This window comes from Pan troglodytes, chromosome 18 (assembly GCF_028858775.2).
Source record: "Pan troglodytes isolate AG18354 chromosome 18, NHGRI_mPanTro3-v2.0_pri, whole genome shotgun sequence".
NCBI lineage: Eukaryota > Metazoa > Chordata > Mammalia > Primates > Hominidae > Pan > Pan troglodytes.
In genome coordinates this window covers 35,261,812-35,381,427 of record NC_072416.2, presented here as the reverse complement: position 1 = coordinate 35,381,427, position 119,616 = coordinate 35,261,812, and the positions used below count along the sequence as shown (strand labels likewise).

General features: G+C 44.8%; 1 protein-coding gene across 5 annotated transcripts; it reads right to left on the bottom strand.

Annotated features, from left to right (window-relative positions):
* Nucleotides 1–20,675: 20,675 nt before the first annotated feature.
* Nucleotides 20,676–93,180, bottom strand: ITGAM (integrin subunit alpha M). Of its 5 annotated transcripts, none has more exons than XM_016928461.4 (30): nucleotides 93,027–93,180; nucleotides 91,321–91,426; nucleotides 87,602–87,705; nucleotides 87,219–87,289; nucleotides 86,953–87,070; nucleotides 82,109–82,239; nucleotides 81,201–81,346; nucleotides 79,653–79,806; nucleotides 77,478–77,628; nucleotides 76,430–76,503; nucleotides 76,125–76,254; nucleotides 75,065–75,207; nucleotides 55,489–55,629; nucleotides 55,189–55,398; nucleotides 32,133–32,263; nucleotides 31,877–32,040; nucleotides 29,009–29,163; nucleotides 28,780–28,911; nucleotides 28,531–28,604; nucleotides 28,161–28,302; nucleotides 27,943–28,065; nucleotides 26,633–26,712; nucleotides 25,421–25,504; nucleotides 24,348–24,423; nucleotides 23,750–23,857; nucleotides 23,491–23,574; nucleotides 23,234–23,347; nucleotides 23,052–23,153; nucleotides 22,279–22,389; nucleotides 20,676–21,915 (listed from the first exon to the last, which is right to left on the bottom strand). In XM_016928461.4, the coding sequence occupies exons 1-30, from the start codon at nucleotides 93,052–93,054 to the stop codon at nucleotides 21,844–21,846; spliced, it is 3,459 nt and encodes a 1,152-aa protein (XP_016783950.1). In that variant the 5' UTR covers nucleotides 93,055–93,180; the 3' UTR covers nucleotides 20,676–21,843. The 5 variants fall into 5 exon arrangements, with proteins under 5 accessions (XP_016783950.1, XP_016783951.1, XP_016783952.1 ...); XM_054667981.2 differs by having other exon boundaries at nucleotides 21,730–21,915; nucleotides 28,161–28,221; nucleotides 55,189–55,401; nucleotides 93,027–93,126; NM_001194934.1 differs by having other exon boundaries at nucleotides 21,782–21,915; nucleotides 55,189–55,401; nucleotides 93,027–93,054.
* Nucleotides 93,181–119,616: the final 26,436 nt, after the last annotated feature.

Below are 119,616 nucleotides of genomic sequence, written 5' to 3'. Positions count from 1 at the left end.
CACAGGTGTGAGCCACCACACCTGGTGAAGACACATTGATTTTGTCCTGAGAGTGGAGGACAGCATTGAAGGGAATTCATGGGGACTGAGATCTTCACATTTGCATTTTAGAAAGTGGGTTATATGGGGCATGGTTTCTTTGGGAAGCAGCTGGAGACTGATTTGTCAGGAGAGAGATGTTGGGGGTCTTTGGGGTGGGCTGGTGGCTGTGGGGATGGGCTGGAGGCTGATCGGTCACTGCAGGGAGGATGAAGGTGATGGAGGAGGAAGGATAGGGGTTAGGCCAACCTCAGTTTTGAGGAAACCAGAGTGCAGTGTTTAAGAGCTTGGACTATTTCAACCTCTTTGTGCCTCAGTTTCCTCATCTGCAAAATGGGAGTGATCATGAAAGTCCACACCCCCTGTTGTTGCTGGGAGAGTTGAGTAGTGTGGAGGGCTCGGGAGAGTGGGTAGAAACCTGGGCTGGCAGCTGTGATCATTGCTGTGCTGTGACGGCTGTCCTGGTGGGAAGAGGGCATCTGTGGAGCCTCCGAGAGAGAGGTCGGAGGTAGTTGGGTGTGTGGGTCTGGACCTCAGGAACAGCCTGGATTCTGGGCCCATCAGCAGAAGTGCTGGGCAAGGTCCTGGTGAGAGTGTGATGAGGGAGGAGCATGCAGGCCATGGAAACAGCAGCGGTGGCCGCAGAGCAGGAGATGCTGAAGACTGAGGAGGCCCCACAGAGAGGCAGGAGGATGCTGGGAGAGAGACGGGCAGGCCGGACAGGGGACATGAACCATGGCACAGCCTGCCAGACATCCAGTGAGGCAGGAGATGAGGAGGTCCCCGGCTCTGGTCACAGAGGCCATCAGAGACCCCGGAGTGGGCCATGCTGGGGCGGCAGGAAGGCCAGGCTGGCATGGGCAGAGGAGGGGCCGGTGTGAGGAAGGCGGCAGTGCTGTCACCTGGAGTGACAGCCTCAGACACACTTCCAAGCCGCATGGGCAGGAGAGGGCCCTGGAGAAAGGGGGAGACAAAGAAAACTACAGAGAGAGAAGATGGAGGGTTGAACGCCAAGAAGGAAACAGCAACAGAAAATCCCCCCAAAAGAGGAAGTAGTGCAGGGTCTGGAGAGGATAGAAGAGGAACTGGCAATTGGGGATGCAGGGCTGGGCTTGTGGGCAGGGTGAGGGCCAGAGAGCCCTCGCCTTCGAGGAGGCCACAATCCCAGCCTTCTCGACACCCCCTTTCCGCGGGTTGAGGTCCACCTCTGGCGGAGGAGGCAGGAGAGGAGGACCCTGGACATATGAAAGACCCCGTCTCCTCTCAAGCTGCCCACCGACTTCCACGGTGCCCCGGGCTCAGCCAAGGTGAACTCGAATTGGAAGAAAGCCATGGTGAGACCACTCGCTTTTAGAACAGACAACTCAGGCTCAGCAAAGAGGAAGACAGGACGTGTCCTCAACTCAACCCACCCCTTTTACAAATGAGAGCCGTGTGACTGCAGGCTGGAACTCAGGGTGTCTAAAACTCATAGCCCCACTTCAGTGAATCATGACTATGATGTTTCCAGAGAAAGGATGGCAGCTGGGGAAATGATGAAAGTGAGGAAGGAGGGGGCTGCCCGTCACCCATCTCCTCAGCCCCGTGGGACCCTGAGTCAGCAGAGCCCAGCTCCCCATCTAGCCTCCTGGGGTGCTCAGAGCCCAGGCTGAGCCCATGGCAAGAGGTCAAGGGCAGAGGGAGGGTCTGGGGGAGCCTGGAGAGCAGCTAGCCTGTCTTGGGCTGATCCTCACCATCCCTGCTCCATCCCTGAACCCAGGAGCGCTGGTTGAAAAAGGTTCCAGCAGGGCAGCAGGTCAGGGGGGTGTGGTTCTGGCACAAACAGGGGAGGAGGTGGATATGGAGAAACCAGATCAGACGCTGCTGCCTTAATTCGGATCTGATTTGCCTAAGTGAAACTGAAAAATTTGGGGTCTGTCTCCTGTGTCCTTTGTTTTCTGTGGAAAGAAGAGAACAGAAACCTGGTGGGCAGAAACCCTCGGATTTCTGGGTCCGTTTCCGCCCCATCTTCACCCACGGGGCCCGAGTGGAGTTACCCTAAAGTTTCTGCCCTTCCTCTCCCTGCCTGCAGTCGCTCTCACTTCTCTCTTTGAAGGACAATCCCTGTTGTACCCCCACATTTTCTTAAAATACAATTTATTTTCATTCTAAAGTGTAAAAATACACAAATACAGAGGTACTCGGGAAGACGCTCTGCTCCAAAAACCCACCCTGAAGGCGTGGCGTTCCGGTGTGGTGACAGTTTGGGAGCACTGTCTGGGAAGCTCAGGAGGTGGAAAGAAGAAGCAGGCATGGGATAGTGATATCGGGCGGCCGACACAGGAGCTGCCATGATGACATTTATAGCACCATGCACTTTATTTATTTTCTTAGTAAAAACAATTTTTTTCTTCTCTCTTTTTTATTTTTATTTATTTATTTTTTTAGTAGAGATGGGGTTTCTCAGGCTGGTCTTGAACTCCTGGCCTCAGGCGATCCACCTGCCTTGGCCTCCCAAAGTTATGGGATTACAGGCATGAGCCATCTCACTCAGCTTCTTTTTTAAAATTTTAGATTCAGCAGGCACATGTGCAGGTCTATTACACAGGTATATTGCGGGGTGCTGAGGTTTGCACTTCTGTTGATCCTGTCACCCAAATAGTGAGCAGAGTACCTGTTAGGTGGTTTTGCAACCCTTGCTCCCTTCCTTCCCTCTCCCCTTCTGGAGACCCCAGTGTCTGTTGTTCCCATCTTTATGTACATGTGTACCCAATGTTCAGCTCCCACTTATAAATGAGAATGTGCAGTATTTAGTTTTCTGTTCCTGCATTAATTCACTTAGGACTATGACCTCCAGCTGCATCCATGTTGCAGCAAAGGACGTGATTTCATTCTTTTTCATGGCTGCATAGTATTCCGTGGTGTGTGTAGCACGTTTTCTTTAACCAATCCACCATGGATGGGCACCCAGGTTGATTCTACGTCTTTGCTATTGCACTTTATTTATACTAGCTAATTGAACCCTCATAGCAGCCCTGTGACGGGGACTGCTGTCACCCCTGTTTTACAGATGCAAAACTGAGGCCCTGAGAAGTTGGGTCGTCCTCCTCAGGTCACCCAGCTAGTGTGGGCTGAGGACAGGACTCAAGGTGCTGGAGTCTTGACTATTTTGCTAATGACTTTACTTCCTCCTCTCTGCCCTAAACGCTGCCTGTGTCATATTTGTTCCCTCAACCACTCATCCCACATGCATGGGCTGCCCACATGACATAGGCTCTGGGCTGGCCACTGTGAGAAGCAAGACAAACAGGAAAGGGTCTCAGCCCTCAAGGAGTCACACCCCAGAAGGAGATTACACCCCAGAAGTTTTACTAGACAGCAGAGTGACCCAAGGAAGGAAGTGATTAGCTCTGCTTGATGAATCGCAGAGGGAGAGGCTTGAGATGAATTAGGCAGTGCCTGGTGCTCCAGGGGCTGGGCAGGGACTGCTGGCTTCCACACACTGGGGCCGTGTCCTTCTAACATTTCTTTTATTGTTTTGTTTTTCAGAAACAAAGTCTTACTCTGTCACCCAGGCTGGAGTGCAGTGGTGTGATCAGAGTTCACTGCAGCCTCAACCTCCAGGGCTCAAGTGATCCTCCCAATTCAGCCTCTTAAGTAGCTGGGACTACAGGTATGCACCATCATGCCTAGCTAATTTTTAAATGTTTTGTGAAGTTGGGGGCCTTGCTATGTTGCCCAGGCTGGTCATGAACTCCTGGCCTTAGGCAATCACCCCCCCCCACCTCAGCCTCCCAAAGTGTTGAGATTACAGGTGTGAGCCACCACACCCAGCAGTTTTAACCCTTTTATCCCCAGTTCTTCACACAATGCCTGATACATGGGAGGCACACAGTCCATACTTGGTGCATGAATGAAGTGAAAGAATGGCAGAATGTTATCCAGGCAACACAAGGATCTGATAGTTCCAGTCCCAGTCACGATTGCAGCTCAGTTATGTGCCTGGGAAAGAGCATTTGCTGCAATGGTTCTAAGCTGAGGGTCGGGGAGGGGAAGTTAATAATCAGTCTTTCTCAGTGAAGGATAAAAGATGACACTCTCTAGATGAGAGTTCATTGAAGGGAGATACTGCATCTCACTTCTCCTTGTCTCTCCAACAATGGGCATTGGACACCGAGCAGATACAACCAGGGGTCAGTTCCTGTCTGTGGGTGTAGGATGGATGGGTGACAGGAGGGTGGATAGGTTTGTGTGTGGACAGGTGGATGGATGAAAAGATGGGGTGGAGGGTGGATGGGCAAATGGGTGGGTGGGTGGGTGGGTGAACAGGTGGATGGGTGGAAGGATGGGGTGGTGGGTGGATGGGTAGATGGGTGGGTGAACAAGTGGATGGGTGGAAGGGTAGATGGGTGGGTGGGTGGGTGAACAGGTGGATAGGTGGAAGGATGCAGTGGTGCGTGGATGGGTAAATGGGTAGATGGGTGGGTGAACAGGTGAATGGATGGAATGATGGGGTGGTAAGTGGATGGGTAGATGGGTGGGTGAAGAAGAGACTGCACAGGTTTGAAGCAAATGGACCAAATGCTCAGCCCCCTCACCCGCAGACCTGCTCAATAATTGCATGAATCAGAAGCCGCCTGGAGCAAAGCAAGAGTCGCCTAAGAGGTAAACTAACTTGAATTGGTGTAAATTTAGAATAAAACAAGGATTTAACTTGAGTAACAGGCAACAGGAAACAAGTCAAGCAGAGGAAATCAATGAGAAGTTGGGGAATGTGGGCAACGCATCCCTGGCAGACAGGGAAATGCTGGGTCACGAGCAAAGGGAAGAGGGAGGAAGGAGCTCCTGCTGGCAAAGCCCCGGGAGAAATGAGGGCTGTCCCTGCTCAGACTCCCACACTGGCAAGCGATTTCACCAGAATGAGAAGAATATGGACTTAATTTGTATTTAAATTCAGTGAAATAGACACACAGGAGAAAAGGGGAAGTGAAGACAAGTCACTGAGAAACTGGGGAAGAAGGGAGAGAAGAGGAAAGATTATAGAAAAGAGGTGGTCACAGAAGGGGGCTTGGGTTTGCAGTGTTGGTGACAACACTCACACCTTCCATTTGAAGGCTTCCATTTGAAGGTGGAGGCTTCCCTCCACCCACCCATCCACCTGTTCACCCATCCACCCACCCATCTGCCCATCCACCCACCACCCCATCCTTCCATCCATCCACTTGTCCACACACAAACCCATCCACCCTCCCATCACCCATCCGTCCTACACCCACAGACAGGAACTGACCCCTGGTTGTATCTGCTCAGTGTCCAATGCCCATCGTTGGAAAGACAAGGAGAAGAAAGCAGGATAGAGTGGGGAAAGAGGCTAAGTGACAAGGAGCTCTCCCCTGACCCTGACTCCAGCCTGGTCCCCGGAAGCTGTGAGCATGAATGGGTCCTTCCTTGAGGCTGAAGTGTGGCCCTTGGTTCTCCCCGGGTGGGTCAGTCATTGACCACCAGCCATTCTTCCCCACTTCCTCTAGCTTATCCCACTGCCACACAGAAGAAGGGGCTACTCCCCTGCAGGCAAGACCATTCCCCAGAGATTGGGGGCACTTGTGAGCCTTGAGCGTCAACACAGCAACTGAGAAATTGGTGTTAACCTAATGTTAACCCTCCAAGCAAGAGTTTTTAAGGGCGAGGTACATTTCAGGAAAGCAGAAGTTATAGGCAAAATCATAAGCCAATACCTGGAGGTTATACATTAGTTTGGCCTAAAAAGCCAGGATATCTTGAAGCAAGGCTTACAAGTCATACATGGGTTCAAAGATTCTTTGATTTGCAATTGGTTAAGGAAGGAAAGCTTCATCTAAAAACTTGGGGTCAGCAGGAAGGAATATTAAGGTCTGGCCTATGGGAGTGACTGTCTCTCCAGGGCCCTCAGGAAGAAATTTAGAGCAAAGAATAGTGATCAGAGTTCAGTCTTCACTTCCTCCTTATCAGTGGCCTACATACCAGCAGATGGCATTTTCCATCTGGGGGTGATATGGTTTGGATTTGTGTCCCCACTCAAATCTCATGTTGGATTATAATCTGCAGTGTTGGAGGAGGGGCCTGGTGGGAGGTGATTGGACCATGGGTGCGGATTTCTCCCTTGCTGTTCTCGTGATAGTGAGTGAGTCATCACAAGATCTGGTTGTTTAAAAGTGTGTAGCACCTCGCCCTGGTCTGTCTTCTTTCCTTCTCCAGCGGTGTAAGACATGACTCCTTCCTCTTTGCCTTCCACCATGACTGTAAGTTTCCTGAGGCTTCCCCATCCATGCTTCTTATAATGCCTGAGGAACCATTAGCCAATTAAATCTCCTTTCTTTATAAATTACCCGGTCTCAGGAAGTTCTTTGTAACAATGCAAGAATGGACTAATACAGTGGGGGTCCAGGTTTCTGAAAAACAACTCAGGGATGTATGTTAAAACCCTTGGTTTTCTGGGGTTTTACCATCTTGTGGCTCTCACTTCCATCTTGTGGCTCTCACTTCCTTGGCTATTGTTTGAAGTGACTGTTATCTTCTTGCTTACCGGGCTGCTCATATACTTCTCCAGATTAGCAAGGTGCCTGGAATTCTCCTTGAAGAAACTCAAGATTTTTCTTTATTTCCATGTGTAGGGGAACCCAGCAGGCCTCTGAGACGGATCCACGCTCAGTCTCAGGCACAGACAACATCTAGTGACCACAGAATGATTTCATCTTAATCCCTTTTTAGGGTAAAAGGAGGGAGTGAGAGAATCCCTAGGAAGGTGGGGTGAGAGAACAGAACAGGGCAGAAATCCAGGGTCTCTGTGAGAACTTGAGCCAGTGGGGCCGTGCCTGGGAGGGGCTGGGCTGGAGATGCCTGTGTGAATTAAGAGAGGGAGAATTCCAAAGAGGAGGAGTAAGGCAGGGTCATCCCACTCAGCTTCTCTCTCCTGGCCCTGGCATGGTAGCAGGATTGGTCTCAACAGGCAAATGCGTATATGGCAGAACTTGGCAACCAATGCATTCCGTTCACATTCACTCAGCCCAGCCTGCAGAGGGATCTTATCCTTTAATGGCAGTGGGGCATAGGGGGCAGATAAGGGGAAGGATTTTAGCAATTGTTCAAGTCTGCGCCAAGATGGGAATGCCCACAGAGGAAGCAGAAAGGAAATTGCTCTATTGATCTATTTATCACAGTAGCTGGACCAGAGGATTGCAGAAAGACACAAAGACCAACCAAATGAGAACAGGCAAAGTCTATTTATTCAAAGCTGGCTCTAGCAAGGGAGTCAGTGGCCATCACTGGTGTTTTGGCAGAGACTCAAAAATGGGCAGTACAGTAGGAAAGCTTTGTAGTGGAAACTGGGAAGTCTTCAGGGATGCCCCAAGTAGAAGCTGCTGGCCTGGGAGGCTGTATGTGGCTCACTGGAAGCGGGCATCCTGTGCAATTGACTAGGGGACATATTTGGCTTTGTCTGGTTGGTCCTAAGTTGGAAGTAGGGACAAAAATTAGGGAAGCCATCAGTTATTGATTAAGTCCTGGACATGGGGCTGATTGTTAGTTATTGATAGGCTTCCTGGGCTGGTTGCTGCAGGCTGGGGGGCAGATGTCTATTTTTATGTCTAGTCTGACCACTATCCCTTTGTATATTCAGTCTCTTGGACTCTAGAAAATGTGAAGTATGCCAGGCGCGGTGGCTCATGCCTGTAATCCCAGCACTTTGGGAGGCAGAAGCAGGAGGATCACTTGAGCTCAGGAGCTCAAGACCAGCCTGGGCAACACAGCAAGACCCTGACTTTACAAAAATTTAAAAATTAGGCTAGTACTGGCTGGGCACGGTGGCTCACACCTGCAATCCCAGCACTTTGGGAGGCTGAGGTGGGCAAATCACAAGGTCAGGAGTTCAAGACCAGCCTGACCAACATGGTGAAACCCCATCTCTACTAAAAATACAAAAATTAGCCAGGCGTGGTAGCGGGTGCCTATAATCCCAGCTACTCAGGAAGCTGAGGAAGGAGAATTGCTTGAACCCAGGAGGCGGAGGTTGCAGTGAGCTGAGATCGTGCCATTGCACTCCAGCCTGGATGACAGAGCAAGACTCCGTCTCAAAAAAATAAATAAATAATTAGGCTAGCACAGTAATGTGGGCCTGTAGTCCCAACCACTCAAGAGGCTGAGGCAGGAGGATCCCTTGAGCCTGGGAGATCAAGTGTGCAGTGAGCTATGATCGCACCACTGCACTCAGCCTGGATGAAAGAGAGAGACCCTGTCTCAAAAAAAAAAAAAAAGAAAGAAAGAAAAATGTGAAGTGGCCCAGTTGGATACTATATGGTCCTAAAGATGTGTTAGGATGAAGGGAAAGGGATGTCTGAGAGCTGTCTCTCCTTCAAGAGTGCGCAGAGAATAGGAAGCTGGGGAAACCCAAGCCTGTTCATTCATTCATTCCCTCTCTCAGCAATTGTTTGTTACATGTTCTGGGTATTGTCCTAGGGTCTAGGGGTGTGATGGGGCTTCCTGTCCCCTGGGAATGTACAGTCTCCAGGAAAAGAAATGCAGGTTGCCATGGCAGCAAGTGAGAGACAGAACTTCTCCCAGCTGGGGGATCAAGAGGATCTGGAGGAAGATCACTTCAGCTGAGGCAGGGGTCAGGTGAACAAGAAAAGGAAGTGAGTTCTGGGCAGAGGATACAGCATAGGCAAAGGTTGAGAGGTGAAAGGGAGTTAGGGGAACGCGGACAGGTCCCGACCTTCCCAGATAGGCCATGTTGAAGCCGGGCTTCTCCGGTAATTACTAATCACAATGCCTTTCACTTTCAGAAGCCTGTTGGTCACCCAAAGTGTGGCTCACCTCGGAAATGTGAGGTTCAAGAGGGAGGGGTGGGCCAGAGCAGAAGCTGAGCTACAGAGGAAGCCAGGGTCTCAAAGGTCACCTCAAAAACAACTGCCCAGGCTCAGAGGCCAGAGTGCTATGTGGAGTCAGGGGACCAGAGTGATTGGAGAGCCGTGTCCTGCCTAATAGGGCAGTTCTGTTGCAGCCTCATATTGCCAAACGTTTCAGTTTTTCTTTTTCTTTCTTTTTTTTCTTTTTCCTTTGAGGCAGGGTATTGTTATGTTGTCCAAGCTGGAGTGCAGTGGTGCCATCATAGCTCACTGCAGCACTGACCTCCTGGGCTCAAGCAATCCTCCCAACCTCAGCCTCCTGAGTAGCTGAGACCGCAGGTGTGCACCAGCACACCTGGCTAATTATTATTATTTTTTTTTTGAGATGGAGTTTCACTCTTGTTGCCCAAGCTAGAGTACAATGGTGTGATCTTGGCTTACTACAGCCCCCGCCTCCTGGGTTCAAGCGGTTCTTCTGCTTCAGTCTCCTGAGTAGCTGGGATTACAGACACCCGCCACCACTCCCAGCTAATTTTTTGTACTTTTAGTAGAGACGAGGTTTTGACATGTTGACCAGGCTGGTCTCGAACTCCTGACCTCAGGCGATCCACCAGCCTCAGCCTCCCAAAGTGCTGGGATTACAGGTGTGAGCCACTGAACCTGGCCCTTTTTTTTTTTTTTTTTAAGAGACAGGTCTTGCTATGTTGCTCAGGCTGGTCTTGAGCTCCTGGGATCAAGCAATCTGCCCCCTTTGGCCTCCCAAATGCTGGGATTACAGAACTGCACCACCATGACTGGCCTCCAATTTTTCTTTTTTTTATTATTATTATTATACTTTAAGTTTTAGGGTACATATGCACAACGTGCAGGTTTGTTACGTATGTATACATGTGCCATGTTGGTGTGCTGCACCCATTAACTCGTCATTTAGCATTAGGTATATCTCCTAATGCTATCCCTCCCCCCTCCCCCCACCCCACAACAGGCCCCGGTGTGTGATGTTCCCCTTCCTGTGTCCATGTGTTCTCATTGTTCAATTCCCACCTATGAGTGAGAACATGCAGTATTTGGTTTTTTGTCCTTGCGATAGTTGGCTGAGAATGATGGTTTCCAGCTTCATCCATGTCCCTACAAAGGACATGAACTCATCATTTTTTATGGCTGCATAGTATTCCGTGGTGTATATGTGCCACATTTTCTTAATCCAGTCTATCATTGTTGGACATTTGGGTTGGTTCCTAGTCTTTGCTATTGTGAATAGTGCCACAATAAACATACGTGTGCATGGGTCTTTATAGCAGCATGATTTATAATCCTTTGGATATATACCCAGTAATGGCATGGCTGGGTCAAACGGTATTTCTAGTTCTAGATCCCTGAGGAATCACCATACCGACTTCCACAATGGTTGAACTAGTTTACAGTCCCACCAACAATGTAAAAGTGTTCCTATTTCTCCACATCCTCTCCAGCACCTGTTGTTTCCTGACTTTTTAAGGATCGCCATTCTAACTCGTGTGAGATGGTATCTCATTGTGGTTTTGATTTGCATTTGTCTGATGGCCAGTGATGATGAGCATTTTTTCGTGTGTCTTTTGGCTGCATAAATGTCTTCTTTTGAGAAGTGTCTGTTCATATCCTTCGCCCACTTTTTGATGGGGTTGTTTGTTTTTTTCTTGTAAATTTGTTTGAGTTCATTGTAGATTCTGGATATTAGCCCTTTGTCAGATGAGTAGGTTGCAAAAATTTTCTCCCATTCAGTAGGTTGCCTGTTCACTCTGATGGTGGGTTCTTTTGCTATGCAGAATCTCCTTAGTTTAATTAGATCCCATTTGTCAATTTTGGCTTTTGTTGCCATTGCTTTTGGTGTTTTAGACTTGAAGTCCTTGCCCATGCCTGTGTCCTGAATGGTATTGCCTAGGTTTTCTTCTAGGGTTTTTATGGTTTTAGGACTAACATGTAAGTCTTTAAACTATCTTGAATTAATTTTTGTATAAGGTGTAAGGAAGGGATCCAGTTTCAGCTTTCTACATGTGGCTAGCCAGTTTTCCCAGCACCATTTATTAAATAGGGAATCCTTTCCCCATTGCTTCTTTTTGTCAGGTTTGTCAAAGATCAGATAGTTGTAGATATGCGGCATTACTTCTGAGGGCTCTGTTCTGTTCCATTGGTCTATATTTCTGTTTTGGTACCAGTACCATGCTGTTTTGGTTACTGTAGCCTGGTGGTATAGTTTGAAGTCAGGTAGCGTGATGCCTCTAGCTTTGTTCTTTTGGCTTAGGATTGACTTGGCAATGTGGGCTCTTTTTTGGTTCCATATGAACTTTAAAGTAGTTTTTTCCAATTCTGTGAAGAAAGTCATTGGTAGCTTGATGGGGATGGCATTGAATCTATAAATTACCTTGGGCAGTATGGCCATTTTCATGATATTGATTCTTCCTACCCATGAGCATGGAATGTTCTTCCATTTGTTTGTATCCTCTTTTATTTCATTGAGCAGTGGTTTGTAGTTCTCCTTCAAGAGGTCCTTCACATCCTTTGTAAGTTGGATTCCTAGGTATTTTATTCTCTTTGAAGCAATTGTGAATGGGAGTGCACTCATGATTTGGCTCTCTGTTTGTCTGTTATTGGTGTATAAGAATGCTTGTGATTTTTGCACATTGATTTTGTATGCTGAGACTTTGCTGAAGTTGCTTATCAGCTTAAGGAGATTTGGGGCTGAGACGATGGGGTTTTCTAGATATACAATCATGTCATCTGCAAACAGGGACAGTTTGACTTCCTCTTTTCCTAATCGAATGCCCTTTATTCCCTTCTGCTGCCTGATTGCCCTGGCCAGAACTTCCAACACTATGTTGAATAGGAGTGGTGAGAGAGGGCATCCCTGTCTTGTGCCAGTTTTCAAAGGGAATGCTTCCAGTTTTTGTCCATTCAGTATGATATTGGTTGTGGGTTTGTCATAGATAGCTCTTATTATTTTGAGATAATTAGGTCCTATCAGTACCTAATTTATTGAGAGTTTTTAGCATGAAGGGTTGTTAAATTTTGTCAAAGGCCTTTTCTGCATCTATTGAGATAATCATGTGGTTTTTGTCTTTGGTTCTGTTTATATGCTGGATTATGTTTATTGATTTTCGTATGTTGAACCAGCCTTGCATCCCAGGGATGAAGCCCACTTGATCATGGTGGATAAGCTTTTTGATGTGTTGCTGGATTCAGTTTGCCAGTATTTTATTGAGGATTTTTGCATCAATGTTCATCAAGGATATTGGTCTAAAATTCTCTTTTTTTGTTGTGTGTCTGCCAGGCTTTGGTCTCAGGATGATGCTGGCCTGATAAAATGAGTTAGGGAGGGATTCCCTCTTTTTCTATTGATTGGAATACTTTCAGAAGGAATGGTACCATCTCCTCCTTGTACCTCTGGTAGAATTCGGCTGTGAATCCATCTGGTCCTGGACTTTTTTTGGTTGGTAAGCTATTAATTATCGCCTCAATTTCAGAGCCTGTTATTGGTCTATTCAGAGATTCAACTTCTTCCTGGTTTAGTCTTGGGAGAGTGTATGTGTCGAGGAATTTATCCACTTCTTCTAGATTTTCTAGTTTATTTGCTTAGAGGTGTTTATAGTATTCTCTGATGGTAGTTTGTATTTCTGTGAGATCAGTGGTGATATCCCCTTTGTCATTTTTGTATTGCATCTATTTGATTCTTCTCTCTTTTCTTCTTTATTAGTCTTGCTAGGGGTCTATCAATTTTGTTGATCTTTTCAAAAAACCAGCTCCCGGATTCATTAATTTTTTGAAGGGTTTTTTGTGTCTCTATTTCCTTCAGTTCTGCTCTGATCTTAGTTATTTCTTGCCTTCTGCTAGCTTTTGAATGTGTTTGCTCTTGCTTCTCTAGTTATTTTAATTGTGATGTTAGGGTGTCAATTTGAGATCTTTCCTGCTTTCTCTTGTGGGCATTTAGTGCTATAAATTTCCCTCTACACACTGCTTTGAAATGTGTCCCAGAGCTTCTGGTACGTTGTGTCTTTGTCCTCATTGGTTTCAAAGAACATCTTTATTTCTGCCTTCATTTTGTTATGTATCCAGTAGTCCTTCTGGAGCAGGTTGTTCAGTTTCCATGTAGTTGAGCGGTTTTGAGTGAGTTTCTTAATCCTGAGTTCTAGTTTGATTGCACTGTGGTCTGAGAGACAGTTTGTTATAATTTCTGTTCTTTTACATTTGCTGAGGAGTGCTTTACTTCCAACTATGTGGTCAGTTTTGGAATAGGTGTGGTGTGGTGTTGAAAAGAATGTATATACTGTTGATTTGGGGTGGAGAGTTTTGTAGCTGTCTATTAGGTCCGCTTGGTGCAGAGCTGAGTTCAATTCCTGGATATCCTTGTTAACTTTCTGTCTCGTTGATCTATCTAATGTTGACAGTGGGGTGTTAAAGTCTCCCATTATTATTGTGTGGGAGTCTAAGTCTCTTTGTAGGTCACTAAGGACTTGCTTTATGAATCTGGGTGCTCCTGTATTGGGTGCATATATATTTAGGATAGTTAGTTCTTCTTGTTGAATTGATCCCTTTACCATTATGTAATGGCCTTCTTTGTCTCTTTTGATCTTTTTTGGTTTAAAGACTGTTTTATCAGAGACTAGGATTGCAACCCCTGCCTTTTTTTGTTTTCCATTTGCTTGGTAGATCTTCCTCCATCCCTTTATTTTGAGCCTATGTGTGTCTCTGCACGTGAGATGGGTTTCCTGAATACAGCACACTGATGGGTCTTGACTCTTTATCCAATTTGCCAGTCTGTGCCTTTTAATTGGAGCATTGAGCCCATCTACATTTAAGGTTAGTATTGTTATGTGTGAATTAGATCCTGTCATTATGATGTTAGCTGGTTATTTTGCTCGTTAGTTGATGCAGTTTCTTCCTAGCATCGGTGGTCTTTACAATTTGGTATGTTTTTGCAGTGGCTGGCACCGGCTGTTCCTTTCCATGTTTAGGGCTTCCTTCAGGAGCTCTTTTAGGGCAGGCCTGGTGGTGACAAAATCTCTCAGCATTTGTTTGTCTGTAAAGTATTTTATTTCTCCTTCACTTATGAAGCTTAGTTTGGCTGGATATGAAATTCTGGGTTGAAAATTCTTTCCTTTAAGAATGTTGAATATTGGCCCCCACTCTCTTCTGGCTTGTAGAGTTTCTGCCGAGAGATCCGCTGTTAGTCTGATGGGTTTCCCCTTGTGGGTAACCCGACCTTTCTCTCTGGCTGCCCTTAACATATTTTCCTTCATTTCAACTTTGGTGAACCTGACAATTATGTGTCTTGGAGTTGCTCTTCTTGAGGAGTATCTTTGTGGCGTTCTCTGTATTTCCTGAATTTGAATGTTGGCCTGCCTTGCTAGATTGGGGAAGTTCTCCTGGATAATATCCTGCAGAGTGTTTTCCAACTTGGTTCCATTCTCCCTGTCACTTTCAGGTACACCAATGAGATGTAGATTTGGTCTTTTCACATAGTCCCATATTTCTTGGAGGCTTTGTTCATTTCTTTTTATTCTTTTTTCTCTAAACTTCTCTTCACGCTTCATTTCATTCATTTCATCTTCCATCGCTGATACCCTTTCTTCCAGTTGATCGAATCGGTTACTGAGGCTTGTGCATTCGTCACGTAGTTCTCGTGCTGTGGTTTTCAGCTCCATCAGGTCCTTTAAGGACTTCTCCGCATTGATTACTCTAGTTATCCATTTGTCTAATTTTTTTTCAAAGTTTTTAACTTCTTTGCCATTGGCTCAAACTTCCTGCTTTAGCTCGGAGTAGTTTGATCTTCTGAAGCCTACCTCTCTCAACTCATCAAAGTGATTTGCCATCCAGCTTTGTTCCGTTGCTGGTGAGGAGCTGTGTTCCTTTGTAGGAGGAGAGGCGCTCTGATTTTTAGAGTTTCTGGCTTTTCTGCTCTGTTTTTTCCCCATCTTTGTGGTTTTATCTACCTTTGGTCTTTGATGATGGTGACGTACAGATGGGTTTTTGGTGTGGATGTCCTTTCTGTTTGTTAGTTTTCCTTCTAACAGTCAGGACCTTCAGCTGCAGGTCTGTTGGAGTTTACTGGAGGTAAACTGCTGATACCCTGTTTGCCTGGGTATCAGCAGCGGTGGCTGCAGAACAGCAGATATTGGTGAACCGCAAATGCTGCTGCCTGATCGTTCCTCTGGAAGTTTTATCTCAGAGGAGTACCTGGCTGTGTGAGGTGTCAGTCCACCCCTACTGGGGGATGCCTCCCATTTAGGCTACTCGGGGGTCAGGGACCCACTTGAGGAGGCAGTCTGCCTATTCTCAGATCTCAAGCTGCATGCTGGGAGAACCACTACTCTCTTCAAAGCTGTCAGACAGGGACATTTAAGTCTGCAGAGGTTATTGCTGTCTTTTTTTTGTCTGTGCCCTGCCCCCAGAGGTGGAGCCTACAGAGGCAGGCAGGCATCCTTGAGCTGTGGTGGGCTCCACCCAGTTTGAGCTTCCCAGCCACTTTGTTTACCTACTCAAGCCTAAGCAATGGCGGGCGCCCCTCCCCCAGCCTCACTGGCACCTTGCAGTTTGATCTCAGACTACTGTGCTAGCAATGAGTGAGGCTCCGTGGGTGTAGGACCCTCCGAGCCAGGTGCAGGATATAATCTCCTGGTGTGCCATTTGATAAGTCCATTGGAAAAGCGCAGTATTAGGGTGGGAGTGACCTGATTTTCCAGGTGCCGTATGTCACCCCTTTCTTTGACTAGGAAAGGGAATTCCCTGACCCCTTGCACTTCCCGGATGAGGCAATGCCTCACCCTGCTTCGGCTCATGCACAGTGCGCTGCACCCACTGTCTTGCACCCACTGTCCTGCACCCACTGTCCGGTACTCCCCAGTGAGATGAACCCGGTACCTCAGTTGGAAATGCAGAAATCACCCATCTTCTGCATCACTCACGCTGGGAGCTGTATACTGGAGCTGTTCCTATTTGGCCATCTTGGCTCCACCCCCCACTGGCCTCCAATTTTTCAAGAAAATCTATAAATACAGATTCCTCTCAGAAATCTTTCAATTTTAAAATGTCAGCAACTAATCAAAAACAAACAAACAAGACCATGTGGGTCAAATAAGACCTGACAGCTGGATTTGGTCCAAAGGTTGCGAGTTTGGAATCTCTTTTCTGAATTGGAAGTGATTATGAGCTAAGAATCTCCAAAAACAAAGCCTGTGTGTTTTCCCTGGGAAAGGGAAATCCACACCATCTGGGCACATATCTCTCGAGAATCACTCCAGAAAGGGAGGGAAGCACCTTTCTAGCAGCTTTCTCATGCATCTGCAGGGGGGACAGGTCACGGCCTATTTCTCTATCAGGTCATCCTGCCACCAGGTGGGAAGGAATGAAGGGAGAGGACCCACCCCACAGTGCTCTCAGAGGTGGAGGGTAAATCCCTAGAGACCAAGCCACATGGGCTCATCACGGAAGGTCCTACACATGGAGAAAACATAACTGCACCTATGACCATCTTGGGGACCCTCTATTTTGAGTGCTGGCCTTATCATGAGTAGTGATAAGAGGAAAGGGATTAAAATGCTAGAAGCTGGGGTAGCTGCACCAAGAGGCCTTCAGAGGCCGGGAGTGGCAGCTCACACCTGTCATCCCAGTGCTTTGAGAGGCCAAGAAGGAAGGATCACCTGAGGCCAGGAATTCAAGACCAGCTTGGGCAACATAGCAAGACCCTGTCTCTACAAAAAAAAAGCATAAAACAATCAGCCAGGCATGGTGGCACATGCCTGTATTTCCACCTACTCGGGAGGCTGATGTGGGAGATCACTTGAGCCCAGGAGCTCAAGGTTGCAGTGAGCTGTGATCACGCCACTGCACTCCAGCTTTGGCAGCAGAGCGAGACACTGTCTGAAAAAAGAAAAAGAAGAACAAGAAGAAGACGACTTCAGCCTTTACCACAAGTGGGAGAACAGAATCTTTGGGAAGGTGGTGATATCAGTTAACAAAACAGATAAACTGCTGTATCGGAGGCTCTGAGTGATAGTGTTTTCAACAAGACCAGTGTTCTCATCTCTCTCCTGTAATGGCATGAGAATATGGAGTCCAGGGCTGACATGGTGCCTCCACAGAGGCGGGACCCAGCCTCCTCTGTTCCACTCTTGCATTCTTCGATGTCAAACTCATCTTCAGGGTCCAAAATTGTGCACCGTGATGCTGACACTCCAGCCAGCGGGAAGGTGGTGAAAAGAAACGATACTTCTTCCCTCAAAGGACCTGGCTCCGAAGTTGCTCACTTCACTGCTGCTCACATCCCATCAGCCAGAACCTCGCCAGGCAGCCACGCCAGCTGCACAAGGGGTGGGGAGACGAACCCTATAACTAAGGGGCTATACGCAATATCCATTGCAGCGTAACAAACCACCACGCAGGACTGAGACATCAGTAATTGATTATTTCTCACAGTTGCATGAGGTGACAATCCAGGCAGTTCTGTGGGACTCTCCAGTGGCTGCAGGTGTTGGACAGCTGGATGGAAGGATCACAGTGGCCTCATGCATGCACAGTGGCAGTGGCCTCCGCTGTCTCCTCCATGAGGCCACTCATTCTCCAGTGGGCCATATGGATCACGGCGTGGTGGCCTCAGTGTTCCGAGGGGTGCAGGGCAGGATCTGCTGTGCTCCTAAAGGTCTAGGCTCCAGAACTCACACGACCACACTCCTACTGTATTCTATTAATCAAAGCAAACCACAGGACCAGCCCAGATTCAAAGAGGTAGACAGGCCGCACCATGTGATGTCAGAGACAGCAATGTCACACTGCAAGGGTGTAGGGCCGGGAAGCACCATTCACTGGGAGTCAGAACTGTAACCATCTCCCATGGTGGCCCAAATTAAGATTCTACTCTAAGTAGGAAAAGGAGAGTGGATACTGAAGGGATTCATTTATTCTGAAGTGAGAAATCCCCAAAAATAAAAGCAAGCAGACGTTCCTGGACTTGGCCACTTATCACCAGATTTATGGTCCTGTTTATTAGTCACTTTGTGGTCATGCTAGGGAAATCTGTCGCTTGAAATGGTTGACTTTTCTAACCCATCATAAAGCTCCTATCTGGCTGAATTCAACACATGCTTCTCATTTGAAGACGCGGAGGTGAACTCTGAGTTCACAGGACTTTAACTGCCCTGCAAAGACTGGCGGCTACAGGCACGGAGGCTGCAAGGACAGGCAACTACGGGTATGGAGGCTGCCAGGACAAGCAACTAGGTACGAAGGCTACAAGGACCAGCATGGAGGCTGCAAGGACAGGCGACTACAGACATGGAGGGTGAAAGGACAGGCGACTAAAGGTACAGAACTCTCTCTGTTCCCGGAGCAATTCAGGACTTCTGCAGATATTGAGGACTTTTATCTTTCAACATAAGGAAACACAGAAATTCTTAACAGACTTTATTTAAGTCAGGAGAGGAAATAGCAAAGAACCGTCTAAAGGTGACCGTGTTTTGTGCCACCCCCACAGATACAAAGGGCCATTGTCTCATTAGCCACCTTTTGAGGGCATCTCACTTCACTTTGAGTGAAATTGGAACTACTCACTCTGGCTTACAAAGCACTCATGCCCAAGCCCTGCCCACTCTCCCAGCCTCCCCTGCCCTCCCTTCTGCCTGGAGGTCTTCTGGCCCTGCTTCAGTCAGGTGTCACCTCCCTTGGGGACCCTTCCTTCACCTCCCTAAGGAGTAAGCCCTCTCTCCTCCTGCCACATGTGAAACAAGTGTCCCTCTAAGCCATGATTTTCTTGTATTTCAATGAAGATCATGAAATTACCATTTTTTGGCTGGGCACAGTGACTCACGCCTGTAATCCCAGCATTTCGGGAGGCCAAGGCAGATGGATCACCTGAGGTCAGGAGTTCAAGACCAGCCTGGCCAACATGGTGGAACCCCATCTCTACCAAAAATACAAAAAAAAAAATTAGCCAGACATTGTGGTGCACACCTGTAATCCCAGCTACTCAGGAGGCTGAGGCAAGATAATCACTTGAACCCGGGAGGGAGAGGTTGTAGTGAGCTGAGATCACACTACTGTACTCCAGTCTGGGTGACAGAACAAGACTCCATGAAAAAAAAGAAAGAAAAAGAAAGAAAGGAAGGAAGGAAGGAAGGAAGGGAAAGAAAGAAGGAGAAAGAAAGAAAGAGAGAGAGAAAGAAGAGAGAAAGAGAAAGAGAGAAAGAAAGAAAAGAAACATTTTTGTCCAAAAACATGTCATCAATTTCATATGCTTTAACCCAATATCATAACAGTTAAATAACAGCCACCCTCTCCCCACACTCCCTCATGCCTGTTCTGGGGCCATTCCTCTGAGGCTGTCAGGACAGTAAAAGAGAAAAGCTTTAGAGCTAGGCAGAGCTGGGATTAACTCCTAGCTCCATTCCTTCCCAGCTGTATGACCTCAGGCAACTGGTATGATCTATCTAAGCCTCGGTTTCCTCATAAGTGAAATTCATGTAAATACCAAGGACTGGTGTGAGGATTAGAGAGGATGTATGTTCAGGCCAGGCTAGTGTTTACTGTGTTTGCAAAGTATGAGGGACAGGCACTGAGCATCCTCCCTCTGAGGAAGCAGCCACCAAAATGTCACCTGCACACACCTTGGCAGCAAGTGCTCCTGGTGCCCTGACCTGAACCAAAGGCACCGTGTCAGGGGCTGTGTTCACCTGTCAAACATCCAGCCAGCAGCACTGGTATCACTTTCTCTGGCCACTAGAGCCCGCTCTCCTCACACTCAGGGCAGGCCAGAAGTGGTAGGAAATTAACACTCTCCCCACCAAGAGCAGCCCTCATCCAATAGCTAAGTGGAATCGGTGTCTATGCGCTCCAGCCTTCTCCCCTGGGTGGGGTGATACTGAGGTGCGTGTTCTGCACTGCCTCCGAGAACTGCCCAGTGGGATGAAGCTCCAGGAACTCACAGCAGCTTCTCTGTGGATGATACACCTGTTATTGGCAGCCTTCCCTTCCTCGGTATTTCCTGGAGCCATCTCTTTATTTTATTATTTTATTTTATTTTATTTTATTTTTATTTTTATTTTTTTTAAGATGGAGTCCTGCTCTGTCGCCCAGGCTGGAGTGCAGTGATGCAATCATATCTCACTGCAACCTCTACCTCCCGGGTTAAAGCAATTCTCCTTCCTCAGCCTCCCAAGTAGCTGAGATTACAGTTGCCTGCCACCATGCATGGCTAATTTTTTTGTATTTTTAGTAGAGACGGGGTTTCACCAAGTTCGACAGGCTGGTCTCAAACTCCTGACATCAGGTGATCCACCAGCCTCGGCCTCCCAAAGTTCTGGGATTACAGAGGCGTGAGCCACTGTGCCCGACCTTTATTTTATTATTTTGTTTATTTTTGAGACAGGATCTCACTCTGTCACCCAGGCTGGAGTGCAGTGGTGCGATCATGGCTCACTGCAGTCTAGACCTCCTGGGCTCAAGTAATCCTCCTGCATCAGCCTCCGGAGTAGCTGTGACTACAGGCACGTAACACCAGGCCTGGCTAAATTTTTTTAATTTTTCGTGGACACAGGTTCTCAATATGTTGTCCAGGCTAGTCTCGAACTCCTGAGCTCAAGCAATCTTCACACCTTCACCTCCCAAAATGCTGGGATTTCAGGTGTGAGCCACCGTGCCTGGCCTGCCACCTCTTAAATACGCTTGTTTCACCCAAATTCTTGGGTTTGCTTCTGGGAGAACCCAAACTTCCAGGAACATATCCTATAAATTATCCTTACATATATGCAAAAATGACATATATTTGATTTATTAACTCAGCATTGATGCAATAACAAGAGATTGAAAATAGTATATCAAAAGAAGACTGGTTAAATACATTATGGTACACTCACACAATGGAATACTATGCAGCGGTATAAAAGAATGAAAAAGTAATTTATGTCTTAATATGAACCGATGTCTGAGAAATATTGGTGAAAAAAAGCAAGATACAGACCAATATAAAGTATGCTACCATTTGTGTAAAAAAGCTTGTGTGTGTGTGTGTATGTGTGGTGTGTGTGCACACGTGCATACACTTGCACATCGCCTGGAATCTGTCTGAAGGAAACCTCAAAACACAATCTTGACTACCTTTAAGGAGGTGACTTGAATATCTGGAAAGGGAGACTTTTCACTGTACACTTGAATGCCTTGTGATTTTTGTACCGTAGACAGGCTTATCCATCCAAAAAATTAAAGTCACATTGAAATAATAAATGAATCCAGAAAGGAAGCTTCATCATTCCTCAGTGGGCATCTTTATTGGGCATCAGCGCTGGTGTGGAGGAGGCTCCTGGTTCCACCCACGGCTTCTCATGGAGTCTCCATCCAAGCTGCGCAGGCTCCAGCAGGCCGCAGGCTCACAGGCGACGGGAAGTCCCACTTCTTTCAGTGGAGAGAAGCTGCTGTGTTTCCCTCTGTCTTCACCCACAGGATTGACCGTCCCCTCTCCCGGGGGAAAACCCAGCAGCGGCTTCACCCACGCACAAGGGAGCCCAGGCAGTTCCCTTCTGCCGGAGAGGCTGCGCTGCCGTCACCTACCCACACGCCAGAGACATCTGAGTCACACACGTGAGCCACACGCCCCTGAGCACACACATGCACACACTCGCACACATGCACACACATGGACACACGCACACACACACTTGGACACACTCACATACTTGCACACACTCACACATGGACGTGCGAGTGCACATGCACGCACACGCACACATGTGCACACACTTGCACACAGACACTTGCACACACTCACACACATGCACATACACACTTGCACACACACAAATGGAAGCCCAAGCGCGTCCTGTCGGGGAGACTTCGCTGTCCGACGTGTCCAGCAGCCTGGGGGCTACGTGTGGTCTGGGCAGAGTCCTGCTGGCCACCGAGAGGCAGCTCTGTCGGGAAGGAGCCGCTACTGGGGTTCGGCCCCCGGGGGACCCCCTTCACTCATCATGTCCTTGTATTGCCGCTTGAAGAAGCCGAGCTGCGGGGCAGAGGAGGGCAGTGAGAGCGACAGCAGCCAGGGAGCGTGCGGCTCCGCAGACCAGGGGGAGGGGGCGGGAGGGCCGGCAGAGACAGAAGGGACCCAGGAGGGCGGGGCGGGAGGGGAGTAACATCCGCGTCGGGGCCTGGAGAAAAACAGAAACTACAACAAGGAGGGCGACTCGTTCTCAGCGCGCCCCGCGCATGAACCCGGCCACCCTCCCTAAGAGACTGAGGCGCAGAGAGGCTCCCGGACTCGCCCCAGTCACACAGCTGGCAGCCCCGCCGGGGAAACCGAGGCACGGAGCTGCAGCGCGAGGCCCGAGAGGATGAAGGGAGGGGGTGGGGGAGCGGCGGGGAGCACCTTGTACAGCGCGGCGGTGATGAGGGCCAGGAGCAGCAGTCCCCCGACAGAGCTGCCCACGATGAGCGGCAGGGGGTTGGGGACCTCGAACGGCTCCACTTTGGTCTCCGTCTGGGGGAGGAAGGAGGGGCGTCAGGGGAGACGACTCCGGATTTCTGGGGGTTCCCCATTCACACCGTGTGCACCCCTGAATCAAGTGGGGAACCCCTCCTCATGTCCCCCAGAACCCCAGCCCTCAGTCCTCCTCCCCCACCTCTTCTCCCTCCTCTCCCTCCTCCGTTTCTCTGTCCTCTATCTATCTCTATCGCTTTCTGCCTCTCTCTGTCTCTCTATCTCCATGGCTCACTGTCTCTGTCTCTGTCGCGCTCTGTATCTCTCTCTTTATCTCTATCTCTCTGTCTCTCTATCTCCATCTCTCACTGTCTCTGTCTCTATCTCTATCTCTCTGACTCTCTCTCTCTCTCCTTTGTATCTGTCTCTGTGTCTGTTTCTCCCTCTGCCTCTGTCTCTGTCTCTCTCCTTACGTCTCTGTATCTCTCTGTCTCTCTGTCGCTCTGTCTCTCTCTCTCTCTCCTTTGTGTCTGTCTCTGTGTCTGTTTCTCCCTCTGCCTCTGTCTCTGTCTGTCTCTCTCCTTACGTCTCTGTATCTCTCTGTCTCTCTGTCGCTCTGTCTCTCTCTCCCTCTCTCTTTGTGTCTCTCTCTCCTCCCCCAGAAATCTCCACAAGCCCAGCCCCTCTCCCTCCAATGGTTCCTCAGCGACCAAGACAGGTACCTGGGACCTCACAAACGCCCCCTGTCCCGGCAGCAGGGTGAACACGGAATCGTTAAACAAGATCTCAGCTGTGCTCACGATCAGGAGGTGGTTATGCGAGGTCTGTGGAAGAGAGCGTGGGCACTGCACCTGGGCCCTGAGCACCACGCCTGTGCCCGGCGAAGCCTCAGGACCCCACACACCTTGATGTACCAGTCAAACGAGAGGTTGCCTTTGAGGGTAGCATTGACTTCTTCCTGGATGCCAAAGAACGGGATGTCACACTGGATTCTCTGGCAGACAGCGATGGAGCAGTTCTGGGGAACGCAGGAGGGGAGGGGACAGGTAAGGAAGCCGAAGGCAGAGAACACCCCTCCCCGTTTGCTCAGAGACCATACAGGTTCCAGCAGGGAAGCGCTCTGGGTCTCTGTGTGGCCCTGGGGCTGACTTAGCTTCTCACCACCACGGGGGCCTTCCGAAGCTCAGCCAGAAAGTCGGAGTGAGAGGGCAAGCGCTCCTTGGTGTGGCACGTACTCGAGAGGTTCTGAGGAAAGAGACGCACTGAGAAGGGGCAGAGATGAAGGCGCCAGGGCCTCATCTCGGGAGGTGAGATGGCCTGGGTCCAGGAGAGGGGCGGAGCGGCTCTAAAACCCAATAGCATTAACAGAGGTGAGAGGAAGGCGCAGGGCCGTGCAGGAGTCAGGCTGAGCTCCGCTCACCTCGGAGAAGGTGACCTGGGGGCGGTCCCATATGACAGTCTGGTTCAGCCGGACGGGCACCAAGAACACCAGGCTGATGGGGAGGCTCCTCTGCCCCAGGTTGCTGACCTGCACCAGGGAGGGCGGGGTCAGGGCTCTGGCCTTCCTCCCCCACCAGCCTGGAGAATCAGCCTCTCCTCCCCACGGGGCAGGCCATAGGCCCGGGCGTCCTGCCCCTTCCTGTTTGAGAGAGTAGAGTGTACACCTAATACGCATTCCAGTGCCACACGGCCTGGTCTCCAGTCCTAGCTCTCCCACTTACTCGGTGGGAGACCTCGGGCTTGTTCTGTAAACCTCTCTGAGCCTCAGTTTCTTCATCTGTAAACTGGGGATCATGACAGTGCCCCACAGAGTCGTTACGAAGGTAACACAAGATAACTACGTGCGTGCATGTCACATACGTGCGTGTATGTGTGCATACTGAGTGATAGCAGCGTGGAACCAAGCCTGGCACACCACAGGTGCCTTGCGCATATTTCCCATCCCTGTTTCTGCATTTTCTACCATCGATTTTCCTCCCCAGCCTCCTTCTCAGGACCCAGACGTCCCAGCTGCCCACCTGATATTGATGCTGCATGACCCGACTGGTATTCTCTGAGGCCGTGAAGTTGAGATATTTAGTGGAGACCCCATGGCTGAAGGGAGAAAAAAGGGACAGGAGGTGACAAAACATGAGGGGTGCCCTGGGAGGGTGTCTCAGGCTAAGTGTGTAAGGAGCGAACAGGCACATGGGTAATGGGTATGAAGTCCTGGGGGGTGGAGATGGGGTGGGGTGCAGGGGGATGGGGGAACCAATGTGTGCTGGACACAGTGCGTGCCCATTTGGGCCACTCACACACACGTGCACAAATGCACACCCATGAGCACATATACACATGCACACAGACCCTCAGACACACACACGCGCAAATACACACCCATGCACACATACATGCACATAGATCCTCAGACACACATGCACAAATACACACTCATGCACACATACATGCACATAGACCCTCACACACACATGCACAAATACACACCCATGTGCACACATATGCACACAGACCTTCACACACACATGCACACACACCCATGCACACACGCATGCACATAGACCTTCAGACATATGCACAAATACACACCCAGGCACACATACATGCACATAGATCCTCATACACACACATGCACAAATACACACCCATGCACACAATGTACATATATCCTCAGACACACACATATGCACGCACACCCATGCCCAGACACACATGCACATAGATCCTCACACACACATGCACAAATACACACCCATGCACAAGGATCCTCACACACACACACAAATACACACCCATGCACGCACACACATAGATCACACTCACATCCACAAATACACGCCCATGCACACATACACACATGCAGATACATCCTCAGACACACACATGCACAAATACACGTCCATGCACACAAACATGCACATAGATCATCACACTCACACACCCATGCCCAAATACATACCCATGCACACATACATGCACAGAGATCCTCAGACTCTCACACACACACACATGCACAGACTCATGCACACAGATGCACAATCAGCCATGTCCAGCCCAGAAGTGGAGGCTCAGCTAAAGTCCTGGAAGCCAGCACCTGGTGACCACCATGTAGACAGCATATTTCACCGGCAGCTCCAGTTGGAATTCGGTTTTGTTGGTTCTGGGCATGTTGTTCTCACTGGAGGGAAAGAAAGAGCTCCAGCCGGCTCTTGAGAACTGACAGTTAGTCTTTGCTCCTCCCTCTCCCTCACTCCCTGCCTCCAATCAGCCACCAAGTTCTGTTATCTCTGCATCTGAAACCCCCCTGTTCTCCAACCCCTGCCCCCGCCTAGCCCAGGCCCATCCCTCTCCAGCTGGATGTCTGCAACCACCTTCTTCTAACTGGTCCCCTGAATTCACACCTGCTCCCACCCCAATCGCCAGCCGTCCTGAAGAGTGATCGTTCTAACATGCAAATATGATTATGTCACTCCCAGAGGCGAAACTGCAAATCCCAAACAACACCCGTCAGTCATTTTGGGACATGGCCTGTATCTAACCACCACCAACTCCTTCAGCCCTGCATTTCATGCTGAGGCCACTCTTAAACACACCCTGATCTTCCCGTCCCTGGTATCTGCTTCCTGCCTTCTGTCTTCATGCCCGCCCTCAGTTCGTGCCTTTGCTTTGTCTAAATATATTTTCTTTTTTTCCTTTTATTTTTTTATCATTATTATTATTATTATTATTATTATTTTGACACTGGGTCTCACTCTGTTGCCCAGGCTGGAGTGCAGTGGCACCATCTCAGCTCACTGCAGCCTCAATCTTCCAGGCTCAAGCAATTCTTGTGCCTCAGCCTCCTGAGTAGCTGGGATTACAGGCATGCACCACCATGCCTGGCTAATTTTTGTTAGCTCCCAAAGTGCTGGGATTACAGGCTTGAGCCAGCACGCCCAGCTCCTAAATATATTTTCTTTAGGAATCTTCTCTGAACACCAAACTCCCAAGAACACTGGCCGTCCCCCATCTAATCTTGCATCTCATACTGGATTTGAGATGCAAGATTAATGGCTAGATTTCTTGTCTGTCTTTGCCACTAAATTATCATCTCCGAGAGGGCAGGAACCACTATCGTCTGATCCACCACCATCCCACCAGCACTCAGCACAAGGCCCAGCACGTGGTGGGTGGTCAGTGAGTGTTTGCTGAGTGAACAAATGAGTTGAAGGGAGAAGCAGTGGGCAAAGGGCAAAGGCCCACCATGGGCCAGGGGCTGGGGCCTCAGACGGGCAACTGCCTGCAGAAGCCTGGTAGCAGAGAGCACCTGGTCACATTGGCCTTGAGGAGCAGTTTGTTTCCAAGGGAAGCCTTAGAGTCTACATCAAACGTGATATTAAAGGTGACCTGGAGTGAGAGAAAGGAGGGACAATGACAGAAATATGAGAGAAAAAATAACCCAAATGCCCGTCATCTGATTAATGGAGACATGAAATATGGCCCATCCATGCAACAGGATATTGTTCACCAAATAAAAAGCAATGAAGGCCAGGTGCGGTGGCTCACACCTGTAATCCCAGCACTTTGGGAGGCTGAGGCAGGTGGATCACCTGAGGTCAGGAGTTCGAGACCAGCCTGGCCAACATGGCAAAACCCTGTATCTAATAAAAATACAAAAATTAGCTGGGTGTGGTGGCGGGCGCATGTAACCCCAGCTACTTGGGAGAGTAAGGCACAAGAATTGCTTAAACCTGGGAGGCAGAGGTTGCAGTGAGCCAAGATTGCACCACTGCACTCCAGCCTGGGCGACGAAGTGAAACTCCATCTCAAAAATATATATAAAAAATTTAAAAACAATTTTTTTAAAGCAATGAGGTACTGACATATACTATGACATGAATGATCCTTGCTAAGTCCTTGCTTAATATTATGCTAGGGAAAGGATCACATACGGGATTATTTCATTTATATGAAATGTCCAGAATAGGCAAATCTATAGACACAAAGTAGATTAGTGGTTGCATAGGGCTGGGGGATATGGGAGGACTGGGGCTGAGGGCCAACGGGAACAGAAGCTCTTTGTGAGGTAATGAAGATGTTCCAAAATGGATCATGATGACGGATGCAAGACCCTATGAATTCACTCAAAGCCACTGAACTGTATATTTTATTTTATTTCATTTTATTTATTTTCAAGACAGGGTCTCACTCTGTCACCTAGGCTAGAGTGCAGTGGTGTGATCATAGCTCACTGCAGCCTCAACCTCCCAGGCCCAGACGATCCTCCCACCCTAGCCTCCCGAGTAGCTGGGACTACAGGTGTGCACCACCACGCCCAGCTAATTTTTACATTTTTTGTAGAGACAGGGTCTCGCCATGTCACCCAGGCTGGTTTCAAACTCTCGGGCTCAAGCGATCTTCCTGCCTCGACCTCCTAAAGTGCTATGATTACAAGCATGAGCCACTGTGCCGGGCTTGAAATGTATGCTTTAAATAGGTGAATTGGATGGTATGTGAATTATATCTCAATAAAGCTGTTTTGTACAAAAAGGAACCACTACTAAAGAAGAGAAGAAGAAGAAAAGAATCCCCAAAGAAATCAAAGAGAAAAGGAGGGGAGGAGCCAGGAGTTCTGACCTCTGAGTTTTCCGGGAAGATGGGGTGGTTTATGCTGCAGCTGGTGCTCTTCAAGGCCCCAGACACTTCGGTGGAAGAGACAGACTCACAGGCCAGACGCCAGGATCGCTGTGAGCGCTGGTTCTGGAAGGCAGGGGAGGCAAAGGCGGTGATATCCACCTCCGGCCGTGAGGATGGGGAAGCAAAGGTCAGATAGAGCCTGAGAAGGATGTGGCTACCTGGAGCGTGGACACCTTCCGGTAGGACAGGCCAAGCGGGAAGAAGAAGGTGACCTGTGTCCTGTAGGAGTCCTCACCATCATTTCTCACAGTCATTGTCACGTTGAACTCCCGGGGCCCACCCACCACGAGGCAGTCCAGGCTGTGGGAAGAAGACAGGCCGGGGGATGGGGCGCTGGGCTTCCCTGTGGCAAGCCTGCTCCGGCAGAACAGAGACGCAGGCACTTGATGAAGAGACAACAGTGGAGGGGCAGTCACACCGGACCTTATAGCCCAGGAACACCCGGCTCCCTTGGGGGCCAGGAGGAGAAAAGAGCGGGTCATGGTACGGGTCCTTCTCTGGAGGAAGTGAGGAGGAAAGGAAACTCACCTCATGAAACTGAAGGTGATGCTGAGGTCATCCTGGCAGATGTTGTCATTGCCACAATTCTTCTCAAAGGGAAACTTTTAAAAAATAAATATGATCAAATGAAAGGAAAGAAAATAACCAAGTATTGTGAAATTAAACAATAAAATCAAATGTTGAAGTAAAATTAGATGCAATCAAATAAAATGAGTTTCAACCACCTTGGTCTCTGGTCTCTTCCACACCCCTGCAGGACCCCAACTCTGGACTCACCAAGGCTGTGAAGAGTCTCTGAGCATCCTCCGCCAGCACTGGCCGGAGGTTCCCGAAAGCAGACAATGGCGTTCCCACCAGAGAGAAGTTCAGGCGCAGCACAATGGGGCTCACTGGGTCCTCGATGCAATTCTAAGAGATAGCCGGGATTTGGGGATCTGCCCTCCTCAGCTCCCCAAGCCCACTCCATGCTTGGAGGACCCAGGGGTCTGGCCACTAGCCTGCTCACCGGCAACTGTAGTTTCAGGGTCTCACAAGTCTGGGTCAGCCCCAAGACCTGTGTCTGTCTGCGTGTGCTGTTCTTTGTCTCATTGAAGACGGCGCGGGAACGTGGGCGGCCGGAGTCCAGAGCCAGGTCATAAGTCACAACACTCTGGATCTGTCCTGAAGGGACAGGGTGGCACAGCAGTGAGGGGCCTGAGCCTCGGAACACGGCAGATGGGAGTTCGAGGCCCAGCTCCTCTGCTTCTCAGCTGTGCGACTTAGGGTATGTTATCTGACTTCTCTGAGTCTTCTTTCCTTCCTTCCTTCCTTTTTCTTTCTTTCTTTCTTTCCTTGCTCTCTTCCTCCCTTTCCTTCCTTCCTTCCTTTTTTCCTTTCCTTTCCTTCCTTCCTTTTCTTCCTTTCCTTCCTTTCCTACTTTCCTTCCTTTCCTTCCTTCCCTTCTTCCTTCCTTCCTTTCTTTTTATTTTTTATTTTCTTTTTTGAGACAGAATCTCACTCTCTTGCCCAGGCTGGAGTGCAGTGGTGCCATCTCAGCTCACTGCAACCTCTGCCTCCCAGGTTCAAGCGTTTCTCCTGCCTCAGCCTCCCAAGTAGCTGGGATTATAGGCACATGCCACCACGCCGTGCTGATTTTTGTATTTTTAGTAGAGATGGGGTTTCACCATGTTAGCCAGGCTGGTCTCAAAGTAATCCACCTGCCTCAGCCTCCCAAAGCGCTGGGATAAAAGGCATGAGCCACTGCGCCTGGCCTCCATTCTTTATTTTTAAAGTGAGGATAATAATGATACCCTCCCAATGGTAAAAAGGAAATGAAATAGTGCTTATCAAGTATTTAGCACAGTGTCTTTTATACAATAAGTGCTCAATAAATGGTAGCTATTCTGTCACTCGCTAAAAAATTTATTGTATTTTTCTGACTACTTTAAATTTTTTTCTCTTTGTCTTTGGTCTTCAGCAGTTTGATTATAACGTACAATGATATAATGTCCTTCATATTTATCCTGCTTTGATTTTGTAAAGAATCTTGATGTCTTTCATCAGTTTGGGGAATTTTTTTTTTTTTTTTTTGAAATGGAGTTTTGCTCTTGTCACCCAGACTGGAGTGCAATGGGGCGATCTCAGCTCACTGCAACCTCCGCCTCCCAGGTTCAAGCAATTCTCCTGCTTCAGCCTCCTGAGTAGCTGGGATTACAGACGCACACCACCACACCTGCTAATTTTGTATTTTTAGTAGAGATGGGGTTTCACCATGTTGGCCAGGCTGGTCTCAAACTCCTGACCTCAGGTGATCCACCTGCCTCGGCCTCCCAAAGTGCTGGGATTACAGGCGTGAGCCACCGTGACTGGCCAGTTTGGGGAAATTCTTTAACTACTGCATCTTTCCTATTCCATCCTATTCCATCTTTCCTATTCTGTCTTTCCTATTCCATCTTTCCTATTTTCTTTCTCTCTCTGTCTCTCTCCTCCCCCACCACCACTTTCTGTAATTCCAATTACATGTTTGTTAGATCTTTCACCATATCCCACACATCTCTTATGGTGTTTTTCTGTATTTTTCTTTCTTTTTATCGCATATTTATCCAGATACTTTCAAATGACTTGTCTTCTTGTTCACTAATTCTCTGTTCTGCTTCTAATCTGCTATAAATCTATTTACTGAATTCTTCATTTCAGTCAGTGCGATTTTTGGTTCTAGAGTTTCCATTTGACTCTATTTTATGAATTCCAGGTTTTTGCTGAAGTTCTCATCCTTTCCCTTTTTTCTTGAAGATATTAATTATAGTTACCTTTTAAAAATTCCTATCCAATCACTCTAATTTCTGAATCACCTGTGGGTCTATTTCTATTGTATATTGTTTCTCTTGGTTGCTAGTCAGTTGTCTCAATGGAAAGACCAAGGTATTTACCAAGGCCTCTCAAATCTCTGTCTCCCCAGCACTGAGGAGCTGCTGAATTCTCTGATCAGCTCTTTGGCTTTTCAGTTGCTGTTTTCTACTGGGTGTCTTGGAGTACTGACCTAGGCATTCGTGTCTTAAGAGTCAGCCAAAGAGTAGAGGGGGACTTCTATGTAGGTTTAAGGGTACCTCTTCTTCAATTCCCTACTCTCTAACATTTTGCTCTTAATTTCTAGCCATGCTGGCTGCTCTCATATCTGGAATGCTATCTCCTCAGCACAGGAAAACTGTTCCTAGAAAGGTAATCATTTTTTAGGGATGGGTCTTGCTATGTTGCCCAGGCTGGCCTCAACCTCCTGGGCTCAAGTGATCCTCCCCTCCCACCTCAGCCTCTCAAGTAGCTGAGACTACAAGAACATGCCATCATGCCTAGCTAATAATTTTACTTTTAAAGAGGGTACAATTCTTTCTAGTACTGTCATTACTAGAGACAGTTATTCCTAGTGCTGTCACTACTAGAGACAGTTATTCTTAGTACTGTCATTACTATTCTCCCACCCCAAACACAGTTCTACTCTTTGAGAATAGGAACAAGGGAAGAAGTCACTGGTGATAAAATGCATATGTGAGTGCTTTGTAAATCTCTGTTTAGCTTCATCAATTCAATCTCCCCAAATAGGTTTTCTCTCCATTTATTAAAAAACAAAAACATAGTTTGTTCACAGGCATGGGGCCTTCAGTTCTCTGGAGAACTGAGTGAGTAAGGAAGTGCCACATGCTCACCTCTTTAGGGAGGTCCACTGGACTTCCCTACCCAGCAGGACAATAGCCTGCTCACTCAGGTAAGGCTTGGAGAAGGTTGTCAGAGCCTATGAGAACTCAGTTCAGGACAGCCAGAAGGCTGGGCAGAGTGGATTGCAGCACCCATTCATGTCCTCGGTCGTTTAACCTCTTGAGACTCATCCACCAAGACTCACCTTCTCTTAGCCGATCCCGTGTGCTCTTCTGGACATGGAGGCAGACTCTGACCTCTCCGGCTTCCTTGCCTTTCACCACCTGATCATTACACTCAAATACATTCCTTGCCACTTCCCTGGGATTGAACTCCATGATTGCCTTGACTCTCAGTACTGGCTGGGACCTAAAGGGACACCAGAAAACCATCAGGGACCTTCAAACAGGAAACATTCCTTCAAGGGAGAATGTCTGGTTGACTCCAAAAGGCATTCTCACCTGAGCAGCAGCACGTGCCCCTGGGCTCCTACAGTCAGGTCTACCAGTCCATCCATTGTGAGGTCCTGGCCCCCACTCAGTGACTGACCAAAATACTGGAGCCTGGGAGAGAGCTTGGAGCCTGCTATCCGCTGAGGGTAAAAAAGAGGTGTGGAGAGAGAAGGGGGTAGGAAAGACAGGAGATGTATAACTCAGTCATCCAGCATGGCCCAGACAGAGGTTCTCTAAGCTCTACTCAAGTCTCATCTCTTGCAACTAACCAAGGAACTAGGACAGCTTAGAACTTATCAAGGAATTATTCACCTTTAGACCACAACCTCAAGAGGATACCTACAATTTCTCTTTTAAAAAAACTTTTAAAATAAAAACGGGGTCTCACTTTGTGGCCCAGGCTGGTCTTGAACTCCTGGGCTCAAGCGATTCTGCCCTATCAGCCTCTCAAGTGCTAGGATTATAGGTGTGAGCCGCCACGCCCAACCCCAATTTCTATTAATTACCTGCATTTCCCTGCATACAGGGAAAAGTAAAAGTATATTATTTGGCTCAGCTGAATTTCATTTACATAGTCAGAATAATGCAAACACTGAATGTTGATCTAACCAAAATGATCACATAAACATGAGGCGTGAATGGGGGGTAAAAGAGTGCTACTATGTGGCAAAAGGAAAACTGAAAAAGAGATCAATCTCCACCTTCCATGGTGGGAAGTCAGTGGTAAAACAAAAATCAAAAAGTAGCAAAATTATTATTATGTAATTGGAACAAATAGAGAATTGAAAGAGCTGAAAGTGGTTCCCTCAAGAGCAAGGGAAATGAAGCCAAAACCATCGTGTATGTGGAAATTGTTGTTTTTTAATAGTGAGCTTTTTGGAACTATTTTGACTCTTTAAAGTATGTGCAAGAGTAATATTGAAAAAAATGACAGCCAAATAATAAATTTTAAAGAAATTTTAAAAGTGATTTTGTCATGTCCTTAATGCAAGTGAATTGGACACTTTTAATTATGGTATAAAAGTTATAAGACAAAGATATTAAAAATAACTATAGCTAAAATTATGTTACTGGATACACAATATAAATAACTGTAAATTGTGAATCAATAACATAAAACGTATAGTGGGGAATAAAAGTATAGAGTGCATGTGATTTAAGTTCAGTTGTTATCAGCTTAAAATAGACCATGATAATTATGAGATGTTTTGTGGAAACCACAAAGAAAATACCTTTAGAAGTTATATACACAAAAAAAGGGTCAGACGTGGTGGCTCACATGGCTTACACCTGTAATCCCAGCACTTTGGGAGGCTGAGGTGGGCGGATCATGAGGTCAGGAGATCAAGACCATCCTGGCTAACGTGGTGAAACCCCATCTCTATTAAAAATACAAAAAATTAGCCAGGAGAGGTGGTGGGCACCTGTAGTCCCAGCTACTCGGGAGGCTGAGGCAGGAGAATGGCCTGAACCCGGGAGGCGGAGCTTGCAGTGAGCCGAGATCGCACCACTGCACTCCAGCCTGGGTGACAGAATGAGACTCCGTCTCAAAAAAAAAAAGTACAAAAAGAGAACAGAATGAAAGCATATTAATACAAAAATTAACAACAATAAAACACAAAGGAAGACAGCAAGAGAAGAAAAGAGGGACAAAAGACCTACATGACTAACAGAAAACAATTAACAAAATGGCAGTAGTAAATCCTTCTCTATCGATAATTACTTTAAATGTAAACAGAAGCAAACTCTCAAAACAGAGTGGCAGAATTAATAAAAATACAAAATCCAATTATATGCTATCTACAAGATACCCACTTTGTATTTACTGACACATAGGCTAAAAGTAAAGGAGTAGAAAATGCTATTCCATGAAAATGGTAACCAAAAGAGAGCAGGATGACATGCTAATATCAGACAAAATAGACTTTAAGTCAAAAAACAAATAATGATATTATATAATGATGAAATGGCCATTTCACCAGGAGTTACAACAATTAATTATATACACACCCATCAGACATCTGAATATATAAAGCTAATAATGACAGAACTGAAGGGAGAAATAGACAGCAATTCAATAGTAAGAAACTTCAAAATCCTACTTTCAATAGCAAATAGAACAACTAGACAAAAAAAAACCCAAGGGAAAATGGACCAAATGGACTTAACAGACATATACAAAATACACAAGCCAACTACCGCAGAATATACATTCTTCTCAAGTGCACATGGACCATTCCCCAGGACAGACCACATGTTAGGTCACAAAACAAGTCTTAACAAATTTGAAATGATTTAAATTATATCAAGAATCTTTTCCAACCACAATGGAATGAAACTAAAAACAATACCAGAAGAAAAACTGGAAAAAAACATACATATGTAAAAATTAAACAATACACCATTGAACAACTAATGGATAAAAAAAGAAATTAGAAAATAACATGAGATAAATGAAAACAAAAACACAATATACCAAACTTAATGGGAGGCAGCAAAAGCAGTACTAAAGGAAAGTTCGGGATAAACACCTAATTTTAAAACAAAAAGACAAATTTCAATTACAAAACCTAACTTTACACCTCAAGAAATGAGAAATAAAAGAACAAACTAAACCTAAAGTTAGTAGAAGGAAGAAAATAATAAAGATTACAGAAAAATAAATCAGAGAATAGAAAAAAATCAATGAAATTAAGTTGATTTTTCAAAAAGATAGAATTGACAAGCTTTGGCCAGGTGCTGTGGCTCACGCCTGCAATCCCAGCACTTTGGGATGTCGAGGCAAGTGGATCACCTGAGATGAGGAGTTCAAAACCAGCCTGGCCATCATGGTGAAACCCTGTCTCTACTAAAAATACGAAAATCAGCCAGGTGTGGTGGCACGTGCTTGTAATGCCAGCTACTCAGGAGCCTGAGGCAGGAGAATCACTTGAACCTGGGAGGTGGAGAATGCAGTGAGCTGTGATCATGCCACTGCACTCCAGCCTGGGCAACAGAGTGAGACTCCATCTCAAAAAAAAAAAAAAAAAAAAGAACTGACAAGCTTTTAGGTAGACCAAGGAAAAAGGGAGAAAAAACAGAAACAACAGGTAAGTAAAATTATAAATGAAAGAACATACAACTGATGCCATAGCAATAAAAAGGATCATTAAGAGACTACTATGAACAATTATATGTTAACAAACTTGATAACCTTGAAGGAATGGATAAATTCCTAGAAATATACAACCTACCAAACCTGAATCATAAGGCAATAGAAAGTTTAAACAGATCTATAATGAGTAAGGAAATTGAATCAGTAATCAAAGACCTCCTAACAAAGAAAAGCCCAGGACCTGGTGGCTTCTCAGGCAAATTCTACCAACCAAACATTTAAATAAGAATTAATATGAATTCTTCTCAAACTCATCCAAAAAATTGAAGAGGAGGGAATACTTCCAAACTTATTGTATGAGGCAAGCACTATCCTGACACTAAATCCCAACAAACACACCATGAGAAAAGATCACTACATGCCAATTTCCCTATTGAACATAGATCCAAAATCCTAAATAAAATACTAGCAAACTGAATTCAATAGCACAAAAGGATCATATGCCATGACCATGTGGGCTTTATTCCTGGCATGCAAGGATGGCTCAACATATGCAAATCAATAAATGTGTTGCACCACATTAACAGAATAAGGAATAAAAATAACATGATCATATCAATAAGAAAAGAAAGCATTTAATAAAACTAAACATCTGTCTTAGCTTATTTGGTATAACAAATAACATAGACTGGATGGGTTATAAGCAATAGAAATTTATTTCTCATAGTTCTGAAGACTTGTGACATCCAAAATCAAGGTGCAAGCAGATTCAATATCTGGTGAGAGCCTATTTTCTGGTTCATAGGCAACCATCATTTTGCTTTTGTCTAAGGGCACTAATCCTATTAATGATGGCCACACTCTCATGACCTAAACACCTTCCAAAGGTCCCATCTACAAATACCATCACACAAGGAATTAGGCTTCAACATATGAATCTGGGGAGGACACAAACATTCAGGCCACAGGAATAGCCACTCATGATTAAAAACCCTCAACAAACTAGAAATACAGGGAAATTACATCAACATGATAAAGAACATAAAAAAAAGTGTCTAGTTAACATCATACCCAGTGGTGAAAATTTGATTTTACCACTAAAATTAGGAACAAGGCAAGGATGCCCACACTCACCACTTCTATTTCAACACAGTACTGAAAGTCCTAGCCAGAGCAATTGGGCAAGAAAAAGATAAGAAATGCATTCAAGTTAGAAATAAAGAAAAAAAAATTGTCCCTGTCTGCAATTGACATGATCTTATATATAAGAAACTTGTTATAAATACTCTACGAAAAAGTTATCAAATTTAATAAACAAATTTAGTAAAGTCGTGGAATACAAAATGAACATACAAAAATTATTTGTTTCTATACACTAACAACAAACTATCTGAAAAAGAAATTCATCCTATTTACAATGGCATCAAAAAATAAAATGCTTACAAGTTAATTTAACCAAGAAGGTGAAAAATATGCACACTAAAACTATAAAACATTGACGAAAGAAAGTTAAGACAAAAATCAATGGAAAGATATCCCATATTATGGATTGAAAGAATATTTTTTAAAGGTCCATACTACTCAAAGTGATCGATAGAGTCAATGTAATTCCTACCAAAATCCCAATGGCATTTCTTACAGAAATAGAAAAAACAATACTAAAATTAATATGAAGTCACAAAAGACCTCAAATATCCAAGACAATCTTGAGCATAAACAACAAAGGTAGAGGTATCACACTACCTGACATCAAAATACACCACAAAGGTATACTCAGCAAAACAGCATGACACTGACATAAAAACAGAGATATTGACCAATGGAACAGAATACAGAGCTCAGAAATGAACCCATGCATTTACAATCAACTAATTTTCTTTTCTTTTTTTTTTTTTTTCCAGATGGAGTCTTGCTCTGTTACCCAGGCTGGAGTGCAGTGGCATGATGTAGGCTCACTGCAACCTCTTCCTCCCAGGTTCCCCCATTCTCCTGCCTCAGCCTCCCGAGTAGCTGGGACTACAGGTGCCCACCACCATGCCTGGCTAATTTTTTTTGTATTTTTAGTAGAGACGGGGTCTCACCATGTTAGCCATGATGGTCTCGATTTCCTGACCTCATGATCCACCCGCCTCAGCCTTCCAAAGTGCTGGGATTACAGGCATGAGCCACCGCGCCCGGCCAACAATCCACTAATTTTCAACAAAGGTGCCAAGGGCATACAATGGGGAAAGGACAGTCTTTTTAACAAATGGTGTTAAGAACACTGGATATCCACAGGCAGAAGAATGAAACTGAGCCTTTATCTCAAACCAAATACAAAAATCAAAAGTGCTGGGCCGGGTGCAGTGGCTCACGCCTGTAATCCCAGCACTTTAGGAGACTGAGGCGGGTGGATTACCTTAGATCAGGAGTTCAAGACCAGCCTGGCCAACATGGTGAAACCCCGTCTCTATTAAATATACAAAAAAGTAGCCAGGCATGGTGGCGGAGGCCTGTAATCCCAGCTACTTGGGAGGCTGAGGCAGGAGAATCGCTTGGACCCGGGAGGTGGAGGTTGCAGTGAGCTGAGATCGTGCCACTGCACTCCAGCCTGGGCAATAGAGAGAGACTCCATCTAAAATAAAATTAAATTAAAAAATAAAAAAATTAAAAAGTGAGTTAAAGGCTTAAATGTAAGATCTAACACTATAAACTATTAGAAGGAAACGTAGAGGGAAAGCTTCATGACATTGGTCTGGGCAATGATTTTTTTATATGATCCTGAAAGCACAAGCAACAAAAACAAAAACAGACAAATGGAATTGCATCAAACTAAAAAGTTTCTGCACAATAAAGGAATAATTAACAGAGTGAAGAGACAACCTACAGACTGGGGGAAAATATCTGCAAACCACACAACTGATAAATGGTTAATATCCATAACACATAAAGAACTCAATAGTAAGAAAATAAATAACCCAATTTAAAAATGGGCAAAGAGGGCCGGGTTCGGTGACTCACACCTGTAATCCCAGCACTTTGGGAGGCTGAGGCAGGTGAATCACTTGAGATCAGGAGTTTGAGACCAGCCTGGCCAACATGGTGAAATGCCATCTCTACTAAAAATACAAAAATTAGCTGGGTGTGGTGGTGGGCACCTGTAATCCCAGCTACTCAGGAGGCTGAGGCAGGAGAATCACCTGAACCTGGAGGCAGAGGTTGCAGTTCACACTACTGTACTCCAGCCTGGGTGACAGACTGAGACTCCATCTCAAAAAAAAAAAAAAAAAAAACACCTGCCCCCTACTACCACAGGAGGACCAGCCTAACCGTTTGCTGCAAAAGTTGGCTGTAGTTGATCTTGTGAAAACTACTTTAAATTTCATATGCAGCCAAAAAAGAGCCCATATAGCCAAGACAATCCTAAGCAAAACAACAAAGCTGGAGGCATCACACTACCTGACTTCAAACTATACAAGGCTACAGTAACCAAAACAGCATGGTACTGATACCAAAACAGATACATAGACAAATGAAACAGAACAGAGGCCTCAGAAATATCACCACACATCTACAACCATCTGATCTTCAACAAACCTGACAAAAGCAGGAAATGGGGAAAGGATTCCCTATTTAATAAATGCTCCTGGGAAAACTGGCTAGCCATATGCAAAAAACTGAAATTAGATCCCTTCCTTACACCTTATATAAAAATTAACTTAAGATGGATTAAAGACTTAAATGTAAAATTTACAACCATAAAAACCCTAGAATAAAACCTAGGCAGTACCATTCAGGGCATAGGCATGGGCAAAATCTTCCTTACTAAAACACCAAAAGCAATTGCAACAAAAGCCAAAATTGACAAATGAGATCTAATTAAACTAAAGAGCTTCTGCACAGCAAAAGAAACTATCATCAGAGTGAACAGGCAACCTACAGAATGACAGAATATTTTTGCAATCTATCCATCTGACAAAGGTCTAATATCCAGAATCTACAAGGAACATAAACAAATTTACAAGAAAAAAACAAACAACCCCATCAAAAAATGGGCAAAGGATATGAACAGATACTTCTCAAAAGAAGACATTTATGTGGCCAACAAACATATGAAAAAAAAAAGCTCATCACTGGTCATTAGAGAAATGCAAATCAAAACCACAATGAGATACCATCTCATGCCAGTTAAAATGATGATCATTAAAAAGTCAGGAAACAACAGATGCTGGAGAGGATGTGGAGAAATAAGAATGCTTTTACACTGTTAGTGGGAGTGTAAATCAGTTCAACCATTGTAGAAGACAGTGTGGCGATTCCTCAAGGATCTAAAACCAGAAATACCATTTGACCCAGCAATCCCATTACTGGGTATATACCCAAAGGATTATAAATCATTCTACTATAAAGACACATGCACATGTATTTTTACTGAAGCACTATTTACAATAGCAAAGACTGGGAACCAACCTAAATGCCCATCAATGATAAACTGTATAAAGAAAATGTGGTACATATACACCATGGAATACTATGCAGCCATAAAAGAGAATGAGTTCATGTCCTTTGCAGGGACATAGATGAAACTGGAAACCATCATTCTCAGCAAACTAACACAGGAACAGGAAAGCAAACACCACATACTCTCACTCATAAGTGGGAGTTGAACAATGAGAACACATGGACACAGGGAGGGGAACATCACTGGAGCCTGTTGAGGGGTGGGGATCAAGGGGGAGGGAGAGCATTAGGACAAATACCTAATGCATGTGAGGCTTAAAACCTAGACAACGGGTTGATGGGTGCAGCAAACCACCATGGCACTTGTATACCTAGGTAACAAACCTACATGTTCTGCACATGTATCACAGAACTTAACGTATAATTTTTTTTTTTTTTGAGACGGAGTCTCGCTCTGTTGCCAGGCTGGCGTGCAGTGGTGCAGTCTTGGCTCACTGCAACCTCCGCCTCCTGGGTTCAAGCAATTCTCCTGCCTCAGCCTCCCAAGTAGCTGGGATTACAGGCACACGCCACCAAGCCCAGCTAATTTTTGTATTTTTAGTAGAGATGGGGTTTCACCATGTTGGCAAGGCTGGTCTTGAACTCCTGACCTCGTGATCCGCCCGCCTCGGCCTCCCAAAGTGCTGGGATTACAGGCATGAGCCACTGTGCCTGGCCCAATGTGTAATTTAAAAAAGAAAAAATAAATAAAAACATGAAGATTAAAAAAAAAAAAAAAGACTGCCCCCTACTACCACAGGAGGACGGACCAGCCTAAGCATTCACTGCAAAAGATGGCTATAATCGATCTTGTGAAAGCATTACTGAGCAGATCAAGATCTCTGGGAATGAACACTAAAGATGTTCTGAATAAATTACAGTCCGGCTGAGTGCAGTGGCTCACACCAGTAGTCCCAGCACTTTGGGAGGCCAAGGTGGGAAGATCACTTGAGCCCAGGAGTTGGAGACCAGCCTGGGAAACATAGACAGACCCTGTCACTGCAAAAGAAATTTAAAAATTAGCCAGGCATGGTGGCATACACCTGCAGTCAAAGACACTCAGGAGGCTGAGGCAGGCGGCTCACATGAGCCTGGGAGGTCAAGGCTGCAGTGAGCCATGATTGCACCACTTCACTCCAGCCTGCATGACAGACCAAGACCCTGTCTCAAAAATGATAATAATAAATAATAAATACATTTTAATCCAGTGGCATTTTAGTGTCTTTTTTGAAAACAAAAATTACATGTAATGTTACATTCTTGCATGTTCTTTGTTGATAGCATTAATTGATTCATTGGATTTCTTTTCTTTTTCTTTTTTATTATTACAATATTTTAAGTTTTAGGGTACACATGCACAACGTGCAGGTTTGTTACATATGTATACATGTGCCATGTTGGTGTGCTGCACCCATTAACTCGTCATTTAGCATTAGGTATATCTCCTAATGCTATCCCTCCCCCCTCCCCCCACCCCACAACAGTCCCTGGTGTGTGATGTTCCCCTTCCTGTGTCCATGTGTTCTCATTGTTCAATTCCCACCTATGAGTGAGAACATGCAGTGTTTGGTTTTTTGTCCTTGCGATAGTTTGCTGAGAATGATGGTTTCCAGCTTCATCCATGTCCCTACAAAGGACATGAACTCATCCTTTTTTATGGCTGCATAGTGTTCCATGGTGTATATGTGCCACACTTTCTTAATCCAGTCTATCATTATTGAACATTTGGGTTGGTTCCAAGTCTTTGCTATTGTGAATAGTGCCGCAATAAACACTTGTATGCATGTGCCTTTATAGCAGCATGATGTATAATCCTTTGGGTATATACCCAGTAATGGGATGGCTGGGTCAAATGGTATTTCCAGTTCTAGATCCCTGAGGAATCACCACACTGACTTCCACAATGGTTGAACTAGTTTACAGTCCCACCAACAGTGTAAAAGTGTTCCTATTTCTCCACATCCTCTCCAACACCTGCTGTTTCCTGACTTTTTAATGATTGCCATTCTAACTGGTGTGAGATGGTATCTCATTGTGGTTTTGATTTGCATTTCTCTGATGGCCAGTAATGATGAGCATTTTTTCATGTGTCTTTTGGCTGCATAAATGTCTTCTTTTCAGAAGTGTCTGTTCATATCCTTCACCCACTTTTTGATGGGGTTGTTTGTTTTTTTCTTGTAAATTTCTTTGAGTTCATTGTAGATTCTGGATATTACCCCTTTGTCAGATGAGTAGGTTGCAAAAATTTTCTCCCATTCAGTAGGTTGCCTGTTCACTCTGATGGTGGTTTCTTTTGCTGTGCAGCAGCTCTTTAGTTTAATTAGATCCCATTTGTCAATTTTGGCTTTTGTTGCCATTGCTTTCGATGTTTTAGATATGAAGTCCTTGCCCATGCCTATGTCCTCAATGGTATTGCCTAGGTTTTCTTCTAGCGTTTTTATGGTTTTAGGACTAACATGTAAGTCTTTAATCCATCTTGAATTAATTTTTGTATATGGTGTAAGGAAGGGATCCAGTTTCAGCTTTCTACATATGGCCAGCCAGTTTTCCCAGCACCATTTATTAAATAGGGAATCCTTTCCCCATTTCTTCTTTTTGTCAGGTTTGTCAAAGATCAAATAGTTGTAGATATGCGGCACTATTTCTGAGTGCTCAGTTCTGTTCCATTGGTCTATATCTCCAGCAGCTGAGGGTCCTGACTGTTAGAAGGAAAACTAACAACAGAAAGGACATCCACACCAAAAACCCATCTGTACGTCACCATCATCAAAGACCAAAGGTAGATAAAACCACAAAGATGGGGAAAAAACAGAGCAGAAAAACCGGAAACTCTAAAAATCAGAGCGCCTCTCCTCCTACAAAGGAACGCAGCTCCTCACCAGCAACGGAACAAAGCTGGACGGAGAATCACTTTGACCAGTTGAGAGAGGAAGGCTTCAGAAGATCAAACTACTCTGAGCTAAAGGAGGAAGTTCAAACCAATGGCAAAGAAGATAAAAACTTTGAAAAAAAATTAGACGAATGGATAACTAGAATAATCAATGCGGAGAAGTCCTTAAAGGACCTGATGGAGCTGAAAACCATGGCACGAGAACTACGTGACGAATGCACAAGCCTCAGTAACTGACGCGATCAACTGGAAGAAAGGGTATCAGCGATGGAAGACGAAATGAATGAAATGAAGCGTGAAGAGAAGTTTAGAGAAAAAATAATAAAAAGAAACGAACAAAGCCTCCAAGAAATATGGGACTATGTGAAAAGACCAAATCTACATCTCATTGGTGTACCTGAAAGTGATGGGGAGAATGGAACCAAGTTGGAAAACACTCTGCAGGATATTGTCCAGGAGAACTTCCCCAATCTAGCAAGGCAGGCCAACATTCAAATTCAGGAAATACAGAGAACGCCACAAAGATACTCCTCGAGAAGAGCAACTCCAAAACACATAATTGTCAGATTCACCAAAGTTGAAATGAAGGAAAAAATGTTAAGCGCAGCCAGAGAGAAAGGTTGGGTTACCCACAAAGGGAAGCCCATCAGACTGGCAGCTGATCTAGTCTGATGGGCTTCCTTTTGTGGGTAACCCGACCTTTCTCTCTCAGCAGAAACTCTACAAGCCAGAAGAGAGTGGGGGCCAATATTCAACATTCTTAAAGGAAAGAATTTTCAACCCAGAATTTCATATCCAGCCAAACTAAGCTTCATAAGTGAAGGAGAAATAAAATACTTTACAGACAAACAAATGCTGAGAGATTTTGTCACCACCAGGCCTGCCCTAAAAGAGTTTCTGAAGGAAGCACTAAACATGGAAAGGAACAGCCGGTACCAGCCACTGCAAAAACATGCCAAATTGTAAAGACCATCAAGGCTAAGAAGAAACTGCATCAACTAACGAGCAAAATAACCAGCTAACATCATAATGACAGGATCTAATTCACACATAAAAATACTAACCTTAAATGTAAATGGGCTCAATGCTCCAATTAAAAGGCACAGACTGGCAAATTGGATAAAGAGTCAAGACACATCAGTGTGCTGTATTCAGGAAACCCATCTCACGTGCAGAGACACACATAGGCTCAAAATAAAGGGATGGAGGAAGATCTACCAAGCAAATGGAAAACAAAAAAAACCAGGGGTTGCAATCCTAGTCTCGGATAAAACAGTCTTTAAACCAACAAAGATCAAAAGAGACAAAGAAGGCCATTACATAATGGTAAAGGGATCAATTCAACAAGAAGAACTAACTATCCCAAATATATATGCACCCAATACAGGAGCACCCAGATTCATAAAGCAAGTACTTAGTGACCTACAAAGAGACTTAGACTCCCACACAATAAAAATGGGAGACTTTAACACCCCACTGTCAACATTAGACAGATCAACAAGACAGAAAGTTAACAAGGATATCCAGGAATTGAACTCAGCTCTGCACCAAGCGGACCTAACAGACATCTACAAAACTCTCCACCCCAAATCAACAGAATATACATTCTTTTCAACACCACACCACACCTATTCCAAAACTGACCACATAGTTGGAAGTAAAGCACTCCTCAGCAAATGTAAAAGAACAGAAATTATAACAAACTGTCTCTCGGACCACAGTGCAATCAAACTAGAACTCAGGGTTAAGAAACTCACTCAAAACCGCTCAACTACATGGAAACTGAACAACCTGCTCCTGAAGGACTACTGGGTACATAACAAAATGAAGGCAGAAATAAAGATGTTCTTTGAAACCAATGAGAACAAAGACACAACATACCAAAATCTCTGGGACACATTCAAAGTAGTGTGTAGAGGGAAATTTATAGCACTAAATGCCCATAAGAGAAAGCAGGAAAGATCTCAAATTGACACCCTAACATCGCAATTAAAAGAACTAGAGAAGCAAGAGCAAACACATTCAAAAGCTAGCAGAAGGCAAGAAATAACTAAGATTAGAGCAGAACTGAAGGAAATAGAGACACAAAAAACCCTTCAAAAAATTAATGAATCCAGGAGCTGGTTTTTTTGAAAAGATCAACAAAATTGATAGACCCCTAGCAAGACTAATAAAGAAGAAAAGAGAGAAGAATCAAATAGATGCAATAAAAAAATGACAAAGGGGATATCACCACCGATCTCACAGAAATACAAACTACCATCAGAGGACACTACAAACACCTCTACGCAAATAAACTAGAAAATCTAGAAGAAATGGATAAATTCCTCGACACATACACTCTCCCAAGACTAAACCAGGAAGAAGCTGAATCTCTGAATAGACCAATAACAGGCTCTGAAATTGAGGCAATAACTAATAGCTTACCAACCAAAAAAAAGTCCAGGACCAGATGGATTCACAGCCGAATTCTACCAGAGGTACAAGGAGGAGATGGTACCATTCCTTCTGAAACTATTCCAATCAATAGAAAAAGAGGGAATCCTCCCTAACTCATTTTATCAGGCCAGCATCATCCTGAGACCAAAGCCTGGCAGACACACAACAAAAAGAGAATTTTAGACCAATACCCTCGATGAACATTGATGCAAAAATCTTCAATAAAATACTGGCAAACCGAATCCAGCAACACATCAAAAAGCTTATCCACCATGATCAAGTGGGCTTCATCCCTGGGATGCAAGGCTGGTTCAACATACGAAAATCAATAAACATAATCCAGCATATAAACAGAACCAAAGACGAAAACCGCATGGTTATCTCAATAGATGCAGAAAAGGCCTTTGACAAAATTCAACAATCCTTCATGCTAAAAACTCTCAATAAATTAGGTACTGATAGGACATATCTCAAAATAATAAGAGCTATCTATGACAAACCCACAGCCAATATCATACTGAATGGACAAAAACTGGAAGCATTCCCTTTGAAAACTGGCACAAGACAGGGATGCCCTCTCTCACCACTCCTATTCAACATAGTGTTGGAAGTTCTGGCCAGGGCAATCAGGCAGCAGAAGGGAATAAAGGGCATTCGATTAGGAAAAGAGGAAGTCAAACTGTCCCTGTTTGCAGATGACGTGACTGTATATCTAGAAAACCCCATCGTCTCAGCCCAAAATCTCCTTAAGCTGATAAGCAACTTCAGCAAAGTCTCAGGATACAAAATCAATGTGCAAAAATCACAAGCATTCTTACACACCAGTAACAGACAAACAGAGAGCCAAATCATGAGTGCACTCCCATTCACAATTGCTTCAAAGAGAATAAAATACCTAGGAATCCAACTTACAAGGGATGTGAAGGACCTCTTCAAGGAGAACTACAAACCACTGCTCAATGAAATAAAAGAGGATACAAACAAATGGAAGAACATTCCATGCTCATGGGTAGGAAGAATCAATATTGTGAAAATGGCCATACTGCCCAAGGTAATTTATAGATTCAATGCCATCCCCATCAAGCTACCAATGACTTTCTTCACAGAATTGGAAAAAACTACTTTAAAGTTCATATGGAACCAAAAAAGAGCCCGCATTGCCAAGTCAATCCTAAGCCAAAAGAACAAAGCTAGAGGCATCACGCTACCTGACTTCAAACCATACTACCAGGCTACAGTAACCAAAACAGCATGGTACTGGTCTTTTCTTTTTTTCTTTTGTGACACAGCTTTTAGTCTCACTTGCGTTTATGTGTGTTTTTCAGACAACAATTAATAATTATATTGAAAATGTAGCAGCAATTGTCTTGAAGGGTGTTCATATATTATTGGACACTAATACTAACTACATTGGACTGACTTGTGTAAACTCTCTGTTAAACATGATTTAAAAGCCATTAAGAGTACTTTGCGGCCAGACATGGTGGCTCATGCCTGTAATACCAGCACTTTGGGATGCTGAGACGGGCAGATCACAAGGTCAGTAGTTCGAGACCAGACTGGCCAACATGGTGAAACCCAATCTCTACTAAAAATACAAAAATTAGCTGGGCATGGTGGCGCACGCCTGTAATCCCAGCTACTCAGGAGGCTGAGGCAAAAGAATCTCTTGCCCAGGAGGCAGAGGTTGCAGTAAGCCAAGATCATGCCACTGTACTCCAGTGTGGGCAACAGGGCAAAATTCTCCATCTCAAAAAGAAAAAAAAAAAAAGAGTACCTTGCATTGCTGATAAATATTGCCATTAGCTGTGAAGGTTTGAGTGTTATATGTCTGCACTGATATTCTTATCAAAAATTTCTATATTAGCTTCAAATATTCAGTTTAAAACTCAAACTTTGAGATTTTTGTAGCTTTTAGTTGGTTAATTTTGAAAATTTAATATGTTGATGGAAGTTTTAAATTGTCATCATTATTTTACAAAATGATGGAGGAGGAGCTAAAATTCCTTGTTAAGAGAATTATGAAGCGTCAAAAAAATTCCTCATTAGGACACAAGGAAAAAGGATGGCCTGCTAAATCATTCAAAATGCTTTTTGGTACCTTGGATTAATCATATAATAGCTATAGCAAGAAATAGATACCATGAACAGACCAATAACAAGCAGCGAGATAGAATCAGAAAGAGCCCAGGACCAGAAGGTTTCACAGCTGAATTTTAACACACATTCAAAGAATTGGTACCAATGATATGATACTATTCCAAAAGATAGAGAAAGAGGGAATCCTCCCTAAATCATTCTATAAAGCCAGTATCACACTAATATCAAAACCAGAAAAGGACATAACAAAAAAAAGAAAACTACAGAACAATATCCCTGATGAATATAGAAGCAAAAATCCTTAACAAAATACTAGCTAACCAAATCCAACAGTACATCAAAAAGATAATACATCATGATCAAGTCTGTTTCATCCCAAGGACGCAGGAATGGTTTAATATATGCAAGTCAATAAATGTGATACATCACATAAACAGAATTAAAGAAGAAAACTATATAATCATCTCAATAGATGCAGAACAAGCATTTGATAAAATCCAGCATCCCTTTATGATTAAAAAAAAGGCTTTCAATAAATTAGACATAGAAGGGACTTATCTCAAAATAATAAAAGCCATTATCTGACAAAAGCACAGCCAACTTCATATTGAAGGGGGAAAAGTTGAAAGCATTCTCACTAAGAACTGGAACAAGACAAGAATGCCCACTTTCAGCACTTCTATTCAACACAGTACTGAAAGTCCCAGCCAAATCAATCAGTCAAGAGAAAGAAATAAAGGGGTCCAAATTGGAAAAGAGGAAGTCAAATTAGAGCTGTTTGCCAATGATATGATCATTTACCTAGAAAATGCTAAAGGCTCATCCAAAAGATTCCTAGATCTGATAAACAATTTCAGTAGTCTCAGGTTACAAAATCAATGTATGCAAATCAGTAGCACTGCTATACACCAACAACGACAAAGCTGAGAATCAAATCAAGAACTCAATCCCTTTTATAACAGCTACAAAAATAAAATAAAATGCCTAGGAATATAGTTAACCAAGGAGGTGAAGCTCCCTACAAGGAAAACTACAAAACACTGCTGAAATAAATTATAGATGACACAAACAAATGGAAATATATCCCATGCTCATGGATAGGAAGAATCAATATTGTGAAAATGACCATACTGCCCAATCTACAGATTCAATGCAATTCCCATCAAAATACCAACATCATTTTTCACATAACTAGAATAAAACAATCCTAAAACTCATATGGAACAAAAAAAAAGAGCCCAAATAGCCAAAGCAATACTAAGCAAAAAGAACAAATCTGGAGGCATCACAGTACCAGACTTCAAATTATACTACAAGGCTATAGTTACCAAAACAGCATGGTACTGGTATAAAAATAGGCACTTAGACCAATGGAACAAAACAAAGAACCCAGAAATAAAACCAAATACTTACAGCCAACTGATCTTTTACAAAGCATACAAAAACATAAATTGGGAAAAGGACACCCTATTCAGTAAATGGCGCTGGGAAAACAGGCAAATCACATGTAGAAGAATGAAACTGGATCCTCTTCTCTCAACTTATACAAAAATCAACTCAAGATGGATCAAAGACTGAAATCTAAGACCTGAAACCATAACAATTCTACAAGATAACATTGGAAAAACTCTTCTGGACATTGGCCTAGGCAAAGAATTCATGACCAAGACCCCAAAAGCAAATGCAACAAAACCAATAAATGGGACCTAATTAAACTAAAAAGCTTCTGCACAGCAAAAGAAATAATCATCAGAGCAAACAGACAACCCACAGAATGCAAGAAAATATTTGCCAACTATGCATCTGACAAAGGACTACTATCCAGAATCTATAAGGAACTCAAACAAATCAGCAAGGAAAAAACAAGTAATCCCATCAAAAAGTGGGCAAAGGATATGAATAGACAATTCTCAAAAGAAGATATACAAATGGCCGATAAACATATGAAAAAAATGCTCAACATCACTAATCATCAAGGAAATGCAAATTAAAACCACAATAAAATACCACCTTACTCCTGCAAGAATGGCCATAACTAAAAAGTCAAAAAACAATAGATCTGGCATGGATGTGATGAAAAGGGGACACTTTTACACTGCTGGTGGGAATGTAAATTAGCACAACCTCTATGGAAAACAGTATGGAGATTCCTTAAATAACTAATAGTAGATCTACCATTTGATTCAGTAATCCCACTACTGGGTATCTACCCAAAGGAAAAGAAGTCATTATATGAAAAAGATACATGAACATGCATGTTTATAGCAGCACAATTCACAATTGCAAAGATATGGAACCAACCTGTGGTACCCGTCGACCAATGAGTGGATTTTAAAAAGTTATATATATGTGTGTGTATATATGTGTATATATACACAGAGTACTACCCAGCCATAAAAAGGAACAAATAATGTATTTTGCAGCAACTTGGATAGAACTGGAGGCCATTACTGAAGTAACACAGGAATGGAAAACTAAATATATGTTTTCATTTATAAGTGGGAGCTAAACTATAAGGATGCAAAGACAAGAGTGATGTAATGGACTTTGAGGACTTGGGGAAGGGGAGTCTAGGAGGAGATAAGAGCCAAAAGACTATATATTTGGTACAGTGTACGCTGCTTTGATGACAGGTGCACTAAAATCTCAGAATTCACCACTATAGAATTCATTCATGTAACCAAAAAGCACTTGTACCCCAAAAGTTACTGAAATTTTTTTAAAAATCATATAATGACTATAGTCCACTCAGTACTTGCTTAAATTTTAGATAATAACTATAGTCCATTCAGTACTTTCTTAAATTTTAGAAAAGCTATATAAATTACTGGTACATAACTTGAAGACTGCTTTGGCTGGGTGCAGTGGCTCACATCTATAATCCTAACACTTTGAGAGGCCGAGGCAGGAGGATGGCTTGAGGCCAGAAGACCAGCCTGGCCAACATAGTGAGACTTCATCTCTACAAAAAATTGAAAAATTAGCCAAGCGTGGGGGTGCACACCTATAGTCTCAGCTACTTGGGCGGCTGAGAAGGAAGAATTGCTTGAGCCTGGGTGTCAAGACTGCAGTGAGCCATGATCTCGTCACTGCACTCCAGCCTGGGCAACAGAGGGAGACCTTGTCTCAAAAAAATAAAAAGAGAGAGAAAGAAACAGAGAGAAAGAAAGAGAGAAAGAAAAAGAAAGAAAGAGGGAGGGAAAGAGAGAGAGAGAAAGAAAGAAGAAAGAGAAAGAAAAAGCTGGGCGCGGTGGCTCACGCCTGTAATCCCAGCACTTTGGGAGGCTGAGGCAGGTGAATCACAAGGTCAGGTGTTCGAGACCAGCCTGGCCAACATGGTGAAACCCCGTCTCTCCTAAAAAGAGAAAAATATTAGCCAGGCGTAGTGGCGGGCGCCTGTCATCTCAGCTACTCGGCAGGCTGAGGCAAGAGAATAGCTTGAACCTGGGATGCGGAGGTTGCAGTGAGCTGAGCTCACTCCACTGCACTCCATCCTGGGCAACAGAACGAGACTCCGTCTCAAAACAAAAACAAAAGAGAAAGAGAAAGAAAAAAAAGAAAGAAAGAAGGAAAAAAAGAAAGAAAGAAAGAAAGAAAGAAAGAAAGAAAGAAAGAAAGAAAGAAAGAAAGAAAAAAGAAAAGAAAAGAAAGAAAAAAAGATTGTTCTTCCTTTGGCTAATTAAGTAATGCCCTCACAGCACTAGATTGCACAGTGCTCTTACTGGATAAACTCAATAGTGCCTCTAGTTGGGTTGATTGAGGATGTCTGAAAGGCACTCACAGAGCCCGATGCCTGCTATTGCACAACAGATGAGCCTTTTCCTTTCTACACTGAGAATTTTCTTCTGTTTTTAGTGTGGTTTATTTTTGGCTCAGAAATAGTTGCTATGATGAAAATATTCCTCTGTTAGAAAAGACGGTAGCTACAACACCACTTTGAAAGAACCATGAGCATGAGCTATTTTTAAAAGCCAAAATAAGTGGGTTTTTTTGGTCAGGGTTAATTTTTGATTATGTTAACACTGTTTTATGATAAGGTGACTTTTTTAGATTAAAGTCAAAGAGGTTCTATATTTTTATCATTACAGATCATAGTTACAACATAGTGAGTTCTGCATACTGACTCATGTAGTGAAACCTTAAATAAGTTAGTAAGAAAAGCAATAGTTTTCTGAAGCCATGATATGGGTGATACACAGTTCATACTCAAATTATAATAAAGCTCTTCATATTTGTGAATTATAGAATACTACCTTTTACAAATCCATATTTTTAGGGAAATTTAGGAGTGATATAGAACTGGTAAATTAGTAAAATAAGTTTCACTGGATTTTTGTATATAATCATCTCTAGTACTCTGGAAATTGAGGATTCATTATGCTGTGATCAATTTCAAATACTTTTTAGTTCCAAATATACAAGCTAATAAGCCTTGCTTTTATAAGTATGTGCCAAATTCGTCAACATCAATGGGTTTTCTAAAGCGAATATAAGTGTCTTTCTTTTAATGTTATTTGACTCTAATAAAATGCAGGATTATATATATAAATGACAAAGTTATAGTACTTAAAATAGTATGGTACTAGCATAAAGATAGACATATAGACAAATGGAACAGAATACAGAGCCCAGAAATAAACCCATCCATATGGGTCCAACTGATTCTCCTAAATAATGCCAAGAATACACAATGGGTAAAGGATACTCTCTTAGACAAATGGTATTGGGAAACTGGATATACAAATGCAGGAGAACGTAATTTGACTCATATACCATACACAAAAATCAATTCAAAATGAATTAAAGACTTCAATGAAAAAGTAAAACATCTAGAATAAAACTCAGGGGAGAAGCTGGAAAGATGGTGGTTTGAGCAATGAGTTTATGGCTATGACACCAAAAGTACAGATGACAAAAATAACTAAGCCTGACTGCATCAAACCAAGTGAGACTTCTACACAGCAAAGGCAAGAATAAGCAGAGTAAAATATAACCTACGGAATGGGAGAGAGTATTTGCAAACCATGTATCTGATAAGGGGTTAATCTCCAAAATATATAGTGAACTCATACAACTCAATAGCAAAAAATCTAATAACTTTTCTCTTTTTTTGAGACAAGGTCTCCCTCTGTCTCCCAGGCTGGAGTGCAGTGGCACAATCTCGGCTCACTGCAACCTCCACCTCCCGGGTTCAAGCGATTCTCCCATCTCAGCCTCTGGAATAGCTGGGATTACAGGCGTGCACCACCACAGCCTGGCTAATTTTTGTATTTTTAGTAGAGATGAAGTTTCACCCTGTTGGCCAGGCTGGTCTTGAACTCCTGACCTCAGGTGATACGCCCGCCTCGGCTTCCCAATGTGCTGGGATTACAGGCATGAGCCGCTGCTCCCGGCCTTAATAACTTGATTTAAAAATAAGCTTAAGGGCTTGAAGAGACATTTTTTTCAGACACAAAAATGTCCAATACATACATGAAAAGATGCTCAACATCACTAATCATCAGGGAAATGCAAATCAAAGCCACAGTGAAATTTCACTTGCACACCTGCTAGCCTGGCTATTGCCGAAAAAACAAAAGACAAGTGTTGGTAAACACACGGAAAAATCAGAACCTTTGCACACTCTTGGCGAGACTGCAAAATGGTGCAGCTCCTAGGGAAAACAGTATGGAAGTTCCTCAAAAAATTAGAAATAGAACTACCATATGATTTAATAATCCCACTTCTGGTTATTTAACCAGAGGAATGGGGATTATGATCTTAAAGAGATATGAACATGCCCATGTTCATTGCAGCACTATTCACAATAGCCAGGATGTGAAAACAACCTAAATGCCTATCAACAGATGAGGGATTTTTCCTTCCCTCTCTACCAGGAAACGATGGCTTTTTTAAATTGTGGTATATACATACAATGGGATATTATTCAGCCTTAAAAAAGAAAGACATCAGCCTGGGCAACATAGGGAGACTCCATCTCTACAAAAAATAAAAATAAATTAGACAGGCATGGTGGAATGGGCCCACAGTCCCAGCTACTCAGGAGACTGAGGTGGGAGGGTCGCTTGAGCCCAGGAGGTTGAGGCTTCCAGGAGCCGTGTTTGCACCACTGCACTCCAGCCTGTGTGATAGAACAAGACTTTGTCAAAAAAGAAGGAGGAGGAGGAGGAGGAGAGGAGGAGGAGGAGGGGGAGGAGGGTGAGGAGGAGGAAGAGGAGGAGGAGGGGGAGGCGGAGGAGGGGGAGGAGGAGAAAGAGGAGGAGGAGGAGAAGAAAAAGAAGAAAGATATTCTTTCATTTGTGACAACATGGATGAACCTGGAGGACGTTATTCTAAGTGAAATAAGCCAGTCACCAAAGGATGAATACGGCGTGGTTTCACTTATATGAGTTATCTAAAATAGCCAAACTGGCAGGGTGCGGTGGCTCACACCTGTAATCCCAGCACTTTGGGAGGCCAAGGCAGGTGGATCACTTGAGTCCGGGAGCTCAAGACCAGCCTGGACAACATGGCAAAACCCAGTCTCTACAAAAAATACAAAAATTAGCCAGGCATGGTGGTGCATGCTTGTAATCCCAGCTACTCGGGAGGCTGAGAGAGGAGAATCGCTTGAACCCAGGAGGTAAGGTTGCAGTGAGCCGAGATTGTGCCACTGCACTCCAGCCTGGGCGACAGACTGAAACTTTTGTCTCAAAAACTAAAAAAAAAAAAATAGCCAAACTCATTGAAGCAAAGAATATAATGGTGGCTGCCAGAGGCTAGAGAACAATGAGGAGTTGCTAATCAATGGGTATACATTTTCAATATGCAAGATGAAGTTCAAGAGGTCTGCTGTACAACATTGCACCAATAGATGACAGTATTACATTGTACATTTTAAAATCTGTTAAGAGGATAGGTCTCATGTTAAGTGCCCTTACCACAATAAAAAAATTTTTAAACATAAAGAAAGAAAAATGTAAGGCTGGCAAAAACCCAGAGACCAGAGGCCAGAAAACTAGATGGTCTCAGGTGGCTATGGTGGGAAAGAATATGATACAGGGAAGATGGAACCAGACTGTAAGGGTCCCTCCAGACAGTGGGCTCCACCTGGCAGGAGACAGAAAGCCAACTTACAGAGCAAAACAGTTGTCAGGTCCAGAATATAGGGTGACAAGTCATCAGGATGGGCTCCATGCTTTGCAAGACCCAGTGCAAAAAAATGTAGGACCCTTTGTTGAAAAATTACTAAGAATTGAAGATGGCAATAGCAGAGCATTAAGCCAAGCACAGGGCGCTTCTGAGAGAGGGGCACGTGTGACTGCACAATTCCACATCTGTGAAGTGTGCAATCCCGTAAGGTGGCCAACCGCATAGGTTTCCCAGGATGTGGGATTTCAGTACTAAATCTGGGACAGAGTTAAGCAAACTAGAGCTCTTGGTCACCTTACCAGGACCGAGAATCAGAAGAAAGGAATGCCTGCATCCCAATACTGCTAGCTTGCCATTTGCCATCGCTGGGCCTTGATCTACTCATCTGTAAAGTGGGGGTGATGAGGCTATCATGCACCTCCTATTGCTGTAGAAATAATCAATCTGGAACTAAGAGTCTTTGAGATTTCTGTGAATGTGTGTGTGTGTGCACATGCACGCATGCATGTGCAAGTCTGACTCTGTCACTCTGGCTGCTGGAGTACAGTGGTGTGACCAGGACTCACTGCAGCCTCAACCTCCCAGGCTCAAGCAATCCTCCGGCCTCAGCCTCCAGAGTAGCTAGGACCATGGGTGTATGCCACCACACCTGGCTAATTTTTTTTTTTTTTTTTTTTTTTTTGGAGAGATGGGTTCTCACTATGTTGCCCTGACTGGTCTTGAACTCCTGGGCTTAAACAATCCTCCCAACTCAGCCTTCCAAAGTGCTGGGATTACAGGCGTCAGCCACCAGGTCCAGCCACATGTTATTATTTTTGAAGGTTCTGAAAGGAGTACTGTGAGAACTTATCTGGCAGCTGTGGGCACACTGAATTAGGAGAAAGATCAACAAAGAGGCTACTGTCATGACAAGGACAGTGACCAGGTCTCACCTGGCTATGGGAGGGGCTGATGCCAATTCCTGAGGTTCCGTGAAACAGGTAAACAGCACCCCGGTTGTCCTCCTCTCCTGGGGCCCCAATGGCCACGTCCGTCAGCTTGTCCCCATTTACGTCCCCCAGCACTGTTAGGGCTGCCCCAAAGCGGCCCCAGGGTTGGCCCTGCTCCCCGTAGAGAACAGCATCACACTGCCACCGAGCCCTCTGCTAAACACAAACAGTATCAGGCCCCAACCCAGGCGACCCCTCCACCCACACCAGGCCCCACCCAGCCCAGGTCCCATCGCCACTCACCCCCCTGGGCAAGGGGCACACGGACACCTGGCCCCCTCGGGTCTGCTCGTAGTAATGGGGGGCCCCGATGAGGACCAGGTCGGTGCTGCCATTGCTGTCCACGTCCACGGAGCAGAGGGAGGCCCCGAAGTAGGCGCCGATCTGAAAGAGACAGGACCGTAATCACACACCTCTTCCCACCTAAAGCAGATGTGGAGGTTTTCTCTCTCTGAAGAAAAGTTATGCCTGCTGGGGGAATCCCTCTGGAGCAGATGTGATCTTCTATATGGTTCATGATAAATTATCACTTGGATGTGCTGCCAGCTAAAGGAACCTATATAATAAGCCTGGCAGAATGGTTTCTGCCTGTAATCCCAGCTCCTCGGGGGGCTGAAGTGGGAGGATCCCTTGAGCCAAGGAGTTTAAGGCTGCAGTGAGCTTTGTCACCACTGCACTCCAACTTGGGCAACAGAGCAAGATCCCAATCTCTAAGTGTATATATATATTTTTTAATAATTTAAAAGATAAAAAATAAGCCTATAGTAGAGTCAATGGGCAGTGAGTGAGGATTTACTCCAGGTGGTATTCCTGGGAGATTATTAAGGCAGCAAAGAAGAATTTGGGTTGGAAAATACATAGAAAATTCTAGAAGAGAAGACAGAATACCACCCTTTCAATATATTGGGAATCTTTAGGGAGGTAAAAAGTCAAAGTTGGCACTCTGACTAATAAGGCTAATAACTGGCTTAGATTAAAAATAACTATTTGTTATTTGAATATTTGTTGTGATATTAAGAAATATCTTCAAGGTCAATATGTAGAATTCATCCATAAAATTCACCTATTTAATCATACATTCATTCATTCATTTATTCATTCATTCAACAAACAAGTGTTTCTTATTGCTAAGCACACAGCTGGGTAATAGAGATACAGTGCCTTCCAGGGCCCTCAGTGCAGCCAGGTGGAAGAGAGGAGAGTAATCAATGGATTAACAGGGAGATGTGTATAGCAATTTCAAACTGGGACAAGTTCTAGAAAGGGAATGTGCAGGGGACATCATGCCACGGCTCTGCAACGTGATTTCTGCCTCATACACCATTGAGGGAAGACTCATTGATAACTCAATACTTTATCCTAAAGTCAACAGAATTTGATTGTTTTTTAGGTCAGATTTATTGGGGAAGAGTTTACATACAATAAAATTCAGCCTTTTAGTACATAGTTTTATGAGTTTTGACAAACATGTAAAGTCATATAACCGGCCAGCTGCAGTGGCTCATGCCTGTAATCCCAGCATTTTGGGAGGCCAGGGCGGGTGGATCACCTGAGGTCAGGAGTTCGAGACCAACCTGGAAATCATGGTGAAACCCCGTCTCTACTAAAAATACAAAAAAAAAAAAAATTAGCAGGGCATGGTGGCGGGCGCCTATAGTCCCAGCTACTCAGGAGGCTGAGGCAGGAGAATGGCGTGAACCTGGGAGGTGGAGCTTGCAGTGAGCCGAGATAACACCACTGCACTCCAGCCTGGGCAACACAGCGAGACTCTGTTAAAAAAAAAAAAAAAAAAAGATAAAAAGATAATAACCATGATCAAGTGTGATTTATCCCTGGGATGCGAGATGCAAGGATGATTCCACATATGCAAATCAATTAATGTGACATATCACATTAACAGAATGAAGGACTAAAACCACATGATCATCTCAATATACGCAAAAAAAAGCATTTGACAAAATTCAACATTCTTTTACAATAAAAACTCTCAATAAATTCGCTACAGAAGGAATGTACCTCAATATGGTAAAGGCCATATACGACAAGCCCACAACAAACATCATACTCAATGGTGAAAAATTGAAAGCTTTACCACTAAAATGAGGAAAAAGGCAGGAATGCTCACTCTCACTACTTCTATGTAACATAGTACTGGAAGTCCTGGTCACAGCAATTAGGCAAGAAAAATAAATGAAAGAGACCCAAATCAGATACAAAAAAGGAAATTTGTCTCTGTTTACACTTAAAATGATATATATATAAAAACATATATATATAAATATATTTTTAAAAAACCCTAAAAACTCCACCAAAAAAGAACTACTAGAACTAATGAATAAATTCAGTAAAGTTACAGGTTACAAAATCAATGTAAAAAATCAATAGTGCTTCTATACACTAACAATGAACTATCTGAAAAAGAAATCAAGAAACAATCTCATTTACAATAGCATCAAAAAAAATACCTAAGCTTAAATTTAACCAGAGAGGTGAAAAACATGTACACTAAAACTATAAAACATTGATTAAGGAAGTTAAACAAGACAAAAATAAATGGAAAGATATCCTATGTTCATGGACTGGAGTATTAATGCAATCTTCTGATTCAGTACAATCCTTATCAAAATCCCAATGGCATTTTTTTACAAAAATAGAAAAAAAACTAAAATTTATATAGAACCACAGAAGACCCCAAATAGCCAAAGCAATCCTCAAGAAAAAAAATACTGGAGGCATCATAATTCCTGATCTCAAAACATACTGTGTCAAGAAAGCTCTAGTAAGCATAACAGCAAGGTGGTGGCATAAAAACAGACACATCAACCAATGGAACAGAACAGGGAGGCTAGAAATAAAACTATGCATTTATGGTCAATTGATCTTCAATAAAGGTGCCAAGAATATGGAAAGGAGAAAGGACATTCTCTTCAACAAATGGTGTGGGGAGAACTGGATATTCATATTCAAAAGGATTAAATTAGACCTTTATCCCAAACCATATACAAAATCAACTCAAAATGGATTAAAGACTTAAACACAAGACCTGAAACTGTAAAACTGCTAGAAGAAAACAAAGGGAAAAGCTTCTTGACAATCAAGCTTCTGAGCAATGATTTTTTGGATATGACCCCAAAAGCACAGGCAACAAAAGCAAACCAGACAAATGGGGTGGCATCAAACTAAAAAGTGTCAGCTTAACAAAAAAAGAAAATTTCAGGCCAATATTCTTGATGAACACTAATGCAAAAATCCTCAACACACTACCTGCAAACCAAATCCAGCAGCACATCAAAAATCTAATCCACCATGATCAGGTAGGCTTCATCCCCGGGGTGCAAAGTTGGTTCAACATATGCAAATCAATAAATATGATTCATCACATAAACAGAACTAAAGACAAAAAACCACATGATTATCTCAATAGATGAAGAAAAGGCTTTAATAAAAGTCAACACCCCTTTATGTTAAAAATTCTCAATAAACTAGGTATTGAAGGAACATACCTCAAAATAATAAGAGCCATCTACAACAAACCCACAGCCAACATCATACTTGATGGGCAAAAGCATTCCCCTTGAAAGCCAGCACAAAACAAGGATACCTTTGCTCACTAGTCCTATTCAACATAGTATTGGAAGTTCTAGCCAGAGCAATCAGGCAAGAGAAAGAAAAAAGGGCATACAAATAGGAAGAAAGGAAGTAAAAAAGTCAAACTATCCCTGTTTGCAGACAACATGATTCTATATTTAGAAAACCCCATAGTCTTGGCCTAGGAGCTCCTTCAGCTGATAAATAACTTCAACAAAGTTTCAGGATACGAAATCAATGTACAAAAATCACTAGCACTCCTATACACAAACAAGAGCTGGGAGCCAAATCAGGAAGGCAATCCTATTCACGATTGCCACAAAAAGAATAAAATAACTAGGAATACAGCTAACCAGAGAGGTGAAAGATCTGTACAGTGAGAATTATAAAACACTGTTCAAAGAAATCAGAGATGACACCAAAAAAATGGTAAAACATCTCATGCTCATGGATAGGAAGAATCAATATCATTAAAATGGACACACTTCCCAAAGCAATTTATAGATTCAGTGCTATTACTATTAAGCTACCAATGACATTCTTCACAGAACTAGGAAAAACTATTTTAAAATTCATATGGAATCAAAAAAGAACCTGAATAACCAAGTCAATCCTAAGCAAAAAGAACACAGAAGGAGGCATCACATTACCTGACTTCAAACTATACTACAGGGCTACAGTAACCAAAACAGCATGGTACTGGTACAAAAACAGGCACATAGACCAATGGAACAGAATAGAGAGCCCAGAAATAAGGCCATACACCTACGACCATCTGATCTAAGACAAAAATAAGCAATGGGGAAAAGAATTCCTATTCAACAAATGGTGCTAGGATAACTGGCTAGCCATATGCAGAAGATTGAAGCTGGACCCCTTCCTTACACCATATACAAAAATCAACTCAAGATAGACTAAAGACTTAAATGTAAAACCCAAAACTATAAGAACCCTGGAAGACAACCTAGGCAATACCATCCTAGACACAGGAATAAGCAAAGATTTCCTGACAAAGACACAAAAAGCAATCTCAACAAAAGCAAAAATTGACAAATGGCATCTAATTAGATGCAAGAGCTTCTGCACAGCAAAAGAAACTATCAACAGAGTGAACAGACAACCTACAGAATGAGAGAAAATATTCACAAACTATGCATCCAACAAAGGTCTAATATCCAACATCTACAGGGAGCTTAAACAAATTTACAAGAGAAAAACAACGCCATTAAAAGGTGGGAAAAGGAAATGAACAGACACTTTTCGAAAGAAGACGTGCATGCAGCCAACAAGCATACAAAAAAAGCTCAAAATCATTATCATTAGAGAAATGTAAATCAAAACCACAATGAGATACCATCTCACACCAGTTAGAATGGCTATTAGTAAAAGTTAAAAAATAGATGCTGGTGAGGTTGTGAAGAAAAGGGAACACTTATACTGTTGGTGGGAGTGGTAAATTAGTTTAACCACTTGGGGAAAGCAGTATGGCAACTCCTCAAAGAGCTAAAATCAGAACTACCATTCAACCCAGCAACCCCATTACTGGGGATATACCCAGAGTAATATATATCATCCTACCATAAAGACACATGCACATGAATATTTATTGCAGTACTAGTCACAATAGCAAAACATGGAATCAACCTAAATGCCCACCAATAACAAATAGGATTTTTAAAAATGTGGTACATATACACCATGGAATACTATGCAGCCATAAAAATAGCAAGATCATGTCTTTTGTGGGAACATGGATGGAGCTGAAGGCCATTATCCTTAGCAAACTAACACAAGAACAGAAAAACAAATACTGCATGTTCTCACTTATTAGTGGGAGCTAAACAATAAAGAACTTACGAACACAAAGAAGGAAACAACGGACACTGGAGTCTACTTGAGGGTGGAGGTTGGGAGGAGGCAGGAGCAGAAAAAATAACCATTGGGTACTAGGCTTAATACCTGGGCGACAAAATACTCTGTACAACAAACTCCCATGACATGAGTTTACTTATATAACAAACTTTCATGTGTACCCTCAAACCTAAAGTAAAAGTTAAAAAATTATAAAATATCAATCTAATTTTTTAAAATTAAATAAATAAATAAAAAGTGACAGCTACTTAATGGTATGTATCAAGATTCTTTTCAAAATTCTTTTGGATACTCTACTTTTTTATTTTTTATATAAATTTTAGAATTGGCTAAATTCTGCAAAATATACTTCTAGGATTTTTACCTTTTTATGAATATGTAATAATTGCACATATTTATAGGGAACATGTGATATTTTTATACAAGCATACAATGTGTGATGATCAAATCAGGGTAACTGGGATATCCATTGCCTCAAGCATTTATCATTTCTTTTGCTGGGAACATTCCAATTCCATTCCTGTAGTTATTTTGAAATACACAATAAATTATTGTTAACTATAGTCACCCTACTGTGCTACCAAACACTAGGTCTTATTTTTCCTAACTGTATTTTTGTACCCATTAACCATCCCCTCTTTACCCCATCCTCCTTACTACCCTTCCCAGTCTCTAGTAACCCATCATTCTACTCTCTACCTCCATGAGATCCAATTTTTTTTTTTAGCTCCTACACATGAATGAAAACATGCAATATTTGTTTTTCTGTGCCCGGGTTGTTTTACTTAACACAATGTCCTCCAATTCCAATCCTGTTATTGCAAATCACAAGATTCATTCATCTTATGGCTGAATAATATTCCTTTGTGTACCAGAAAAATGCAAATGAAAACCACAATGAGATATCATCTCATTCCAGTTAAAAGGGCTTTTATCGAAAAGACAAACAATGATGGATGCTGGCAAAGATGCAGAGAAAGAGGAACCCTCATGCACTGTTAGTGGGAATGTAAATTAGTAAAGCCACTATAGAGAACTATATGGAGGCTCCTCAAGAAAACTAAAAATGGAACTACCATATGATCCAGCAATCCCAGTGCTGGGTATATTGCCAAAGGAAAGGAAATCAGTATACTGAAGAGATAACTGCACTCCTGTGTTTATCGCAGCACTATTCACAATAGTCGAGATATAGAATCAACTTAAGTGTCCATCAACAGATGAATGGATAAAGAAAATGTGGTACATGTGCACAATGGAATATTATCCAGGATTTTTACTGCATTGAATCTGTAGATCAACCCAGGGAGAATTGACATCTTAACAATATTGGAACTCCAATATTCGAATCCATGACCACAGCGTATCTCTCCATTTATTTAGGTCTTTTATTTCTCTCATTAGTGTTTTGTAGTTTTCAGCATAAAAGTACCGTACATGTTTCGTTTGACTTATACCTAAATATTTCATGGTATTTTATGCTATTGTAAATGGTACTTTTTAATTTAAATTTCCAATTGTTCAATTATATTATAGAAATACAACTAATTTTTATACATTGCTCCTATATCCTGAGAACTTACTGAAAAAACCTATTATCATAGCTTTTTTATAGGTTCTTTGGAATTTTCCATGCAATTGTATCATCTGCAAATAGAGAGGGTTTTATTTCTTCCTTTCCTCTTTGTATTTTTTTTTCTTCTTTTTCCTGCTTTATTGCATTGGCTAGGTCTTTCAGTACAATGTTGGATAGGAATTATAAAAGTAGATATTCTTGTCTTGTTTCCAATTTTAGGTGAAAAGCATTCTCTTTCACTTTTAAGTATAATGCCTGGTAGAGATTTTTTGTAAATGCTCTTTTTCAGGTTGAGGAAGTTCCCTTTAGTTCCTAGTTGGCTGAGAGTATTTTTAATCATGAAATGATGTTGTATGTTGTCAAATTAGAGTTCTATATCTGTTCAGGTGGTTACATGTTTTTTCTTCTTTAATCTGCTGTTATGGTGAATCACATTGTTTTCCTCAAAGTAGCTTTTATAATTTAGATTAAATGTATAGACCATAAAATTTACCATTTTAAAGTATAAGGTTCACTGGGTTTTAGTACATTCACAATGTTGTGTAATCATCACCACTACCTCCAGAACATTTCCATCTTCCCAGAAAGAAATTCTCTATCTGTTAACAGTATTTCCAATCCCCAATCCAACCCCCAGCCCCTGGAAACCACTAATTTACTTTCTGGCTTGATGGCTTTGTAAGTTTTGAATTGGAAAGTGTGAACCCTCCAACTTTGTTCCCCTTTTCTAATATTGTTTTGGATACAAGATCAAGAATCAGTTGTATTTCTTTTTTTTTTTTTTTTTTTTTTTTTAGACGGAGTTTTGCACTTGTTGCCCAGGCTGGAGTGCAATGGCATGATCTCGGCTCACCATAACCTCTGCCTCCCGGATTCAAGCGATTCTCCTGCCTCAGCCTCCCAAGTAGCTGAGATTACAGCCATGTGCCACCACACCTGGCTAATTTTGTATTTTTAGTAACGACAGGGTTTCTCCATGTTGGTCAGGCTGATCTCAAACTCCTGACCTCAGGTGATCCACCTGCCTCGGCCTCCCAAAGTGCTGGGATTACAGGCGTGAGCCACTGGGCCCGGCCAGTTGTATTTCTATATCACTAAACAATTGGAAATTTATTTTTTTATTATACTTTAAGTTCTAGGGTACATGTGCACAACGTGCAGGTTTGTTACATATGTATACATGTGCCATGTTGGTGTGCTGCACCCATTAACTCGTCATTTACATTAGGTATATCTCCTAATGCTTTCCCTCCTCCCTTCCCCCACCCCACAACAGGCCCCGGTGTGTGATGTTCCCCTTCCTGTGTCCAAGTGTTCTCATTGTTCAATTCCCACCTATAAGTGAGAACATGCAGTGTTTGGTTTTTTTGTTCTTGGCGATAGTTTGCTGAGAATGATGGTTTCCAGGTTCATCCATGTCCCTACAAAGGACATGAACTCATCCTTTTTTATGGCTGCATAGTATTCCATGGTGTATATGTGCCACATTTTCTTAATCCAGTCTATCGTTGATGGACATTTGGGTTGGTTCCAAGTCTTTGCTATTGTGAATAGTGCCGCAATAAACATTCGTGTGCATGTGCCTTTATAGCAGCATGATTTATAATCCTTTGGATATATACCCAGTAATGGGATGGCTGGGTCAAATGGTATTTCTAGTTCTAGATCCTTGAGGAATCGCCACACTGTCTTCCACAATGGTTGAACTAGTTTACAGTCCCACCAACAGTGTAAAAGTGTTCCTATTTCTCCACATCCTCTCCAGCACGTGTTGTTTCCTGACTTTTTAATGATCACCATTCTAACTGATGTGAGATGGTACCTCATTGTGATTTTGATTTGCATTTCTCTGATGGCCAGTGATGATGAGCATTTTTTCATGTGTCTGTTGGCTGCATGAATGTCTTCTTTTGAGAAATGTCTGTTAATATCCTTCACCCACTTGTTGATGGGGTTGTTTTTTTCTTGTAAATTTGTTTGAGTTCTTTGTAGATTCTGGATATTAGCCCTTTGTCAGATGAGTAGATTGCAAAAATTTTCTCCCATTCAGTAGGTTGCCTGTTCACTCTGATGGTAGGTTCTTTTGCTGTGCAGAAGCTCCTTAGTTTAATTAGATCCCATTTGTCAATTTTGGCTTTTGTTGCCATTGCTTTTGGTGTTTTAGACATGAAGTCCTTGACCATGCCTATGTCCTGAATGGTAATGCCTAGGTTTCCTTCTAGGGTTTTTATGGTTTTAGGTCTAACATATAAGCCTTTAATCCATCTTGAATTAATTTTTGTATAAGGTGTAAGGAAGCGATCCAGTTTCAGCTTTCTACATATGGCTAGCCAGTTTTCCCAGCACCATTTATTAAATAGGGAATCCTTTCCCCATTTCTTGTTTTTGTCAGGTTTGTCAAAGATCAGATGGTTGTAGACATGTGGAATTATTTCTGAGGGCTCTGTTCTGTTCCAACAATTGGAAATTTAAATTTAAAAACCAGTACAATTTACAATAGTGCCAAAGGTCATGAAATATTTAGGTATAAGTCTAATATATGGGTCCCTTCTGTTTCCATATGGACTTCAGGATCAGCTTGTCCATTTCTGCAATATTGGTATTTGGGATCTTGAACAAGCCCTGCATGTCTGGGATAAGCCACACCTACCCTTCTTTCCTGTTTTCTCCCACCACTCCTCCCACCACCCTATACGCATATTCTGACCCTCCATTCCATTCTCTCTCCCTCCTCTGGCCCCTTGCTTCCCCACACCCCTTTTCACTTCTCTTGTGCTTCCACCTCAGGCCTTGGCTTAGCTGCCACTTCCACCAGGAAGGCTTCCATACTGCCTTTCTGTGGGTGCCCCTCCCATTTGCTCTCATAACTCCCAGACTGTCCCACTCTAAGCATCTATCACCCTTGATGGTAATGTGCGTGTACTTGTGTGGGGTGGGGGAGTTGACCAGCCAGCCTTCCTCATGTGGTCCTGACCACACACCGAAAACAGAGAAGTGGCATCCAATCCACACTTGACTTCCCGTAATTCCTCTACACTTTTTTCCCCACCCCATCCCTTATACATGTCAGGCATTGACACCATCAATGGCCAGTATGTGTTTAGAGAGACCACGTGAAGAATTTGACTATTGGCAAAGAATTATGACAAGCTGTTCAGGTATCAGGAGAAACTGGTTTCATCCCCATACAATGCATTAATTACAAGTCAAAGAGAACCACCGACAAAAATTTTAAAAACACACAGAACTATAGGCAGACACGAAAAATGAAGTACCTGGGAACACAGCTAACCAAGGATGTAAAAGTTCTCTACAAAGAGAAATACACTGTTGAAAGAAATCAGAGATGACACAAATAAGCGGAAAAGTATTCCATGCTCATGGATTGGAAGAATCAATATTGTTAAAATGGCCACACTGCTCAAAGCAATTTGCAGATTCAATGCTATTTGTATCAAACTACCAATGCCATTGTTTACAGATAGAAAAAACTATTCTAAAATTAATATGGAACAAAAAAAGAGCCTAAATAGCAAAAGCAATCCTAAGCAAAAATAACAAAGCTGGAGGCATCACACTATCCGAATATGAGGCTATAGTAACCAAAACAGTATGGTACTGGTACAAAGACAGACACATAGACCAACGGAATAGAACAGAGAGCCCAGAAATAAAGCCACCCACCTATAGCCACCTGATCTTCAATAAAGACTATGAAGCAAGCAATGGGGAAAGAACTCCCTATTCAATAAATAGCGTGGAGATAACTGGCTATCCATATGCAGAAGAATGAAACTGAACCCCTTCCTTACACCTTATACAAAAATCAACTCAAGGTGTATTAAAGATTTAAATGTGATTAAAGACTTAAATCACATGGATTAAAGATTTAAATGTGAGCCCTCAAACTATTAAAATCATAGAAGAAAACCTAGGAAATACTTTCTCAACAGCAGCCTTGGCAAAGAACTTTTGGCTAAGCCCTCAAAAGCAACTGCAACAAAAACAAAAATCAACAAGTGGGAACTAATTAAAGAGTTTCTGTAGAGCAAAAGAAACTATCAACAGAGTAAACAGAAAACTTTCAGAATGGGAGAAAATATTTGCAAACCACATCTGACAAAGGTCTGAAATCCAGAATCTATAAGGAACTTCAACAAATCAACAAGCAAGAAACAAATAACCCCATTAAAAAGTGGGTAAAGGACATAAACAGACACTTCTCAAAGGAAGACATACAAGTAGCCAAAAAACATTTGAAAAAGAAAGTTCATTATCACTAATCACCAGAGAAATGCAAATCATAAACCACAATGAGATACCATCTCACACCAGTCAGAATGCTATTATTAAAAAGACAATAACAGATGCTGGTAAGGCAATGAAGAAAAAGGAACGCTTATACATTGTTGGCTGGTGGGAATGTAAATTAGTCCAGCCACTGTGGAAAGCAGGTTGAAGATTTCTCAAAGAATATAAAACAGGGCTACTATTCAGCCCAGCAATCTCATTACTGGCCATATATCCAAAAGAAAATAAGCTGTTCTATCAAAAAGATACATGCTCGTATGTTCATCACAGCACTATTCACAATAGAAAGACATGGAATCAACCTAGGTGTCTATCAATGGTGGATTGGAAAAGAAAATGTGGTACATATACACCATCAAATACTACGCCACCATAAAAAAAAATGAATCACATCCTTTGCGGCAACATGGATGCAGCCGGAGGCTATAATCCTAAGTGAATTGACACAGGAACAGAAAATCAAATACTGCATGTTCTCACTTATAAGTGGGAGCTAAACACTGGGTATACATAGACATAAAGATGGGAATGATAGATACTGCAGACTACCAGATGGAGGAGCAGGAGGTGTGGGTTGGAAAACCACCTATTGGGCCAGGCGCAGTGGTTCACGCCTGTAATCTCAGCATTTTGGGAGGCCAAGGCAGGAGGATTGCTTGAGCTCAGGAGTTCAAAACCAGCCTGGGCAACGTTGCTTGAGCTCAGGTGTTCAAAACCAGCCTGGGCAACATAGTGAGACCCTGTCTCTAAAAAAAAAAAAGAGAGAGAGAGAAAAGAAAAGAAAAAGAGAAAAGAAAAACCACCACAGGTACTATGCTCACTACCTGGGTGATGGGATCTGCAGCCCAAACCTCAGCAACATGCAATGTATGCATGTAACAAGCCTATACATGTATCCCAAATCTAAAACTTGAAATTTTTTTTTTAATAGAGATGAAGTCTCGCCCTGTCATCCAGGCTGGAGTGCAGCGGCATGATCCCAGCTCACTGCAACCTCCACCTCCCAGGTTCAAGTGATTCTTCTGCCTCAGCCTCCCAAGTAGCTGGGATTAACAGGCACACGCCACCACGCTTGGCTAATTTTTTTTTTATATTTTTTATTTTTAGTAGAGACAGAGTTTCACCATATTGGCCAGGCTCGTCTCAAACTCCTGACCTCAGGTGATCCACCTGCCTCAGCCTTCCAAATTGCTGGTAAGGGAGGAGACCACCCCTCATGTTGTCTTATGCCCAATTTCTGCCTCCAAAGAAAGAAGAAGTAAAAACTAAAAGGCAGAAATTAAATCCACAGGCAGACAGCCCGGTGCTGCACCCTGGGTCTGGTTAAAGATCAACTCATGACCTAACCAGTTATGTTATCTATAGATTCCAGACATGGTATGGAAAAGCATTGTGAAAATCTCTGTCCTGTTCTGTTCCGTTCTGTTTACTGGTGCATGCAGCCCTCAGTCACGTACCTCCTGCTTGCTCAATCAATCACGACCCCCTCACGTGGACCCGTTTAGAGTTTTAAGCCCTTAAAAGGACAGGAATTGCTCACTAGGGGAGCTCAGTTTTTGGAGACGTGAGTCTTGCTGTAGCTCCTGGCTGAATAAAGCCCTTCCTTCTTTAACTCGGTGTCTGAGGGGTTTTGTATGCAGCTTGTCCTGCTACACTGGTATTACAGGCATGAGCCAACATGCCCTGCGTGAAATTTTTTTTTTTAAAGAACTATAGGCAGAGGAGGTTCCAAGATGGCTGAATAGGAACAGCTCCAGTCTACAGCTCCCAGCGTGAGCGACGCAGAAGACGAGTGATTTCTGCATTTCCAACTGAGGTACTGGGTTCATCTCACTGGGGCTTGTAGGAGAGTGGGTGCAGCCCACAGAGTATGAGCCAAAGCAGGGTGGGTCATCGCCTCACCTGGGAAGTGCAAGGGGTTGGGGAATTCCCTTTCCTAGCCAAGGGAAGCCGTGACAGAGAGTAAGTGGAAAATTGGGACACTCCCACCCTAATACTGCACTTTTCCAATGGTCTTAGCAAATGGCACACCAGGAGATTATATCCCGCGCATGGCTCAGAGGGTCCCACGCCCACGGAGCCTTGCTCACTGCTAGCACAGCAGTTTGAGATCAAGCTGCAAGGTGGCAGTGAGGCTGGGGGAGGGGCGTCCACCATTGCTGAGGCTTGAGTAGGTAAACAAAGCGGCCAGGAAGTTCGAACTGGGTGGAGCCCACTGCAGCTCAAGGAAGCCTGCCTGCCTCTGTAGACTCCACCTCTGGGGGCAAGGCATAGCTGAACAAAAGGCAGCAGAAACTTCTGCAGACTTAAATGTCCCTGTCTGACAGCTTTGAAGAGAGTAGTGGTTCTCCCAGCACGCAGCTTGGATCTGAGAACAGACAGACTGCCTCCTCAAGTGGGTCCCTGACCCCCAAGTAGCCTAACTGGGGGGCAACTCCCAGTAGGAGCCAACTTACACCTCATACGGCTGGGTGCCCCTCTGCAACGAAGCTTCCAGAGGAAGAATCAGGCAGCAACATTTGCCGTTTTGTAATATTTGCTGTTCTGCAGCCTCCACTGGTGAAACTCAGGAAAACAGGGTCTAGAGTGGAACTCCGGCAAACTCCAACAGACCTGCAGCTGATGGTCCTGACTGTTAGAAGGAAAACTAACAAACAGAAAGGATATCCACACCAAAACCCCATCTGTATGTCACCATCATCAAAGACCAAAGGTAGATAAAACCACAAAGATGGGGAGAAACCAGAGCAGAAAAGCTGAAAATTTTAAAAATCAGAGTGCCTCTTCTCCTCCAAAGGAGCGCAGCTCCTCACCAGCAATGGAACAAAGCTGGACGGAGAATGACTTTAACAAGTTGAGAGGAGAAGGCTTCAGATGATCGGTAATAACAAACTTCTCCGAGCTAAAGGAGGATGTTCGAACCCATCACAAAGAAGCTAAAAACCTTGAAAAAAGATTAGACGAATGGCTAACTAGAATAAACAGCACAGAGAAGACCTTAAATGACCTGATGGAGCTGAAAACCATGGCATGAGAATTACGTGATGCATGCACAAGCTTCAGTAGCCAATTCAATCAAGTGGAGAAAGGGTATCAGTGATTGAAGATCAAATGAATGAAATGAAGCAAGAAGAGAAGTTCAGAGAAAAAAAGAATAAAAAGAAATGAACAAAGCCTCCAAGAAATATGGGACTATGTGAAAAGACCAAATCTACGTCTGATTGGTGTACCTGAAAGTGACAGGGCGAATGGAACCAAGTTGGAAAACACTCTTCAGGGTATTATCCAGGAGAACTTCCCCAATCTAGCAAGGCAGGCCAACATTCAAATTCAGGAAATACAGAGAACACCACAAAGATACTCCTCAAGAAGAGCAACTCCAAGACACATAATTGTCAGATTCACCAAAGTTGAAATGGAGGAAAAAATGTTAAGGGCAGCCAGAGAGAAAGGTTGGGTTACCCACAAAGGGAAGCCCATCAGACTAGCAGCTGATCTCTCGGCAGAAACCCTACAAGCCAGAAGAAAGTGGGGGCCAATATTCAACATTCTTAGAGAAAAGAATTTTCAACCCAGAACTTCATATCCAACCAAACTAAGCTTCATAAGTGAAGGAGAAATAAAATACTTTACAGACAAGCAAATGCTGAGAGATTTTGTCACCACCAGGCCTGCCCTAAAAGAGCTCCTGAAGGAAGCACTAAACATGGAAAGGAAAAACCAGTGCCAGCCACTGCAAAAACATACCAAATTGTAAAGACCACCGATGCTAGGAAGAAACTGCATCAACTAATGAGCAAAATAACCAGCTAACATCATAATGACAGGATCTAATTCACACATAACAATACTAACCTTAAATGTAAATGGGCTCAATGCTCCAATTAAAAGGCACAGACTGGCAAATTGGATAAAGAGTCAAGACCCATCAGTGTGCTGTATTCAGGAAACCCATCTCACGTGCAGAGACACACATAGGCTCAAAATAAAGGGATGGAGGAAGATCTACCAAGCAAATGGAAAACAAAAAAAACCAGGGGTTGCAATCCTAGTCTCTGATAAAACAGTCTTTAAACCAACAAAGATCAAAGAGACAAAGAAGGCCATTACATAATGGTAAACGGATAAATTCAACAAGAAGAGCCAACAATCCTAAGTATATATGCACCCAGTACAGGAGCACCCAGATTCATAAAGCAAGTCCTTAGTGACCTACAAAGAGACTTAGACTCCCACACAATAATAATGGGAGACTTTAACACCCCACTGTCAACATTAGACAGATCAACGAGACAGAAAGTTAACAAGGATATCCAGGAATTGAACTCAGCTCTGCACCAAGCGGACCTAATAGACATCTACAAAACTCTCCACCCCAAATCAACAATATATACATTCTTTTCAACACCACACCACACCTATTCCAAAATTGACCACATAGTTGGAAGTAAAGCACTCCTCAGCAAATGTAGAAGAACAGAAATTATAACAAACTGTCTCTCGGACCACAGTGCAATCAAACTAGAACTCAGGATTAAGAAACTCACTCAAAACCGCTCAACTACATGGAAACTGAACAACCTGCTCCTGAATGACTACTGGATACATAACAAAATGAAGGCAGAAATAAAGATGTTCTTTGAAACCAATGAGAACAAAGACACAACATACCAGAATCCTGAGACACATTTAAAGCAGTGTGTAGAGGGAAATTTATTGCACTAAATGCCCACGAGAGAAAGCAGGAAAGATCTAAAATTGACACCTTAAAATCACAATTAAAAGAACTAGAGAAGCAAGAGCAAACACATTCAAAAGCTAGCAGATGGCAAGAAATAACTAAGATCAGAGCAGAACTGAAGGAAATAGAGACACAAAAAACCCTTCAAAAAATCAATGAATCCAGGAGCTGGTTTTCTGAAAAGACCAACGAAACTGATAGACCGCTAGCAAGACTAATAAAGAAGAAAAGAGAGAAGAATCAAATAGACGCAATACAAAATGAGAAAGGGGATATCACCACCAATCCCACAGAAATACAAACTACCATCAGAGAATACTATAAACACCTCTACACAAATAAACTAGAAAATCTAGAAGAAATGGATAAGTTCCTGGACACATTACACCCTCCCAAGACTAAACCAGGAAGAAGTTGAATCTCTGAATAGACCAATAGCAGGCTCTGAAATTGAGGCAATAATTAATAGCCTACCAACCAAAAAAAGTCCAGGACCAGACGGATTCACAGCTGAATTCTACCAGAGGTACAAGGAGGAGATGGTACCATTCCTTCTGAAACTATTCCAATCTATAGAAAAACAGGGAATCCTCCCTAACTCATTTTTTGAGGCCAGCATCATCCTGATACCAAAGCCTGGAAGAGACACAACAAAAAAAAGAGAATTTTAGACCAATATCCCTGATGAACATCGATGCAGAAATCCTCAATAAAATACTGACAAACTGAATCCAGCAGCACATCAAAAAGCTTATCCACCATGATCAAGTGGGCTTCACCCCTGGGATGCAAGGCTGGATCAACATATGCAAATCAATAAACATAATCCATCATATAAACAGAACCAAAGACAAAAACCACGTGATTATCTCAATAGATGCAGAAAAGGCCTTTAACAAAATTCAACAGCCCTTCATGCTGAAAACTCTCAATAAACTAGGTATTGATGGGATGTATCTCAAACTAGTAAGAGCCATTTATGACAAACCCGCAGCCAATATCATACTGAATGGGCAAAAACTGGAAGCATTCCCTTTGAAAACTGGCACATGACAGAGATGCCCTCTCTCACCACTCCTATTCAACATAGTGTTGGAAGTTCTGGCCAGGGCAATCAGGCAGGAGAAAGAAATAAAGGGTATTCATATTGTCCCTGTTTGCAGATGACATGATTGTATATTTAGAAAACCCCATTGTCTCAACCCAAAATGTCCTTAAGCTGATAAGCAACTTCAGCAAAGTCTCAGGATATAAAATCAGTGTGCAAAAATCACAAGCATTCCTATACACCAATAACAGACAAACAGAGAGCTAAATCATGAGTGAACTCCCATTCACAATTGCTTCAAAGAGAATAAAATACCTAGGAATCCAACTTACAAGGGATGTGAAGGACCTCTTCAAGGAGAACTACAAACCACTGCTCAATGAAATAAAAGAGGACACAAACAAATTGAAGAACATTCCATGCTCATGGATAGGAAGAATCAATATCGTAAAAATGGCCATACTGCCCAACATAATTCATAGATTCAATTCCTTCCCCATCAAGCTACCAATGACTTTCTTCACAGAATTGGAAAAAGCTACTTTAAAGTTCATATGGAACCAAAAAAGAGCCCACATTGCCAAGTCAATCCTAAGCCAAAAGAACAAAGCTGGAGGCATCACGCTACCTGACTTCAAACTATATTACAAGACTACAGTAACCAAAACAGCATGGTACTGGTACCAAAACAGAAATATAGACAAACGGAACAGAACAGAGCCCTCAGAAATAATACCACACATCTACAACCATCTGATCTTTGACAAACCTGACAAAAACAAGAAATGGGGAAAGGACTCCCTATTTAATAATGGTGCTGGGAAAACTGGCTAGCCATATGTAGAAAGCTGAAACTGGATCCCTTCCTTACACCTTATACAAAAATTAATTCAAGATGGATTAAAGACTTAAATGTTAGACCTAAAACCATAAAAACCCTAGAAGGAAACCTAGGCAATACCACTCAGGACATAGGCATGGTCAGGGACTTCATGACTAAAACACCAAAAGCAATGGCAACAAAAGCCAATATTGACAAATGGGATCTAATTAAACTAAAGAGCTTCTGCACAGCAAAAGAAACTACCATCAGAGTGAACAGGCAACCTACTGAATGGGAGAAAATTTTTACAATCTACCCATCTGACAAACGGCTAATATCGAGAATCTACAAAGAACTTAAACAAATTTACAAGAAAAAATCAAACAACCCCATCAAAAACTGGGCAAAGGATATGAACAGACACTTCTCAAAAGAAGACATTTATGCAGCCAACAGACACATGAAAAAATGCTCATCATCACTGGCCATCAGAGAAATGCAAATCAAAATCACAGTGAGATACTATCTCACACCAGTTAGAATGGTGATCATTAAAAAGTCAGGAAACAACACGTGCTGGAGAGGATGTGGAGAAATAGGAACACTTTTACACTGTTGGTGGGACTGTAAACTAGTTCAACCATTGTGGAAGACAGTGTGGCGATTCCTCAAGGATCTAGAACTAGAAATACCATTTGACCCAGCCATCCCATTACTGGGTATATACCCAAAGGATTATAAATCATGCTGCTATAAAGGCACATGCACACGTATGTTTATTGCGGCACTATTCACAATAGCAAAGACTTGGAACCAACCCAAATGTCCATCAACGATAGACTGGATTAAGAAAATGTGGCACATATACACCATGGAATACTATGCAGCCATAAAAAAGGATGAGTTCATGTCCTTTGTAGGGACATGGATGAAGCTGGAAACCATCATTCTGAGCAAACTGTTGCAAGCACAGAAAACCAAACACCAAATGTTCTCATTCATAGGTGGGAATTGAACAATGAGAACACTTGGACACCGGGTAGGGAACATCACACACCGGGGCCCGTCGTAGGGTGGAGGGAGAGGGAAGGGATAGCATTAGCAGATATACCTAATGTAAATGACGAGTTAATGGGTGCAACACACCAACATGGCACATGTATACATATGTAACAAACCTGCATGTTGTGCACATGTACCCTAGAACTTAAAGTATAATAAAATAAAAATAAAATAAAGAACTATAGGCACCATATCATGGGTGCAGTCCTATTTCAGGAATTTGCAAGAATGATTTTGACTAGAGAGTTTTGCCTCACTCACTAGTTCCCACATAATATGTGACCATGCTGCTTTTGCAGGGGTGATATTCAAAATAATGAACAGCTGGAGCTGCACAGGTACTGAGCAGAGGCGTGGCTGGAGCAGATCCTAGAGGGTGTGTGAAGTGTCCTGCCTGACCTCATAGTTGCTGGATCATGGGGAAGCCCACAGAGACTGGGGAAGCACCAGAGTGCATGGGTGAGGGGGAATCCACCATTTATCAATGAATACGGAATTGTTTCAATATTTTATTAACTAACATGGCTATCCTGGTTATATACGGGTTGAATACCAGCTCTGAGTACAGAAAGACCCATAGAGAGCTCTGTACAGGCAAGCATTGTTATTTATCATTGTTAAAAAAGCTGAGGACACAGCATTCACAAATGCTAAGCTGATCCCACAACTCCCCAGCTCACAGCCCCCAAAGCCTCCTTTACAAGAGGGCCATGCATGTCATCTGAATGCCCCTCCTGGAATCTCTAAGACCCCAGGGCGCCTCTGTTTGCACATTCATGCTCCACAAACCGCACTCACCTGGGTGCCCTTGACATTAGCGTTGGACTCCCACATGCCAGTGTTCTGCCTGAACATCGCTACCAGGCCGATGTGCTGATATCGAGGTGCCCCCAGAACCAGGCTTTGCACCCGGTTCCGTAAGATGATGGCGGCAGCATAACCTGAAGGTGGGGGTCTGAGAGGTGAAGTGCATTCCCTGCCCCCTCCTCCACCATGCAGACCCACCCCTTGAGTAGGGGCACTGGGGCAGCCCCACGCTTGCTGTGTTGGGGTAACTGATCCCTACGCTATATTTCTCTTTAAGAACATAATTACAATTCAATTTAGAAGTTTCTGGCCGGGTGCGGTGGCTCACACCTATAATCCCAGCACTTTGGGAGTCTGAGACAGGCGGATCACCTGAGGTCAGGAGTTCCAGACCAGCCTGGCCAACATGGCGAAACCCGGTCTCTACTGAAAATACAAAAAAAGACCAGGCACGGTGGCTCATGCCTGTAATTCCAGCACTTTGGGAGGCCGAGGCAGGTGGATCACCTGAGGTTGGGAGTTCGCGACCAGCCTGACCGACATGGAGAAATCCCATCTCTACTAAAAATGCAAAATTAGCCGGGCATGGTGGCGCATGCCTGTAATTCCAGCTACTCAGGAGGCTGAGGCAGGAGAATCGCTTGAACCTGGGAGGCGGAGGTTGTGGTGAGCCAAGATCACGCCATTGCACTCCAGCCTGGGCAACAAGAGCGAAACCCCATTTCGAAAAAAAAAAAAAAAATTAGCCAGGGGTGGTGGTGCATTCTTGTAATACCAGCTACTCAGGAGACTGAGGTAGGAGAATCGCTTGAGCGCAGGAGGCAGAGGTTGTAGTGAGCCGAGTGCCATTGCACTACAGCCTGGGCGACAAGAAAGAAACTCCACCTCAAAAAAAAAATTGAAGTTTCTGTCTTTAAAGCTATCCCAAGAGACTAATAGCTAGTATCCCATACATATGTATCCCATTCATTCAAGACCCAGACATCTATGCTAGTTGACTTATGCCAAATCCTCACCCCTTCTTAGAGTAACCCTTGCCCTCCCCACTTACCCAAGTAAGCATCATTCATGTCTGAATCCACTCTGGTCATGTTGATGAAGGTGCTTTTCTCCTTTGATGTATATAGAAAGACTCCACCAGCCCAGTCATAGCTCCCCACAGTGCTCAGCAAGGGGCCATTCTGGGAAAGGTGTAGAACAGGGTTGATGAGGAAGGAAGAAGGGACAACCGCTGCCCCTCACAGAGCTACTTCCCAAGTATCTATCACAGAGAAGAGTCCCCAAACCCCCACATCTCTCCTATCTCTTCTTGCTACCCCCTGCCCCACCCCCGCAATTTAATGAAGGGCCACTTACAGAGGTGATGGCAGCGCTGAAGCCTTCCTGAGACATCTCATGCTCAAAGGAGCTGCCACTTCCTGTCTGAGTACCTGTAAAGAGGAGAAGTTTCTATATTAAAGAAAGCAGAAGGCCGGGCATGGTGGCTCACGCCTGTAATCCAAACATTTTGAGAGCCTGAGATGGGCAGATCACTTGAGGTCAGGAGTTAGAGACCAGTCTGGTGAACATGGTGAAACCCCGTCTCTACTAAAAATACAAAAATTAGCTGGGCGTGGTGGTATGCGCCTGTAATCCCAGCTACTCGGGAGGCTGAGGCAGGAGAATCACTTGAATCTGGGAGGCAGAGGTTGCAGTGAGCCAAGATCGCACCACTGCACTCCAGCCTGGGCAATAGAGCAAGACTCAGTCTCAAAAAAAAAATAAAAAGAAAAGAAAAGAAAGCAGAAGAACCTAGAACAGGTACTGAAAACCCAAGTGCTCTGGTGGCCACAGACAAAGGAGACTCCGACAGGATCTGTGTCAAGCTGGACAGCATACGTCCCTCTTAGAAGGATGGCAGCCATTCACCTCCAGCAACATCCTGCCAAGTGGGAATGCGGTCTTCAAGGTGTCTAATCTTCCAGCTTTTCAAGATAAGCCATAAACCCAGACTGTATATGAAATCCCCCAATTTCTAAATTCCTTTTATTCAACAAACATTTATTGAGCACCTTCTGAGTACCAGGCACTATTCTAGGCAATTGGGATACAACAGAGAACCAAACAGACGACAGCTGGCAACACATCCAAATTTTTGTTAAAATACTGGGTGGGATTTGACTCCCCCATACTCCAATTTACCAGCCTATAGCCAAGATTTGCAAAATTACAGATAAAAGTATGGATTCTTTGACTTCAAAGGAATTGACCAAGTGAGGCTGGGACTGGGAGCTGAAGGAAGTGGAGAGAGTTGATGCTGGGGGATACCAAGGGTCAGGAAGGTCTGGATTCTAGAGGGGACTATGTGTTCTGGGGTGGGGGGCTGCCTCTGGAGCTGCTCTGGGAACACAGATGCCTGACTCACCCTCGATCGCAAAGATCTTCTCCCGAAGCTGGTTTTGAATGGTCTTCAGAGCCTCGAAGTTATTCACCTGGAACACGTGATCACGAGGTGGCTTGGATGCGATGGTATTAAGCTCTTGGCGGGATTTCTCACTGTGGAAGGCATCTCCCACCTGTTACCAAGGAACAGAGGCCAAATCATGGTGTGAGGCTAGCAGTATCATCTAGCAAAGACAATTCTGCAGGAAACTAGTCTGAACCATTATTTATCAAGTGAGGAAATGCATCAGAAGGTCCCAGGGACAGGGTTGCCAGGTATAGTTGGGCAGGTTGTACACTGCACAAGGCACTGTGCCAAGGAAGCAAGTTGGGGCAGAAACCCGGCTGCTGATCCATCTGCTGTGCCACGTCTCCTGGTATGGAGCTGACCTCCCCCTAGAGGAAGGGGAGCCTTTTTCTTTATATGAAGGTATGTCCTACGTGCCAAGGCATGTATCCATGGTGATATCGCTTTCTGTGTCATGCAGGTGCTGTAGTAGTTTGATTACACTGATGATCCTGGCTCCTTGCCTCTTCCTGTATCCAAGCCCTTTCCCCCAGCACTCTGCTGTGCCCTCCTGCTCTTGGTGGAGTCATCTGCCCCCTTCATTGCCTCTGGGCTCAGACATGAGTCTTGCTTTAGCCCATTGTATACAGAGCACCCTTGACATAACTGACTCCATCTTAGAAAAAGGCTCCATTCTATATTTCACAGGGCACTTTGCCAACAAGGATAAGGTCGTTTTAAACAAATTTTTTAAATAGGCCAGGTGCAGTGGCTCATGCCTATAATCCCACACTTTGGAAGGCCAAGGCGGGCAGATCACTTGAGGTCAGGAGTTCAAGACCAACCTGGCCAACATGGTGAAACCCCATCTCTACTAACAATACAAAACAAAAATTAGCCAGGCATGGTGGTGCGTGCCTGTAGTCCCAGCTACTCAGGAGGCTGAGGCACAAGAACTGCTTGAACTCGGGAGGTGGAGGTTGCAGTGAGCCAAGATCATGCCACTGCACTCCAGCCTGAGCGATAGAGCAAGACTCAGTCTCAAAATAAATAAATAAATAAATATAAATAAATAAAATAAACACATAAAGACTACATCCAACCAGATAAGGATGCAAACAAGCACATTCGTCTCTGTCTGTTCTCACCAGACAGCTCTGTGACTAGAAGAGATCAGGCCTTCAGCAGCTCAAAGCAGCTGTTGGAACTCACACCTCGCAGTCGCTCATGATGAGAGCCTGGCATTTGCTGCCGAGGGCTCCGCCGCATCAAAGACTCTGCCTTGCAAGACTAACAGGACCCTTGGGCCCAGACCAGGAGTCCTTTTCATTCATCCTTTCTCCTCTTTCTTTTTCTTCTGATGTTAAATGTTACTTTGTTTGCTGTGGAATGTTTAACCTATAACTTATATATTGATTAAGTATACTATTATATATGGTTTGCAATATTGACTGACTTGTGGGTGGCTTGAGCCAGAGTGTCTGAGGGAACAGGATGCACTAAGAAGAACTGCCTCCTTGGGAATTCCATGCAGCTTGTGGTGTTTGTGATTGAAATAGCATCAGCGAAAGATGTTGTGGAAAAACACAAACCTGCATGGACCTGGTTATCGCTAACCTTGCACTGCTCGTGACACCCATGGATGTTATCAAACATGATGCAGAGGCGTAAAAAAGCACTTGCAACATCTCCACTGTTCTCTTGCTCCCCTGCCTTCACCATGAGGACATGCCCAGGCTAGCCCTGGAGAATGAGAGCCAGGTTGCCAAAGGGCCAAGTCACCCCAGTGGTTCCACCCAAGGCCATCTGGTCCAGCAGATGACATAGCTGGCAACCCTCAGAAACAGAGAGAGCCTGGACAAAATCAGCAGAGCAGCCTGCCAACCTGTAGCTAATGACAGTGAGGAAGGCCATTGAGACCAGAACTCTTGGCAGGCTGACCCACAGGCTTACTTATTATTTTAAGCTGCTGAATTTTGGGATAGTTTATTACACAGCATTGATGTGGCAACAGATAGCTGATACGGTGTATATGAGCTAGCATTAGCTCTCATGTCACTTTGATTTTAATAATATTTGCAAATTGAAGGGAGGATGGATCCACATAGAAACCCTCCACAGAAGCATCAACCTGAGAGCTGCATTCCCTACCCCAATGACATAGCGAATGACTCCCTCTCTGTCTGCCTCAGGGATGACGTCCTCATATCCCAAGGGATCGCCAAACTTTTCTCCATCTGTGATGACAACTAGGATCTTAAAGGCATTCTTTCGGGCTCCGTTGGTGATGTTAAACAGCTCTCGTCTGTGCAGGAAACAGGAGGGACAAAGTCAAATGCAAGTAGATGACACGCTAATTTTTTTTTTTTTTTAAGAAATAGACACTCACCCTGTTATCCAGGCTGGAGTGCAGAGACACAATCATAGCTCACTGCAGACTTGAACTCCTGGGCTCAAGTGATTCTCCTGCCTCAGCCTCCTGAGTAGCTGGGACTACAGGCATGTACCACCACACTTGGTTCATTTTTTTATCTTTTTAGAGATAGAGTCTCACTATGTTGTCAATTGGTCTCGAACTCCTGGCCTCAAGTGATCCTCCCACCTCGGCCTCCTAAAGTGCTGACATTACTGGTATGAGCCCCTGCACCTAGCCAGAGATGCTATTAACATCAGAAAGGAAATGTCAGCAGAGTCCCAGACACAGATACAGCTAGGCGAGGTCTCGGAGGGGCTCCGTCTCCCCTGAGACTTAGCACTGAGATGCAACTGCCCCGAGACCTGGAAAAGCAGCAGGGAAGGGAAAGGAAGCCTTCACGGTTTTTGTTTTTATACTTTCGCATAATTTGGGTTTTTTAACTGAGTATTATTACTTTTGAATTTTAAAAATATATATATTTATGGCTGACACCTGTAATCCCAGCACTATGGGAAGCCGAGTCAGGTGAATCACCTGAGGTCAGGAGTTCAAGACCAGCCTGGTCAACATGGTGAAACCCTGTCTCTACTAAAAATACAAAAATTCGCTGATGGTGGTGGTGGACGCATGTAATCCCAGCTACTCAGGAGGCTGAGGCAGGAGAATTGCTTGAACCCGGGAGGTGGAGGTTGCAGTGAGCCGAGATCAGGCCACTGCACTCCAGCCTGGGTGACAGAGTGAAACTCTGTCTCAAAAAATAAATAAATAAATATATATATATATATATATATATATACACACACACACACATATATATATACACACACACACATATATATATATATACACATACTTAATTGGCCTTCAGGAAACCTCTCCCAGAGCACTGCACCAGCTCCCCAGCCCCTCTAGGACTCTCCAGTGCTTCTTGTACTTCTGTCCCAACCCCATCCTTGCCTCTACACCCACCTCAAAATCAGAGTGAACTTCCCAAAATGAGACATGGGGATATCTCACCACGGGCTGTAAAGCTGCCTTTGGCTCCCTGGCCTGAGCTGATCTTTGTAGCTTCCCTCCAGACACCTTTCCCTCACTTCCCCACTCCACTCCCACCTTTCACTCACGACTTGTCCTTTGATGAACACACCACGCACAGCCTCCCCACCTCTGCCGGTGGGGAAGCATCCTCTACCACCCCTGTCTAAACGGCTCCCTTCATCCATCAAAGCCTAGCTAAAAGTGTATCCTCCTCCCTCCATCCTAAGGGAAAAGGGGAAGCTTACACCACTTTGCGGATGCCCGTGGCCGTGTGTGTCCGCCCAAGCAGCTGCGTTATTGGCTTCACCAGTGATCTCGGGTTAGGGTTGTTCTGGAACTCTTTGAAGGTAAAGTGAATCCGGAATTCTTCAGAGTACTGCATCAAAGAGAACTGCGGAGGGGGCGGCTGGTGTGATGCTGGAGAAGGTGCCCCCACCCCTCAGACATCTCCCAGCAAGCTCCATGAAGATCTTAAACACTCCACTCTCCAAATTCCTCCTCTGCGCTGCCCCTAATCCCCTGCCTCACCAGGACGGAGAGCTGCCAGCAGCTCCCATCTCTCCTCAATACTAGAACACGGCCAGCGGCCGGGAGCAGTGGCTCACACCTGTAATCCCAGCACTTTGGGAAGCCGAGGCGGGTGGATCACCTGAGGTCAGGAGTTCGAGACCAGCCTGGCCAAAATGGTGAAACCCCGTCTCTACTAAAAATACAAAAACTAGCCAGGCGTGGTGGCATGCGCCTGTAATCCCCGCTACTCGGGAGGCTGAGGCAAGAGAATTGCTTGAACCCGGGAGGCGGAGGTTGCAGTGAGCCAAGATCACACCACTGCACTCCAGCCTGAGTGAAAGAGTGAGATTCTGTCTCAAAAAAGTAAGAAATAAAAATGAAAATAGAACTCAGCCAGCAATGACACGTGGGCTTCATCTCCCATGCCAACCTTAACAATTAGAGCTGCCCGCTTTATAAAAGGCTGAAAGAATGCTGAGGCTGCATCCAACAGAGCAGAAAAGAGACTCAGGAAGGCAAGCCATAATCGATCGTCAATTTGGCAATGTCTGCAGTTGAACTGGGAGGAGAACATGGTGGCCCGGTTGCCATGTATCTTCCAGCCCCGTGTGGGCTCTTCCCTAACCTACCCATGGGCCCTCACCAAGGTTTTGGACTTTTTTAATTGCTCCATCACAGTTGAGACAAACTCCTTCATCCGCCGAAAGTCATATGGGTTGATGCTACCAGAGCCATCAATCAAGAAGGCAATGTCACTATCCTCTTGAGGACACCCTGGGGAAGGGGAAAAAGAGTATGAATCAAGTAATTTGACACTTGGTGTTTTGGGTTTTTTTGCATGTCAGCCCTCTGCTGAACAATGAGAATATAGGACCCCGTCTCTATAAAAAAAATAGATGTTAAATATATATATAAATTATGTATTATATATATAATTTTTAATGTGTGTGTATATATATATATATATATATATACACACACGTTAAAAATTAGTCAGGCATGTTAGCACATGCCTGTAGTCCCAGCTACTCAGGAGGCTGAGGGTGGGGGATCACTTCAGCCCAAAAGGTTGAGGCTTCAGTGAGCTATGATCACGCCATTGCACTCCAGCCTGGGCCACAGAGAAAGACCCTGTCTCTTAAAAATAAATAAATAAGTAAATAAACAAGGACAAAGTGGTATGGAAAATTTTCGTTAATTCTGCCCAAGGGAATCAGGGAATGTGGTCATGTTTGACTGGATCTTGAAGAACAGGAAATAATTTGCCCAGCTGGGCGAGGTGGCTCACACCTGTAATCCCAGCACTTTGGGAGGCTGAGGCAGGTGGATCACTTGAGATCAGGAGTTTGAGACCAGCCTGACTGACATGGTGAAACCCTATCTCTATTAAAAATACAAAAAGTAGCTGAGATCGCACCACTGCACTCCAGCCTGGGTCACAGAGCAAGACTTCGAAGAAAAGGAAGAAAGGAAGAAAAGGAAAGGAAAGGAAAGGAAAGCAAAGGAGGAAGGAAGGAAGGAAGGATTTGCCAGATATACAAAAGGAGTAGATTCTAGAAAAGGGAACGGCACATACATATAAAGTGATGTGGAATGTGCTCCTCTGCCTTCTGCCCCATCCCCAAATCCACTTTCTACCCATTGCCGCTCAGCTCTGTGGCCTGGGAGGTCAACCTGCAGGGACCCCATCACCAGGACTCTGTTGCCCTCTGGATTCCCATTGGATTTGGCAGATGAGGGGGCTCAACAGAAGACTAGAGGGAGGAGGGCAGTGAGGTCCGGGTGTTCTCCCATTGAGGTTGCTTGGGGACAGCTATGTCCTTCACAAAAGACCAACTGTTCCTCAGAAGGAAGCCAGCTCCACATGACTCTCTCCAGACCCTGGTGAGCTCTCCCTCTCCTCAACCCATAAACCCAGGGGTGGCAACAGACCTGCTTGCCCAGGGCTTGGAAAGTCCCTGATGGCTCCCTTAGGCCTGTCACGGCTTTATAATTACTCCCTTTATAAATAAACCCCCCTCTTTGTAAATAAATCTTACTGAAACCGCCTTTGCAAAATTATGACTGAGACAGTGAAAGAGATCTAACTTAACTGATTCCATCTTGCTTCTAACCTCCAAGCTGTCCGTGTTCATTCCTGGGTGTAGGCTGAGCTAACTTTGGGAGACACTTAGTTTATAGTTTATAGTTTAAACAAAGATCGTAACAGCCCTTTCCCAAAGCAGACCTCCTTCTTGCCTGGGGACTAGATTGCCTTTGTAGGACTAACGTTAGCCACAAGATGAGAAATTATGATTTAGGAGTCATGCAGCTGGAGGCTACAAGATTCTGACCCTCCCTAAACTGCTCCTAAAATCAGTGCTTGAGATATTTTGCAGACCTTGCACTTGATGGATCAGCTGGCACTGCCCAGATCAATAAACTGGTTCATCCGATCTTGCGGCCTCCACCCAGGAACCAACTGAACGCAAGAAGACAGCTCCGACTCCCGATGATTTCATCCCTGACCAATCAGCACTCCCAGCTCACTGGCTTCCCCCGCGACCTACCAAGTTATCCTCAAAAACTCTGCCCCCAAATGCTCGAGGAGACTGATTCGAGTGATAATAAAACTCTGGTCCCCTGCATAGCTGGCTCTGTGTGAATTATTCTTTCTCTATTGCAATTCTGCTGTATTGATGAATTGGCTCTGTCTAGGCAGCAGGCAAGGTGAACCCCTTGGGCAGTTACATTACTGGAATGTGCTTTTGGTCCCAGTTGAGACTCCTACTGATATATGGGACAAGGGCCTCAAAAGGATTCTGGCAGAATCCAGGAATGCCGTTTGATGGAAACAGCACTACAGGGACAAACGTATGTGATGGCGATGGAGACACAGCGGTGGCATCAAGCAAAGAGCAGCGGGCAAGGGCCTTTCTACTCCAATAAGGAGCTCGACTTTATCTGTAGGCAATGGGAAGCCACAGAAGGTTCTTAGAAAAGGAAGTGAGATGATTTGTTTTGTATTTTAGAAAGACTGGCAGGGCACAGTGGCTCATGCCTGTAACCCCAGCACTTTGGGAGGCCTCCTGAATAGCTAAGACCACAGGCACATGCCACTATGCCTGGCTAATTGCATTTTTTGTAGAGATGGGGTCTCATTATGTTGTCTAGGCTGGTCCCAAACTCCTGGCCTCAAACAATCCTCCTGCCTTGACCTCCCAAAGTGCTGGAATTACAGGTGTGAGCTACCGCACCCTTTCGAATTTTGAACCAAGTGTATGTATTATATATTTTTTAATAAATGAAAACTTTTTTAAAGAAGTAGTCTTGAACCCTGAGAGTGAGGTCTAAAGAGGGAGAGGTAGAAGTGTTAGCTGAAGCCACAGAACTGGGTGATTTCAGGAAAGAAGAACACGTGGGTGAAAAGAGAACCCAGAACCCAGTGCCCCTAGGTGGAGAGGGAAGCTGGAGGCCAGCCGGGGGTGAAGAGAATGCACTCAGGAAGCTTGGGTGGTGAGGGTGAGGAGAGATGGCAGGAGATGAGGAGGAGACTGGAAGAGAGAAGATTGTTTTCATGGCTATCGATTGTGGTGGTTGATCGCTTTTCAGATACAGATAGAATGAAGAGTGTTTACAGCCAGAGGAAGGGGGAAGTTAATTGTCCTAGAGAGAAAACAAGTGATTCAAGAGATGCTGGGCCAGGCGCAGTGGCTCACACCTGTGATCCCAGCACTGTGGGAGGCTGAGGTGGGAAGATCTCTTGAGCCCAGGAATTCGAGACCAGCCTGGGCAACAAGGTGAAACCCCATCTCTACAAAAAATACAAAAATCAGTATATGCGCACCTGTGATCCCAGCTACTCTGGAGGCTGAGGCACAAGAATTTCTTGAGCACAGGAGGCAGAGGCTGCAGTGAGCCGAGATTGTGCCACTGCACTCCAGCTTAGGTGACAGAGCAAGACCCTGTCTCAAAAAAAAAAAGAAAAAAGAAAGATAGGTGATCACCTTAGTTGGTGCATGAGAGACTCTCAAAAGCCCATATGGAAGAATTTAGTCATGGGACAGAGGAGAGACAGGTCTTCCTCTAAAACGAGTGAGTCACTGCCAGGAGTGCTGTCATTATGGAAATTTGAGAAAAAGGAGAAAGTGCGGTGTTACAGCTCCTTTAGAATTTGTCTAACAAATTCCAGTGAAGACTGGAAAACCGCTTATTAAGATAAAATAAGAGAAGGGGAAAGTGGAGGGAGTCCATGCCTGAAGCTTTTGTTTTCTCTGTGGAGGAAGGAGGATTAACTGTGGAGGGTGAAATATAGAGGAACAGGGCTTGAGAAAGAAAAAAAATGCAAGGGAGAAACATTCGCCTGTGGTCCCAGAATCAACATGAAGACAAGCAAAAAGATGGCATAGCCATCGAACAAAGCAGTGGGAAAAAGCAGCTTGAAAGATCCATGCACTCTGGCCAGGCATGGTGGCTCATGCCCCCCACTCATTCTCTGGCTCATTCCCAGCACTTTGGGAAGCCAAGGTGGGCAGATCACCAGAGCTCAGGAGTTCGAGACCAGCTGGGCCAACATGGTGAAACCCCGTCTCTGCTAAAAATACAAAAATTAGCCGGGTGTGGTGGCGGGCACCTGTAATCCCAGCTACTTGGGAAGATGGGGCAGGAGAATCGCTTGAACCTGGGAGGCAGAGGTTGCAGTAAGCCAAGATCGTGCCACTGCACTCCAGCCTGGGTGACAGAGCGAGACTCTGCCTCAAAAAAAAAAAAAAAATCCATACAGTCACTCAGAATCTCAATCAACAGAGGTTTGGGGAACAGGGGCGTGGAAGGCCACCCCCCAGGATGGTCCCCAAGATTCCCACCTCTTGCCAATGACACCTTGCACCATCCCCTCCTCTGCAGTGTGACCTGGACTTATTTTTTAAAGACAGGGTCTTGCTCTGTCACCCAGGTTGGAGTACAGTGGTGCAATCATAACTTGCTGCAGCTTCAACTTCCCAGGCTCAAGTGATCCTCCTGAGTAGCTGGGACTGCAGGTGTGTGCCACCACGCCTGGCTAATTTTTTTTTTTTTTTTTTTTTTTTTTTTTTTTTTTGTAGAGACGGGGATCTCCCTATGTTGCCCAGGCTTGTCTTGAACTTGTGGCCTCAAGCAATCTTCCCACCTTGGCCTCCAAATAGCTAAGACTACAGGTGCTCATCACCACACTCAGCTAATTTTTTTTTTTTTTTTTTTAGAGACAGGGTCTCACTACATTGCCCGGGCTGATCTCAAACTCCTGGGCTCCCAAAGCTTTGGGATTGCAGGTATGAGCCACTGTGCCTAGCCAAGGCGTTTTCCTAAAGTACAAGACCCTAGCACCTCCCTAGCTTCTGACTCTAATGGGACCCAGTTCCCCCACCCTTCTGCACCCAGAGCCCAGACCTTGAGCAGACGTCACCTCAGTCCTGCCCCCTCCCCTGGTCTTTTGCTGCGCATCTGTTCCCTCCGCCAAAGGCAACCCACCTCGGAGGGCCTCTGGGAACTTCTGGGGCTGCTGCCGTAGGTTGGATCCAAACAGGAAACAGAGCCCTTTCACATACGTATTCTCACTGCAAGTCTGGTGCACGGTGGGACCACAGGCCTAGGGGACAGGAGCCAGTGGAAGGGGCTGCCCCTGCTTCCTGTCCTTGTACCCCAGCACCTCCACCCTCCACAAGACCCCCAGCCCCACCATGCGTGGGCCCCCAAACACCCCCATTAGGATGCTCCTCTGATCCAGCCCCACTCACCAGCAGCTGGGGGGGGCTGGTGGTGGCTGCCAGGGACAGGCCCAGGGACATGTTCACGGCCTCCACGGGGACTGCGGGGACAGATATGGGCATGGTCACCCTGGTGGGGGGACAGAGAAGGCTGTGGAAGAGCTGGGCAGGGGTCACCTCCATGCGGGAGACAAGGAGGTCTGACGGTGAAGGGGGATCCTAAATCTTGGGAAAGAAAGGAACACAGAGGGATTGCCTGGGGATGTCTAGGGTAGAGACTGCAGGCAGAGGAGAGGGTACGGAGGCAGGCACCTGTGTCCCCACCACAGATCCCCAGGACACAGGAGGGCCTGGAAAGTCCCTATGTGTTCACAGGGGAATCCCAGTCCCAGCCCGGCGGGGCAGTGACTCACCCTGCAGGCGGATGGGCTCGCATGAGCCTGTGCTGTAGTCGCACTGGTAGAGGCTGCCCCTTTGGTTGGCAGCCACTATCTCCTGGGGGGCTCCAACCACCACCCTGTGGGGAGAAGTGGGAATAGAGAAAACTTCGACATGTGGGGAGAGAAGGAGACCACAGAGGAAGTTCTGCCACCCAGAGGAAGGTGGGGGCCCATACCCGGATTCCTAAATTCCTATGACTAGGAGGAAGAATTAGCAAAGAAAAAAATGGGAAAATGTTAAGACTCAGAATGAGAAAAGGTCTTCCTAAGAATGACACAAAAACCAGAAGTCATTTAAAAATAGGACCAGGCGCGGTGGCTCATGCTTGTAATCCTAGCACTTTGGGAGGGCAAGGGGGTGGATTGCCTGAGCTCAGGAGTTCAAGATCAGCCTGGGCAACATGGGGAAACCCTGCCTCTACTAAAAATACAAAAAATTAGCCACACATGGTGGTGCGTACCTGTAATCCCAGCTAAATGGGAGGCTGAGGCAAGAGAATTGCTTGAACCCAGGAGGCAGAGGTTGCAGTGAGCCGAGATAGCACCACTGCACTCCAGCCTGAGAGACAGGGCAAGACTCTGTCCCAAAAAATAAATGAATAAATTTTAAAAATAAAAATAGGTCAATTCAAGCTGGGCACCATGGCTCATGCCTTTAATCCCAGCACCTTGGGTGGTTGAGGCAGGAGCATCATTTGAGGCCAGGAGTTTGAAACTAGCCCGGGTAACATAGCCAGACCCCATCTCTACAAAAAATGTTTTTAAAAATTAGCCAGGTGTGGTGGTACACACCTGTAGTCCCAGGCCAACCTTTTTTTTTTTTCTTTGAGACAGGGTCTCACCCTGTTGCCCAAGATGGAGTCCAGTGGCATAATCATAGCTCACTGCAACCTCTGCCTCCTGGGCTCAAACAATCCTTCCACCTCAGTCTCCCAAAGTGTTAGAATTACAGGCATGAGCCACTGGACCCGGCCCACACAGTCATTTTATTTATTTTTATTTTTATTTATTTTCTTTCTTTGAGACAGATTCTCACTCCATCACCCAGGCTGGAGTATAGTGGTGCAATCTCGGCTCACTGCTGCAACCTCTGCCTCCCAGTTTCAAGCATTCCTCCTGTCTCAACCTCCTGAGTAGCTGGGATTACAGGTGTGTGCCACCATGCTTGGCTAATTTGTGTATTTTTAGTAGAGATGAGGTTTCCTTATGTTGGCCAGGGTAGTCTCGAACTCCTGGCTTCCAGCGACCAGCCCAGCTCGGCCTCCCAAAATGCTGGGATTACAGGCGTGAGCCCCTGCGCCCAGCCTCCACACAGTCATTTTCAATAAATTTCTGGGCCAGGCGCGGTGGCTCACACCTGTAATCCCTGCACTTTGGGAGGCCGAGGCAAGTGGATCACGAGGTCAGGAAATCGAGACCATCCTGGCTAACATGGTGAAACCCCATCTCTACTAAAAATACAAAAAAATTAGCCAGGCGTGGTGGCACGCACCTGTAGTCCCAGCTACTCGGGAGGCTGAGGCAGGAGAATCGCTTGAACCCAGGAGGCAGAGGTTGCAGTGAGCCGAGATCACTCCACTGCACTCCAGCCTGGGCAACAAAGCGAGACTCCGTCTCAATAAATAAATAAATAAATAAATAAATAAATAAATTTTTGTATGTGATAAACTACCATAAGCATACTCAAAAGAAAAATAATACACAAGGGAGAGAGCTTCACAACTCATACCCCAGACTACTTTCCTCAGTGTACTCAAAGCTTGTACAAACTAGTAAAAAAAAAAAAAGAAAGAAAAATGGCCAACAGATAAGAAAAACATGTTCACAGAAAATGCCTCTCTCATAAAAAAAAAAAGAAGCAATTTAAAGCTAAATTAAGATACCACTTCTCACCTACTCGATCTGCAGAGATCAGTAAGTTTGATAGCACACTGAGTTGGCAAATGAGTGAGGGAGTATGAGGAAGTAGGTATTTTCATGAATTTCTGGTGTGAGTGTAAATTGCTGCCACCACTGTAGAGGGTGATCTGGAAAAATCTATTAAAATTGCACGTGCTCACGCACCCATGGATACCGCAATCCCAGTCCTAGCCTTTACTTCCAAATAGGCTTGCACATGTGCAAAATGACAGCATTGTTCATAGAGCAAAAGTTTGGGAACAATCTAAATGTTCATTAACAAGAGATCTAATGTAATGTAAAAGGAGATTACAAGCCAGGCACGGTGGCTCAAGCCTGTAATCCCAGCACTTTGGGAGGCCGAGGCAGGTGGATCACCTGAGCTCAGGAGTTCGAGACCAACCTGGCCAACATGGTGAAACCCTGTCTCTACAAAAATACAAAAATTAGCCGGGCGTGGTGGCAGGCACCTGCAATCCAAGCTACTCAGGAGGCTGAGGCAGGAGAATCGATTGAACCCAGGAGGCAGAAGTCGCAGTGAGCCAAGATCATGCCACTGCACTCCAGCCTGGGCGAGAGAGGGAGTCTCTAAAAAAAGTTAAATAAAATAAAATAAATTATAGCATCTCCCAATTATGGCATGCAATGCAAGCATAACATGGGATTAATGGACTCAAATCACTGGGCTGTATTATGGGAGATAAAGCAAAGAGCAGAGACCAGCCCCCTTCTTCTGGAAAGGTACTATCACCTCCACAAATACTGTTTCTGTAAAGGTAAATGTTTTAGGCTTCAGGGTCCATACAATCTCTATCACAGCTCCTGAATTCTGCCATTACAGCTCAAAAGTGGCCATAGCCAGGCACAGTGGTTTACACCTATCATCCCAGCAAGTTGGGAGGCCCAAACAAGAGGATGACTTGAGGCCAGGAGTTTGAGACCAGATTGGGCAACAGAGTGAGACCTCGTCTATACAAAAAAAATCAAAAAATTAGCCAGGTGTGGTGGCACATGCCTGTAGTCCCAGCTACTCAGGAGGCTAAGGTGGGAGGATTGCTTGAGCCCAGGAGTTTGAGTCTACAATGAGCTATGATTTCACCTGTGCACTCCAGGCTGAATGACAGAACAAGACCATGTCAGAAAGGAAAGAAATAAAGGAAGGAAGGAAGGAAGGAAGGAAGGAAGGAAGGAAGGAAGGAAGGAGGAAGGAAGGAAGGAAGGAAGGAAGGAAGAAGGGAGGGAGGGAGGGAGGGAGGGAAGGGAGGGAAGGAGGGAAAGAGGGAAGCAGGGAATGAGAGAGGGAGGAAGGAAGGGAGGAAGGAAGGAAGGAAAGAAGGAAGGAAGGGAGGGAGGAAGGGAGGGAGGGGCAATAAACAGTAAGTGACAAGTGGACGGAGTTGTTTTCAATAAAATTCATTCACAAAAATAGGCGGCAGCCTGCAGGCAGGCCTTAATTTCAGTACAATGTATACTACACATGGTGTGTTGGCTGAGGGAGGGAACGTGTATGTGTTATGTACACACAGAGTCTCCCCGAAGGAACACCCAGGAAACCATTTGTGAGGTCCCTCCTGGGAAGGGAACTAGGGGAAGGGAGTAAGGAAGAGATTTTTACTCTTACACCCTTTTGCATCTTTTGAATTTAGAACACTGTAAATTCAAAAGATGAATTTGTTGTATATTTTGAATTGATTTATCTGTTGAAAAAGATCACTCAAATCGCTGATTTTTTTCAGGTATGTAAGTCTTGGAGAGAAAGCACTGAGAAAGGGGGCTCCATCTGAGGGTCTCACCTGGATCCCTGAAGCTGGACCACGGTCTGCCCGAAGCCCCTTGCATTCTCTTGGAAGGTCATTGCGTTTTCAGTGTCCAAGTTGAACCCATGACATAAGGTCAAGGCTAAAGGGAGAATGGGGGAAGGGTCAAGCAGAGGAAAGTAGCATGCCAGTTAGGGGCTGTAGTCCTAGCACTTTGGAGGGCTGAGGCAGGAGGATCACTTGAGCCCTGATTGTGCCACTGCACTCCAGCCTGAGCAACAGAGAGAGATCCTATCTCAAAATTAAATACAAAAAAAAAAACAAAAACTAATAATAATTTAAAAGAAAGCAATGGCTGGGTGTGGTGGCTCAGGCCTGTTATCCCAATAATTTAAGAGGCTGACGTGGGAGGATCACCTGGGCTCAGGAGTTTAAGACCAGCCTAGGCAACACAGTGAGACCCCATCTCCACAAAAAATAAAAAATTAGCCGGGTGTAGTGGTACTCAGGAGGCTGAGGTGGGAGGATTGCTTGAACCCAGGAGGTCAAGGCTGCAGTGAACCATGATCATGCCACTGCACTGCAGCCTGGGCAACAGAGAAAGACCCTGTATCAAAAAAAAAAAAAAAAAAAAAAGATAGCAGCATGTCTTCCTGCTCCATTCCCTTTCCCATCCGTTTGGTCACCCTAACTAACCCAGCATCCAGATGTCTGCCTCCCAGGTCCAGCTCTGATAGCCTGGGGCAGGGATTAGCACACTTATTCTGTAAACAGCCAGATAGTAAATTTTAGGTTTTGCAGACCAAGAGGCTGATAGAATATGTTGTACAAGTACTTATATAACAAGACAGAAAATACTTTTCCACAAATTTGTCATTAGGGAAATTCCAAACATAATGATTGAGTACAATTTGTTTGTAATACGGGTTTACAAATGAGACAAATAGAATTCTTTGGGGATGGTGCTCCCTATCATCAAATCGATTATCAGTGTTCATCTTCAATCTCTAGCTGGCAGGTTGTGCAAAAACAGGTCGTGGGCCATATCGGGCCCCCAGGCCACTGTTTGCTGACTCCTGACCTAAGAACCACCGTCGTGGGGCACATCCAGTCCTGCTCTGAATTCCAGCCTCCCTTCTGAGCACCCAAATGGCTTCTTCCCCCGGTGTCACAACGATGATTTGCCCAACAGTGAAGTTTCTATACATTCTTAATTAGATAATTTCCTTCCTATGCAGCTCTCAAGTATTTCCTTCCCTTTTGAGGAGAATTTCATTTTCCACAACATATAAGCATAAAAGGTAACAAACTCAAATCATTTTTATTCATCAGTCATTCAACAAACATTTGCACCCGGGACCTTGGAAAATAGAACCGGAGGCAAAGTGGAGATGGTGAGAGGGGATCCAGGAGGAAGCACTCAGGAAAGGGGTCTCACACCTGCTGTGCACCCTGGGCCATGTCACTTCTCCTCGCTGGGCCTCCGTCTCCTCATGTGTGAAGCAAGGGGACCGGCAAGCAGCCTTGCACAGTCCATGAATGTGGTCATTCATCCAGGCTTCCCTGGCCAGCCTGTCTGGGTCTAGCTGTTCTCCCTGCTTCTTCTTGAACGCTTTCTCCTTCCCCAAATCCCCTTTGCCTCTCCCCAGACTGACTCCTACATATTCTGGGCCCTCTATTTATGACAGACCCAAAAGTTCCCCTCCTCCCCACCCAGAGTCCCCCACCCCACCCCCAGGCACCTGTTAACAGAAGGACTCTGAGAGCCATGGCTGGAAGGAGCCAGAACCTGGAAGGAGGTGAACCAGGGGTTGCAGGCACCACTGAGGAACCACAAGGAAGCCACCAAAGCAAAGAAGGGCAGAAAAGGAGAAGTAGGAGGCAGAAGTCTATCAGAGATTCAAAGGAAGAGGGCGGAGGCTCAGTGAGCACACTGCCCTGCCTGGTCTTCCGCCCAGGACTGCCCACAGCCTGCCCACCCTTCCTCCCCAGCTTCCTGACCCAAACCTTCAAAGTCAATACCACTATCCAAAAGGTGCCATTTGTCACCCACTTGTTTCTTGGGTTGGCCCAAGCATATGAACAAGCTGAATAGACTTAGCCTGCCTCCTGGAATTCCTGTTCTGAACATTAATACGGGCCAGGTGCAGTGGCTCACGCCTGTAATGCCAGCACTTTGGGAGGCCAAGGCAGGAGGATTGCTTGAGCCTGGGAGTTTGAAACCAGCCTGGGCAACATAGAGAGACCCTGTCTCTACAAAAAAATATTTTTAATTAGCTGGGCTTGGTGGTGCGCGCCTGTAGCCCCTGCTACTGGAGACGCTGAGGGGTGAGAATTACTTGAGCCCGAGGTCCAGGCTGCAGTGAGCTATGATCACACCACTGCACTCCAGCCTGGGCAACATAGGGCGACCCCGACTCTACAAAAAAATACATTTAAAAAATTAGCCAGGCATGGTGGCACATGCCTGTAGTCCTAGCTACTCCAGAGGCTGAGGCAGGAGGATTGTTTGAGCTCAGGAGTCTGAGACTGCAATGAGCCTCAATAATGCCACTGCACTCCAGCCCAGGTGACAGAGTGAGACCCTGTCTCAAAAAAAAAAAATTAAATAAATAAATAAGCAAACATTAATACAGATCAAACAAGTGTAGGAGGTAAAACTCTGTGTCTTCCTGAAAACACACTTTGCAAAATGTCCCTCCTTCAGCCCATGGAAATGGGAGCACCCTTCAGCCAGAGCTGTCCTCATTTGTAGCCATCAACAAGGACAACTCAAGTACAGGCATACCTGGTGCTTTTTAAATATTATTTTGTGCTTTTTTTAGAGACAGAGTCTAGCTCTGTTGCCCAGGCTGGAGTGCAGTGGTGTAATCACAGCTCACTGCAGCTTCAATCAACCTCCTGGGCTCAAGCGATCCTCCTACCTCAGCCTTCTGAGTAGCTGGTATTACAGGCACATGCTGCCATGGCCAGCTAATTTTTTTAAAATTTTTTGTAGAGACAAGATCTTGCTATGTTGTTCAGGCTATTCTCAACCTCCTGGACTCAAGTGATCCTCCTTCCTCAGCCTCCCAAACTGCTGAGATTACAGGTGTGAGCCACTGCATCCAGCCTATTTGTGTGTGTGTGTGTGTGTGTGTGTGTGTGTGTGTGTGTGTGTGTAAAGGCCTCAAGCTCTTCACCCAAGAATTTTCACTTCTAGTAATTTATCCTAAGAATAGTTAAGAAGTGTAGTCAAAAATATATGTACAAACTTGGCTGGGTGCGGTGGCTCATGCCTGTAATCCTAGCATTTTGGGAGGCTGAGGCAGGTGGCTCACTTGAGGTCAGCAATTGAAACCAGCCTGCCCAACATGGTGAAACCTCATCTTTACTAAAAAGACAAAAAAATTAGCCAGGCATGGTGGCAGGCACCTGTAATCCTACCTGGGAGGCCGAGGCAGCAGAGTCGCTTGAACCCTGGAGGCGGAGGTTGCAGTGAGCAGAGATTGTGCCACTGCACTCCAGCCTAGGTGACAGAGCAAGACTCTTATCTCTAAAAAAAAAAATATATATATATATATATATATATATATATATATTTGCAAGCTTGTTCATTGCAGCATTATTGTTAATATGAAAAGCTAAAAAAACCTGAATATTCAACAGAGGAATGGTTCAATGATACTTCACTCTGTGATATATCCTTACCCTCCCCTGTGTCTGTCACTTTTAATTCTGTTTTCAAAGGCACAGGAAAATAGGTATCCTTCCACACATACATGGAACACTAACCTCACCTTTATGTGACCACCAATGTGATTCTCAAGCCAATGATTTTTTTCACTCTTTCTCAACACGTTTTCTTTTTTTTCTTTTTTTTTTTTTTTGTGAAACGGAGTCTCCCTCTGTCGCCCAGGCTGGAGTGCAATGGTGTGATCTCAGCTCACTGCAACCTCTGCCTCCCAAGCTCAAGTGATTCTCCTGCCTCAGCCTCCCGAGTAGCTGGGATTACAGGTGCTTGCCACCACGCCTGGCTAATTTTTTGTATTTTCAGTAGAGACAGGGTTTCACCATTCAACACATTTTCTTTTGCCTCTAGTTCTACTTTCCCGATAACTAGATGGAAAAAAATGCTTGCTGGCTGAAAAAAAAAAAAAAAAGCAATTAAAATTATGTACATTTGGTTAAAAATTATCTGTTTATAATTTTTATATATAGCCAGGTATGGTGACTCCTGCTTGTAATCTCAGCACTTTGGGAGGCCAAGGCAGAGGGATCATTTGAGCTCAGGAACTCAAGACCAGCCTGGGCAACACAGCAAGACCCTGACTCTACAAAAAAATTTTTAACAATTAGCTGGGCATAGTGATGCACACCTGTGGTCCCAGCTACTCAACAGGCTGAGGTGGGAAGATCGCTTGAGCCAAGGAGGTTGAGGCTGCAGTGAGATATGATTGCACCACTGCACTCCAGCCTGGAAAACAGAGCCAGACCCTGTCTCTAAAATATATATAGGCAGGGCATGGTGGCTCACGCCTGTAATCCCAGCACTTCGGGAGGCCGAGGTGGGAGGATCACCTGAGGTTAGGAGTTCGAGACCAGCCTGGCCAACATGGTGAAACCCCGTCTCTACTAAAAATACAACAATTAGCCAGGCGTGGTGGCAGGCACCTGTAATCCTAGTTACTTGGGAGGCTGAGGCAGGAGAATCACTTGAACCTGGGAGGTGGAGGTTGCAGTGAGCTGAGATTGCACCATTGCACTCCAGCCTGGGCAATAGAGCTTGACTCAGTTTCAAAAAATAAAAAATTAAAATTAAATAAATAAGTATATACATACAAAAATAAATCATATATATATGATATATGATATATATATATATATGCAGGAAAACCCAATGTTAATAGTCGTTATCTCCAAGATAGAAGGATTACAGGTATGTTCCAGTATCTATTGCTGCAGAGCGAGCTACTCCAAAACTTCGTAGTTAAAAACAGCAGCATATTATAATCTCTCGCGTATCTGTGAATCGCCTGGCCTCAGCAGTTCTCAGCAGGGTCTCTCACATGATTGCAGTCGGATCACGACCAGGGCTAGAGTAATCCAAAGCTCAGTTGGGCTGGGCTCCCAAAATGGGTCACTCCCACAGCTGGCAGTTGGCCGTGGGCTAGGAGCTCAGTTGGGGCTGTCACCTGGGCACCCCCACGTGCCCTCTCCATGTGGCTTGGGCTTCTCGCAGCATGGTGGCTGGACTTCAAGAGCAAGTGTTCCAACAGACAGGAAGCAGAAATTTCCAGGCTACTAAGGTCTTGATCTGGAAACTGGCGCCAAGTCATCTGCACCACATTCCATTGATCAGGCAGTCACAGAGCTCATCCACATTCCAGCAAAGGGGACACAGATCCCACCTCCCAATGGGAGGAATTTGTGGTTGTATTCAATCTGCTACAAGATGACTTTAATATTCTTTTCTATATCATTTGTACTTAAAACATTTATATAGGCTGGGTGCAGTGGCTCATGCCTGTGATCCCAATGCTTTGGGAGGCCAAGGCAAGAGGATCACTTGAGCCCAGGAGTTTGAGGCTACAGTGAGCTATGACCTCAACACTGCACTCCAGCCTGGGCAACAGAGCAAGACTATGTCTCAAGGAGAAAAAAAAAAAAAAAGACCTTTAAACAAAAAAAAAGACTCATAATCATAAAAAATACCAATAGAAAATTTAAAACAACAGGTTACCTGTATTTGTTAGCAGGTAAAGAGGCTGAGGAAAGGACGAACGAAGTCATGAGCCCAAGATGAGAAGATACCAACCAGGGTGCCCGGGGAGGAGTTTAGTAGATCAGCTGGGTTTGCTTTGGGAAAAGTTTTCACACTCTGGCCACTATGGGGGCTGCTCGAACTCAGACGTGGAGGCCCCTCCTTGCCCTGAACAGTGGCCAAGGGTCCACTCTCTGTAAAAATATAGGCAAGATCTCAGACTGGCTGTCCAACCTGCAGAGGCTTTCTCAATGAGCCACCACCAAGTGTGCACCTGACCTGGTGACCGTGGGTGGGGACATATCTATAAGCTGTTGGCTGTTCCCTCCTACCTGTCCCCCGTCCCCACTCTTGATAAAATCTTAGCTTGATTTCCCCTATAAGTGGACTCTGAGACAAGGCTTCAAGTGTAAGTAATTTATCTGGAAGGTGATTCCGGAAACACTGGTGGGAAAGTGAAAAGAAGGAGCTAATGCCAGGCACAATGGCTCATTGCCTGTAATCCCAGCACTTTGGGAGTCCAGAGTGGGAGGACCTCTTGAGCCCAGGAGTTCAAGACCAACCTGGGCAACACAGGAAGATTCTGTCTCTTAAAAAAAATTTTTTTAAATTATCTAGTGTGGTGGTATGCACATGTAGTCCCAGCTACTCAGGAAGCTGAGGTAGGAGGATCACTTGCACCCAAGGGGTCGAGGTTGCAGTGAGCTATGATCATGCCACCATACACTGTACTCTAGCCTGGGCAACATAATAAGACCCCGTCTCTTAATTTTTTTTAATTAAATAAATAATTAATTAATTAAACAGTAATATGTATCAAACAGGTGTGGGAAATCAAACTATCTCCCTGAAAACGCACTTCGCAAAATGTCCCTTGGACATTTTGAGCCCAAGTGTTGGAGGCTGCAGTGAGCCATGATCACACTACTGCACTCCAGCCTGGGCAACAGAGTGAGACCTTGTCTCAAAAAAAAAAAAGAAGGAAGAAAGAAAGAGCTTATAAAAGATATGTAATTAAACAAATTACTGGCCGGGCATGATGGCTCACGTTTGTAATCCCAGCACTTTGGGAGGCTGATGTGGGTGGATCACCTGAGATCAGGAGTTCGAGACCAGCCTGGCCAACATGGCAAAACCCGTCTCTGCTAAAAATACAAAAATTAGCCAGACATGGTGGCATGCGCCTGTAGTCCCAGCTACTCAGGTGGCTGAGACAGGAGAATGCTAGGAACCCGGGAGGTGGAGGTTGCAGTGAGCCGAGATCATGCCACTGCACTCCAGCCTGGGCAACAGAGCAAGACTTCATCCTCAAGAAAAAAAAAAAGATTATTGACCTGGTGCAGTGGCTCAAGCCTGTAATCCTAGCACTTTGGGAGGCTGAAGTGGGTGGATCACTTGAGGCCAGGAGTTTGAGACCAGCCTGGCCAACATGGTGAAATCCCATCTCTACAAAAAATACAAAAATTAGCTGGGCATCATGGTGCATGCCTGTAATCCCAGCTGCTCGGGAGGCTGAGGCATGAGAATTGCTTGTACCCAGGAGGCAGAGGTTTCAGTGAACTGAGATTGTGCCACCACACTCCAGCCTGGGCAACAGAGCAACACTCCATCTCAAAAAAAAAAAAAAAAAAAAAAAAAAGAATAGAGAGATATGTCATCTTCATGGATGACAAGACTACAAGACTACAGATGTCAGTACAGATGTCGGTTCTCCATTTAATTACTCAAATTCATTATAATCTCACCCAGCAGAATTTTTCTAGAATTTGACGTGCTGATTCAAAAATTGACTGGACTAGAAAACACACAGCAATAGCCTATAAAGCAATGGGACATACCTTACAATGTCATGTTATTCCATAACAAGTACCCTATCATAGCAATATTCTAAAGCCACAGTAGATGAAAGTACAGTGTTGGCTCTGGAATAAGTATATAAGACCCTCGGAAAGAATACAAAATACATATGTAGAAATCTGGTGTTCCCATCAGAAACAATACATTTCTCCTACTGAAAAAGCAAACAAGACTTTCTTTGATTCCACTCCCCTCATCAACCACTGCCCATTTTTTACTTCCCTTTTGCAAAACTTCTCCAAAGTAGTTGTCTGTGTTGGCTGCACCCTGTTCTACTGCTCACATCCTCCCTTAACCCCATTCCAACCAAGCCTGTGCTCCAACCCGGCACCTACACCACCTAAACTATTTTTATCAAAGTCACCAAGGCTGCCTGAGTGACTCCAGTGATGAGTTCTGTCTTCATCTTGAGTGACTCAGCAGCAGCTTCTGACACTCGGCCCTCGCTTCCTGGAACTGATTTCTACATCTGTCCTCTGACCCCACACTCTCCTGCTTCCTGCCTACCGCCCTGGACCCTCCTTCTCAGTTTCTCTTGCTGATTCTCCTCTTCTCCCAACCTCTTCAGAAGGATCTCAGAGCTCAGTCCTTTGACTGCCTTTTTTTTTTTTCCAACTCCTGGGTTCAAATGATCCTCCCACCTCAGCCTCCCAAAGTGCTGGCATTACATGCGTGAGCCACCGTGCCCAGCCGAAGTCAATTTTCAGTACAGCAGTCAGAGGGATTGTTTCAAAACACAAGACATATCATGCCACTCCTCTGCTCAAAACCTTGCAAAGGCTCCCACGTTACTGATAGTAAAAGCCGGTCCTTTCTACAACCTACAAGGACCGGCGTGACCTGTCATCCCAGCCCCAGCCCTTACCTCTCTGAGCTTACCTCATTTTCTGGGACAGCAGCCACCCTGGCCTCCTTGCCATTCCTCAAACCTGCCAGGCACACCACCACCTGAAGGCCATGGCACTGGCTGTTCCCTCTGATGGGACCACTCTTCCCCCAGGGATCGGCAGGCTCACTGGCCCACCTCCTTCAAACAAGTGGGTTTTGCATCACATGACTGTCTATACTCAACTTCGCAAACCTTCTTTGCCACATTCCTCAACATTTTCCAGTTTTGCTCTCAGGGGAATGAAGGTATCAGGCCTTCATCTTCCCTTTTCCTGCACAGCACCCAGGGTCACGGCTTCTCTCTTCCCAACAAAATCTCCCAGTCCCACCTCTCCAAATTTCTTTCCTTGTCTACACAGACAAATTATCTCTGTCTGAGCTCCTCCAATTTGCTTCGCTCACCACACTCGAAGAAACTTGCTACAGGATCCGCCCTCCTGAGAAAGTTGTGGGAAGAACAAGAACAAAATACTGTTTTTCCATTGCACTGGATTGTCAAGAAAGTTCCTGTGATCCTGTCAGGCCTCTGAGCCCAAGCTAAGCCATCATATCCCCTGTGACCTGCACGTATACATCCAGATGGCTTGAAGCAACTGAAGATCCACAAAAGAAGTGAAAATAGCCTTAACTGATGACATTCCACCATTGTGATTTGTTTCTGCCCCACCCTAACTGATCAATGTACTTTGTAATCTCCCCGACCCTTAAGACGGTTCTTTGTAATTCTTCCCACCCTTGAGAATGTACTTTGTGAGATCCACACCCTGCCCGCAAAACATTGCTCCTAACTCCACTGCCTATCCCAAAACCTGTAAGAACTAATGATAATCCACCACCTTTTGCTGACTCTCTTTTCGGACTCAGCCCACCTGCACCCAGGTGAAATAAACAGCCTTGTTGCTCACACGAAGCCCGTTTGGTGGTCTCTTCACATGGACACGTGAGACAACCCCAGCTACCCAGGAGGCTGAGGTGGGAGAATCACTTGAGCCCAGGAGATTGAGGCTGCAGTGAGCTATGATTGCACCACCGCACTCCAGCTTGGGCAACACAGCGAGACCCTGTCTTAAAAAAAAAAAAAGAAAGAAAGAAAGAAAAAAAAGTTCCACCTGAGTGTCATCCTCGGCCATCTGGTTAAGCCTTTGGGTCTGGAATCAGACTAAGGGCACTAAAATCCTAGGTCTACGCCAGGTGTGGTGGCTCACACCTGTAATCCCAGCACTTTGGGAGGCTGAGGCAGGTGGATCACCTGAAGTCAGAAGTTTGAAACCAGCCTGGACAATATAGCGAAACCCTGTCTCTACCAAAAATACAAAAATTAGCCGGGAATGGTGGCACATGCCTGTAATCCCAGCTACTCAGGAGGCTGAGGCAAGAAAATCACTTGAACCCAGGAGGCGGAGATTGCAATGAGCCAAGATCACACCACTGCCCTCCAGCCTGGGCAACAGAGCTAGATCTCATCTCAGAAAAAAAAAAAGAATAAAAATATCCTAGGTCTATAAGTATGCCCTTGAACAACTTACTCTCTGGACCTCACTGTCCTCATCTGGAAAATGGGGGCAATAATTGTACTAACATCTTGGGGTGATTGTGATAGTTAAATGAGATAATAATAGATGTCAAAGTGCATGTAGTCAACATTCGCTGTAATCATTCTACCAACTGTGTTGGGTTGATGGATGACCTGGCCAGCGCACCCTCGATGACACACAGAGGTTGGTGGCTGAAAGCTGCCTGTCGCTCAGTGGGAAGCATTCTGGATGCTTCCCTTGCCGCCTCAGTTGTCCATGCAGCAGGCCAAATGTCTGGCAGGCCAAGGAAATTGTTCTACCACAGGCTTTGTGAGTCCCAGGTGTTTCGACCAAGGTCACACAAAGAGTATGGTTGGCCACAGGTGACTTGCAGGGCAGCGACAGCCATTTCACCATCTCTAAGCTCTTGCCTCCCAACCTTGAAAGGAGGAGTTGCTCAGGGCCTAACCTGAGCAGGGCAGGAAACAAAACTACTAATTCCTGGAATAGGCTACTTGGTACTCAGTAAATCTCATGTTCTACCTGTTCTGTTGTTTTTCCCCAAAAGGCCCTAACTGATATGTGACTTAACAGAGTTTTTGTAAGGGTTAAATTAAATAATGCATGAGAAAAGCTTAGCACAGTGCCTGGCATGTAAGATGCGCCCCCCCACCGGCAAAGATGATTATTTGTATTGGTGGAGACTAAGGTTCAACTGCTGTAATAAGACCCAAAATCACAGAGGCTTAGCCCAGACAGTCCTGTGATGGCCCCAGCATCAGCATTTGGGGGTTACGGAGGCTCCATGGTGTTGGAGATCCACCAGCAGGTTGCTCTGCCATCCTGAGGGTTTTGTCTTCATCCGCCTGGTCAAAGACGGCCCAGCGCCAAGCCCACCCTCGGGCTGACAGGAAGGATAAAAAGAAGTGGTGCCTGGCAGGGAGTGGTGGCTCACGCCTGTAATCCCAGCACTTTGGGAGGCCGAGGCAGGCGGATCACCTGAGGTCAGGAGTTCAAGACCAGCCTGACCAACATGGTGAAACCCCATCTCTACTAAAAATACAAAAATTAGCTGGGTGTGGTGGCACATGCCTGCAATCCCAGCTACTTGGGAGACTGAGGCAGGAGAATCGCTTGAACCCAGGAGGCAGAGGTTGCAGTGAGCCGAGCTCAAGCCACTGTACTCCATCCTGGGCAATAGAGTTAGACTCTGTCTCAAAAAAAAAAAAAAAAAATTGAGGCCAGGCACGTTGGCTTATGTCTGTTATCCCAGCACTTTAGAAGGCCGAGGCAGGCAGATCACTTGAGCCCATGAGTTCAAGACCAGCCCAGCAACATGACACAACCTTGTCTCTATAAAAATTACAAAAAAAAATTAGCTGGGCATGGTAGCATGTGCCTGTGGTCCCTGCTACTTGGGAGGCTTAGGTGGGAGGATCACCTGAGCCTGGGAGGTCAAGGCTGCAGTGAGTCAAGATTGCACCACTTTACTCCAGCCTGGGTAACAGAGCAAGAATCTATCTGTATCAAAAAAAAAAAAAAAAAAAGCCAGGCACAGTGGCTCACGCCTGTAATCCCAGCATTTTGGGAGGCCGAAGTGGGTTCACATGAGGTCAGGAGTTCGAGACCAGCCTGGCAAACATGGTGAAACCCTGCCTTTACTAAAAATACAAAAATTAGCCAGCCATTGTGGCGGGCGCTTATAGTCCCAGCTCCTTGGGAGGCTGAGGCAGGAGAATCGCTTGAACCTGGAAGGCGGAGGTTGCAGTGAGCCAAGAGCATGCCACTGCAATCCAGCCTGGGTGACAGAGTGAGACTCTGTCTCATAACAAAGAAAAAAAAATGGTGGGAAGGCCCCTTTCCTTTAAAGGTGAGACCAAATGTTGCACACATCATTTCCTTCACATCTCATTGGCCAGGACTTAGTCACATGGCCACACACAACTGCAGTGGTGACTGGGAAATGTAATGTTATCCTAAGTATCTGTGTGCTAATTAATGGGGTTGCATTACTAAAGGAAGAAGAGGAAAGCACATGGGGGCAACTAGCTCTCTCTGCCACATATCATTATCATTACCCTAAGCAGGCTCTGGATGAAACATCTTGTACAATTTGACAAAGTAACTATGGTCCTTAGGCATCCTTGACCTGATATAAGTATCATTACTGTCACATTCAGCTCAGGGCCTCTCTATTCAGAGCTTTACAGGCCTTGGGGTTTGGGGAGAGGCTGCAGATTCAACAAGAGCTTTCCTCCAGAAAAGTTTTACGTGCCTTAAATAAAGTGGGAAATTGAGGGAGAGGGGGGCTTCCTGGTTCCACATGAAGGAATACAGAGCTTGGAGAAAGGGTGGAGGCAAAGCCCTGAGGGGAGGCAGGCATCTCTCACTCCAAGGGGCTCCTCAGCAGAGGAGAGAGCCATGGTTAAGCTAAATAGCAACCCCAGGAACACCTCAGCTGTACTTCAGCTACTGGGGACCACAAGCAAGAGATGGACCCAGCTTGGAGTCTAGAGAGAGTCAGGGCATTTCCAACCACATATGGGTACCAGTCATGTGGAACCCCTGCCATCCCTCCAATTCTTTCCTCTCAATCTCTCACCCTGGGGAGAGGCCACAAACAGAAGGAAGAGAAAAAGGAGGAGAAGTAAAAGGGTGGATCACACCCCCTGGCCCCTCAAAGTCCCTAGAGCTAGCATTAAACTGTATATGGTGTGATGACTTGGAGATTATGCCCATCTTTCCACTAGACTCTTCATTCAACAGGTATTAACTATGTGCCAGGTGCTGCTCCAGGCTCAGGGAAATGGATGTGAACAAGAGAGGAAACCTCCCTACCTTTAAGGAGCTTACGTTCTTGGGGGGTGATAAACAATGGCTGCCTTGAGAGCAGTGACTATGTCCTGCTCATGGCTTTATCCCAGGACCCAGCACCTTATCTGGCTGGGGCTCACTGAGTGTTGCTTAGATGAACCACATCACAATTGATTTTGTGTTGGACACTTGTGGTTATCTCCCCAGCATCCAGTTTCCCCCCTCCCAGCGACTTTCAATTTCCACTTGGAGGACTACGTGGTTTGGGAAGAACTGACTTTGCCCCAGGTCTGAGGGTGGAGCATGTGAACTACACTAAGACAATCCAACTATTCTATCGCTCTGACATAAGTCGTTGGTTCAAGTGTGGGCATGCGTCTAATCAAAGTGGATCTCAGGACAAAGATGTTTTTTCTCCTCCTAGTGTGATGTAAAACCTGGAACCACTGCAGCTATTCTTGCTACTGTGGTGCTGGGATTACAGGTGTGAGCCACTGCACCCTGCCAAAAATTTTTTTAAATTTAAGAAAAGAAATCAAGGGAGATAAGAAATGATTACTGTTGTTTTAAACCTCTAAGCTTAGGGTCATTTGTCATGCAGTTTCGGATAATTATTAGGTGGGTGCAAATGTAATTAAAGTAATTAAAGTCATGGCCAAAACCGCAATTACGTTTGCATCAAACTAATAGTACAATTGACTATTGGGTGTGTCTGGAATACCATCCTTCTGCTTCTTTTTGTTTTCCTTAGAAACTCCTACTTGCTCTCCAAGGGCCAACTCAAGTTGTCACCTCTTCTGAGAAGCCTGCCCTAATTTTCCTGCTTAACCCCAAGCTCTGTTACACACAGCTCTATTAGCAGTCCTCACACTGTGATCTTATTGTTTATGAGGTTATTTCTCTCACTATAGCTTTTTGAAGGCAACAATTTTGAATTATCCAAATGCATACGCCTAAGACTGAGCATGGTATGTGCTACATTAAAAAGGAGTTTGATGAAGTTTGGTTGAATAAATAAATAATGGAAACTTCAGCTGTGGACAAGACAAAGAATGCTGGCGGGGTGCGGTGGCTCACGCCTGTAATCCTAGCACTTTGGGACGCCAAGGCGGGCAGATCACAAGATCAAGAGATCGAGACCATCCTGGCCAACATGGTGAAACCCCATCTCTACTAAAAAATACAAAAATTAGCCGGGCATGGTGGCGAGCACCTGTAGTCCCAGCTACTCAGGAGGCTGAGGCAGGAGAATCACTTGAACCCAGGAGGCAGAGGTTGCAGTGAGCTGAGATTGTGCCATTGCACTCTAGCCTGGCGATAGAGCGAGACTCTGTCCAAAAAAAAAAAAAGACAAAGAATGCCTTCCACTGGTTTTGGAGTAAAGCAGAGGTAATAAAGAAAAAAAGAAAGAATGGAGAGAAGGGTTGAAGATATTATTGATCTAGCTCCTAGCTCTTTAGCTCACATTGAAAACCCCTTTCCCTGGTCATAAAAATGCCAACTAAGCCTACATAAGCTATAGTGGGTGGTTCCATAATATCTTTTGCCCTCAAAAAATTAGTCTAAGGATAGGAAAAGATGAGAACCATTTCAAAATAGAACTGGAGCCAATGGCCGGGTGTGATGACTCATGCCTGTAATCCTGGCACTTTGGGAGGCCGAGGCACACAGATCACTTAAGGTTAGGAGTTTGAGACCAGCCTGGCCAACATGGTAAAACCTCATCTCTACTAAAAATACAAAAATTAGCCGGATATGGTAGCGCACACTTGTAGTCCTAGCTACTGGGGAGGCTGAGGTGGGAGGATCACCCATGCTCTGAAGGATCAAGGCTGCAGTGAGCTATGATCGCACCACTGCACTCCAGCCAGGGTGACAGAGCAAGAGCCTGTCTTTAAAAAAAAAAGAAAAGAAAAGAAATGAAAAGCAATAATGTGGTCCAAAGCCGAGTGTCAAGGTCATGACAGGGAAACATCAGGAGGCTGAATCTTGACCATGTCTAGAAAAAACATCTGGTTTCAGGCACTTCCTGCTCACAGACAGAGCAAGGGGAAATGTGGCTTAATACAGGGCTCACCAGGGAGCTAGCAGAGCCATGGGTTGAATATCTTTTTCCAGAATCTTGATGATGAAAATGATTTGGAGGGTAGAGAGTGGGAAGGTCTCACAGGTAAGGTACTAAGCCTAAAAACAAACAGGAATTTGAGAAGCGGTTGGAATAATAAATACCCAGTTCAAACACAGAAAGGAGAAGTGGATATCGCAAAGATTTAGAAAGTAGAAAAGAGAAGACAGGCTGGTCACGGTGGCTCATGCCTATAATCTCAGCACTTTGGGAGGCCGAGGTGGGCAGATCACTTGAGGTCAGGAGTTCCACAACAGCCTGGTCAACATGGTGAAACCCCGTCTCTACTAAAAATACAAAAATTAGCCGGGTGTGGTGGGCATCTATAGTCCCAGCTACTTGGGAGGCTGAGGCAGAAGAATCACTTGAACCCAGGAGGCGGAGGTTGCAGTGAGCTGAGATCATGTCACTGCACTCCAGCCTGGGGGACAAAGCAAGACTCCGTAAAAAAAAAAAAAAAAAGAGAGAGCACGCACAAATTCAGATGTAGTTATAGACATGCAAATTAACTGGTTGATGTGAACGACACAGCTAATAAGGTAGCATTAATAGATGTATGTCATGCCTGTGGTGCCAGCTACTTGGAGGGTCAAGGGCAGGAGGATGGCTTGAGCTTAGGTGTTCAAGGCTGCAGTGAGCTATGATGTACTGCACTCCTGCACTCCAGCCTGGTCAACAGAGCAAGATCCTGTCTTTAAAAAAAAAGATGAATAGGCTGTGTGTGGGTGTGTGGTGGCTCACGCCTGTAATCCCAGCACTTTGGGAGGCCAGGGAGGATGGATCACTTGAGGCCAGGAGTTTGAGACCAGCCTGGCCAACATGGCGAAACCCCATCTCCACTAAAAATACAAAAATTAGCCAGGCGTGGTAGCACATGCCTTTAAGTAATCCCAGCTACTTGGGAGGCTGAGACATTAGAATCGCTTGAGCCTGGGAGGCAGAGGTTTCTGTGAGCCGAGATCGCACCACTGCACTCCAGCCTGGGCGACAGAGCAACACTCTGTCTCAAAAAAATAAATAAATAAAGCTTTTTAAGCACTAAAACTGATTTCACAAATACCATTCCAATTTCATGCCACAGAAAGGCAGAAATGATACATACCACATCCCTGATTAAGGTAAAATCAGAAATGATAGATTAAGGTAAAAACAGAAAATACTGAAAATATAACTAAAAGTGCCTAATTCTTGAAAATTGAAAATGTAGAACAAATAGTCAATACATACTATAATGACATACTGTATTTTACAATAATAATAATAATACATAATAAAAACTGACACTGATTGAGAATTTACTCTGTGCCAGACATGGTTCTAAGTGATTAGCATGTGTTCACTCACTGACCCTTCATAGAAATCCTATGAAGAAGGTATTCTAGCCCCATTTTGCAGATGAAGAAACTGAGGCACATGGAAGTTATGTAACCAGGCTGGGTGCAGTGGCTCACGCCTATAATCCCAGGACTTTGTGGGGCTGAGGTGGGAGGATCACTTGAAGCTAGGAGTTCAAGACAGATAATATAGCAAGACCTCTTCTGTTGTGGGAAGCCCGGAACCCCTAATGGAGGGACCAGCTGAAGCCATGGCAGAAGAACATAAATTGTGAAAGATTTCATGGACATTTATTAGTTTCCCAAATTAATACTTTTATAATTTCTTATGCCTGTCTTTACTGCAATCTCTGAACATAAATTGTGAAGATTTCATGGACACATATCACTTCCCCAATCAATACCCTTGTGATTTCCTATGCCTGTCTTTACTTTAATCTCTTAATCCCATCATCTCGTAAGCCGAGGAGGATGTATGTCGCCTCAGGACCCGGTGATGATTGTGTTAACTGCACAAATTGTTTGTAGACCATGTGTGTTTGAACAATATGAAATCTGGGCACCTTGAAAAAAGAACAGGATAACAGCAATGTTCAGGGAATAAGACAGACAACCTTAAATTCTGACTGCCGGTGAGCCAGGCGGAACAGAGCCATATTTCTCTTCTTTCAAAAGCAAATGGGAGAAATATCACTGAATTCTTTTTCTCAGCAAGGAACATCCCTGAGAAAGAGAATGCATCCCTGAGGGGAGGCCTCTGAAATGGCCGCTTCAGGGGGCAGCCATCATTTATGGTCAAAGCTGTAGGGATGAAATAAGCCCCAGTCTCCCGTAGCGCTTCCAGGTTTATTAGGATGAGGAAATTCCCGCCTAATAAATTTTGATCAGACCGGTTGTCTGCTCTCAAACCCTGGCTCCTGGTAAGATGTTATCAATGACAATGCGTTCCTGAAACTTCATTAGCAATTTTAATTTCACCCCAGTCCTGTGGTCCTGTGATCTTGCCCTGCCTCCATTTGCCTTGTGATACCCTATTACCTTGTGAAGCATGTGATCTCTGTGACCCACATCCTATTCGTACACTCCCTCCCCTTTTGAAAATCACTAATAAAAACTTGCTGGTTTTACGGCTCAGGGGGCATCACAGAACCTGCTGACATGTGATGTCTCCCCTGGACACCCAGCTTTAAATTTTCTCTCTTTTGTACTCTGTCTCTTTATTTCTCAGACCAGCTGACACTTAGGGAAAATAGAAAAGAATATTCTATGTGAAATATCAGGGGTGAATTTCACCCAATATCTGGCTGAATTTCCCCCGATACTCATCTCTACAGAAAAATTTAAAATTCACACCACTGCATTCCAGCCTGGGCAACAGAACAAGACTCTGTCCTAAAAAAAAAAAAAAAAAAAAAAAAGCCAGGCACAGTGGCTCACGCCTGTAATCCTAGCACTTTGGGAGGCCAAGGCGAGCAGATCACCTGACGTCGGGAGTTCAAGACCAGCCTGACCAACATGGAGAAACCCCATCTCTACTAAAAATACTTTTTAGCCGGGCATGGTAGCACATGCCTGTAATCCCAGCTACTTGGGAGGCTGAGGCTGAGGCAGGAGAATCACTTGAACCTGAGAGGCGGAGGTTGCGGTGAGCTGAGATCACACCATGGCACTCCAGCCTGGGCAACAAGAGTGAAACTCCATCTCAAAAAACAAGGCCAGGCGTGGTGGCTCACGCCTGTAACCCCAGCACTTTGGGAGGCCAAGGCAGGCGGATCACCTGAGGTCGGGAGTTTGAGACCAGCCTGACCAACATGGAGAACCACGTCTCTACTAAAAATACAAAATTAGCTGGCGTGGTGGCGCATGCCTGTAATCCCAGCTATTCGGGAGGCTGAGGCAGGGGAATCCCTTGAACCTGGGAGGCAGAGTTTGTGGTGAGCCGAGATCGCACCATTGCACTCCAGTCTGGGCAACAAGAGCGAAACTCCGTCTCAAAAAAAAAAAGGAGGAAGAGAATATAGCTTTTTAAACACTAAAACACATTTCACAAAAACCATTAAGCATTTTTAGTTGTCTAGGGTGGTACACACCTGTAGTTTCAGCTACTCAGGAGGCTGAGGCAGAAGGATCACTTGAGCCCAGGAGGTCAAAGCTGCAACGAGCCACAGTCATGTGACTGCACTCCAGCCTGGGCTGGACAGAGTGAGACCCTGTCCCAAAAAAAAAAAAAAGTTATGTGATTATATGCCAAGTATTTACAACAGAGATTATGTCTGTTGGGATGCTTTGAGCTACAAATAACAGAGATCACAACTTAAACAATAGCCCATGAATCCTATCACAGAAAGAGGCCAGACAGGAGCTCCAGGGCAGGGTAATCGGAAGCTCAGCAGTGTCTGTTAAACACCGAGTGATTTTATCTCACATCACTGGATTCCACAAGGCTGAACTGAATTGTTGTCAGGTTCCTCTTTGCTGTTCTGAAGTTTCTCCTCACTTCCCCTTTTCCCATTGAGGAGTGAGCCTCCCTTACCTAATGTGTTTCACTTCCCCGGTATCTACAACTACAATTTATTGGGCTTCCTGCTGGACTCTTAGAAATGAAGCAATGAATTCCTCACTTATTCATTTACTCATTAAAATATATAAACTCAAGATAAACTCGAGAGACTGAGGCAAGAGGATCTCTTGAGCCCAGGAGTTCAAGGCTGCAGTGAGCTATGATCGTGCTACTGCACTCCAACCTGGGTAACAGGGTAAGACTCTATCTCTTTAAAAAAAAAAAAAAAAAAGTATCTCTCTCTCTTTTTTTTTTGAGATGGAATTTCGCTCTTGTTGCCCAGGCTGGGGTGCAATGGCGAGGTCTCAGCTCACTGCAACCGCTGCCTCCCAGGTTCAAGCAATTCTCCTGCCTCAGCCTCCCAAGTAGCTGGGATTACAGGCACCTGTCACCATGCCCGGCTAATTTTTGTTTTTTTAGTAGAGACAGGATTTCACCATGTTGGCCAAGCTGGTCTTGAACTCCTGACCTCAAGTGATCTGCCCACCTCAGCCTCCCAAAATGCTGGGATTACAGGCATGAGCCACCATGCCCAGCTTGCTCTATCTCTCTTTCTCTCTTTCTCTCTCTCTCTATATATATGTATATGTATACCTATACATATATATCTAGATATATAGAGATAACGTGTGTGTATATATATCTCTCTATATATAATGTGTACATATATAATGTGTACATATATATAATGTGTACGTATATATAATGTGTATGTGTGTATATATATATAGAGAGAGAGAGAGAGTGAGAGAGAAACAACTATGTACCAGGCATCAGGGACCTACAAATAAGCAAAACACACAAGGTCCCTTCCCTCACAGAGCTTTTCTTTCTTTCTTTCTTTCTTTCTTTCTTTCTTTCTTTCTTTCTTTCTTTCTTTCTTTTCTTTTTGGTAGAGGTGGGTCTCACTAAGTTGCTCAGGCTAGTCTTGAACTCCTGGCCTTAAGTGCCTTAGCCTCTGAGAGTGCTGGGATTACAGGCGTGAGCCACAGTGACTGGCCCAAACACAAATTTTTCTTTCTTTCTTTCTTTCTTTTTTTTTTCCAAGGCAGAGTCTCGCTCTGTCACCCAAGCTGGAGTGCTGTGGCGCGATCTTGGCTCACTGCAACCTCCATCTCCTGGGCTCAAATGATTCTCGTGCCTCAGACTCCCAAGTAGCTGGGATTACAGGCACACACCACTACACCTGGTTAATTTTTTTTATTTCTCGTAGAAACGGGGCCTCACTGTGTTGCCTAGGCTGGTCTCAAACTCTTGGCCTCAAGCATTCCTCCCTCTTCAGCTTCCCAAAGTTCTGGGATTACAGGCATGAGCCTTCACACCTGGCCTCGCTTGTCTTTTTTTCTTTGAGAGAATTTGTTTCTCATAATTGCAACCATAGTGGATTTATTGTTTGATGTGATTGTTGTCTCTTATGAGTATTGCTTATTTCATTAAAAAACTCTTTGATATTAGATCTCACGCTATTTGATTCGCAAAGTTGCGAATCATGGTTTCGCAAAGTTGCAAAAGATGGTTTAAGGGTGAAGGAAAAGCGTTCATTCACACAGCGAAAGCCATTTCTATCCATTCATCCAGGCCTTGGGCAACTGAACAGTGGGCATTTCCTGGTTCTTGAGTCCTTTCCTGAAACACCCAGCTACACCCGAACCTTGCTAAATTCTCTGCTCTGTCTCAACTCCGAGACAAAAGCCAGAAAAACAGTAGCAGCAGTTTAGATTGGCCATGACTACTTTCAACTTTACTAATACAAGCCTCCCTTCTGAGGATATTAGAGTCACATTCTACCCCCATCCCCACCCCCAGGCAAACGCTTCAGAATTCTTTCAGGATGGGGATTAACTAATAACCGCATGGGGAAGAGAAGCCAAGATTGAGAGATAGATCAGGCTCCTGGGCCAACACCATCACTATTGCTGTTGGGAACTGCTGAGAGACTGTTTTCTCCAATGAACTGGAGACCTGATTCCAACCCTCCCTTCATTCCCTAAGAGGGTCAATTAAGATCATGGATATGAAAGCACTTTGTAAAATCTGAAAGTGCTACCCATGTGATTGCATCTGAATTGGGATGTTATGAGTTAGGGTTCAGGTTTCAAGCACCAGTTAGAAATCTTTTAGGGACTGAGGCTGGGCATGATGGCTCACGCCTGTATTCCCAGCAGTTTGGGAGGCCAAGGCAGGCAGATCACCTGAGGTCAGGAGTTCAAGACCAGCCTGGCCAACATGAGTGAAACCCCATCTCTACTAAAAATACAAAAAATAGCCCGGAGTGGTGGCGTGAGCCTGTAATCCCAGCTACTCGGGAGGCTGAGACAGGAGAATCACTTGAACCCAAGAGGCGGAGGTTGTAGTGAGCAAGATTGCACCACTGCACTCCAGCCTGGGAGACAGAGCGAGACTCCATTTCAAAAAAAAAAACAAATAAATAAAATAAATATTTTAGGGACAAGGGATTTTCCCACCAGGTAGAGCAGCAGGGATGTTGACCCAAAGAATCCATGCTCAGGACCCAGGTCCCACCCTGATGGAAGGAGCTTGCAGTGCCAAGACAGTGTGTTGCCATCACTCAGGCACTGTGAAGGCACAAAAAAAATGCCCTGTGCAGATGACACTTAAGCCAAAGCTGTCCAAACATTTCCTCCGTACCACAAGGAGAAGAACTCCATAAACAGAGTTGAAGGACAAGCTGTCAGATTAGGAGAAAACACTTGCCACACATGTATGTAGCAGAAAAAAAAAAAGTATGCAGATATATAAAGAACCACAATAACTCATGAAGGAAAATAAGCAGCCGGGCGCACGGTGGCTCCTGACTGTAATCCCAGCACTTAAGGAGGCTGAGGAAGGTGGGTCACTTGAGGTCAGGAATTCGTGACCAGCTTGGCCAACATGGTGAAACCCCTTCTCTACTAAAAATACAAAAAATAGCCCGGAGTGGTGGTGTGCGCCTGTAATCCCAGCTACTCAAGAGGCTGAGGTAGGAGAATTGTTTGATCCTGGGAGGCAGAGGTTGCCGTGACCCAAGATCGTGCCACTGCACTCCAGTCTGGGTGACAGAGCGAGACTCCGTTTCAAAAAAAAAAAAAAGCCAAGGCATAGGAACAGACCATTTTTAGAAGAGGAATTATAACTGGTCAATAAATGCATACAATGAGAAAAATGTAAATTAAACTTTTAAAAAGCCATGTGATACTATTTATTTATTTCCCATCATGTTGGCAAAAAGAAATAAGAATTTGAGCTTGATAATATTGAGTGCTCCAGCATGGCCAACATGGTGAAACCCTGTCTCTACTAAAACTACAAAAATTAGCCAGGCATGATAATTTTAGCCAGGCAAAAATTAGCCTGAAATCCCAGCTACTCGGGAGGCTGAGACAGGAAAATCGCTTGAACCCAGGAGTCGGAGGTTGCAGTGGGCCAAGATTGCACCACTGCACTCCAGCCTGGCAGCCTTGGCGACAGAATGAGATTCTGGCTCAAAAAAAAAAAAAAAAAAGAGTGCTGGAGAAGATTTGGAGAAACTATATTCTCGTACGGTGCTGTTTGGAATGCAAATTGATAGAATTTTTGTTTACAGCCCCAAAGCTGAGGACAAAACTGATTAATACAAAGCCCCACATTCTAAACCGAGCCGCAGACACACCCTTTAGGATTCCTAGTGAGAGAGCAGGTCCATCTTGCTAATTTCCACCCTCATCACCCACCTCAATGAGACAGCTGTGGTGGTTCCTCACCTGCCCCCACAGGGACTTCCCACACCTCAAAGCAAGTGAGGAGGTTGCTCCAAAAGAAGCCCTGACCAGCCTGGGCAACATACTGAGACCCCATTTCTACTAAAATTAAAAAGTGAAAATTAGCCAGGCAGGGTGGCGCACACCTATAGTCCCAGCTACTTGGAAGGCTGAGGCGGGAGGATCGCTTGAGCCCAGGAGTTGGAGGCTGCAGTGAGCTGTGATTGCACCTCTGAACTCCAGCCTGAGTGACAGAGACCTTGTCTCAAAAACAAACAAACAAACAATACAACAACAATTAAAAAAGAAGAAGAAGAAGCCCTTGTGGAGATTGGAGGCAGCTCTCCTGGGCTGCAGGAACCAGAAGGCTCAGATGAAGGCTGACAAGAGGTTCTTAGGAGAACCTGATGCAGGCCCCTGAGTGTGGCGTCCACCAGTGCTGTCATCCAACCCAGAGGATTCTGGAGGAGGAACGAGAAGGTCCGGAGCAGCCCGAAGGGGCCAGACAGGGAGAGAGAGGAGGGCACGTCCTTTTGGATAGGTGAGAATAAATGAGACCCCTAGGCCTAGTGAATGCCAACAAAATGAGCAGGCTCTAGTGTTGTGGCGGCCCCTGCCCTAAACAGCTGCCTACCCTGGCAAAGGGACGGGCAGTGAGAGGCTGCCGGGAGTGGAATCCCCTGGGGCAGGGGCAGGGAGGAAGGACTGAGGGGTTGTCATAAGAGGCCAGCCAGAAAGCGTCTGCCTATACCACCTCAGAAGAAGCCAACACCTCCCAGGAGAGCACATGACAGGTGTCACAGATCATAGACACGCCAATCATGTGTCACCCAGCCCCTTTTCCTCTGATTAACCTTGACCTTGAAGGAGCCAGCAGAGAGGAGTGGGGAGGGTTCCTTCACCACTTTAGGTCACCTTATTTATATTTACATTAAAAAAAAAAAATACTGGGTCTCCTTCTATTGCCCAGGCTGACACGTAGTGGCCCAATCATAGCTCACTGCAGCCTCCAACTACTGGACTCAAGCAATCCTCCTGCCTCAGCCTCCTGAGTAGCTGGGACCCCAGGCGAGCATCACCATATCCAGCCTTTTTTTTTTTTTTTCCTCTGGAGAGATGGGGTCTCACTATGACTAGTCACAAACCCCTGGACTCAAGTGCTTCTCCCACCTCGACCTCCCAAAATGCTGGTATTATAGGCGTGAGCCACTGCGCCTCACCAGGTCTCTTTAAATTGGATGTGATATTAACTTTGGAACCATGCTGGGCTTTTTTTTCATATCTGAAAATGAGACTCCCAAAGTGCAAAGCTATCCTCCCACCTCAGCCTCCCAAGTAGCTGAGACTACAGGCATGAACCACCATGCCTGGCTAATTCTTTTTTGAGATAGAGTCTTGCTCTGTCACCCAGGCTGGAGTGCAGTGACACAATCTCTGCTCACTGCAGCCTCTGCCTCCTGGTTCAAGTGATTCTCCTGCCTCAGCCTCCCGAGTAGCTGGGATTACAGGTGCCCACCACTGCACCCAGCTAATTGTATTTTTAGTAGAGACGGGGTTTCACCATGTTGACCAGGCTGGTCTCGAAATCCTCACCTCGGGTGATCCGCCTGCCTCGGCCTCCCAAAGTGCTGGGATTACAGGCATGACTCATCATGCCTGGCCAAAAAAAATTTTTTTAATTAAATTTTAAAAATAGGCCGGGCGTGGTGGCTCACGCCTGTAATCCCAGCACTTTGGGAGTCCGAGGCAGGTTGATCACGAGGTCAGGAGATCGAGACCATCCTGAAACCCCATCTCTACTAAAAATACAACAAATTAGCCGGGCGAGGTGGTGGGCGCCTGTAGTCCCAGCTACGCGGGAGGCTGAGGCAGGAGAATCACTTGAACCTGGAAGGCAGAGGTTGCAGTGAGCTGAGATCACACCACTGCACTCCAGCCTGGGTGACAGAGCAAGACTCTGTCTCAAAACATAAAACAAAACTACTCACTAAACTTGACAATATTACTTCTGATGAGGAGGAAAAAGAAATAATCAGCATTCGGGGTGTGGTCAAAGGAAACCTTCCCCTTATCTGTAAGATATAATTAAGTACAGACATGCGTTGTTTTATTGTAGTTCACTTTATTGCTTTTCATGGATACCGCATTTTCTACAAACTGAAGGTCTGTGGCAACCCGGCGTCAAGCAAATCTATTGGTGCCATTTTTCAACAGCACGTGCTCACTGCACCTCTCTTTGTCAGATTTTGGTAATTCTCACAATATTTCAAGCTTTTCATCGTTCTTCTATCTGTGATGGTGATCTGTGATCAGTGATCTTTGAAGTTACTATTGTAATTGTTTTGGGGTACCACAAACCTCAAGCATAAAAGATGGTGAACATAATGCATAAATGTGTGCATTCTGACTGCTCCACCAGTCAGTGGTTCCCCTCTCTCTCCCAGTCCTTGTGCCTCTTTATTCTCTTAGACACAACAATATTGAAATTAGTACAATGAGTAACCCTACAGTGTCCTCTAAGTGTTCAAGTGAAAGGAAGGGTCATGTTAAATCAAAGGAAGCGTCATGTTAAATCAAATTATTAAGCTTAGCGAGGAAGGCGTTTCAAAAGCTGAGACAGAGGCTGGGCGCAGTGGCTCACGACTGTAATCGTAGCACTCTGGGAGGCCGAATCGGGTGGATCACCTGAGATCAGAAGTTTAAGACCAGCCTGGCCAACATGGTGAAACCCTCTCTTTACTAAAAATACAAAAATTAGCAGGGTGTGGTGGCGGGCGCCTGTAATCCCAGCTACTCAGGAGGCTGAGGCAGGAGTATCACTTGAACCCGGGAGGTGGAGGTTGCAGTGAGCCAAGATCATACCACTGCACTCCAGCCTGGGTGACAGAGCAAGACTCTGTCTCAAAAAATAAAGGCTGAGAGATAGGCTGAAGGCTAGGCCTTTTGCACCAGTTAGCCAAATACTGAATGCAAAGGAAAAGTTATTGAAGGAAGTTTAAAGTGCTACTCCAAGGCCTGGCACAGTGGCTCAGCTAATAATTTCAATACTTTGGGAGGCCAAGGTGGGAGTATCACTTGAGCCCAGGAGTTTGAGACCAGCCTAAACAACATAGCGAGACCCTGTCTCTAAAAAATATTTTAAAAATTTAAAAATTAGCCAGCATGGTAGTTCACACCTGCAGTCCCAGTACTCAGGAGGCTGAGGTGGGAGGATCATTTGAGCCCAGGAGGTCCAGGCTGCAATGAGCCGTGATTGCACCACTACACTCCAGCCTGGACAACGGAAAGAAATCTTGTCTCAAAAAAAAAAGTGCTACTCCAGTGAACATGAATCATAAGAAAGTGAAACAGCCTAATTGCTGATACGAAGGAAGTTTGAGTGATCTGGATAGAAGATCAAACCAGCACAACATCCCCTTAAGCCAAAGCCAAATCCAGAGCAAGGTCCGAATGCTCTTCAGTCCTATGAAGGCTGAGAGAGGTGAGGAAGCTGCGGAAGAAAATTTGGAAGTCAGCAGAGGTGGAAGTCAGCAGGGTTCATGAGGTTTAAGGAAAGAAGCAATCTCCACAACATAAAAGTACAAGGTGAAGCAGCAAGTACAGATGGAGAAGGCGCAGCAAGTTCTCCAGAAGATCTCTGATGAAGGTGGCTACACTCAACAACAGGTTTTCAATGTAGATGAGATGGTCTTTGATGGAAGAAGATGGCATCTAGGACTTTCAGAGAAGTCAATGCCTGGCTTCAAAGCTTCAAAGGACAGGCTGACTCTCTTGTTAGAGGCTAATGCAGCTGGTAGGACTTCAAGGTGTAGCCAGTGGTCATTTACCATTTGGAAAATCCCAGGGCCCTGAAGAATGATGCTAAATCCACCCTTCTTGTACTCTAGAAATGGAACAAAGCTGGGGTGACAGCACATCTGTTTACAGCATGGTTGACTAAGTGGTTTTTCTTGTTTTATTTTGTTTTTTTGTTTTTTTGAGACGGAGTCTCGCTCTATTCCACGCTGGAGTACAGTGGCGCGATCTTGGCTCACTGCAACCTCCGCCTCCCAGATACAAGTGATCCTCCTGCCTCAGCCCCCTAGTAGCTGGGATTAGAGGCATGCGCCACCATGCCTGGCTAGTTTTTTATTTTTGGTAGAGACGGGGTTTCACCATGGTGGCCAGTCTGGTTTCAATCTCCTGCCCTCAGGTGATCCACCCGCCTTGGCCTCCAAAAATGCTGGGATTACGGGCGTGAGCCACCGTGCCCGGCCAAAGACTGAGCGTTTTAAGCCCACTCTGGAGACCTGCTGCTCAGAAAAATAGATTTATTTCCAAAGTTTGCTGCTCATTAACAATCCATCTGGTCACCCAAGAGCTCTGATGGAGATGTCCAAGGAGATTAGTGTTGTTTCCATGCCTGCAAACACAACACGCATTCTGCAGTCCATGGACCAACCAGTAATTTCGACTTTCAAGTCTTATTCCTTCAGAAATACATTTCATGGCCGGGCATGGTGGCTCAAGCCTGTAATCCCAGCACTTTGGGAGGCCAAGGCAGGTGGATCACCTGAGATAAGGCGTTCGAGACCAGCCTGGGCAACATGGTGAAACCCCATCTCTATTAAAAATACAAAAAATTAGCCAAGAGTGGTGGTGGGCACCTGTAATCCCAGCTACTTGGGAGGCTGAAGCAGAATTGCTTGAACCTGGGAGGCCGAGGTTGCAGTGAGCTGGGATCACGCCACTGCACTCCAGTCTGGGTGACAGAGCAAGACTCTGTCTCAAAAAAAAAAAAGAAAGAAAGAAAGAAATGCATTTCATAAGGCTATAGCTGCCATAGATAGTGATTCCTCTGATGGATCTAGGCAAAGTCAATTAAAAACCTTTTCTGGATAACTTGCAAGTTATTCAGAAAATCTAGCTAAGATCGTTGATGAAGGTGGCTACACCTTACAACAGATTTCCAATGTAGACAAAACAGCCTTCTATTGGAAGAAGATGCCATCAAGGACTTTCATAGCTAGAGAGGAGAAGTCAATGCCTGGCTTCAAAGCTTTAAAGGACAGGCTGACTCTCTTGTTAGGGACTAATGCTGCTGGTGACTTTAAGTTGTAGCTAATGCTCATTTACCATTCCAAAAATCCTAGACCCCTTAATAATTATGCTAAATGTACTATGCCTGTCTCTATAAATGAAACAACAAAGCCTGGATGACAACATATCTGTTTATAGCACAGTTGACTGAATATTTTAAGCCCACAGTTGAGAACTACTGCTCAAAAGGAAATTTCTTTCTTTTTTTCTTTCTTTCTTTCTCCATTGCCTAGGCAGAGTGCAGTGGCATGATCATAGCTCATTGAAGCCTCAACCTCCTAGGCTCAAGCAATCCTCCTGCTTCAGCCTCCCAAGTAACTGGAACTACAGGTTTGTGCCACCATGCCTGACTAATTTTTTTTATTTTTTGTAGAGACAGGGTCTTGCTATATTACCCAGGCTGGTCTCAAACTCCTGGGCTCAATTGATCCTCCCTCCTCAGCCTCCTGAAGTGCTGAGATTACAGACACAAGCCACCACATCTGGTCAAAAAGACTCCTTTCAAAATATTACTGCTAATTGACAATGCACCTGGTTACCCAAGAGCTCTGATGGAGATGTACCAAGAGATAAATGTTGTTTTCATGCCTGCTGATATGGTTTGGCTCTGTGTTCCCACCCAAATCTCACGTCAGGTTGTGATCTTCAGTGTTGGAGGAGGGGCCTGGTGGGAGGTGATCG

Bases quoted from the DNA above. Each gene is read 5' to 3' on its own strand.
- ITGAM (NM_001194934.1), bottom strand. From the start codon at position 93,054: ATGGCTCTCAGAGTCCTTCTGTTAACAG. The intron at 87,071-87,218 runs GTGAGTGGGGCT...CCTGTCCCCTAG, and splicing joins CCAGCCCCCCCCAGCTGCTG to GCCTGTGGTCCCACCGTGCA. The intron at 81,347-82,108 runs GTGAGGGCCCAT...CCCCCTCCGCAG, and splicing joins TAAAAAAGTCCAAAACCTTG to TTCTCTTTGATGCAGTACTC.